The 144179-nt window shown below is 41.9% G+C and overlaps 5 protein-coding genes across 14 annotated transcripts in view; 4 read left to right on the forward strand and 1 right to left on the reverse strand.

Annotated features, from left to right (window-relative positions):
- Window positions 1-7010: 7010 nt before the first annotated feature.
- sf3b5 (splicing factor 3b, subunit 5) lies at window positions 7011-8430 on the forward strand. Its single transcript, XM_033612815.2, has 2 exons — window positions 7011-7120; window positions 7688-8430. Exon 2 carries the CDS (start codon window positions 7717-7719, stop codon window positions 7975-7977), a length of 261 nt encoding a protein of 86 aa, XP_033468706.1. The 5' UTR covers window positions 7011-7120; window positions 7688-7716; the 3' UTR covers window positions 7978-8430.
- Window positions 8431-17808: 9378 nt separating this feature from the next.
- phactr2 (phosphatase and actin regulator 2) lies at window positions 17809-75444 on the reverse strand. 5 transcript variants are annotated; one of them, XM_033613367.2, is made up of 13 exons: window positions 75170-75443; window positions 42010-42195; window positions 41222-41296; window positions 39319-39459; window positions 37852-38100; window positions 35519-36038; window positions 35098-35273; window positions 33072-33228; window positions 32652-32707; window positions 28368-28429; window positions 27839-27976; window positions 26239-26315; window positions 17809-24258 (listed from the first exon to the last, which is right to left on the reverse strand). In XM_033613367.2, exons 1-13 carry the CDS (start codon window positions 75303-75305, stop codon window positions 24243-24245), a joined length of 1989 nt encoding a protein of 662 aa, XP_033469258.2. In that variant the 5' UTR covers window positions 75306-75443; the 3' UTR covers window positions 17809-24242. The 5 variants fall into 5 exon arrangements, with proteins under 5 accessions (XP_033469258.2, XP_033469262.2, XP_033469260.2 ...); XM_033613371.2 differs by lacking the exon at window positions 75170-75443 and adding an exon at window positions 64493-64590; XM_033613369.2 differs by lacking the exon at window positions 75170-75443 and adding an exon at window positions 54317-54527.
- Window positions 75445-77579: 2135 nt separating this feature from the next.
- On the forward strand, window positions 77580-95650 carry LOC117248343 (pleckstrin homology domain-containing family A member 1-like). 6 transcript variants are annotated; one of them, XM_078161014.1, is made up of 14 exons: window positions 77580-77720; window positions 81854-82067; window positions 83014-83070; window positions 83197-83242; window positions 86815-86912; window positions 87358-87489; window positions 87730-87870; window positions 88371-88439; window positions 89003-89067; window positions 89207-89270; window positions 89405-89494; window positions 90814-90887; window positions 91701-91775; window positions 93141-93429. In XM_078161014.1, the coding sequence occupies exons 2-14, from the start codon at window positions 81927-81929 to the stop codon at window positions 93145-93147; spliced, it is 1059 nt and encodes a 352-aa protein (XP_078017140.1). In that variant the 5' UTR covers window positions 77580-77720; window positions 81854-81926; the 3' UTR covers window positions 93148-93429. The 6 variants fall into 6 exon arrangements, with proteins under 6 accessions (XP_078017140.1, XP_033469235.1, XP_078017141.1 ...); XM_033613344.2 differs by lacking the exons at window positions 91701-91775; window positions 93141-93429 and adding an exon at window positions 93552-95650; XM_078161015.1 differs by lacking the exon at window positions 91701-91775 and having other exon boundaries at window positions 93141-93282.
- Window positions 95651-100236: 4586 nt separating this feature from the next.
- LOC117248026 (serine protease HTRA1A-like) lies at window positions 100237-135680 on the forward strand. The gene is made up of 9 exons (XM_033612744.2): window positions 100237-100853; window positions 112795-112894; window positions 113592-113796; window positions 129510-129704; window positions 129788-129820; window positions 129931-130045; window positions 130736-130793; window positions 132056-132151; window positions 134997-135680. Exons 1-9 carry the CDS (start codon window positions 100394-100396, stop codon window positions 135163-135165), a joined length of 1431 nt encoding a protein of 476 aa, XP_033468635.1. The 5' UTR covers window positions 100237-100393; the 3' UTR covers window positions 135166-135680.
- A 3459-nt stretch (window positions 135681-139139) lies between these two features.
- Window positions 139140-144179, forward strand: part of wapla (WAPL cohesin release factor a) — a 20085-nt gene continuing 15045 nt past the window's right edge. Inside the window, exons 1-5 of the mRNA XM_033613523.2 lie at window positions 139140-139410; window positions 140070-140483; window positions 140669-141383; window positions 142593-142900; window positions 143162-143292. Of these exons, the coding sequence (XP_033469414.1) occupies window positions 140096-140483; window positions 140669-141383; window positions 142593-142900; window positions 143162-143292 (1542 nt within the window). The 5' untranslated portion in view covers window positions 139140-139410; window positions 140070-140095. The remainder of the gene's footprint in view (window positions 139411-140069; window positions 140484-140668; window positions 141384-142592; window positions 142901-143161; window positions 143293-144179) is intronic.

Here is a 144179-nt window from a genome sequence, read left to right on the forward strand (position 1 = left end):
ACGTACACACTGCCACAACGAGATCTAGAAAAAGTAGCTGTAAATCTCTCACTGTGGCTCTAGTGGGAACAAAAAATACAGTGTTCTTATGTATGAGGGGTTTGTTGTTGAGGAAGTCTGACCCAGCGGACGTTATCTGCTGAGGACAGCACTACCACTAGCTATTACCAGGACTATTTCACTCTGCTCGCTCTCCGCTGCTGTTTCTAATGAGAAGCAACCAGATATGGACGTTGACTCAGCTCAACAAGCAACATACTAATAATAAAAAACTTGAAATTGGAAAAGAAAGTAACCTGTGCAAGAGTCAGGTCATTATCCAAAGTGCAAGGTGTTCCCATCAAGGGATTGAGCCTGGAGATGAGCACCCAGACAAAAGCGGAGTAATGTGATGTATGCAGTTCAGTGCAGCCTGGAATGAACAGATTTGTATGTTAGGGAAGTTAAACAACCACTCTACAAGCACATGGCACAGCACAGGAGAGCCAGCTGCCCCGGGTCAAGACTCTGCAGTCCATTTACATCTAAAGGAGAAGGGACACTCCTTTGAGGATAGCAATGTGCACAAGTCATCTGTCCCACGGGGGACAGATGACTTGAAAGAGGTGTGAAAGAACCCATGTACGTCATACTGGAACGACCATTGTTAAACAGAGGAGGTGGCCTACGATACCACTTATCACTCACCTACAATGCAGTCTTGAGATCCCTCCCCAGACAATTTAACAGCCATTCACACCTGAATCCACCTGACCCTAATGACACACATGATGGCCAGGTGGGTCAACGACTCACGTGTGACCTAAACAACCCTGAAACTCAGAGCTCACATGCGACCTCAGCGTCTCTGTAAGGGTTCACACTCATACAGGGTTAAAAGCCTGCGACTCCGCACCAGTCCGTTAGACCTGAAGAAACCTCTTAGATGAGAGGCGAAACATCTACAAGAAACTCAAGCAGGTCCAGTTGCCTATGATATAGCACTTAAGAACAGTGGCGGTCCTTTAACACATCACCCTGCATCTCCACTGAAAATCAACTGACAGTAAGAGGGCCGCCAGAATCAGACTGAGGTGCTACAGAACATGTGTGAAACAACTTCATGAAACTCCAGCAACTACAGCTGCCTGTGATATGGCACTTAAGACATTCTCTGGAGAGGGGCTGGGTACGATGGACAGTGTGATCCCTTCCAGAGTCACATTTCACACGGGAGGAGTCACAGTTTGATGCAGTGGAGACATATTGTCGGATGCTGAAGGAGGTTGTGGACATGAAGTTGCAGTGGGTCCTATTTTCTTTCTCAGGGATGTGGCCAGAGGAAAATTGATGTCTGTTGTAGCAGCAACTCAAGAAACTGATGGTGGACATCAGCGTTGATTGGAGGCTTGAGGTCACAAACGATGTGAGAGGAACTTAATGAGGTTGTGAGGAGGTGCTGGAGAACTGTCACATGACTGAGGAGTGCGAGGCAGGCCTTTGTCCATGCTGACCTCGACTGGAGGAAGAGTCGGGCAGTGGAAGAAAAGCTCAGAGGAGGCTTTACCCTCTGTCCTGCAGAGGTCACTGAGATAGTGCTCAGTGGTGTGCACCTTAGAACCCCCCCCTCTAACAGCAGCCTGAGAAACCAGCCCAACTGCTGGAGCAAACCAGGGCAACCACCTTTGACACACCACATTTCTGGTAGAGTGTGAGGGAGTTTTCAGATGACTTTACCAGATAAAAGGCAGCACATTGGCTCAGTGTGGTTTAAACAGACTTGAGCGCTTGTGCTGATAATTTTTGTCCAACCTTTAGTCAGTGTTGATTTCTCTTTTTCCTGACTGTAACTTTTTCCCAACCTTAACCAAGATGATTTCAAAGGTTTCCCTAACCCTATTCATGTTCCCACTCTTAGGGGAGCACCCTGAAAGTGTATTCGAGGTCAGTGATAGGGTGTCTCTCCCAGTCCCAGGTACCAATAATCATGTCATCTGTTCTTGTGTAAGAACATGAGGCAAAGAGTTGCACATTGTCCTGCACACAGTGGCAACAAGGCCAAGTAATCATGGCTGTGCCTGCCTTAGGTCATCCCGAGCTCTGCAGGGGGGATCTTACCCGTCATAGGTGAACCAGTCTTCCATACTTGCCTGTTTTGAATTTATTTCCTAATCTGCTTCTCCAGCTTCTGTCACATTGTGTTCTGTGTTTTCCCACGTGACACAAGTCACAGCATTGCCACTCACTGCGTCTGCTCTCAGTGGCGACGAGATCAAGTAATCGTGGCTGGCACCTGTCTTAGGTTGTCCTAAGGTTTTGCAGAGAGGATCTTACCGATCAAAGGTTAACCAGTCTTCCATACTCGACCCTTTCTGATGTGTGATATGACCTCTTGTTGTGATCATATCTACACCAGTGAAGCTTTAAGGAGAGTCTGGTGCAAAATCAATACCCATGGCACTCAGGATTTTCCCTGGTGACCGCATTTACTCTCTTCAGAGCAAATATGTGTCAGGAACAAGGGTTAGAGCTACTAACCTTGGTTACATCAGGTTAGGTTAGGATGAATTAGGCTGGGTCAGGTGGTGTTAGGTTAGGACACTGCACAATGCCATTTCACCACTTAACTGAATTAAAGCCAACATGCATGGTGCTATCAAGTGGTTACAGGGTATTTTTAGGTGGTTGCTAATGTTTTTTTGTTTGTTTTGTTTTTTAGATATGTAAATTTGAATTAGTTTTTCAAATTTACAATGTTTCATCTCCCTCAGTTACTTTCTGCCACTACATCACTGCAGGGGTTTGTGGAGCAGCCTTCCTCAGCAAAGTCATGATGCCTTGCCCACTTTCTTGTCAGCCTTTCCTTCACTCTCTTCAGTCTTTCCTTCTTTTTAGCATTTCCCTGTGTCTTTTCCTCAGGACCGCAGCCACCTGAAACAAACAGCATATAAAAGGTTAAGTCTGGAGTCCAGGTGTACGCCTGCACACCTCCTGACAAGAAAGAGTCAGCAGACCCCATTTATGTTATTTGTAATGTTGCAAGTTGGTACAGAGTACATACTGGCCTGGTGTTGTATCGGGAACTGCCCATTGGTTCGACAGCCCATTGGTTCGACATCCCATTGTTCTGACCATATTAAACCCATTGTTCCGAAGTCCGTTCCAAAATCATCATGATGCCCTGTGGTTAAGGTCTGGTTAGGTTTAGGCACAAAAACCACTTGGTTAGGGTCAGGAAAAGATCATGGTGTGGGTTAAAATGAAAAAGAAAGTGACAAACACATAAGCTGTGAGTCTGCGCCGCCTCAAGCCGGTCGCGGCGCACCATACGCCCGCCGCGAGCCGTTCAGCACCGCGGACAGTCGGACTAATGGGATGTCGAACCAATGGGCTGTCGAACCAATGACATGGACCCGTCGTATCACACAGTGAGATTTTTGGGTTAGCCAGCTATCTTTGAGCTTAACTGAGTGAAATCAATTTGTTCTCTATGATGATTATTTCAGTCACAGGAGGTATTTATGTGCCCACTCTAAGATTAAAACACAGCTTCTACAACACACGAACAGACCAATAATTGATGAGCATAGAAGCATTTTCATTGCTTTAAGTTTCCTGACAGTATAAACCAACACATTCTCTCTCCAACCTTGTCACATATTGACGTTTGGTCATGGACTTTCCACATTCACAAAAGACGTGCAAGGTACTCTGGGTGTGTTGGTTGTTGATTTGGCACACCGTGTCTAGTTCTGCCTGTTACATGCATTGTCTTCTTTCAAAATAAACGCACTACGTCGGTACAACACCCCTTTTTTTTCCTTCAACAACAAACGTACGTGGTTGAGTTCAGGAAAAAAGAACAATGTTTGGCTCTACAATTTACGGGACACAAACACCGCTCTTGGGTGAAAGTCGGTGTTTGCTCACCAATTAACACATTGTACCTTGTTGGTTTCCTTAGTACAAGGAAGTAATAGGAACAACAATTTGAAATTGGTCCAGTACTGAGCGAGACCGCTGCAGCCAGCAGCAGCAAAACAGGCTGCAATGTAACCACTCAGAGCATCAATGTACGTCCACTAAAAGTTTTGCCACCAAAAGGCTCTAAGTGGTTGAAAACTTATGGAAAGCATCCTCAGAATTCCATTAGACTCTGTCAACTTTGTATGAAGTGTGTTTTACCGTGATGAAATTACTGTTTATTTAACAGTGAACCTTTATTTCAGAGCTTTCAGTTGTTATATAAAAGGACTATGTGAACACTGTGCAGTCAGTGGCAGAGGATGACAGTTCACACCTTCACAAGGTTAATCTTCAGTCAAGGCTAATGGATAAAATGAGAATACGTCCTAGGATAAGAAAACAGCCTTTCTGTGATAATAATCAGTGGAATTTTTTCATATTAGTCATGCCCCCAAACCAACATATTATTATTCCAGCCAGACATTAAACATATGTGAGTTCAGTCACATTTGAAGATGCAGGCAGATGCTTGATAATAGGTGAGAAATTATGCTCACATTTTTCACCATACTAGCAGTGCGGCTGCAGGTAGTCTGTCAGTCCCCCACTTTGGTCCTGACTGAAATATTTCTACTATACTATTCAACTACAATTTTATTACATACTATTTTATATTCTCATAAAAGCAGCAAAATAGAGTATTTCTTGTGTGTCAGAGCCTGAGGGGGCAAAGCAGCAGAAAACCAGATGAAACTGCACTGAGCTCCTTCAAAATCTATTATTTTTAAGTAAGCTGTTTTTCTTCTGTTGTTCTCAAGGTTTAAGGTTGATTTACTGTCCACAGCACATGGTTGCACAACAAAATACAGTTGTACTCCCTTTGTGCTTCACAAGAAAGACAAAAAATAAGTATATATATGAAAAATATATTTTAAAAATGATCTCATCATCATGATTGCTATAGTTCCTATCTATTTTAATTGTTAAACCTTGTACAACCTGGTTAAGTGACACTTCACTCAATCATTAATCATACACTGAACAAAAATTTCAACACTTTAAGTTAAAGATGTTTATAAAGACTGTATGCACTCATATTTCTGTCAAGTTTTGGTTCATATTTGTTCAAATCCATGTTAGTGAGCACTTCTCCTCTTCCAAGACAATCCATCCAGCTGACAGGTGTAGCATATAAAGATGCTGATTAAACAGCCCTGGGATGGTCACAATAAAAGGTCACTCTGAAATGTGTGTGTTTATCACAACACAATGCTACAGGTGTTGCAAGTTTTGAGGGGGCGTGCTATTGGCATGTCCATTAGAGCTGTTGCCCATAAACTGAATGTTCATTTTATCACCATAAGCTGTCTCCACTTTCATTTCCGTGAGACCTCACAACCGCAGATCACGTGTAACCAACCACACCCGCTCATGACTTCCACATCCAGCATCTTCACCTGCAAGATCGTCGGAGACCAGCCACCCTAGCAGCTGATGCAACAATTGGTTTGCACAACTGAAGGATTTATGCACACACTGTCAGTAACCATCTCAGGGAAGCTCATCTCCATGCTCATCATCCTCACGCTGTCTCAACCTGACAGCAGTTCATCATTGCAACCGACTTGTGTGGCCAGTTGGATGTACTGCCAAATTCAGGGAGACGACACTGAAGACGTGTTACGGTAGTGAAATGAGCATTCAGTTCACAGAGTTCAGCTCTGGTGGACATTCCTACAGTCAGCATGCTAATCACACAGTCCCTCAAAACTTGCAACACCTGTGATATTGTGTTAAGTGATCAAACTGCACATTTTAGAGTGGCCTTTTATTGTGACCACCCCTAGGCACACCTGTGTGGTAACGGTGCTCTTTAATCAGCATCTTGATATGCCACACCTGTCACGTGGATGGCAGGCCCTACAAATACCTGGGGGTCCTCCTGGATGAGAAGCTGGATTGGTCTTCTTACACTGACGCCCTCTACAGGAAGGAGCAGAGGGGCAGATATCCGTTGGTGTGTGTGTGGAGATGTTGACCATGTTCTATCACACAGTGGTGGCCAGTGCACTCTTTTGTGTTGCACTGTGCTGGGGAGGCAGCTTGATGGACAAAAACACCAAGCTGGCTCAGTGCTCAGCAGGAGACTGGACCCACTAAGAGCTGTGGTGGAGAGGGGCACATTGAACAGCATACACCCTCTGCACAGCCTCCTGGAGCGACAGAGGAGCAGCTGCAGCAGTCGGCTCATCTCACTGCTTTGCAGAACGCAGCGTTTCAGGAGATCCTTCATCCCCACAACAATAAGACTGTTTAACACCTCCTGAATCCAGTGTGACGCCCCTCCCACTGTCTTGGGCAATGTTCCAGCCAGCCTCACCAGGCAGTTGGCTGATATGAGAGGGTCGTTACTTGATTAGGCTCACCTGGGCTTCCAAGCTATAAAAGCTGCATCAGGTGTTAAATGTTCTGTCCCTTTCTTCAGCTGACATCGGCTGAGCATCATTGGTTTTGGTTTGCACCTTCAGCACCTCCAGCGCACCTGACACACACCTGTGCATGGCTATCATAACTGACTTTGCTGACCTGCACACTCCATTGATTATTTAGGTTAATTTTAGTAGAATAAATTTGGCTTGTTTTAAGTAAATCTTTTGTGTGGACATCACATTAGCCACAACTGGACTGGACTGTGGAATGTTTTTGCAATTTTAATGTAATTTTAACTTGATTTTTAATTTCTATCTATGCACTTAATTTGACTTATTTCATTTCATATCCATTTTAATACCACTGTATTACTGTTGGTGAGGGGAAGTGTGGTTGTTGTCTTTTATTAGCTGCTGGACAGTTGAATTTCCCTTCGGGGATTAATGAAGTTCTTTCTATTCTATTCTGTTATCTTGGAAAAGTAGAAGTATCTATTGAGTGTATGTGAAGAAAAAACTTTAGATCTTTGACTTTATCCCCTGCGAAAATGTGAGCAAACGTGTTGCGTTTATATTTCTATTTGAGATGGAGAACAAAATGTTACAGCCTTTGTTTCTCCCCGGTTTATTTTCCAGGTGAACCAACCGGAAGTCGTCGTTGTATTGAATAGCGGCGTAGTGCGAACGGATCCAAACACTTATCTTCCTCTCCTACCGTTGCTCTTGAGCTCTGTACATTTAGTCGAGTAAGTATAATCTGCATTTTAAAGCCATATGGACATTTAGAAACACATGTTTAGCTAAAAGAGCAGATTAAGGTACGGTTCGAGGAAACTTTAACTGGGCTAAGCTAGCAGCTAGCTAGCTAACAACACGTTACTGTTAGCCAGAAAGCCGTCGAAAGCAACGTTAGTATGCTAAATGCTAACTGAGAAAGCGGCAGGAAGAAACTCGAAACCGGGGAGATATTTACTCGTATTTTTCAGTTATATTGAGCAAGTAACATGTCGTCCAACATATTAAGTCGGTGGTTTTAAAGTAAGCTGTTTATAACGTTACTTGTTTGTGTTAAAATGGTCTAACGTTACATGGCTGAAAGCGAGGGAGCTAACGTTATTTAACGTTCCTTCACGATTATGTAGAGCACTTCACAGCCTCAAGCACCGACCGAGAAGTTAATTGTACAACGACTAAGCCAGATATATTGCAGTTTCTGTAACTAGATAGTTATATACTTGCTTATTTGGTCAAAATTCAGTCTGTCTGCATCTGTTTGAAGCATGTATTGAAATTGTGTTACCACTACTGTCTAGAGCCTGTGGGACTCTTAATCTGAGCGAGAATGACCGACAGATACAACATCCACAGTCAGCTGGAGCATCTCCAGTCTAAGTACATCGGCACAGGACACGCCGACACCAGCAAGTGGGAATGGCTGGTCAACCAACACAGAGACTCTTACTGCTCCTATATGGGACACTTTGATCTGCTGAACTACTTCTCCATCGCTGAGAACGAGAGCAAAGCGCGTGTCCGCTTCAACCTGATGGAGAAGATGCTTCAGCCGTGTGGACCCCCAGCAGACAAACCTGATGATGCCTAGATGACACTGGAGTGAGCCGTGGATGTGTTTTTATAGGATGTTTGTTTTATGTTGGACATTCAACTCTATTTTCGACTGAACATATTCAATACTGTGCTCTTTTGGATTTTCTGACGCTGAAATTGACCTTGTATGACCCTGCCAACTCTGAATGAATTGTCCGGTTACACAACAGGAGATAACCGGACACAGATTGTTACATCGTTTGCAGCCGGACCACTGAGAAACACTGTTTCCTGCTCTGTACAGCTCTGCAGCTGTTAGGGAAATTAGCAACAAAGATGAAAGAAAGGAGCGCAAGGAGGGCTTCAGGATATTAACATTTATCAGAAAAGATAATAGAAAACCAAGTGTTGAAGTGTCACCTGTAAAGAATTTGTATGAACTGCTGGAGCTGTATTCTTGATTGGAATTTCTGATTTGATTCAATTAAAATTAATGTGTTTCCATTTACAGTATAGTATTTTTTTAATCACAAGGTCAGCACCCACACTATGCAAGTTAAATATTAAACGCATACTGAACATTAAGACTTTTTTTAATATCATACCAAGTTGCTCAGTGCCTTTTTTTCCCCCATGTCTTTAAAAGAAATTGCACCAATTTGCTCAGGGTTCAAAGGTTTAGGTACTTGAAAGCAGCACAATTAAAGTGATCCCACTCCAGTTTTTCCTAAAGGTTAAAAATGGGGCTTAAAATTCTCACTCTGAGACTAAGAAACAATTTCTTGTTTTGGACCTTAAGAGCAGTGTGAAAGTCAACAGAATTTCACACTGCTCTTAAGGACCAAAACAAGAAAGGTCACATACATGCAAGTAAATGAAGCTCCGTTTTTTTGTTGATGTTTATATTTCACAATAAACCCAAGGTCAGCTTGGAAAATATAACCTGCAGGGTAGAACATCAGTAACCTCCAACACGGGCACAAAGCCTATCAGCTGTATCTATACACTGCACAGCGCTTTGTTTCCTTTGTTTGGCCTTGCAGATTCAACAGTGTTGTCCACCTACACAGTCTCTCACACATGCACCACACTCAGGCAGGCACACACACACACACACACACACACACACACATATTGTACCCAATCATCCACCTACACATTGAGTGCACTCAGATCAGCTGTGCATGACTTAAACACACATCCTAACATGCTGTGCCTCGTTATGTGTGCTTGTCACATGTTTAACATGCTCTGTCGATTATAAGGAGAGCAGAATGTCACCCAAATCAAGGATAAAATCCAGAGAGTGTATTTTTTTTTGAAGAGGTGGCAGATTGTCATATTTGACTGGTCTGGTAGTTTAAATTTACATACCTGAAAAGCAAGTATTGCAATTAGTGTATTAAAGCAGTGGCACCAGTTTAGAAACTGCCACAAGCTCGTGGCTGACAGGAAAATTATTCTAGTGTTGAATTTGAATTAGTGCCTTTGATCAGGAGTGTCAGTTTAATATGCTACCAGCCATGAGAACATGTTTTTATAATGCAAATTGCCTGAGGGTGGATGAAGTAGAATAGATGTTTGAAGCTGCGGTCGGTACAGGCGTCTTGCTGCACTGAGCTGCACACCAGTCAGAGTGAGATGTGTGACCAGAGAAGAGCAGCAGGCGCTGAGGTTTGACTTGCTGACTTCAGGTGATTTATCGAAGCGTACTGCCAGCCAGACTCACACACACAAATACAGACACTTGGTGGGAGAGGATGCTGCATGAGTCATCGTTGGATTGAGAGACAAGTCAGCGGGTGCCAAGGAAGTTCTTGTGTTGCGCATCACGTCTGGGTGTGTGTGTGTTGGAGGGTTACTTAGTGGGGTAAGTCCTTGCCATCTGCTCTCACTGTGAGAGTCGTGAAGACGGCGCTGCCAAGTCAGGCGTGAAGGCAGCGTGAGGCCTGTTGGTGTGCTGTCACAAATAAAACACTCAAGAGCACATTAATAGATGTCTGCCCCTCAGTCTCCAGCGACATTAGCAGAGATGGACCCTCGCTTTTTGATGGGAGTAAAGCTCGCAGGTGGGTGTATGTTGATTATGCAGCTGTAACACCCACTCTGAAAGACACCTCTTATACACAGCCTTTTCATTTACATTGTCATCTCTAAAGAAAACAAGAAACACTGTGTTAATCTATGAAAGAAATCACCAGCAGATTGAAGAAAATACATGAATCAGCAGATCAGGGTGGCATCTCAGTCTCCAACACCTGCAGTTTTCACCATAGAGAAACGTTTGATCATCACAAGGTTGTTTATTTACCATGGTGACAAAGATGTGTTGGTATGTGAAATGCGTCCTTACTGTACCCGTATATATAAAATGTTGTATAAAGTGTTTTCCTACAGCAAAGGGAGAGTGCAGTGAAAGAGAAACCGCTTGTTCAGTTGTGTTGATTCCCTCTGGAGACCTTCACAGCAACTATAAATTCTATGCGCTGCCTGCCAACACACACACACACTTTTACAGTCTCTTCTAGTGCACAGACATAAAACAGTTTTGCACGCTCATAATACGCATCCTACATTTGCAGTAAAAACAGTTTTCACTGAGTTGTGGAACTTAATGATCACGTATAAAATGAGGTGAGGAAAGGTATTGAACACCCACGAGGACCCCTAGCTGACAGTTGGACTCTAAATATTTCCAGAATAAAATGTGTGTTTTCTATAAGTGTACAACCAGAAAAATTTTATGCTTCAATTTCATTCCATGCCAGAAATAAAACTCGCACACAGCAGCTGTTGTGTCATTCTGAGACAAAACTGGAAGCAGCAGAGATATAATTTGGCACCACACATGAAAACAAAATTGTCCTTGTGTATTTTCAGCTTAGTGCTCGTGGTAATTGTTGTGGGATATCTGTAATAAAAGACTCACAAACAAAAGTGGCTTTCTGAGTTTTATTACTACACTTGTAAGCGAGCACAGCCAAACTCTCGACAGAATGTCAGGCAGAAAGCTCAACTTCTCATTCTTCCAGTAGCTTTTTAATGTATTAGCTGTGATGGGGTCACTGTGACATGACTAACAGCACTGTCATCAAACTACACACAGGGTCCACAGCTGAGTCTTTGTGTTTTTCTTAATAAGCCACCACACAGTACTGCCTTACTTGTTCAGCACTTCCTGACAGCTTCCTTTACTTGTTTGATGCCTCACTCCTGGAAAATGTGACCATGTAGAAAGAAATTGAGGTCATTCAAAGGTTAGAAGCTGTGTAAGGCTGCATTTTTCCCAGCACAGTAATGACGCAAATATAAAATTAGTTTTGATAACTGATTTCTGTCTATATACACCAGTCAGCCACTGCATTAAAACCACTGACAGGTGATATGAACATTATGTTACAATGCAGTGTTTTGCGGGAAAAACTTGGGTCCTGGCATTCGTGTAAACCGCTCAGGAATTTCCCGAGCAACATGACAAAGAGCTCAAGCTGCTAACCTTGCCTCCAAATCTCCCAGATTCCAATTACATCAAGCATCCGTGGGACGTGCCGGCACCTAACATCACATCCCACAGGACTCGGAGGATCTAGCTCCATCTCTCTTGCACCAGACACCACAGGTCCTGTGCCCTCAAAGGTCCTGTGTCCATGCCTCAACATGTCAGAGCCAAGTTTGATTCACAATGGGGCCTCTGACCTGTCGAGGCACGGACACAGGACCTCTGGGGGTATCCTGTGGTGTCTGGCACCAGGGCATTGGCACCAGATCCTTTGAGTCCTGTGGGTTGTGAGTTGGGATACCGGCACATCTCAGGGATGATTGATTGGATTGGATCTGGGGATCTGAAGGCCAGGCCGACGCCTTGAGCTCTTTGTCACCTTGCATGGGCCAGTCCTCAGCAGCGATCGGTGTATGAAGTATACCTACAATTGTGTGGAACGTGAGTGGAATGGAGGCATTTATTTATTTATTTTTGTTACTATTTTATCACTATATATTACTTATTGTTATACACTGCATGTGCACCTGAATTTCGTTGCATGTTTGTGCAAAGACAGTAAAGAAATCTGAATCTGTTTTTGCGGAGTGGCATGGAGCATCGTCCTGCATTTATAGGGGCCACTGTCATCGGGGGAGTGTTGTTGTCACTGGGGAGATGTACTTGGTCTGTAACAGTGTTCGGGTGGGTGGAGCCTGACAGGACGCAAGGTTTCCCAGCAGAACATTGCATTGTGACGAGATGATCAATGTTGTGTATATATCCCATAACATTGTATTACTAATGGTAAAATGCTGCACTTGTATATCGCCTTTCTGGTCTTCCAACCACTCAAAGTGCTTTAACGCTATGTCACATTCACACATACATTCACATGCCATACATGGTGCCACCTGCTACTCAGTAACCATTCACACGAGCTCACACACCAATGGGGGTTCAGTATCTTACCTAAGGATACTTCCACATGCTAACTGGAGGAGCTGGGGATCAATCCGCTGATCTCTCGATTAGTGGACGACCCACTCTACCTGAGCCACAGCAGCCCCACTTGCTCATATAGAGGATCACACCTGTGGAATATGTTCCCACGGACTGTAGGTCACTTCAGTCCAGACTGAAACATCACAACTATTGCTATAGCACTCAAGTTCCCCAGAGGATGAATCCTAATAGTGCCCCCCTGACTTTTCCTCTCAGCTGTGCTTTTAAGTAAAATGTCTCAACAACTATTGGATAGATGTCATGAAATTTGGTGCAGAAATTCAATTTGCAGTAAATAATCCTCTTGGATACACAGAAACTTTTTCTCACCTGCTGTTTTTCTAATATCCGGAGGTACTCGAGCTGAAAGCGACAGAGAAATAAGTTCAGCTCCATTTGAAGCAGTTAAACTCTATTAACTCTCCTCTGATAGTGAAGCTCGATCACACCGGTGCTGAGGTTAGTGACAAGAGGCCTGCTTGAACATCTCACAGCCCAACACCTACTGCATCGATCTCATCTCCCGTGGCATCTTGTTATCACCTCACCTCTTTTAACACATCGGATCCTGCAGTGTCTTGACAGTCATGGTGATTAATTATATTCCTTCACGTGACCGTTTAAAAGCTGGCGTTAGACTGGAAGCTGCAGTGGTGTGTTTGCATGTTTGCATGTTTAAATGGTACCTGACACAGTGAATGGCATCTTCTAATAGCCACTTGGCCTTTCTGTGTTCATGCTGATGTGCATGTTTCATTTGGCTGGTCGTCCACATGTGCGCTCTCCTCTGATTACACAGCACCTCAGCCAAACAGTGAAAAGATCCTGGAGGCACATTTACCCTTGTCAAATATGAACACTCCCACAATCCAATTATCTTTGCCCTTCTATGCCGCCCACCTGTTCTACCCATCTATCTTCCTTAACCCTCCATTGTTCTCCTCTGCTAAACCCTTCGCTCTCGTCTTCTTTACTGCTTACACCCCCCCTCCTGCAAACCTCATCACTTAACTCCTTTTCTCCCACTCTCTGTACCTCCTTCCTTCCTCCATCTCTACAGCTCAGATGGGCTCACCAGTGGAGTGGAAACAGCCAAGATAAAACACACAAGTAATGACTCTTCAGCGGGGGGAAAAACACATGAATATTTTCTGTGAGGAACGTGGCGTCATTCTCTCTGACTAAAGGCAATCAGAAATGACAGCACTCAGAGGAGGAAAGCTAATGAATGCTGGATCTTTATGATAAAATGCTTAATGAGTTTTGTGCTGTGACCCCCCCCCCCCCCCCCCCCCCACAACTTCTTACAGAACAATTACCTTTTTCATGGCATTTCTGAGCACAGAAAATTAAAAGCTATCTTGGTTTTCGATTTTCTTTTCTACCCTGCTTTGTTAATCTTTTATAACCTTTTTTTTTTTTTTTGCAAAATGTGTGAGTAATTTGAGAAGTGGAATATGAACAGGAAGACTGTGTTATATAAACCCTCTAATAATCACACTTTTTTGTAACCTTGCGGGGTTTTAAACTGATGATTAATATCCACTCTTTTCCAGTTGAGTAGCAGACCTGTATTACAGTCGGGACCTCCAGGCAACACGCCAGGGACGAAACTGCCTCGCCATCCTGCCTGGGAAACTTCATTAACGTGGGGAATGTGTGAGAGTGAATGTGTGTGTGTGTGTGTGTGTGTGTGTGACTGAGTGTGTGTGTTTTACAGCCACTGTGACTCTAGGGGCTGAAAAGTGAAACTTCTTGGAGCAGACTGGTTGTTTAACACTTGGAAAAAGGAGCTCGTCTACATTTAAAGTTTACATTTAAAATTCAGGTCAGGAAAACATGGCCGAGGTGAATGCTAATGTAAAGTTTAAGATAAAGGTGAGGATTTAGGGAGCAAGTGTGGCCAGGTTAGAGAAGTGTGTGTGAGTGTGTGAGATAGAGAGAGCAGGAGTTTTATGATCACTGTGGTCCAGGAGGCATCTTCCAAGTATACCAGTTGCTAAGTTATCTTGCTGTCCTCCTTTGCTCTATAAACCTGATTAACACCACTGTCAGGATAATATATATAGCTATTGAGCAAGGGAGCTTCAACGTCGACATTCCAAGCAAATCAAAAACTTTAATTCACACCTTTCCTGTCGCTGAGGTCACTCTGTAGCACAACACCTCCGGTGAAATCAGTTCCAAAGCCAGCAGAGAAGACTTTTAAAGTTAAAGCCCCGCTGGTGATTGACGTCTTTGATTGTCTCTCATTTCCTATACCGTCTCTGTCTTTCCAATCTCTTTCTGATTCTCCTCCTCCCTTGTCTCCTTCAATCTCAAGCTCTTATTTCCTCGTCCTCTTCTTCAGAACCGACTCCATTACGCCCACATCCTCTTTAAAAGCTCGCCGGCTCGTACTCTGGGTGAGGCTGAATTGATAGGGCCGATACTTTACTTTAATGGTCATTCACACACATTCACATCCTCTGATATGTTCGCAACACATGCATTAGGATATGATGCCCTCGAGACCACCAGATTCTATGTGCAAGCGAGCATGAGATCAATACAAGACAAGCAAGCAGCCTGCACGGAGCTTCACGTTCATTTGGAATATTCATCGGAAATCCATTTGGCAAAATGTAGTTTTAATGGAACGGCAGGATAATGGGGTTCAACCCTCCGTCCCATTTGTCACATTGTGTTTGCAAATTGGAGGCTGAAGATGCATTTGCATTTTGACTCCCTGTTTGGGAAGCAGCTATTACAGTTAGTGGAGTCGTGTTGTTTTACATTTGTCAAATTAAATTGATGTGTCTCACAACATGCAGAGGATTTGATCAGACTAAGTTATTTGCATTTGGTTTTATTTGTTGACAACTGAGGAGGGAAAAAGACGGGACAGGAGATTACCAAATTAGTCAGAGGCGATGCTCTTATTTTAATTTATAGTGTTATTGAATACATAACTTCTGTCACATCAGTGTGGACTTGACAAAAAGAGAGACGGACTAGACATCATAGATTCAAGAGTCTACAGCCATGCAGTGAGGCTCTGTTAGGCTGTATGTAGACACACTAGTGCTTTGAGCTAAATGCTAATGTGTGCTTACAGTGACAATGTTCAGCAGGTTTAAAATGCTCATCATAGTTTCATGACAACATTTGTCATAAGGAGGCACTGGAGTCTATCCCAGCTGACATTGGACAAGAGGTGGGGCACACCCTGGACAGGTATCACAGGGCTAACAGAGACAGACAACCATCCACACTCACATTCACACCTACGGCCAATTTAGAGTCACCAATTAACCTGCATGTCTTTGGGCTGTGGGAGGAAGCTGGAGTACCCGGAGAAAACCCACAGTGACACAGGGAGAACATGCAAACTCTGCACAGAAGGGCTCCCCCTCAAATCCCCCACCTTGGCTTCGAACCCTACCTGTGAAGCGACAATACTAACCACTGCACCACCATGCCACCCATTTGTCAATTTGCAGAAAACACAGAGCACAGATGAGGCTGATGGGAAAGTCTTGCAGGTATTTAGTCATAAATCAAGGGCTTGAACAAATAAATAATTTGACCTGATGGTGCCGCTTGAGGAAGTCTTCAGGTTCAATACATCTCTATGGGGAGATGAATGTCTGAACCAAATTTCATTGCAATCCATTTAATAGTTGAGACATTTCAGTCAAGTCACGGTCATGTGTATCATATCACTGTTTCTACAGTGATGTAGTATATGGGCTCAATTTGTCATGGGGAGGTGGAGGAGATGGTGGATTGTGCGACACCAAGGCAGACCACTGTTCAAGACCAACAAAGAACAAAATCAGGTGTTTTTTTTTTTTTTTTTTAGCTTTTTTAGCCCTCAAACGTGGGTGTTTTGTCACAACCTATTGCTGTTTTTCCACCAGGGACAGTGCCATGAAAAGCGCTTGTTTTTTACAATGACATTGCTACAACAGAGTGATTAAGTTAGCTCTGATCTATGGACTATGAAGCTAACTAGCCTATGCAACAGGTGAAGATTGCCTTTCAATAGTAGGTGGATCCACCTGATGCAGACATCATGATCACCAACCAATCAGGATTGGCATAATGAGAAAAATGTTTCTGAGGAATACGCAGGGAGGCATATCCCTTAGTGAGAAATCAAAATGAATGCCATAAATGAGAACTGTTTTCAGCAGCTTTTTAGCCCCCAACTGTTCTGTAGCAACCCGGTGGTGTTTTTCCAGCCTGGATTGTGCCAAGAAAAGCAGATGTTTTTTACAGAGACATTGCTGCTTTTCCACTGGGGATTATGCCAACACAACCAGGTATTTGAAATCAAAAAAATTTTTCCTAACCCTAAACAGTTGTTTTTTTTTGTGCCTACACCCAACCACGTTAACCACAGGGCTGTTGAAATGTAAAAAAAAAAAAAACCCTATAAGTTAGGACATATTTTTTACACAATCACATACAAATGAAACATATCTGTGGTTTGCAGAAAAATGCAATGCCAACTTTTTTTTCTTTTTTTGACTCAAAAGCACAGATGTAGTTGGCACTGAGGAACAGCTCAGAGGATCATCGCAGTCCTTAGGATTCATCCTCGGGGCACATTAAATGTCTGTAAAATGTTATAAAGATATTTCTGTCTGGACCAGATAGGTCGATCGACTGACGGAGCCATGGTCTCTTGAGCCACGCTGCTATCTTGGCTGATAAAAACACATATGTAATTTCACTTTAGGCAGACTCGCTTGTCCTTTTGTGACCCGAGCAGAAACTCAATGAGAGCCAGAAGGCACCGTGAGGTTCAGTGCAGATATCTCAGAGTAATTACGCTGTCATCCGTGACAATTATTCAAATTCAGGGCACACGGAAAGTGAAGAAAAAAGCTGAGTTAAAGGCTTTCTTTATTAAATAAAAAAAAAATCCAATATCCTATAAAGCCTTAATTGGCACTAATTGCTACACTTACGGGTTTCCAGGCTGTAAATTTGTCTGGGAGTCATCCTTGTGTCACTAGGAATAAAAACAAAAAATTGGCACAGTTTTTAAGTATTTCAGAAAATCTGCAAGGAATGATGTAATGTATTTAAAAATAAAACCCTACAGAGACTAAGTGTCTTTCCATTTTATGTCTCTGAATAGTGAATGAGGAAACATGGCCTTCAAGGACTCTGAAATCTGCCACCTAAAACCAGCTCTGAGCAGCGCAGCCAGCAATAATACAATGACAGAAAAGAGAGAAGGGGGATCAGTGAAATTTCACTTTTTCTTACATGCCTGTTAAGCCGTTGCAAATGCATTTCCTGGATCTATGAAAAGAAAAGTCAGTAGTATGAGTGGGTAAATGCTCATGTCCATAATTCAGTAATTAGAGTAATGCTGATCACATGACAAGAAAAACAAGGTCACAAAAATGATGTTTTCCCATCATTCTTTATATACAAAAACAATATACACAGTTTGGACATAACAGTAGCTGATATATGACATCATCCTATGACTTCAGAGATCAATTAAAAAAAAAATCAATGCATTTCAGTGACTGTAAATGCAAAGTTGGAGGGTTTATAGTGTGACTGACACTTGTGAATCCCCAGTAAATCCCAGTATCTTACTGTGAATTTAACATGATCAAGAAAAGGCAAAATAACGGAGATGTAAGCTCTTGGTCAACAACAGCAGCAGCAGCAGTCTGACTGTGGCTTTCTGATTTGGGGGGATTTGGTTTGTGTGTGATAAAGGAAGCACCATTACAACTGCAGACTTCCTCAAATGTAAACATTTTCATGAACTGGTGGAAGCCTCCAGTACTGCAAATTTAACAGCAGCAGCTGCGAATAGTTAAGTGTCAAAGTGTCCATTTTTAATGTTTAAAGAAATATATGTATCTTTAATTTCACGTATTCCATGTTATAGGTGATGTAAAGAAATGTGGGGTGTGTTACAACTTTTCTTTGGGTCTCAGGAGGTTTATCGTGTTGATGTTACAGTTCCACACAAGATGAGATGAAACAGACTGCAGCCATTAAAGTTTTTACAGGACGCGCTCCTTGTGATTAATACTGACTGGCAACACAAACTGTCAAGGCTCTACCAAACTCTCAACTGCTTTGTCCAGATGTTTAATCAGTTTCTGGATTAAAATATGTAAAGATGTGTTTATGCATCAGTGTTGCAGAAAAGAAAAAAAATGTGGTGACAGAGACCAGAATTAAGCTAGTAGTTTCATTATAAAATCACCTGTGCTTTAAAAGTAAGATTTCTAAAGCTTCTTAATTTCAACCTTTCTAGTCATTTATTTATAAGCAGTATACAAACACTTTATTAATGGTTTGTACCACACTATAATGTAGCTGTAAGCAAATATAAAGACATTTTTGAAGTGTGTATTAATGTATTTTGTCATTGATTATAACTTATCCGATCCATCCAGCAGCTACGCAGTAATGTTATCATTCAACTGGAGTCGAGTTTCGGCCCAACTGGAACATGTATCCAATCTGATATTCACTATTTTAACTCTGCTTTTAGTTTCCATCACTTCCTGAACGATGTTTTTGGCTCTTTGGCTGCCAAATGCTCCCCTCTCTTCAAAATGTAGCAGAAAGTTTAAGTCAGGTGTCACTGCAGGAAAAGAGGGTGCAACAAGATGATATCATTTAAAATAGAGACAGTCACAACTCAAACAAAGGGAAACAATGGATGTATAATATGAAGAACACACTGGGCTGTGGAAATAGAGGGATTTTAACAACTAATATTACAGCTTTGTGCTCTTGGAAGCCCTGTGTGCATATGTAAGCATGTTAAAAGCCATCCAGAGATGACAAATAGAGCCTGCAGTGGCCTACGCAATGACACAACGTCATGACTCTACATCATCATTTACTTCCTGAATCTCTTTCCATTGTACTGCAGCCACTTTAAAGGTCTTTAAATGCCACTGCAGTGTTTCCATTTAACTTTTATCAATGCAACAACTTTTCCACCTCCCCCCAACACAAAATTATTTTAGGATATTTAAAAAAATGTTTAAAGTTTTGGTGTTTCCACTCAGGTTTCTTTATGCACATATTGTAACTGCACAAAAAGACAGAAGGATGGAAACATACCTTGTATCTGACTGGTGTTTGGTGCTGAGAACGCAGTGAAACAGAGGGTTTTTAGAGTGTTTTGACTGAAAACACCTGCCTCCTGCAGCTGAAAACAACTCTACGAGAGCAGTGAAACTAAATGGAAACAGTAAAGTTGCACACTCAGCAGCGAAACCATGAGGTGAAACTCACTATTAAGCTCTGTAAAGCCGAGGGGAGCTGCAGAATCAGGTGATGATTCTCTGTAGGATCACTATGAGCAACTCCTGTCGCATTGCCACACTGTTTTCACATATTGTTTCTTAATAAATTAGAACAAAAATACAGGTTATAGCTGCTTTAAATGTCTTTAAATGTCATCTGCTTACACCTGCATAGCCATTTACCATCTTCACTGACTATACTGCTTATAAAATGCAAAAAGGACATTTTTCCATTTTATGCTGTAGAGATTAACTTGTCTTTTTTACAGAGATGAAAGCAGCATATTAATGAGTACTCAGCCATGATGGGATCAAATCTGTTCCACCTGGTGAGACTTTTAATTTGTGCATCTAAAATTTTTATTACAGTATTTGCTGCATTATGTTCTCTTTTATAGAAGCACATTTTCCATTACATGGACTCATATTTACTTACTATTAAAATGCAGCTAGACTTAATACTGTGCTTAAACTCATGTAGTTTAAATTTCAAGTCACATCCTGTTTGTTTTTTTCTACTTTGTGCAAGCTGACCAACGGCCATCTGAAGATATAAATCAAAAGCGACGTCCAGAAAGGATTATAAACTGCTTTTAAACTTAGTCTCCATCCATGAAATACCTGCTGCGTCGCACCTGCTGACTTCAGTTAGAGTGAAGGTGGAAGCGAATATGAAATAAGCAGTGTGTGTAATGTAATGGTCTGTTTAGGAAACAGGTAGGTTTGGTAAAGACGTGACAGTTATTTAACAAACTGTGCTTGGTATGATAAACAGCACTGAACTCCTCATTTCATTATTATTTTCTGGGGATGATAAAAAAAAATAAGACGACTAAAATCAGAGCTTAAAACATTCACATCAAAGTTCTACTGTATATTACTTGTAGTAAAATTGATTTCAATGTATGCACATGCTTGATATACATTATGTACAAAATAATCATTATATATAACAACATAGACATTGACATGAATGAATACTGTTGGTTCTTTTCCATCGCTGTACACCATTTCAACCTCCGCACATTCAGAAGCAGAGAGAAGAAATCAGTCCTTTTTTGGATACTATTTTGTACGAGTGACGACTGTTGTGGAGGTCTATTGTGAGCACACAAGCCTTTGGACGTCAGCAAGCTCAATCTGTCAGTAACTTTTCAGCCCGAATTTCCTTCGTAGTGCTGGGAGGGAAAAAACATTTTTGTTTGGTATTTCTATGAACATCCGCGGCAATGACTGAGCCATCATGGTGTTTTATTCTCTCCCAGCTTCTAAAATATTTCTGATGGCGAGTTATAGTTTCAGGTTCTCTGTCTGCTTTCATGTCCTTTCACATTTCACCTTTGACTTATCTGAGCTTTCTTATCATTACTGAATGATCCCCTTTACATCTTGCATTAACATACATCTTGAGTATCTGGAGCATGTTGAGGCAGAAAATCTATAGATGCACCGAGGTGAATCCAAATCACCTCAGCCATGTCGCCAACAAACTATAAATCAACACACACTGAGGATCTGTGTATCTGCGCATTTAAACAAAGGGAAATCCCTTTGAGTGTAATCAAGTTGTTGTGCAGCTGACTGTGTTCTCCATTTGTATTTAATCTCCTTACAATGAAATTTAATTCAGACTTATGAAAGTCTAAACATCTTGCCAAGAGTGCACAAAATCCAAATTTAATCTCAAAGAGTACTGGAATATAAAAAATGTATAACCTCCTGTGTTCCTGCTCAGGGCTGGGACACATGCTGCATCTTTTGCTTTCTGGAAAACGCAAGGTCGGGTGCTGGGTGTTACTCTTGTGCCTACTCTGTGCCAACTTTCAAGGCACTGTAGCAGGTTGCGCCTGATGTTGCTAAGCGACCATAACCAGCACTGCATCATAGCCTACTAGACATCCTGAGTTCAGAGCTGATCTTCTTCCAGACATTTTGTTTTTCAAGTATATATGAAGCATTACATGTCATCCATGGGACAGATGTAAAGCTCTGGGTAGACCTGCGCTAAAATAATCAACTTCTACTCCATATCTATCATTAAAGGAGGAAGGGCAGATATCTACCAGCTGTGATTGGTTGTTCCCCATCACATGACATGCTGTGCACATTGCTGCATTCCCAAAGTTGAACTTAATTTATCACAGGGTGTCGCTCTTACTTTTGACTTTCTGCCTTCTGCAAATCTACATTGAAAACAATGGATTTAAGGGTGCAAAACATGCAGCATGTGTACGAGCCCTTATTAGATTACTATAACACATACTCATATTTTAGTTTTGCCTTCTATGTGATGTAAAAGAAATAGTTCGACATTTTGGGAAAAGCTCTTATTCACATTTTTGCCTGGACTAAGGTGAGAGGATCGACACCGCTCTGATCTCTGTGCCCTACTTCGGAAGCTACAACCAGCAGGTGATTAGCTTAGCTTAGCATAAAGACTGGATACAAAGGAAACAGCTAGGGTTAAAAAACCCAAAAAACAAACAAAAAAAAAAAAAAACAAATGTGAAGAGCCAGGTGACCTGTTTCCTCCTGCTCCCAGTGTTTATGCTAATCTAAGTGAATCACCTGCTGGGGGTATCAAGTCTGTGCACTTTTAATGAAGCTACAACTAGCTTAGAATAAAGACTGAAGACGGGAACAAGAAAAACAGCTAGCCTCAGTTAAAACGTTAAAAAAAAAGTCTACCATCACCCCTTAATAAACAACTTGTCTTTTTAATGTGTGCAAAAACCAAAATATGAAAAGCCAGGCTAGCTGTTTGCCCCTGCTCCCAGTGTTTATGCTAAGCTAAGCTAATCACCTGCTGGCTAACACTCAGCCAGAATGTGAATAAATGCATTTCAGCACTGCAGCTAATGATTATGTTGACTGTTAATTATTTTCTTTATACCTGAATAATTGATTCATCTATTAAAAGTCAGAAAATAATGAAAAATGTCTGTTATCACTTCCCATAGCTGACATATTCAAATATGATTCATATTGCTTGTTTTATTTGACCACTCAAAATCTTGAAAGATTTAAATTCAACTTCATATATGATAAAAATGACAATCAATTGCTGCCTGTTTGTCACATTTTTGGCCTTTTGCTTTAAAAAAAAAAAGAATGAAATGATAAACTGATTATGAAAACAGTGGCTGATTAAGTTTTTGTTCATCAACTAATTGTTTCAGCCCCAGTGCTTTCCCCAAAAAGTTGAGCAGTTCCTTTAAATTTTCAGGATCAAAGAGAAAACTGTATAAAACCGTATGTTGATAAAACCAGATCATAACCACTGGATTCAAGGTGCATGTTAGGGCAAGGTGTGAAAGGACCACTTGTCAGCATATCTATCACAGGCTGCAGACGGATGAAATTGCAAAAGCACGTTCACGAAAATGGAAAAATAAAGTACTTCTCCACTTCTTCGAGAGGCCTGTTGATTGCTTTAGTGCTGGAACTCTCACTGCCTGTTCTCTATTTATAAAACCACCATCGGGAGTCCGCCAGACAATATCAAAACTTTCAAATAAGAAAACCAGCATACAATCAAATACCTGCTTTTTCTTTGGCAACAAGTCACTCCGAGTGAGCGCTTCAGCAAAAAGCCTAACATGAAAAACTGTCAGATCCTCTAAACAGCAAGTCCAGCACTTTGTGATCAGAGGTTTGCACTAAATAACTCAGCACAAGATATATGACGGTGCATGATCACCGTGTATCATCAGGATGAGTGCTGAGAGATTAGAACTGGCTGGAATTGGGAGTGATTTCCATTGCACTTCACTATCAGAGCCTCAGGTGCCCACCGATCCCTCAGCTTCAGTAGTTATAAATATAACACTCGCAGATTGCTCTTCATCTACATACACATCTTCATCCTCACAGTCGATAACTCTTATGATATAATGCCCTCTAGTGGCAATATACTTTTAATATGTCTAAAAATGAACCGCAGTATTTCAGATTCAGCTCCGAGAGGCACATCGGAGCAGAACAAACTGCCTCTCCTCCCCTCTGATCTATGACATAGGCACTGACAACAGCACTCAACCATCCAATCACTCCCACTTCCTGTTCTGGGAGGATGCCCATATATGGCCATTTGGCTGTATGACCAGACATACCTTGGCAAGTATACAAACTCTGTAGTACAACTGAGCCACATTCACTACTAAGAGGGTAACTCTGCCAATGTTTCCTCCCTGGAACCTCTCGTGACATGGCCTGAAGTGAACCACAACAAAGACACAACATCATATACCCGCAGGTTCTGGTCATATACATAATAAATAATCTAATCAGAGCGCTAGACACACCACTGTTCTGACTATAGATATGTGCAAATGCTTCACTGGTGTCCATGGATGGCCAAAAGGCCTTAAGGCACACCTGTAGCTGTCACTATAGACAGACATACGTCATACATCATCAGGAGCGGGAGGATCCCAAAGCAAGTGGACTGAGCTGTGTACTGAGGGTCGGGGAGGGCTGTGGGAGACTGCTGGGAGCTGCGGACCGGAGAGCTTGTGGTGCTGACGTCCAGCTGGCAGTGAGAGCTGGCGCTTAGGGCCGATGGAATCTGGAAACACAGACACACCAGCTTAGTTTATGAAAATACAACACACGTACACAGTGTAATGGAAAATCTACAAATCAGTTATTAGGAATCACTTTTTTGGCTCTACTTTAAATGCTGTCACTGCAGAGCAAAGATATACAAGCAAACAGTGTAGTTTAGGGTCACATGGATTGCAATCAACTTGTTTGAACAATTTAAAGGAGCAGTTCACCCCCAAGTCTGAAATACATACAGTATCTTTCCTCTAACCTGTGGTGCTACTTCTCAATCTAGACTGTTTTGATGTGAGTTGAAGAATGTTGGAGAGATCAGCCATAGAGATGTCTGCCTTCTCTTGAATATAATGGAGTTAGATGGCTTGTGTAGCTCGAAGCACCCCCCCCCCCCCCCCCATTTTCTTTCGACTGAGCTACAACCGCCAATGGTATCACTGTGCAGACGGAAACTTATGGACTAGAGGCTTGTCGTCATGACAGCTCAAGATGTAAACATTAATGGCATCCTTCTCGGCTGAGCTGTAACATTAGTTAGCTCTGTGGTGCGAGGTAAGCTAGCAGTAGATGCACTCTTCCTTCGGCGGATGGATGACACGGTTGGCGGGTGTAGTTCAGTATAAGGGAAATAGTTCCAACACCAAACAGCTCTGTGGATTATCTTGAGCAACCAGGTCATGATTTCTGGACAGAGACATCGATGTTGAGTTTTTCAAATGTAATTTTTTGGCACTTTGAGCACCACAAGCTGAGTGACATCCAGTTCCATTATGTTCAAGAGAAGGCAGACGTCTCTACGGCCGAAATCTCTAATACTCTGCAAATCGCACAAAAATCTAGAGCAGTGGTTCCCGACTGGCCCAGGCACGGGGTCCAGATTCTGCCTTAGTCATTAGTTCAAGGTCCACGCAGTTTAATACATTCAGCGTCGTACTTGTGTTTGGCCATGTCATTGAGCTAGTTTGCTGTCTCTGTCAAGTAGCTGTCTGTTAGTCATTCACTCTACAGTAGAAAACAGCACTTCAAAATAAAAGCTCTGTGCTGGAAATTGACTGTACATAAAAATAAAGTGTGTTTTTTTTTACAAACTTGACGTGTTTGCAAGTCACTTGCGGTCCATTCAGACTGGACACGCGACCCTTTCAGTTGGGAACCACTGATCTAGAGGTTGAATAGCACTACAGCTATTTTGGATTTTGGGGTGAGCTGTCTCTTTTTAGTGACCGCCCTAAATCACATCCAAAAGTAAAATCCTTTTTAGCAGATGCTTAATAGCGTGCAATATTCACGGCACAATTAGACTCTGCATTTTATAATCCAGTAATAAATTCAATGATCTATTGCTGCTATGTTTTGATCCAATATGGATTTTTACCAGGCAACAAAACACTCCTCAAACAGCTGCCCTTCAAAAATGAATTTATAGTTACCTTGAGCCACAGCCAATGCTTTAGGGAAAGAAAATGGTTTGGTGTAATGATGTATGATGAATGAATCATAAAGATTTATGACCTATGGTTTTTGATTTATTAGGACTCATGTGCTCCTAATGCAGCTCGACTTGGCAAAAGACAAATAATGAGAAACTTCAATCCAATGTTTTTAACTGATATTGGTCAAATATGCAGTTGTTTAGGAAATATATATTAATTAAAATATGTATAGTTTTTTACTGGTGGACTCAATCTGTCTGATCTCTGCACAGCGATACAATATAAAACCATGTCACACAGATCTAATAACACATGAGAGAGTGAATCTGAACTTTATTGGCGATCAATGTCTGAGGATAATGAACTGGGGTCGACCCAGGTGGACATCATGACTTTAATGTGGTTAGTGGGAATGGCTTTGGAGGATCAGTGTAATATAAATATTGATCAGAGTAAGCTAATAAGCTGCAGGATTTACGGGGATAAATTACTAATGAGGTTTGAGTTATCGTCAGAGTCGGCTAAATGGTGAAGGTCATCGACCACTCGAGTACCTGGTGAACTGTTTGCTGTCTTCATGAACCTCCATCTCTCGGCTCTTAAACTCATTCAGCTCCTTACGGATAGCAGCCTGAGGGACAAAACACACACACGCACGCACACACACGCGCACGCACGCACACACACACACACACACACACACACACACACACACACACACAAGATGATAAATGCACTTAGCAGGACAAGGTTACCTGTTCCCCCAGCACACACAACAACAAAACACAGCTATTGCGCAGCTGTGTTTTCCACTCTCATCACATCCTGTCTGTGGCCTCTCTTTTGGACTACTTGAGCTAATGCACTCGGTCTATAAATCTGCACAGCTGCAAACTTTGCTTCAGGGAAAAATCCACAATTCACAGTGTAATGTTGAAATGCTGACAGGCCAAAATTTAAGAAAAGGGCTGGCAAGACCAACATGCACATGAACACGTACATAGCAGCAAATGTGCTTTCTTCTCTGTTCTCTTAGGGCAGGATTAACTCAAACAAACTGTTAAACCCTTAAACTAAATTAAACATGAAAATTGGGCCTTGCATTTGACTAGGGATGTTCTTAACAACTAATATGTGTGACTCTTCAACAAAATATATACATCAAAAGATATATTAATATGTGTTTTTTTAATATATACACATATAAAATAGAATTGACTTTAATTTACAAATAAAACAAAATAAATATAAATCAAGTTTAACCAACTAGTATTTCTGGTGCATACTAGCAAGGGTAACAACTTTTAAACAATTTATCCTGCACATCCTTGTCTTTGACTGGCCTCAGAAAACCCTCTGTCACAGGTAATTTTTAATTTTTCTTCATACATAATTTGCTCCACCCTCCTGGCACTTCTACTGGATATGCAGGTGATGCAAATTAAGGATTTATGATGGACATCTGTGATTTCTGTATGTGGTGTAGTTCTAAACATCACCAGCAGAGGGCAGGCTTGACATAGAAACTTCCCTTAAGCACACCCTTAGGGTCTTTCTCCTTCTCTGAGGAGTTGTAAAGACATAGAGGACAGTAGACAGTAGTTTTTACAGTAGATCGGACACGTGTATCATCTCACTTCTTGCAGGACAAGCAAAACAAATTTAATCTGCTTAACATAAAGTGTAACATACTTTATGCAGTCAAAAGTATTAAGTGTTCCTCTGTGCACCAAGCAAGGTCCACAAGAATATGTTTTTGTGAGTTTGATGTGGAAGATCTCAATCATCCTGCACAGAGCCCTGGCATCAACTCCATCCAACACCTCTGAGATGAACTGGAACATCAAGCCAGATCTCATCACCCAACTTCACTAATGCTCTTGTGGCTGAGTGGGAGCCAATCCCTGCAGCCAACAGTTTGTGGACAACTTCCACAGCAGAGTGGAGGCTGTTATAGCATCAGATGAACGCCTGCCCAAGGCTTTGGAATTAAATATTAAACAATCACATATGGGTCCATATACTTTTACCAGCGTTGATATCCTTTAACCACCTGTAGTTCACCTGCACTGTTACAAACTGGCAGCAGGGTGATGAGCTGATTAGATAATAAAGAAATGAATGATTTGCAATGAAACTTAGTGGCTGTGGTACCTTATCAGCGGGAGTAAGCCGTGTCCAGGGTTTGTCTGCCCGCCGGTCATAATCCTTGGCGTCCGTTACCTCCACGTACTCATTAAAACGCAGGATCCTGCGAGCGACAAGCTCTGCCACCGTAGGCCTCACACTCAGCTACACACACACCCACAGAAATAGGGAGAGAAATTAGAAAATTACAGATTCAAAAATGGTCTTCCCACTGTTTTTCTTTTTTGTTTTAAGCCATATTAAAGCTTAATGACTATACATGACTATGTGCTTATGTTTAATTTTATCATTGTATCCTCTATTGATTATTTAAAAGGTTTCTGGGAAGTAAAAGTTATTAATGACCAGACAAGCATCAGTTCCATCTATGTCCACTAGATGGGCTGATCTCCCCACTCAAAGCAGTTTCCTGCCTCCTAACGTGACTCATGAGGTGGAGCAAAACATATTAGCACCTAAATATAGACTCACTGTGTCTTCTCTCTTCTTGCTTATGTGTGTGTGTGTGTGTGTGTGTGTTTGGTGTTTACAGTACCTTTCTGGAGAGTCTCCTTTTAATCTCTTGCTTGGCTTCTTGCTCCTCTGCCTCATTCTTCTCTGCATGCACAAAACAAACAGTCGTATCACACCTACTGTGTCTGCAACAAGCTTCTACTTCTATTTATAACAGCAAGAAGTGAATTGCCATATTACAGCGTGTCCACGGCTGTGAAGCTGTGTTATTTCCTTTACATAAGCAGCAGCTAAAGGGGGAACTATGTCTTTTGATTTCATCTGGAGACAGACTGAATCATGTGAGTTGAATCTGTAACGCATTCTCTCTCCCACAGCGTCTTCATGGATGTATAATATGTATACTGTATGTCTGTGAAGGCAACACGTGGCTGACTTGGCCTGGAGAGATGGTAAACTCCTCGACCTCTATTGGCTCCATTTGAGATTGAAATAGAAACAAGTCACCTAACGCTTCTTTCCCATAATCAGAACAACTGTGTGGAGGTACTTTTTTCTTTGTGTCTCTTCCTGAGGGAGAAGTCACACAATAAATCTCCGCTGCTTTGATCTTCATGTGTACACATCGAAGGCTGGCTTTGTTTCTCCTGTGTTAGGACCACACCGAGGCTGCGTGTTACACTGTCGGGCCCAGGTTTTATAATGGTCAATAGGGCTCAGGTTGGGTCCCACTCTGTTACTGCTGGTCCCGGGTTTAATTATCATTAAGTGTAGGCTAATGCCTGAGTGGATCTGATAGGACATGTTATCAGCGCTGATCAAGAGAGACGTATAAGCGCCGTGTGTCTAGCTTGTGACGATTATGCTGACTCTTGATTACAAGAGTCAAAGTAAGGTGGAAAAAAACACTGAGCAGCAGTGTCAGCCCTCAATATTCACAATGTGGATTTATTTTATTAACAAACGTTTTCTTGTTATTGGTTGATCCCTATGGACTAAAGGAGTGTAAATAATCGAGGAACGGGCACATATTGAGTCTTAGTAACAACTTCAAACGTTTGGAGTCACCACTTTTTTTTATTCGTCTCTCTTGGTAACCATGCTGATAAATCTGAATTTATTAGGGCTTATTTTGGCACTCATAGTTTCCGTAACATGAACTGAATGATTGAATTGTGGAGAATCTAGCTGATGCAGCTCTGACAAAAGTTTAAAATTTATATCTCTATGGTATAACTGGTCGCCGGCAGGTTTTACAGCAGCTCACATTGCAATGACAACAACAAAATAAATGACAGTGGATTAAAATAATAAGGGCAACACTGTGGTGCAGTGCTTAGCATTGTCGCCTCACAGCAAAAGGGTTCCTAGTTCGAACTTAGGGTGGGGGAGCCCTTCAGACTTTGCATGTTCTCTCTGTGTCAGTGTGGGTTTTCTCCGGGTACTCCGGCTTCCTCCCACAGTCCAAAGACATGCAGGGTAATTGGCGACTCTAAAATGGCTGTAGGTGTGAATGTGAGTGTGAATGGTTGTCTGTCTCTATGTGTGGTGACCTGTGCAGGGTGTACCCCGCCTCACGCCCAGTGTCAGCTGGGATAGGCTCTAGCCCCCTGTGACCCCCAACAGGATAAGTGGTTACAGATAATGTATGAACAAAAGGAATAAAATAAAAATAGACATCTAAAACATTATTAAACATTACATACAGTAAAATGTGTGTGAACAGAATATTGTATTGAATTTGAAAAACTTATAAGCAGTAGGACGCCATTTTTAGTAGCCGATATCATTATTGGATTTGTCGGGCCTATAAAACAGACCCAAGACCCGTCAGGTCTCTCTTCTCTGCCGGCCAAAACAGGTGGGAGAAATATATTTTTAAAAATTAGCCAACTGGGTCACAGAACAAACAAAACAACACATCCCTGGTCCATTTTGGTTCGGTTTGGTCATTTTGGACCCGTGAATACCTCTATAACAATGTAAACCAAGATACTTAAACGTTGCAAACCAGCTGGTTGAATAATCTTGGTGCAAATGTAAACACGTCCTCACATGCCCCTCGACACTATTTATATCGGTAGATCAGTATCACTACAGCAGGCAGTTGTAAAGACGAAGGCCCATCCTGGCAGTTTAGCAGCTGCTGTATATCTAATGTGTTGAATTACAGCCTCTGAGAGCTGAAATGTTCCGTCATGGATAAACTGTGGGTACACACTTGATCAGAAACATGTTTGGATAACTTTAAGTTCTTCTATTGTCATGTCATACTGTGTTATATTCTGTATTCAAAGATTTCTGAGTTTGAATTTTTAATTTCCTGTGTTGTAACCACTGGGTACAAACTGGTGATTGTGTGCCGCTCTTTTCTACTTATTTTCCACTTAGCATAAAGTATATTTACTGAGTCTTTAGCAGCACAAAAAGCTGTTTGAACTGGTTCAGCAGGGCCACGAGCAAAACGACTAATACCCAAAGCTTAAATGCTTCTTTTGGGTCTCTGAAATGCAAAGCTGGCACAGAGCGCGAGCCAGCAAACCCTCCAGCAGGATGATTAAAGCCCTGCTTGGTAGCATTACAAACCAATTTTACTGCCTATTTGACTGTCTATTTAATATTTATCTGGGCTAGTGTGTGGTGTGTGTATTACGTACAATGCAGCCCAACTAACCGACCTGAACTGGCTAAACTTTTATTAATGTGGTTTACTGTGACCATAGTAAAAAGGGGAAAAAACATAAAGAGTCCACAAACCCAATTTTGAGGCAGTCTGTGAAATGTCAGTGTGACTGACCACATCCGCTTGGTGTAGGAGACACACAGCCTCTAATAGACGGTAACTCATAATTTAGTTGGACATATCTGTCTCATCTATTTGATTAATGAGACACACAGGGTTATATCTGGCAATATGTTGCTGCCACTAATACCTGTTATAACCTGGAACATCTATTTTGTTCAGACATGGAGCTTCTCTTAGTGTGAAAAATAGCAGTCCTGCAGAGAAAGTTGCTATTCGCATCAGACAGAGAAACAAAATAAAATGTGTCAATATCGTCGAAGCATTTCAGAGATGGAGAGAAATTGTTGGTAATAGTTCAGCCTTCTGCAGCACCTACTGAATTGCAGGCTATGACATACGTCCATCAACGTCAGTATGCAAGAACAAAATGTAATCTACACTGCTGTAGTAGTGAGAGAAAAACTAAAACAAACATGAATCAAGCCCTTGTTATGGTGGCATTTACTGTATGTGTCGAGAAAGCCTGAAGAAGAGGTGGAGGATGTGGATGCGGTTGTGGCTGAGGAGAAGAGGCCAACTTGGCATGCCATTTTTGCAACTAGAGCTCTAAGTGTATTTATTAGCATCTACTGGCATTTGGCATTGCCGTGCTGATCAGTGTCATTTCATGCTACATTTCTATTGGTTTGGTAGTAGATGTAGGTCATAGCAGCAGTCACACAGTGAGATGGTCATCCCAAATTTCCGACACTGTCATTATTTTATCCCAGGCTGTCTTTCATCACAAGACTGTGGCAACGGCCATCCTTGAACCTAGGTAGGACCACCATTATAGAGCCACAGCCAAACGTTTCTTTCACATTGGTCATCTTTTGTATGGGACAGCCCAAAATCACATAGTGTATATCGGGCCTTCCACAGGTTAGACCCGGCACTGCTGCTGGCCCCCAGCCCAGTATGAGAGTGTGTTTGGGTGTTGTGCTGGCCAAATTTGAGTCACTCCAGCAGCCAATCAAAGGTCCGTATCCTGAGCTGCTGCATGCTCTGCTTCTGGGGAAACAGTCCACAGCGGCGGGGAGCGAGGCGAAGAGACCATGGGGTAGCTAGCTAGCTAATTCTTGTCTCACTTGTGGTTTGATAGAGAGTGTGGAAGGGGCAGGCAGGACAAATGAGCTGTAGGCAACTGTACAATGAAACAGGATTCAATAAATTAACGTCCGGGAAACACTGGGTTACTATATGAAGCACATGCATATGCTCGTGGTCGTCTGGCGTGTATTTTCAGAGTCTGCCTTTTGTTTTTGTTTTCCTGATTTCTGCCTACCTCAGCCGTGATATCGCAACCCGGTGTTACTACACTTTTCACCAGCCTGATAACACATATCCCATCATGTATCAGATGAGGCTGTGCAGCACTGTCAGCGTGCTTTACATTTAAAGTTTCGTTAGGTGTGAATAAAATTAGTCTAGAAACTTAAGTAGTTGCAACTGCACACACATTTCCATGCCACCATTTTGATTTTTCATAATATTTCCATGACTTAAAAATAATACATGAATATTACTAAACATAGTGCATCACATCACCCCACAGTTCAATAGTGTATCTCAGAAACTTACGCTTGAGGATGTTTCTCTGCTCCAGCTCCTCTGTGGTGGGTCTTTGGCTCAGGCGCCTGGAAATACAAAACTGTGTTCACGTACTTTATACAAGGAGCAGATAAGAACTGGTTTAAAACATTACACTGACTTCAGAAAAACAACCTGAATTATCAAAAAAACATTTGTGCAAAACATTTGTTGTTTTAAATCTTACACCCTTTTCTTGCTGTTAATCCAAAAGCTGTCTGCCTCATCTGGTAGAGAAGGCCAAACTGAACTTGAGCACAGATTTGTACTGTGCATCATTTGTACCAGTACACCGCCCACAGCTACACCAAAAAACAATTAGCACTCTGTTTTTACCCCACAGCTCCGCCAAATCTACGAGGAAACTTCACACCTAGCTGCATTTTCACAGCACACTGAGTATGGGTGTACCTGACTAGTTTGCTGCCTATCTGCTGGCGGAGCTCGTGTCTCTCCGTCTCCGAGCTCCGCGGCAGAATGTTTTTCTCCTCCAGCTCTCTCTTGCTGGGTCGGTTCCCCAGCTTGATGTTCAGGGTGTCTCGTCGGCGGATCTTCATGGCCAGAGAACCTGAGACAGAGATACAATGGGGAGAACTTGTCACAGGTTTCTGAGGGCCTTGAAACAAGCTGCATGGACAGTTGAGATGCAAATGCAGTAACGGTGGCTTATTTACATTAGGGCTGTGTATTGGCAAGAATCTGACAATGCAACGATACAACGGTTACAATTCAATATACTGCAATATATTGTGATACTGTGAGCAAAGCGATATATTGCGATTTTTTAAAACCTAATTTTAGGGAATATGTCAATAGCCTTTGGGGGTTTAAACACAACACAAATGAACAACTGCCATTAAGCTCTGCGTGTCAATTATGAATCAAAAATGAATAAGGTTTTTCAGAATCAATACAGTTTCACAAAACTTCAACAAAACATCCACCGACAACCCAGATTAGCTTCTAGCTAAAGATGTCAGCCATTTGGGAGGTAACAGAGCCGGCATGATTATCATCAGCTGCAATGACACCCTTACTGTCACTATGATAACTTGTTTTTTTTTGGTGTTTCAATGCTCAACGAAGTGATAGAGTTATAAAACACTGGTCAGTGTGATTTATACCATTAACTGCGGGTGCACATGACTATGACTTGTTGGAATGTACAACATGTGAAAGTAAAAGAGGAACCTAATGAACTTGTGACTTAGTGTACTCTAAAGAGCATGCATCAATGACTACGTTTGCGAGGCCTCATTTGAATGTAGCCTTTTCCTATTGAACTGTTATGCATCCTGTATAATTCACCAAGAATACCAATCTAAAGCATACCCAAAGTAAACTGAAAACTGTTCTTGTTCTGTGTTTAGTATCTGTACATGCATGGTCTCATTTAAAAAGGTAGCACTCTGAAATTTTTCCCCAACAGTCAGAATCACTGTAAGTGCTTCTGTCATTAAGTTACACATGTTTAAACTGAAATAAAAAGGTTGTTTAACTCGCCTGCATTTTCTCTTGAGAAAAGATGCTGCACATGTCTGTAACCGGGAGGTATGAGCTGGTAAACACAGTGTTCAGTTGTTTTTACATGTGACAGAAGCGTTTAGTGAACCCACTATGGCGGTTGTATCTTTAAATGGTCCGAATCAATCTAATCACAAGAATCTTCGCTTTCCGACAACATGCGGCATGTGTATGTGGCGTAACTATAGAAGCTGCGCGAAAAGCAAAGTGTGTAACTAACAGTGGAGTTGTCATGTATGCACTGTGCACAAACGAACTAGCCAACAGTTTGCAAAGCTGGGGTAGAGATGCATGACCAAAGGAAAAGCCCACATTGCTAGTTGGAAGGAAAAACACACCTACTTCTAAACATTATGAAAGACTTGTACAAATATCGCAGCGCCGACTTCTTAAGAAGGTGGCTGAAGGAGTGAAAAAGGGCGGCGGTGTTCGCATGGTCGAACACGTCTGCCACTGGTGGAAAAGTCATGTTTTGATGCATTTAACTTTTCCGTATTTTAATGTGATGAACGACATATTAGGGCATGATACCTGGAGTATGTACGGCTGCATGTAAATGGCAGTATTAGCGGAATATTCATTGTAATTAGTCGTGTATACAGCTTAGTAGGACTCTTATCTTTTTTGGAATAAAGTCAAAAAATTGAATATTTTGTGCATGTGAACATAGTCACTGTGTCGGATGTGAATAAAAACCTAGAGCTGCCTTTTCCTTCCAGTGTTTAGCCAGCGTTTACAAAATAAATAGCATATCCTAATGAAATGCCTCGCACACACAACCTACACATCATCACGTCACAGCTGACGATGTGTGGTCATGAGGAGCTTCTCTAAAATGTTCGCACAATATGCATGTGACTTTTTCCTGTGTGTCTCCATTACTGTGTGGTGTGTTACAAAACTCATGCCGTACTAGTTGTGTACTCGTCCTCCTCCTCTTCCTCCTCCTCATCGCGGTACAGGATTGGTCCGTCAGAGTCAGAGTCGCTAGTTTGGCTGTCTCTCGGCCTATCGGGGATCACCGTCACCTCGGCCTGCTCCGTGTTCACACTGAGACCCTGCGGCCTTTCACCATGACCCTCTGCTGACCTACAGGAAACGGTAACAAGACAGTGTGAGGGCACATATGTGTTAAATCCTGAGATCTGTAGCGCTGTATCCACAAAATGTAAATATTATATGTTATGAAAGATTTATTGTCAGTCATCATTTCAGCACTTATTGTGTGACTGTAGTAAAACTGGTGTGTAGATTTGTGATGTTCTGTAGAAGAATAAAAAAAGACAAACATAAGGTATGTTTCACCAACTCTCACATCCTTACTACATTTTTACCTCGGGCTGTTCTCCCCAGTAGACTCTCCTTCTCCTCTCTTCTTTTCCTCTTCTCCTCCCTCCCCTCCCGTCCTCCCCTTCTCCCCCTCTGTGAAGGAAGTGTCCTCCGTCGCAGTGTTGACATGGGGAGACTGGACAGCGGACTCAGAAGCCTTGTGGGTTTCCTCACCTGCAGCAGAGGCTTTGAGAGCAGATTTAGGCTCCGGAGCAGGTGGAGAAGCAGCCTGAGCTCCCTCTGTCTCACCGCCTGAGGCTTTAGATGAGGCAGACTTGGCGTCTGAGGAAAGGGGTGAGGATTTTAACTCCCCAGGCTGGCTAGGAGTCTCTGCGGGGGCCTTTTGAGATACAGAGGAGGATGTGGGAGGGTTTGATTTCCGGTTGGTCCTTGCATCGGTCTCTGCTGTAGAGTCCTTAGACGCACGAGAGCGAGGGGTGGTGGTGGTGGTGGTGGTGGTGGTGGCGGTGGAGGCAGGGGATGTTTTTGATGTGAGTCCTGTCTTCTTTGGATGGGAGGATTTGGCTGAGGAGACGCAGGAGCAAGAGAAAGAAAAAAATTAGACTTTTTCTTTGCTACAGGTGCTCCAGTTTCCTCCCACAGAGGACACACAGGTTACATAAACAAAACTCTCTCTGTCAGTAGGTGTCAAACTGTTTCTATCTATACATACTATGTGTTATACTGGTATTTAAAACCCAACTCCGATCACTTTTAGGGCATCTTTTTTTGCAATAAGAAAGGGGGTTTTATAAGTATACTGATTAAAAAGGATTCCTTTTGTCTCATGTTAACCCTTTAACTCCCGTATATAAGTTTTTTAGTATGTGTCGTTATGCATGTGTGGTTTTAATCCTGTGTGTCTAACTCTCGCTGTTTTTTATTGCCACTGTGGCAAAACCAATATCACAGGATCACAGTGATTTACAGAGCAGATACATATGCTGTAGCAGAAAAAAACAAACTATAATTTCAAGGGCTTCATCTTCTGATTGTTTTCATCATTTAAAGGGTAAACTATGCAGGATTTCCCTTAAAACAGTGAATAGATCTCCCAATCATCACTGACCCACTGGAAGTCACAGGATTCGCTGTATTTGTCTGCAGAGACTCTGCCTTCTGCCTGCTTTTTCTTACTTTCTCCTTATTTTCCTGTGTTCGACATGTTTTTGGGCGCAGCCCACAGGTGAGGTCTGGGCGTTACAAAAGGTAGCAATCAGGTGCCAGACATCCAATAGGAAGCTATGACAATCGGGGATGCAGTGTGGAAAAAAACGCAAATATAACAGCATAAAATGGCAAGCGGAAAAACCTGGAGTTGGCTTTCACCTTTAGAGTCGGTGGTGATACAGTTTAAAAATCATTACGAGTAATTCCTGCATAGCATACCTTTAATCCATTAAGATTCAAGATTGTTTCGTCTGTATAAACCAGTGATAATATTCCCTAATCTACAGTATGCGTTCCAATGTCCAATGTTCAGTAACACAGCCCTGTATTAGGACATGCTGGCACCCATAATATTTTAGTATTAGAGTAACCACTTCTAATCACATCTTTAATACTGCGATAAATATAGATTAGATAATACTAGATAAGGTAACACTGACTGAAGTGGTCCTTTAAATGTCTGTGAAGTGTCTTTGTGCGCTGGTGAAAACAGCCCGAGGAAAGGAATGTACTTGAAACACGAATGAAACAACTTTTGTCCCGAATCCCCCAGTGACTCAAAATGTAATACACAAAGGGCTTTCAGAAAACAGTGCATGAACATCACATGCAATATCATGGATCTGGGCTCCGTGCTGCTTTGTTTCACCATGCTGTATGTTAAAGAACACACACACGCACGCACACACACATAGGATGAAGGGATGAAGGGTGATGATCATGCCCTAGCATCATGCCATCAATGAAAAACCACATGAGCCTGTCGGAGCTTCTTTTACGAGGGCCATGCTACACTGAACTCAGTCACACTCAGGCTCTTCCCTACACACACACACACAGAGTTGTGCTGGGCGTACAAAGCTGAAACATATTTTCACTTCTGCTTTCTCAGAAATAGATATCATAAACACTTCAATCACTTGACTGAAAATCTCTTCTCATTAATACTTTCAAGAGGGTGAGACAGGGGAACCGTATTTTGCAGCAGCTTGACTTGACTTCAAACACACTGAGGAAGTGCTCATGATGCCATGGTTTACAGGTGCAAACGGCTTTACAGTGCGTCGCCATTCCTGTCAAACAGTGATTCAAGCACATTTTCATGCAAGGGAGTCACGCAGGCAGGAACACTGGCACACTGGCTTCAGTCCCAACCAGCCAAACTTACCAGTCCCGCGACTAGTGGTGTTAGTGCTCCGCGGGTTAGATTTAGCTTGAGTGGAGCTTGAGCCTGTCTTGCCTGTGGTTTTAGCAGTCTTTTTAGTTCCAGAGGCACCGTCCCTGTGCTTCGTTGCGGCTGCAGTGCCACCTGCAGGTTTGGACGAGGCGGGCAGAGTGGCACTTTGCTGTTTTTTAGCTTGAGCGTCTCGAGGTCGCACCTGCTTTGCCCGGGTGACTGGTTTAGTATCGCACCTCTCTGAGCAGATCAGTGGAGGCAGGAAGGTGTTTAGAGGTTAAAAATAGGGATTGAAAGAGATCGAGATTAAGAAGATGCACCTGTGCAAAGAGATGCACAACATGCAGACGAGCTGAGAGATACTGGAAGATAAGAAAGCTGATGATGTTTGATCTGTTAGTCTTGGGCATCAAAATGAATAATGTATACGTCTCAGGATATGACAGATAAAATGCACCCATTAATCTTCCCCATCCTCCACTGTGAAGGCATGTGTGTCCTGTTACTGTATTTGCAGTGTTTGTTGCCTGTGCCTCTCTGATTATTGACAAATGAACAAACAAATGGCTCCGGGTTCAATGCTAACAGGGTTGAGATGAGAACAGCACAACACTTAAGCAGCATCAGACAGGAGAACAGTGGCCTGTCTCCTGAGGGAGAGGGAGAGGGAGAGGGAGGCATTAGGAGATGGCTACTGCCCTGCTCAGACTGTGAATGCCTGCTGCAGGCTCATGTAATGGGAATATCTATTTGAACACATTAGACCCTGCCAGAGATCCCACAGAGGATTTAATGTCAGCCAGAAAGCTGCTGCCGATACAAATGCATCCCACGGCCGAGAGGAAAAAGACTTCAAAGCAACAAACATCTAAAAAAAGCTGCGTATAAAACATCTCTGTTGTCTACTGGACACATAACGACCACCATGGATACAGAATATCTCCATGTTCCAGAAACAAATCTATAAATTTGGAGCATATAACATTTATGTACTTGAGGCGTTAAATATTTTCTATGATTTATGATCAAACTGGAGAGAAAGAGCCTCTTTGTAACTGTTTTCTCCCGTCTTTTGCCCTCTCGTTTTTTCCCCTTAATTCTTCCTTCTGTGTGTAGGTGCAACAGTGTCTCTAATCCACAAACATTGTACCAACATCAATATCTCTGTGGTGTCTTTCACACTGCATAATTACTGCTAATCCAAAGTGTTGCCCCTGGGATAATCCTGCAGGTATTCTCGCAGTAACAATAGCCTCTTCTAATTCTGAAAATGGAAGTTAATCACATTCAAGAACAAGATAAATATCTACATAAAGTGAATTCTCATTAAAGTTTACAACACACAAGCATTAAAGTCTCAACTAGTGCACAGAGCCGAACATTAAAAACACCAAATAGATTTAGATTACAGGTCACAGAATGACAAAAGCTCATCACTGTAACTCATCCAGAAGTTACCTGTTTTCTCCCCAGTGCTGACGGGCCCTGTGGCCTGCTCTTCCTTGACTGTTTCTGGAGACTCTATGTCCACTTTGACCTCCTCTGATGTCACACTAGAGGTGGCGTGGCCGTTCAGATTCTCACTGCTTATTGTTTCATCTAGGAGAGAAAAAAAAAACAGTTCACAGTTTAGCTGAGCCTGTTTTGTAATGATCTTCAGTAACGTTCAGTCGCTCGAAAGCTGAGTCAAACTTTTGAGTTCTGCTTTTGATGGGAACACGCAAATGTAATCACATTTGACAAAGCCGAACTTAAAGTGTGAAGGACAGCGAATAACAGAAAGAAAAATAAATATAGCTGATGAAACATAAAACATTAAAGGAATACTTTGTCCGCAAAATGACTTGACATTTGTATATTGTCTACTCACCATGTGTTACCTTTAATTGGTAAAGAAAATGTGTTTCTCACAGTGAAAGAAGAATCCAAAAAGGCAAACATTCTTTCTTTTTATATTATTTTTATGGCTCTTTTGCATTTATTAGTCAGGACAGGCTGAGCGTGAAAGGGTTATAGAGTGGGAAAGACGTGCAGCAAAGGGCTGTAGGTCGGAATCTAGCCCGCAGCTGCTGCGGCAAGGACGTAGCCTTTGTACACGGGGTGCCCACTCTACCAGGTGACGTACTGAGCTTCTTCATGAATTGAAGTAGTCTGTGTTCACATTTTACAACAGCAAAACTATCCGTTTACAAACTCTTGCACAACTCCTGCAGTATTATCCAAGTCTCATTTGTCCAGTCGAGTGCCCAGTACTTCCCAAACACATGCATTTTCACTAAAACTTTATGATTTAAAAAACGCCAGTACAAACAGTCTTATGCATGGATGAGCAGCATGCCTTGGCACACATGCGTTTGAGTTTATACATACACTCAGGGCTACTTAGAAGGCTGAAACAGATGTTTTGAAATAGGCAGCACGCCTCACAGCAAGAGGTTTCCCGGTTCGAATCCACATGGGGAGGGTGGAACTCCAGGGTGGGGGAGCCGTTCTGTGCAGAGTTTGCATGTTCTCCCTGTGTCACTGTGGGTTTTCTCCGGGTACTCCAGCTTCCTCCCACAGTCCAAAGACATGCAGGTTAATTGGTGACTCTAAATTGCCCGTAGGTGTGAATGTGAGTGTGAATGGTTGTCTGTCTCTATGTGTCAGCCCTGTGATAGTCTGGTGACCTGTCCAGCCCCCCACCTGCGACCCCTAACCGGATAAGCGATTACGGAAAATGAATAAATTAATGTTTTGATATAGTTTTGCTGTTGTTTATTGCAGACCCTGATTACTTCAATGCATCAGGCATGTTTGTCTTTTTTTGATTTTTTGTTCACAGTAGAGACGTGACAAAAATAAACGTTTCTTCACAAAGTCAACATTACAAAGGGTGAGTAACTGATATACAAATGATCATTTTGGGGGTGAGTATTCCTTTAAGGAAGCAGTTAAGATGTTAGATCTCATACACGACCTACTGTAAAGTCTGTAAGTAACTAAAACGTTTTGAGCTGTCATTAAAGCTCCATCATGGGCAAATCAGGATCATTTTCAACGCTGAACGGCAGCATCATTCTTCTGTTTTTTATTCCCAAAATCATAATGTTGTTGCCTGAGATTCATCATTTGACAAATCTGATGGCGTGTGTAGATGCAGTGGCCGGGAGCTCCCTAAAAGTTCACTTCAAGTTTGCTGTTGTTTATGTACTTTGTTCTATTTTACTGTTTTATTCTATTTAATTTAATTTATACATTTTCTGCATTTCATGGTGCAACCCTGCATTGTATAATGGCTATATAACTGAACTATGAGCCTTAAACCTTGGATAAGTGGAAATAAATAAATAGGAACACGTGAATGAATGATGAGACAAACCTTGGTCAGGAATGAGAACTCCTTTCTTGATGAGCTCCTCCCTCGTTTGTCTGGTGGAGATTTTTCTCTCCAGAACTGAAGCATAAATAAAACTGAGGTCAGTGTGTGATTCAACAGGAGAATCTTATTTGGTCTAAATTTATCTGGTGTTCTTGATGCTGCAGTTAATCCACAGAGAATTCCACAAAAGCATTGCTCAATAGCTTCTTTCCTCTTCGTATTGCTAAATCGTTAACACACGTGACAGCGCCACATGTCCAGTCGCAGATGAGGAACTAAGACAAATTTGCTGTCTGGCTGCAACTTTTACTCTGAAACCTCTTGAAAATAGGGCCTTAAGGAATCAATCCGACTTGTTCACAGAGAGATCCGAACACAGCTCAGACAGAATGAGCATGCTCATAGCTGATAGCTGGATCTGAACAATGTCAAATAACAACCGGGTTCAAAAAATCTAAACATGTACATAATGGAGAGAGGATACACCTGGCAGCCATGAAGAAAAAGAGTCTCTGCTTTTCGTATTTACTTCTGTCCCTTTTTATTTCCCAGCCAACACTTCAGGAATAAATCAGTGAGAGCTAAAAACAAACTGTTCGCTCTTTTCCTTTTAAAGCTCCCCTGGGAGCAACACTGCTCCTGTTCACACTTAATGTTCTGCACACACCCAAAATGCAAGCCATGATGTTGCACAAACACGTGATTGAGGACGACACATCATCACTTGCTCATACAATGTAAGTAAAACACACACACACACACACACACGCACACACACGGCGTCCCACCTTTGGAAAGATCCTGAAACTTGTCACTGGTCTTCTTCTTCCTCCACTTCCAGGGTTTGAACAGTTTCCCTAATGACGACAGCTTGCCTCGCTGCTGCCGTGACGCATGGGCATTCTGGGTATTGGTGGCACTGTCCACCACCGCGTCGCAGCTGGCCAGTGATGATGATTTCTCCAACCCATCAACTAGAAAGACACACAAGCAGGAACACAGAACGTCAAAAATCAGAGCAGCATCATGATACAAACATAAGCGAAGGTCTGTCTTGCGATACGTGGAGATATTACACATCAATATTCTAACATGTAGACATGATGTACTCTGGTAACTGCTGATGCTGAGCTTTAAAGGTAAGTTCAGTATTTTTCAACTTGGACACTATTTTCCCATGTTTTGATGTCTAAGTGACTGATAGGGAGCAACAATTTTTGAAATTGGTCCAATATTGAGCGAGAGCCCTGCAGCTGGCAGCAAACAGGCTGCAGCGTGAACACTCGGGAGTTGTTTGCACCTTCAATTTACGTCCACTGAGAGTGCTTGTTTTTGCCACTAACAGGTTCAGATAGTTATTTTGTCTGACAACGTTACAGAAAGGATCCCTACAGAGACAGACCTTTTTTGTTCGAGGGTAAGATCCTTTTTGTTTAACTGGAAACAGCCCTGAAATCATCATCACCAAGCGCACCAGACTCCATTAAATAAACTGTGATTTTAGTGTGTATAAAGCCAGCATATTTTCACAACTTAATGGGTGAATTAAGGGTTTATTTAATCAAACCAGAGCTGGCGGTTGTTGGAACAAAGTTAAGATGACCCAAGACTGTTTTTTGAGTTTTATTTTTTTCCATTTGACTTTGAATGAAGTGTGTTTTACAATGAGAAAATTACAGTTTATTTAAATGAAGTCTGGTGGGATTGGTGATAGCGACTTTGGGGCTGTTTCTGATTAAACAAAATGGATTTTACTCTTTGACACAAAGATCCATCTCTGTAGGGATCATGTCAGATGCTTAACAATCTGAGCCTTCAGTGGCAAAAACAAACACTTTTAGTGAACATAAAATGACAGTGTTGTTGTTCCCATTAGTCCCTTTGACACAAACACATGGGAAAATGAAGTCCAGGTTAAAAACTGCCAAACTTATCCTTTAAATGAGTTCAGAAACACTAGGTCCAGTTTTGTTTTAAGCAAACAAAGCCTCTTTTTCACTTGCTCATACTGCAAAACACTGAGTAGTTTCATTATTACCCCTGTTGTTACATGGAATACAGGACAAAATCACAGGGTAACCCATGACACACAGGATTCCAGATGTTTAATAAGAGAGGGCACAATAAGAAAAGACATTTTCTGCTACACTGAAGTCCAAACGTTTGATAGTGTTTTTTTCTTACAAAATGTCTCTTTGCCCCTTATAATGACTCAACTGATATCAATCTGAGTAAACCCCTCTTTGGTTGTACTGCTCAATGCTCGCAGACGTATGCACTCGCTATATGCTGTGTTTTAAAGAATTAACGTAAGTGAAAGCTAAAATAACAGACTGCAAACTATTGTCATGGATCATACCACCAAGCACAGCTGCATCAATCACTTGTTTCACTCAGCTTTCGACAGCTAAGAAGGAATAATATTTCAAACTCTCTCTGTGCAGTATTTGCAATGTGTGTATGAGTGTGTGTCTTGGCTAGATCCCTGTCCTTCCACAGCTCCTCCTCTTCCTGTTGAAAGATTAGAAGTCCTGTGAACCCTCTGAAAGACTGCAGACAGTGTGCGGATGGTATGTGTGTTTATGTACATGTGCACGTGTGTGTGTGTGTGTGTGTGTGTGTGTGTGTGCGCACCATGCCAGAACCATACAGAGGAAAGAGAGGTGGTGTGTGATTCCTCAGATTCAAGCAGAAGAAGGCTTTTTGTTTTTTCAGCCACTTAACAGCCACTGCTGAATCGCTCATGCCTCCTGACTGCAGAGGGCCCTGCGGGGATCAAAGTTTATCATCTCTGTGTATAAATTTAAAGTTATCCTTCCCTGAATATCATAACTCAGCTCTCAAAATACATCAAATTAATTCCCTTAAAGGAACATCAAAGTTAATTTGGCAGCCAGGAAGTGAAGTCAGGATCTGTGGCTGGTCTGGTCGGTTAGGCAGAGTGTTAACAGCAGGTTAGCAGCTGCGCTTTAATGTCTAGGTGACTTCAAATGACTGGATTGATTCCCTTAAATTAGATTTGTTAAGCCTTACACTCCTGTAACATTGTTAGACTGCAGCAGAATCAGAGGGATCGTCTTTTTTAATCAACACGTTTTTCCATTAGCCAGATTGGCCACAACGCAACTCACACACACACACACACACACACACACACACACACACAAAGGTACAATATGTCCCTACTGAAAACCTGCAGGGGTCCATATTGTGCTGGCCACTGAGACCAAACACCTTGCTGAGACGACTTTTATGATCAACTATGTGTTTAATTTTAATTAATTTAAAGTTACTCCACTGTATCAACATTGAGCAGACCTACAAATGTAGGATTTACAAATTGGATGTCTCATTTTGCACAAACTTAAGGGCTTTTTCTGATGTTCGAATTACTTCTACTGACTGATCAATCAGAAAACCTCTTATCCCTACAATACTGCATGGACTGGCCCCTTATGTCTGCATACATCCTGCATGTGTGTGACTCACGTTAATGTTGGAATAACAACTACAACACTGTCAAGGATGTGATGTGTGTGTGTGTGTGTGTGTGTGTGCGTGTGATTATCTTTCTCTGTGAATGCAGTGTCCCTCTAAGACATGCTGACCTGCCCACTTCTCTTCTACAAACACACACATTCTTATTATCCATGAAAATATCAGAACAAGATGGCAGGAGGAGTTTAATTCATGCACACACACACTAACAACTAAGTGACTCAGTTTTGCTGCTGCTGATGGATAAAGATTAGACAGCAAATATCAACAAAATCTCACACAGGCCAACTGATCTCAGCTCGTGTCCTTCTCAATAACCACTGACAGGAAACATAATAAAGGTTGGTCGAAAGGAAACAGTGCAGCGTTTTCTTAATTCTATTTAGGAGGCTTATGCAGCAACGTGGTCAGCAGAAAAACAGCTGAGAACACACTCAGCAAAGTTGGCCAGATGATCCAGATGTTCAGCACATTCATAAGGATTCATTAGTTAGGTAGCCATTTGCCCAGCAGCACCAATGCCAGTGTTTCTCATCTGGCACATCTGATGGAGCTAATCTGTATCTTTGCCTTCAGCTTAATTGGAAACAATCAATACCCTGTTGATTGTCTGGCTCTCTGGCAGACTGTTGATGCCAGTTACTAGATGTTGTTGTTGGCCATCTGGTGCTCAGTATGCATCAGTGATGGACATGAGCTGAAAGTAATGAGCATAAAGTGCCTCTGACTGCTGCTGCATGGTGATGGCAGATAAATGTATAGATTAAGTTGAGGCTAGAGCAGGGGAGCCAAAACCGGCCCGCCAAAGGGTCTAATCCAGCCTGCTGGATGTCTCTGCACACCTGATATATATTGATGCACTTCATGCACACGTCAGGAGCAAGTCAAACAGTAGCCCCTTTAATACAGCCTGTTCAAGATGGGAATGACGCGACGTTATTCCACTGTGTCGAAAAGGTACAGCTGTAAATGAGAAGAGAGAGTTGTATTGCCTGTGAGCTGGCAGCAGAGGTAGCAGCAGTGCCAAATCAACAACTGTGTACAAGGGACAGCCGTCAGGACGGGACCATCACGGGACAGGTGTGACATTTTGACAAAGCGTTACGTGTGCGACCCACCACCAGAAGATTTAAAAAGCAGCCTGTAGCAGTTAGCAGCTAACTCAAAGAACACCAGCAACTGAAAATGTCTACAGATGGTAAGACAATGAGGTTTTGAGGACTGATGAGCTCCTCACCCTCTAAGCAGAGGACAAAATCAACCACAATACAACAGGAACAGCAAATGACTGCACTGAACTTCAGAACTTATTTTAAGATTCTTTTAATAACTTTTGAATCTCAACATGGTTTAGCGCCAAGTTATAGAGCTGAGCTTGTGACTACCTACGCTCCAAGTCGTGATCTGAGATACTCAAGTCTACAATCACTAGCCGTCCCTAGGTCAAGGCTGGTAACTAGAGCTTTTACCATCAAGGCCCCGAGGCTCTGGAGGTCTCTGTCTGAGGAGATTAGGTTGGCTAGCACCTTACCCGTTCATAAATCATTGCTTAAAACATATTTTTAAAAGGAAAGCTTTCCCTTTTAATGTCTGATTTGTACTTTTGTGATTTGTAACTTTTGTGTTTCATTTCCTTTGTATTGTTTTGTCTTATTTCTATGCACTTTCTGAAGCACTTTGTAACCTTGTTTAGATAAGTGCTATACAAATAAATTTTATTATTATTATCATTATTATTATAATAAAATATTATTATTTCTGTGTTAGGCCATATTTAGTGTTTTGAAAGCACTGCCTAACGTGAATGTTAAGCCTATGTCACACGAGAGACCGAAGTTGTTGTGTTAAAAGTCATGCCAGTCACGCCTCTTTCGCTTCCAGAATGTTTAGCATGCTAACTAAAATCACAAACTGGGGCGACATGATGCTGATGCTGGCTGGTTCTGTGTAAAAAAGCAAAGGTGGCATAATGAGGGGACTTCGTAGTGGCCCTAATGTGCATTCCTTGTGTAAAAAGGGCTAAAGAGTAACCTACTTCATGTACAATGCCGCTTAAAAGGCTTTTCCTAAAAACTATGAATACTTAATGTGGTGATATTAAAAGATATTGAAAACTGTGCAAAATATTGTCCATCAGCAGCTTCGGTACAAAAGAATCTGTCTCAGACTTCTATCTGTAAAACTCCTATAGCTAAGGCACTGCAAAACCTTTTATTTGTTAATGGTTTATGAGACAGGGGATAACTTGCTAACCTGCTTCCTAAATAGCTCCCACTTTAGTGTGATGTGGTGATGCCAGCATTGCTGCACAGGAGTGGGATTGTATGGAAAAATGCACATGTAATGACAGCGAGTGGCAGACTGACTGAATGTGGAAAAAGTGAGACATGCTGTTGAAATCGCACTTATTTTTCTCAAGACACCTCGAGCTGTTCACCATCTGTTTTATAAATGGATGAGCATTTTCAGAATGCACTTCTTTACACTAAAAACAGTGAAAACGTAACGGTGTTGTTGTTATTTAGAGGTTATTATGCAATGGTGTTACAGGTCCGGCCCACTTGAGATGAACTAAAAGAAGTTTGACACCCCTGTTTTAAAGCATTTGGTGGTTTGTTGTAGAGTTATGTTATCAAGAAGCAGAAGTCTCACCAGCCTAAAATATAACGTGGGGCTCCAATTCTAAAAAGCAACAGAATGGAAACCACTGCAGCATGTTCCTTTTGTTAAAGCATGTATTATAAAATCACAGCAGGGCACACAACTATCCAGGTATGATTGGTCTCCACAGGATTTAGCTCACCTTATGACTCCGACTGTTGAGGGATGAAGCAAAACAACATAATACACAACAGGGCAGCAATTAGAAGCACAAAAACCAAGAGTGAAGACATGGAAAAGTGCAGAGCAGAGCCCAGCACATGCTCTCCCCAGACACCAATTTAATTCTCTCTCTCTCGCACACACATACACATCCACACACACACACTCATTTCCTGTTCCTGTGTTGATATCAAATCGCAACAATAGGTGCATTTCAGCGGCCGCTTTGTGCAGCTAATGATGGGAAAATCAGTAACGGCGATTATCATCACCATTAGCCCAACTATTAAACCTCGAGTGGGAACCAAATAGGGACAATGAACGGACCTATTACTCGCAGAGAAGTTTGGATGAAGAGAAAGAGAAACGGTGGAGAGGAGTGAAAGAAAGATCACTGTTGACTTTGGAGAATAGAGAAAATGAAATAGGAAGAAAAAGAGAAACAGTCAGTTCGTCAGTCCTTTGAGGACCATAGGTGGTTTACATCAGGAAATATTCATCATCAGACACCTGCTTTGGCTCTTTCTGAACAAATCCTTATATTGGTTATTGTAGCTGTTTAAACCAAACCAGACAGATGACACTTTTGTGCCATTTTTGTCCTCACTTTTAGGTACAAATTTATTATACAGGAAGAAAAAAGTACTTGAAGGGAAGATTTGAGACCGATACAGGTCATGAAGCAATACAGGAAATGGATATTTTCAGAAGCTTACATACCTATGACACACATGCCCTTAGCAGTGTGTTTCTTTTCAAAAAGATCTCACAGAAAAGCAACTTGACACTCAGTCATGCCATAAAAATAATGCCCATTTATGAACTCTTGACTATATTAAAAAATTAGGCAACATTTGTTTCAGCTTTTAAATGACATATTCAGACAGATCAAAATGGAAGAAATAAGCAATAAATATCAGAATCACTATATGAATGTGAAGTCAATCACATCCTCGGCCCTATTGTGCATCTTTTAAAAAATATATGCCAAAAATTAGTTAGCTAGCTAGTGGGAGTGAGCTACTGCCCCAAGCGAAGGAGTCTAAGGATCTCAGGGTGAGAGTAGAATGGAGCGTGAGATGGTTTGGCGGCTTGACACAGCATCTGCAGTGATGCAGGCGCTTTGCCAGACCATCGTGGTGAAGAGGGAGCTGAGCCGGAATACGAAGCTTTTGATTTACTGGTCCATCTACGTCCCAACCCTCACCTATGAGCTCTGGGTAGTGACTGAAAGAATGAGGTCACGGATACAAGTGGTCGAAATGAGTTTCCTCCGAAGGGAGGTTGGGTTCAGCCTTGGAGATAAGGTAAGGAGCTTGGACATCTGGAGGGAGCTTGGAGTAGAGCTGCTGCTCCTTTGCATCAAAAGGGGTCAGTTGAGGTAGTTTGGGCATCTGATCTTAGAAGTGTCCCAGGCACGTACAACTGGTAGGAGCCATGGGGCAGACCCAGAACATGCAGGAGGGATTACATATCTTGTCTGGCCTGGGAACGCCTCAGGATCCCCCAGGAGGAGCTGGAAAGAGTTGCTGGGGAGAAGGGCGTCTGGAATACTTTGCTCAGCCTACTGCCCCCACGACCCAACCTCAGATAAGTGGTTGAAAATGGATGGATAGATAGGTAGCAACAGAATGCTACATCAGTGTGTCTTCGTTTGCCCAAAATACAGTGGTTACGGGCTGCGGCCTATGATAAGTGGTATCTGTGGCAGCTCCAGATTATACACAAGCGGACTGCTTCAGCAACTACCGTTTCATGGAGGATAGGATGGACTTTGTCTCTCTGTCTCTCCCTGATGGGTACTACTATTCTGTCACTGTTACACTGCCATGCCTCACTGTTAATGGCACGCCCACTACACAACGATCAAATCAAATTCCTCCCAAAGTTATTTCCCGCCTGCCTCCCATTTCATTCAGAAATATGTCACCATACTAGAGCTACATACTCCCAAAATGCTGTTTCATCTGGACTTAGTCACTTCTGAAGAAAATGAATCAAGCGGCATACCTTATCTTATCAACTGTTAATATGAATAAGTTCAATAATCATCTATTTATCTGTGAATCTGCACAGCCACAGAGCCTTAAACTACAATCCCACATAAGCTTGCATTCATTCACTTCATTCTGATGTGATGGAGGGGTGTTGCTGTTTTCAAATCTTTGGGAAACACTACTCTAGACCCTCCCAGGAAGAACGACAGCATTAGCTGTTTCAGAAAGTCCCCCAGAATGACTGGTGTACATTCAAGTGACAAAGTAATCATGACAGCAGCAAAGGAGGAAGTCAGGTGACCTTATTGTGAAGCAAGGAGGTCAGAGTAAGGTCGAGGTAGATGGATGTATCACAAACATCAGACTCTAACATAAAAGACTGCACTTTGTTTCCTGCCTCTTACAGTCAACGCTTTCTTTTTAGCATGACCACGATCGTCCCCTAACCTCAGCCAGGTGTTAAGTACTGTAACCACGATGATAGATGTCCCCTAACGTCAACAAAATACTTATCTTAACCCAAACCATGATGTTTCCCGTCCTCTAGCAAATTCATGTTTGTGCCTAAGCCTTAACCACAGCAAGCCCACTGCTCCCTTCACAGCCTGATATAAATATAAAAATCAATGTTCAGCAACAAAAGGAAGTGACAGCGTGAGTCGCTATCAGTCAGACAGCTAAAGACAACACAAAGCCAAGGAGGGACAAACCTGTAGTGTACAATATGTCAAATGAAAGTACACATACTGTAAACTGCACGTCCTCATCGATGTGGCGACAAGAAAAGATGATTCAAGGCTTCACTTTATTAATACAATGATAAGTAGTATGATGTTCAGACAGAACTTAAAATGTATTCATTACACACAAGCACTTTTGCAGTTTTACCGCAATCCTGAGCTTCAGGCAGGACAGACCGGTCCAAGAAAAACAGAATAATACTGACTAGAGCTTTTTAATCAAAGCAATGTGACTCCGATCCACCTCAGGTTAACACAGGGATGTTATTGCACATTACAACTGCTGACTCCACTCCATGATTCCACACTGGATTTTACACCGAGGCGTTTTATTTTGAAACGGATGACTCGCAATGTCATGCTCGAAGGGTGAGTCAGGATTTGGATACATAGCAGCTGTGGAAATGAGTGGGATCATCAGAAACACAACTTGAGGCACGGCAGACATCTCAGCGAAATACTCACACACACGGGGTTTGCTTGGTGAACTTTTTTTTACGCTAAATCAGCTAGATAAATGTAAATGCAATGTTAGGGTTAAAGTGGCAATGACAAAGCCAGCCTGTTTTTTCGGACGTTATGGCAGGAACATGTGTTGAGGAGGAGGGGAAAGGGAGAGGCTTCCTTCCTTCGCTGCAAGTCACCGGGGAGGGAGGAACCAGACGTCACGAACAGAGGAAGAGGGATGGAGGGGTTAGACAAAAGAGAGGAGAAGCAGAGAGGTGGAAACTGAGGTGGGGCGAAAGAAAATGTGGAAAAGAGGAGGGCAGAGATGGGGAAGGAAAGACGAAGAAAATAAGGCAGAAAGAAGTGTTGGATGAGAGCGGGGGGAGGGAGGGGTGACACTGGGCATTAGCTGAAGTTTTAACACTTGGGTCATTTCTTCCAAATCTTGCTCCAATGTAGGCCAGAGAAGCACAGCACTGTTTAACTCATGATACTCACAGGACGTACTGTAGCAGCTTGGACTAAGTCAGGAGTTACAAAAAGAAATCAAACAGGAAACAGCAGCTTTGCAGTGTTTTAACGCACAGTCATAACTCATTAAGGCTCAGACGATATCAGCTTTATGTTAATGATCTTTCAATAAGACCCTGACAGACTCACTTCCCACTCCTGCTCTAAGTACCATAGATTCAGCATTTGCAGCACAACACAGCATCATAATGCAGCCCATAATGCAGACAAGCATATATACATCATTGTTATAGCCTCAGGTTCCTATGCATGTTAAGTGTGCTACATAACAGTCTGGGTTTTACTTTAAATGCTGACAGCGTCATAAAAAAGGTCCAGTTTTGTTTTCATCCGGCGTCCCTTCCTGTGCCTCGCTGCCTTAAAGCGCTCCCATAAAAAAGTGAACAAATGTGAAATGTTTAGTTCTATGGCTCGTGGAGAAACAGAGGACTACAGATGGCGAGACAAAAAAATTTGTAAGTGTGGAGGTACAGCACGTTCTCACACCCTCCTGTGCTACTGTGGTGTCATATTTTATCTTTTAAGGCTGTTATGCGAGTGAAAAAGCTCATGATGCATCCATGCTTTCGTTTTGTTCAGTAGCTGGTACATTCAGTTACAAGCTTGACCACTATCTGGCAACTGTATCCATCTGTCTTAACACAAAGCAACAGTCTGATAACTTAAATACAGGCAGAAATGGGCTAATTTCTTTGGTATTCCAAATTCCTAATCTTCGAAACCTAAGCCGACAAGTAAAATCTCACAGTAAGAGCCACTTAGTAGCTGCTAAGGAACGTTCAGTGCTCTGACACAATCCTCCTCTGCAGGTGGAGTCATGGATGTGACAACCTGGCAACTCCATTTGCTGGGGAGGACTGTGATACAATCAAGATACCTGATCACGTCTCAACCCACCTGGACACGTTTGGGAGATTTTGGACTGCACTCTCTACTTTCATCATCAACACCAAATGAGGGAGAGTGTTTTGGAAGAATCTTGTTCATCCCCCAGAGATCTGGAGAATCTAAGCTGAGGAGTATTGAAAATAACACTTTTTTTTTTTTTTTTAATTTGTCAACAACCTCTAGACTGTGGTTGTTCCCCTAAAGCAGCGGCTCACAGTTATATGCTGCATATCGAATTGTTTGTTTTCCATTGCATCAGGCAGCAAACTGCAGTCGACTGCATTCACTTTCATACTGCAGGTGTTAAACAGCCCTTGACAGTGTGAATCAAACCTGCATGACGGTCACGGGAACTGAGATTAAGAACAGATTAAAACGGACATGATAGTTTTTCATATTGTTTTGCACTGTTGGAGTGTTACGTAAGATATCTATTCAACTGAGACAACCTGACCTGAATCAATGAATCTGGAGCGGACAGAATCAAGCCTGGTCGATTTATCGATTTATCAGTGAACGGAAAAATAATTGGCGACTATTTTGATAGCAATTTCATTTATATTTCAAGCAAAATTGCAAAACATTTGATGGTGTGGGTGAGGGTTTGCTGCTTGTCTTTCTCTCAGGTGATAATGAACTGAATTTCTTAATGTAACCTGTGGACTCTAGTGTTGTCTGTGTTGTGTTGATATAAAGAGGCCCAAACCGTCAATATCTTTGGCGATATCCGTTTAATCCTGACAACTCTGACAGCAAGAGGTAAAAAACGAAATCATCCGTCAGTTACAACCACATAACTCAAGCCAAGTGACAGAAGAATATGCTAGCATACTATACAGTAAGTTTAGGCTGAAAAATGAACTGATAAACAGCCTAAGAGCGCTAAAACACGGAAATTAAAATGCGAGCAATGTCTCTTACTTCTCCCATGGAGTACAACAGCAAAGGGGTGAGGTAAGGCGGGAGACACCCCTTTGTAGGTGGGGTGCCCCCAAAGGTGAACGTAGGGGTACAGAAGTATCAAACAATCCACATATTGGCTATGGAGGCCTAAGTGTGTCAGGTAATACCAAGTAAAACTAATTTTGTGTAATTATAATATGACAGATGTACATTTGACTTTGTTACACTTATTAATGCTGTATAATTGACTGTGTTACATTTAGGTTTTGGTCTTTTGCTTGAAAAGAACAAGACATGTAAAGATTGTAAAATAAAATTGTGATTTTTCACATTTTAAAAGGCCAAATAATTGAAAGAAATAATTGGCAGAATATTCGCTAAGGGAAACAATCATCTATCAGAGCCCTAGATTTATCTTTTCTGTAATTCTTCAAGCAAAAATGCTCAAAAAACAATACATTCTCTATTTTACATCACTGTAAACAGAATATTTTGGTGTTTAGCAGTGTTGACTGGTCGATTTGATAGCAGCATCTTGGATTCTGGGAGGCTGTGATGGGTATGTTATAGACCAAACCTGCAATCAGATCATGGATGATGAAGACAATCTTAAAGGGAGCTCCAGCACCTCTACCACTCGACAAATCAAAACCTTGATCTTTGCAACTGTCAAACTCGAACTTTAAAGACAGGAAATGTCCTATGCACACTTGTTGACACTGACATCATGCTGTCTTGGTTAACAGGGTCCTGCCTGTGAATTAAATGCACTCAGATTGCACAGAGCTGCAGGCTTCAGATCAGGTCTCTGGTAAGAAAACACACTAAGCTGTTGGTCTGGACTCATGTCAAACTGGTTGCTAAATACATAAACTCCCATCAGCTAAACAGTGCACTTCATTACCCAGCAGCTACAATGCAACCCTTTGGTTACACAACACATCCTCTCACACTGCAGCAGCTTTAACACTATTTCACCAGTTTGGTGTTGCACAGTTGGGTAACCAGAGATAAATTTAGAAACACTGGGTATTAATGTAAATGAGTTTGAATTAATTTAACTAACATGTGAGCTAACTTCCTATTAGCACGAGACCACTTAGCGCTTTGTTTGTGCGGAGCTGTGAGGAAGTGGATGATCCGGTGAAATGTGAAGAAGACAGAAAGCAGAAATGAGCAGACATGCTGAAGAAAGATAGCGGAATAGTGTGTGTCAGAGACAGAGGAGGGAGGCACGTACACACACATGTACACACACACACACTCACCGCTCGCAGGCTGAGACACGGCGGACACAGCAGTCTGACCCATATTCAGCTTCTCCGGGTCGGACCGAGCCCCCCAACAACAGCACCCCGCGATCACGGCCTCTTATCGCCACATAAATCCCCTCCGCAGCCGCCGAGTGAGTTCATTACACACACAAAAGTTTCAGACCGTGATGACTGGGTGGCTGGAAACTTGGTTCACTAACTGACTGAGTCGCTACTACGTCGTAACTTCCCCTCCCACCTCCCTCCTCCTCCTCCTCCTCCTGTGAGCAACTGAAGAATGCCTCTCATTCCTCCATGCTGCAGATTAGAGGCGCTGCTGGGGTCAAAGGTGAAGAGGTCCGACACCTTCAGCTACTACTATACACTTAGTCAATGTAACTCAAAAATGGGCCCAACCTGCATCATATATTAAAAGCATACTGTCATGGATGGATGGATTTAGTGGAAAATTGTGAATTACAGGTCAAAAGCAACATATTTGGTGTCTTTTCGCAAGGGCAAATCTTGTCAATAAAACACTTTCTAAGAAGATATTCTGATTTATTATACATGTATTTGGGGTACTGCTACCCGACAACCAATATTTTTGCCAGATTTTCCACTTTGTGGCACACTGCTCCCATGGGTGTATCAGCATCTAAACTGGGAATAAACTCCTTATATTAGTATCTATAACGCCGTCATTCATTGTAAGTTTGAGCATTATGTAGGGGATTGTAGTGCAGGGGAGGTGAAGGGTTGGGTTGTCTGTTAGCAGCCTTTATTCTGCTCTATTCACATATTCTATCAGCATCTTAACTCTTATTGTCATCTTGTTTTTTTCATTCACTTCAAACAATTTATTCAAATCTAAATAAATTGCAAAAGCAATATGAGACGTTGTGTCTCATGATGATGTGCCAGAAAAAGACATCGTGTACATCTCAGATGGGGTGGGATAGGAAACACAAATGATGCAATAGTGGAAATTTGTATTTGTTACGGTCGAAGACATGAAATGAAATCGGTGGTGATCGTGTTTTACGGGTCCAGTCCGTGGACCCAGTTTGGTGTTATGAAAAACTTTTAACTCTAGATGATATTTCAACATAATAACCCCTCCCAAGTGGCAGCTTAGTCACAGATCCTTCTATGGCACCAACGGTTATATCCAAAGAATTAAAAAGCCAAGGCATGTTTCAAGTTTGGTCTCTCAGTCTGAGTGTTGATATGCATCATGGTTCTCATGGACGAACACATTTATATGTACAAAGGATTGAATGGAAAATATACTTTATAATCCAGTTTTACTGACTTTGTTTGGATTCAAAAAAAGGTCATTTTGGGGTAAGTGTACCGCCTAATTGCACACATACATTCAGAACAGGTCATATCTGATGATTATATGTGAAAAAACATCCTAAAAACTAATGTTTAGATGACCCCAAAGTTTGAGCCCTGAATTTACCTTGATCCACTGAGGATACAATGATATACTTTTTATATGTTATTTGGATGTCCCAAGAGATCACAAAAAAGCTTCAATGATTACTATTGCAGTTTTCCCTGGGTCAAACCACAGACTAACTGGACTAACTGGCTTGTACGCAGTGATGGAGGAAGTATTTTGATCTTGTAATAAAGTAAAAGTACACGTACAACAATGTAAAAGTACCCCACTGCAAGCACAAGTCCTGCATTCACAATTCAAAGAAGTATTCATGTATTTTATTTCAGTATTCAAATTAAAGGAATCCACTACAAGTAAAAGTCCTGCTTTCAAAATAAGTTTTGCAAAGTCACTAAAGGCCTAGGGAGGAAGATTTGGTGGTATCTTAATCAATCAGTCAATCAAACTGTATTTATGTAGCACTTTTGTGTGGCTGGGAGTAAGTACATGTTTGCGAGTGTGCTTACAGTCTGTGGTGCAGACCTGCACATGTGTGGATATCACAGAGACCCACAAATAGACTTCACTAACTCCTGACCCTTTGAAGCAGGGTGCGATAAGAAGGGATGGTGGGATGATGGCTGTTAAGGTATAAAGTATGAAGTAATGCCGAAACAATTCATTACTTTTTGGATTGATCGTTTTATAAAATTGCAGTATAAGGTCAAAATGCTCATCAAAGATTCTTAAAGCCCAAGGTGATGCAATCATATGGCTTGTATCAAAAGATATTTAGTCAATTATTATATAAAACCAATGCAGGCATGGCTGATTAGTCTCTAATGAAAATAGTTACTGCAAATTAATTTTCTGTCAATCAACATTTTTTTGTATATTCCCAAGTCATCTCTTTCATTCAGTGTTAGCTTTTCTTAACTTTCTATTTTATTTTTCTCTTTATAAACTCTATTTATATGTGACTTTTTATATTACATTGAATTACTTATATTTCCCCAAAGCCTTTTTATGTCTAGTGTAAAAAGAGGAAAAAATAAATTAAGACAAACTTCATTTGATTTGGTTTTTAGTGTCGCTGTGTGGAAAGACAATGATCAATATTAATCATTTAAAGACATCTGCAGGATTAATCTTGAGAAGTGACAAACCCCAGCGTGGCACGATAAATTAAGCCCAGAGTCCATGAAGAATAACTTAGCTCAGGAACTGTGGACAGTTTCTGCGGCTCCAGAGGAGGGTCAGTATGAGCTCCACAGGGGAGGCGATTTATTTTGAAAAATGGCAGAGGAGTGAACCCTGAATCCATCTTCCAGCAGGTCAACAGGGAGCAAAGGCAGAAATCTGTCAAGGTTTGTGAGTGCGGCCTTTAAATCCTCTGATGGCAGCACAGAGAAATAATATCTGTTTAATGTTAGACTCATGAGCTCTCAGCACTTCTCACTGACGACTGTGGAGCACCGAGCCAAACACTCCTGCCCCAGATCAACTCTTAGTGTGGGAGTCAAGTAGTGTGTGTATTTGTGTGTGTGAGAGGGAGACACAGCGAGAGAGAGAGAGAGAGAGAGAGCTCTATCTGTTGTCACCGTCAACCAAGTGTCAGTTGATGCCTTTCAGAGCCTAGCTTGACAGAATTGGGTGGTCACGCCGCAGTCAGTGCACAAACACACACCACACACACCAAGTGTGACATTACCAAATCAAACTTGCCTGATCTGGAAGTGAAATGACTTCCTATTAAGGACAAGACTGCCACCTAGTGTTTACAACACAACTCAAACCACTACATTGCTCATTAAGTAACTCATGTTCATGTCTCCATGTCGCTGCTGTACACCCCTCCTCTTCTCCCCCTAATCATTAAAGCATGAGAAGCCACAAACAGTGTTGGTGTGTATATTATCACACAAGAGTTCACATTCTTGCCAAGGATCAGTGCAATGGGAAAGCCAGCAGCAAACTCTAAACAAAACAAATCTGGCAAATTCACACACGTCAAATAAGGCAATCAAAATACAGCAGTGCATTTGGCTCCTGCAGCAGTGTGTGTGCAGCCTCGTTCAGCACCTCTTAATACAGTCAACACACATCTGCAATCAGTCAACAACATCATATGATTGGCTGCATTTTTTTACATGGACTTTGAGTGTGGCTGATTCAAATCTTATCATCCCAGTGTGACTCACAGGATCTTACATCTGACACATGTTCTTGATATCTGACAGCAGTCTGAGGGACTCTGCAAAGACTCCAAATCCACTTCTGTTTGTAGCATGCAATAACACACATTCACACCTTGGGGCTGCCGTGATGACCGCAGCCTTAGGGGATTGCCGTTAGCGACTAAGATGGAAGTGGATAATTGAGACAGGAAGGAAGTCAGTGAAGAGGTGGGAGGATAAAGACAGGACAGGAGGATGGGAGTACTTAGTAAAGGTAACAGAGGAAAGTGACTGTGTTAGTATTGACTGGGAGTTAATGTCATTAACTCTGATGTATCAGCGACGCAAGCTGAATTTGTAGGAGGCTACATGTGTGTTAAAGGACAGTGGGAAAGGCTGTGGTGTTGAAATTCAGGTTTGACAGGGTGAGAAATCATTTTGTCTGTCATGACATCAAAATGTTAAATTCTGAGGGTGATCAGTCTTTTGTATATTTGTGTGATGATGATGATCATCATCATCAATGATTAATAGATGATTGAGCTGTCTGCTCTAAAGTTTAATGCTATGCTTTTGTTGATGTATTAGTTTTACATCAGCTTCTGTGGTGGGTGTTGCATGTGTTTTACATATTTTTATTATATGTTTTTATGTTTTATGTTAAAGTCTCTGGGTGTTTTGTATTTTACCTGGCTGTAGGACAAATTTCAACCTTGGGGTTGCACATTACAGCTCATACTCCATCTGCCTCAAAGCACACAGTTTTCTTCTGTAATGATTATAATGCACCACCTGATCACGAGCCCACTTGATTATTACACGTATTGACAGAGACCTTAGACCTATGGCAACACTACATGACCTGACCCCGTTGGACTGAATATAACTTGGACCAAGCCATTACTCCAGTGTACCCCGAGCCCAAAATAATGTACAAAATTGTTTTCAAGAAGAATCCCACTAGTTATTAGACTCTTATTTTCCATGCAGTCAGCATGCATGGTGTCAGGGGCCCCGCTGGCCTTCACCTGCAAAATGTCACTCAAATTAATAAATACTCACCAGAAAGAGACTCAAAATGAAAACAGAGAGTTGCAAAGGAACTGCAGAGACACAAAATAACTACAAAAAGTGACAGAACAAGCACAAAGAGACACAAAATGACCCAAAATACACAAAATGACCTCAAATAGACACAAAATGACTATAGAAGGGCACGAAACAACCCAAAAAAGACACAAAATGACCACAAAGAGACACAAAACAACCCAAAAAATGACACAAAATGACCCCAAAGAGACATAAAACAACTATATAGAGACACAAAACAACCCAAAAAGGCACAAAATGATCCCAAAGAGACAGAAAACAACCCAAAAAGACACAATGACCTCAATGGACCACAAAACAACTACAACAAGACACAAAACAACTCCAAAAAGACACAAAATGACCCCAAAAAGGCACAAATTGAAGCCAAAGAGACACAAGGAAAAAAAAAACAAAAAAGACACAATGACCCCAAAGAGACATAAAACAACTACAATGAGACACAAAACAACCTGAAAAAAATGACACAAAATGACCCCAAAGAGACATAAAACAACTATATAGAGACACAAAATGACCCCAAAAAGGCACAAAACAATCCAAAAGACACAATAACCCCAAAGGAACACAAAACAACTACAATGAGACACAAAATAACCCCAAAAAGACACAAAATAACCCCAAAGAGATACAAAACAAACCAAAAAAGACACAATAACCCCAGAGGGACACAAAACAACTACAAAGGGACACAAGACAACCTAGAAAGGCACGAGATAACCCTAAAAAGACACATTATGACCCCAAAGAGACACAAAATAACTACAAAGACACAAAATCACAAAAAGATGCATAATAACTACAAAAGAAGACAAAACAGCAACGGAAAAAAATACAAAACACCGCAAAGTCTGTGTTTCTTGCTGCTACATAGGGGAGGTGGTGGAGCCTTTTGCATATTTATGCCCAGGGGCCCATTGTCTCCTAATCTGTCCATGGCACTCAGTATTCCTTGTATTTACTGTATTCACTTTAAGATATTGACCTGATGACCAAAGGTCCATGTGTACATGTGTGAAAGAGATGGGCAGACAGAGAGAGGTGATGAAAGTCAAAGCTCATCAACAGAAAACCCAAAGATGGAGATAATGTGTTTGATCTTGAATGTATCCTTTCTTTGGGAACTTCTTCTAGTCACAAACTCACTATTGACCCTTTTGGCTTCTACTGCTTCAACTCTTTAATCCTCTGTGTCAATTACCGATCAAACGAATGCAAGGAAAAGCTCCCTCTGGAGGGAGTTTGGATCAATGCGATGCTTTTACTGTAAATCTTTGCAAGAATACAATATCCAGAAGGGAGATCTTTTGGGACAAACTCAAAGTCAAAAGGACAGTGCGGGAATCGGCATGTCCAAGTGACACTTTTCAGGAACCGAGTCCTGTTTGTCCTGACGTTAAATAACAGAGATTAGCTGAGGGGGGCTGACCTTTGCATTGACCGGAACAGCGAAAAAAAAGACAGGAGAGGTGGAGGTGGAGGAGGAGGGCCAGAAGAAAGGAAAGGAGTCATCAAATATTAAGTAGTAGCCTCAGCGGAACAAGGGGGTAATAATTGTTTAAGTGCTACTTTTCAGAACCTTTCTCACCTCTCCTTGATTTATTTATTAAACTCAGTTACTGCCAGGGTACAGGTTTGTCATAGCCAAAGGACAAGGAGCATGTGTGTGTGTGTGTGTGTGTGTGTGTGTGTGTGTGTGTGTGTGTGTGTATCATTCAGGCTGATTTGCTGCAATGATTTTGTGCATTCAGTGATTGTCTGGAAAAAGAAAGTAGCACTTTCATGACAAGTTGCGTATCTTACAGTGACACTTGCATACCACCCTTCCATGCATAAATCTTAAATGTGTGAATTTACACCCGCGGCTTTTCCATGTTACGGAGCAGCTAACCTTTTCAAGAGCGAGGGACCGGACAGCCCTGCACCATAACAACAGTTTGAACTAAACTGTCATAACAGTCAAGTGTGACTCAGCAAGGACCAGGCTCTGTTACACAAGCAGACCAATCTGAGCTGAGAGGAACTTATTCTCTCTTAAAAGGTCTCAGTAGCAAACCAGTGAAATCTCATTGTACAGTAGAAATGTGAAGCTTCATTTGTCCAAGTCATGGTCTGTTTTTTTATTTGCAAAATTTGTTAACATGCCATTGTTGGCTTTGTTAATGGCCTGTAAAATGAGTTTATGCGTGAGGGTTCCCCGTCAGTAGATTTTACCCCAGCGATGAGTATGAATATTACTGAAAACTTCCAAAATCTGCAACACAAAATGCAAATTAATGCCCATTTCCATACATTACTGTTGCTACACACATTACAGAAAACATAATAAAAAGAGTTCTTACTTATTAAGTCATGAATATTTAATGTTACGTAGAAAATGTAAGATATGTTTTTCCTTTAAGGGGCTTTAACATAAAATTTCATTCCAAAATGACGTCTAGTCTCAAATTTGTCTGACTTTCTTGGTGTTTTTGCAGTGCAGCCACCATATATAAATCAATGACTGACATTTATCGCTCAACAGAGTAGGCATGCAATTTCTTTAAGAATAAATGACAATGCTCTGGGCTGTGGCTGCTGATATTAATCTAAAATTGTAACTTAATATTGGACAATTTGGTTCCTGCACATGATCCAACTCCACGCCGTGAAAGGAGGCCTGTATACAGTACTGAAAGCAAACAATATCCAATTACTCCTCCCTATAAACACGACTTTGTCCCCTCTGTCCACCTTCATAACCCTGTGCATCCCTATTACAAGGGTATTTGCCTTCTAAAATTAACTGTAGTCCTGCAATGATACAGGAGTGGTTACTGTCATTCCTCTTCCTCCTCACATATGCCAGCCAGCTTGTCTGAAACCTGATCCCCTGTTTGTTGTATTCTATTTGGCACAACCCATAAGCCGCCATCATTGCTAAAATGTTGCCTGTATAAATCAATAGTTGACATCCTGCCAGACAGGCAGCCGGAGAGCTCGAGATGAAACGAGCTCCAGAGAGACAGACAGAGAAAGAGACAGAGCAGGGACAGAGAGAGAGAGCAGGAGGAGAGATTGATACCGCAGAGTGGGGTCTTTAATAATAACCCAAGAATAAGGGCTGCTGCAGCAGGAAAATGTAATAGCAACATCATGTTTCATAAAGAAAACACAAGCTGTGGCTGTGCTTTTGAAGCGTATGTAACTACTTGAGGACAGCGGACTGGGAGAGTAAACAAACAGCGGCCTGCATATATATCTACACCTTCATACTCTAACTATATAAGGCCATATCTGTGCTGATTTACTGGAGTCAATCTCAAAAACAGCTGTCCGGAGCTCGTCACTCATTGGCTCAGTTGTGTAGTGTGGCCGTTTGTCAGGGGGTTCTTATGGTGACTCAACATGGTTTGTTCTAAAGTAGACCGCCACTGGTTGATGATGGTTGCTTCAGCTAACGTCCAGCTTCTCGGGTCTGACACGTTTATATCATGTTTACAGCAAAATAATGTGCAGATTTAAGATGAAATATTGCAGCACTTTCTCAACTAAGATGGCAGGTTCTAGCCATGACGACACTCAACGAATCAGGACAAATCTACCTGACAAACAAGAACGGTGGATCCATCTGCCAAGGTAGAAGTATGTTGTTTTACCAGGGCGAGTTTCACATCAAATGAAATGAGTGTGTGAGAGAGATAAACAGACATATCTTACAACGACAGCTGCAAACTGCAAAACTGACACAGCAGTTGTCATTTCGGTGTAGATTTCAGGGGGACACAGGGGGCCACACCCCCTTCAATATTTAGAATGCGTGCATTTGTCCTGTCCGAAAAGACATGAAAGGAGCAGAGGCATTTTGCTCTGCAGAAAATGCACAAACTAGTCACACAAAAAAATTGGCAGATGAAGCACCTGATGCTCAAAACTGTCCCTCGTTTCATATGTGTCCCCACGGATACTGAAATGACACCTACACCCTTGACTTCAGCACAAACCTCTTTCTCAAAGAGGGCGACATCAGTCACTCTAAGTGAGGGGTGGATGTGCAGACAGTTGAAGCTTCCATACACTGAACTGCAAATTAGTCCGACGCCTCCGTTTATTGCAGACTGCACCGTGCAATGGTGAATTATTTTAGCCAAATGGCCACGTGCAAATACACATCTTGTGTCATCCCACCTTACATTGCCTCCTGAACGCACCCTTACACAAAATAAGACCCATATTGTACACAATCATGAGTGAGCAGAGACAGTGATGAGCATTGTGACCACACACACACAAACATGCATTACATAGCAACACATGCAAGTGTGCTGTTTTGCCTTGCAAAAGCTGTGTCCCAAATTCACAACAGCATTTATTTCATGAATACTCATCCCAACACCACAGACCACATCTCACTCAACACACACACACACACACACAAAGGAGTGCAGATTAAAGTGAGTTTATGGCTGTAAATCTTTCCTGAGACAAGGGGCTTTTTGACGATTGTGATACGCGATGACAACCTCTGCAAACAGTAATTAAACTATATTAGATAACATGCGCCCGATATAGCCTGCCTGCCTCCTCCAGCTGACTGTGACCCCGACCGACGTACATATCATTGTCATTTAGTCTGATACACCACAGATGGGTGACAGCCGAGTGCCATCTGGAATTACTGGCCTGAGTAAGTTTTCTATCCTCTGCAGAACATTGACAATAAAGTTATTGCCATGTCTTAGTCATACAAGAAACTATATTCCCATAATGCAACTGTGGGCAGACTTACAAAACCAATAACTGCTTTTAAAGTTAAGCACACAATCACCGTTGCCTCATAAGTGTCATCAGCAAAACTGGCCCTCGAAGCTCACCGGGAGCCTGGTTAAGTGAAGACATAGCCAACCTTAATGTTATTAAGTGTTCTCCTTGCAGCATTAGCATCTTATTAATATTGCACACAGTGTTGTTGTGCCTTTAAAGTAGTGTTCCTGTACATAATGCATGTATGTGTGTTGTCACTGATATATGACGCATGTTTATTTTAGCTATGAAATGAGTCAAAGGAGTGCCAGAAAACTCGCTCTGCGTTTCTCAGACAGACATAATCATAGTCAAATGATCTCTGACTACAATGGTCAGATGCTCATACAAATGAGTTCATGTTGCAAACCAGTCAAAGTAGGCATGTTTAAATGCACTATGACCCTGTTTTTAATATGTTTAACTGAGTGGTTTTCACAAAGCTAACTTCAAACTAAACACTGACAGCAGGCTGGTTCATAACTCATACATAGGCTGAGGATTTACAGCCTGTGTGAACATTTTATGCAAACAGCAATCACTGGCTAACAGGTGATAAATAAGGACAGTGTGTGAAGAGAAGAACAAGTAGTGGGAATGATCTGTGTCTGTGTCCACCATGCCTTCTGTCACACTAACACAGACGCAGAAAGTCACTGAGACACTGGACAACACAAGCACATACACACATGCAGAGAAAGATACAGCTGATTATATAAGAAGAAAACTCACCGTCATGTTCCATGACTTGACCCAGGGAATAATATCAGCAGTGTGAATTGATCCTTGCCTCTTCCCGACACACCACCTCTCTGCCTCCCTCCCTCCCCCTACTGACTCCCCCTCCTCCCTTCCTCTCTGTCTCTCTCCTCCTATTCTCTCTCTCTCTCTCTCTCTCCCCTCCCTCTCTGTCTACTTCCTCTCTCCACTGTCTCCTCCCTCCCTCCTTTCTCCCCTCGCTCCAATAAAGAGCATTAAAAGTTAATGTTTGTTTCCATCTCAGTTCCTCGTTCTCCCTCCCCTGTCTGCGTCTCCTCCTGCGTTTATCTCCATCTCCCTGCCTGTCAAGATTTTCCTCCTTCCTCTGGCTGCTGTCTGGCTCCAGTCTCAACCTTTTTTTTTCACTCTCCCTCCTGTGTTGAGGTCCCATAGTGACGTAGGGAATACGGAGAGGGGAGAGGAGGAAAATAGAGGGGAGATGCATCAAATAAGCAGGTAGGGTCCTGTATGTGCAGTGTGTTTACCTTCCCATGTTGCACTTTTCTTTATCTATGTTTTATTGCAGTCAGTCATCTTTGGCACACATGAACTGACCTCATGTTATCAATAAGATAGTAACATGGTAAACAGAAGCATGTTTGTTGAATGCAAGGTGGCAATAACATGTCCTCCTACAATTTTAACGTTATAGGTGTCTTGTCCCCAAAGCGAACAGCACTTTCCGTAACTGCTTATCCGGTTAGGGGTCACAGAAGGGTCCCAGCTGACACTGGGCGAGAGGGGGAGTACACCCTGCACAGGTCACCAGACTATCACAGGGCTGACACATAGAGACAGACAACCATTCACACTCACATTAGCACCTACAGGCAATTTAGAGTCACCAGTTAACCTGCATGTCTTTGGACTGTGGGAGGAAGCCGGAGTACCTGGAGAAAACCCACGCTGACACAGGGAGAACATGCAAACTCCATCCACACAGAGGGGCTCTTCCACCGCTGGGTTCAAACCCACCACCCCAGGTTCAAATCAGAAACCCTCTGGCTGTGAGGCGACAATGCTAACCTGCTAACCACTAGCAACTAATCTAATCAACATTTGAATTAATTTGAAAGTCATTTTAAGATTAAATATTTCCCCCCTTAGCCGGAGCCTGCAGGTGGATGCTGGGGTGGAGGTGGGGCTGAAAGAGCAAGTAGCAATACTGATGCAGGGCAGCGGTGGCACTGACAATGCAAACGGAGAGCTAGGAAGATTTTGCAGCTTAAACAGACCACCACATTGGGAGGGTGTGTTTTGTAGATGACATATTGAGAGTGATGTATGACATCAGTGCAGCTCAAGTTGACTGCCTGATACCATAAAATATACAGTAGCTGTTTCGATGCAAAATCTGGCACTAGGGCCCGTCATAATATCATGCACTGGGATCCATCCTAACAACCATACGCTACTAGTTGGCATTTTTGCTTTCAAAAAATCAGTTATCAAAATAGTGAATAACTTTCTGAGTGATTGATTCAGGAGGGAGTTATGTTTGCATGTGGAAATAGAAATATGGAGACTTTATAAATAATTTAAAATCAGAAATGAGAACACAGTTAAATTTCCAGCTTTACACATTAATTGTTTTCTTTCGTTAAAAGTCCTGAAAACAATTTACAAACTATAAACACAATCAGCTTCTTACATACACACAATTTTCTGCCAAAGTTGGAACAATTTGGATTATTACATTAGAGATTTCTCCATTTCCTCTCAGCTCTTCTTTCTGGTTTAAAGTGGGCTGGTCGGTCTTGATGAAGCACATTGGTTAGGTTTTTGAGTATTCTCAACAAATAACATCTGAAATTTTCATTTCAGCCTTGATTGTCGCTTAGTAGCATGATATTTGTTTTTCCAGGGCTTTAAACACAAATTGCTGAATGGAAAACACACCTGAAGAGCATGGCGCCGCAGTGACTGCACCGTGATAAAATCAAGGAAGATATTAAACTGATGGATCATAAAATAATACATCTGTGATAATAACAATCAATACACATAAAATCTCAGATAGACAGGAGAGACGGAAATCAGAGGTGCAGATAGAAAGAGCGTGAATGACCAAGAGGCAGACAGATGGTCATTTTCTTTCTGTTTTTCTGTCACACACACACTTGTGGTGCCTCAAGTGTTGTGAAGAGCCACTCAACACGGTAACTATGTCATCTGTATGCCAGTGACGGTCTGATGCTGGAGTCTGCAGCCCGCTCTATAGCTCCTCTCTTTGTGTACAACATGTGTGTATATGTGTGTGTCAAGTGCAGTTGATTTTTAATTTCCTGTTCTTTATAAAATCATATCTCTTTCGATGGTAAAGCTCCACCTGTGAAAAGAATAAGTGGATCGTGACACTTTAAAATACACTGATGGCCTGAAGAGACACGTATCTGTGTGTGATTGTGCATGTAATGTCTCCACAACCATTACATTATTGACCACATAACAGCAGCTGCTATCATGCCATATGGTATAATGCTTCTTTCCTCTATTATCAGTCTGTTTCATTATTTGCTTTCCTGTTTTAGTCTTTCTCATTTCCTTTTTTCTCCCTTTTAATTTCCCTCTTGTCCTCTCTCATCCTCTCCTCGACTAATGTGTAAAAATCTTAGAATTTTCCTGTTTTGTTTCCCTGTAATTTCTCTCTCTTTCACAAGCTTTTTTAAATAAACCAGCAATTCTGAGTGTTTATTAAATCTCCACCATGCACATACACTCACTGTATGTACACAGCATTACTTAAGGCTGTGCAGCATAATGTTAACATCCTGTTTGAGACGTTTGAACAAATATTAACAGAGTTAAAGGATTAGAGAGTAATCACTTAGAGTTACTGATAGACAGATAGAAGGAGGAGAGAAATGGAGAAAGTGAGATGTTAACTTTCTATCTAGTCCAATGAAACGTCTCATAAACAAGTGAGAAGAAAAACAACTGGCTCATCAACTCTAACGACACCCACACAAACCCAAACACACACACGATCGCACAAAGAAACAAAGTCGATGAAACACATAAAGCTGCCAGTACCTCATGAGGTCAACAGGTATTAACCCTCTTTTCTCACCGTGTAATGTGAGAACCACACATGCAGTCCACCCATAAACTGGAAATCACATTCAACACTGAGGGTGTGATGGTGAGAGAAAGAAATGAGTGAAAGTCAGATTTCAGAAGCGTTAATATATGCTGTTAGGAGGACTGTAGTAAGGCAACACAGCTGTGTCATCATGCAATCACCTTAATTATTGGATTACAATCACCTGTTGTTTGTCAACTGTAAAACCATGCAGTGTAGTGTATTTACAATGAGATAACAGCAGGCCAATAAGTCCTCTGAATTAGCCTAGATGACAAATTACTTTGTTTGTGATTCCTCATTACAATGACATGACGAAACATCAGTCGTTATTCTTGTTAATGTGGTGGGTCTATGTTAACTTAAGCACATCACATGGACCAGCACACCAATAAGCCTCACTGAGCATCAGCTTTCAGGTTTCCCCTGGTAACCTTGGGTTTTAACGTCACAATGCCATATTCCCTCAGGCCAAGTCAGCAGAAATACAGGCTTATGGAAAATGCGCAAAAAAGGTACTATATGACAATATGATAGCCCTAAACCCTTGTGGACTTACCGGGATTGCACCTCAAAGTCCATGAGTCCATGAGTGTACAGATTGGGACTGGGCCGACAATTTGCTTCTTTACTCCCATCAGACAAGAGTTATAATTACAACAGCCACTAGAGGGCTTTGTGACTTAAATGTTAACATATCTTATGTTTTAGAGGATTTGCCGAAACAACTGATGCTGTTGTTTTTTGGGGGAGCACAGTGTACCCAGCAGGGCCTTAATGAATTCAAGACCTCAGGGCAGTTATGTAAAACACATGAAATAATTATTAAAGATGAGATTTTAAACCTTCAAACTAGTTATTTTTAGACACACTGGCGAGTCTGTAGGGATGGCAAGTCAGGTTCAGAGTGAAATAATTCAAAAGCTTCCGGATGGATTGGCACTAAAGTTTGTCTCTTCACCCACTGGATGTGCAACTCAGGGTGAATTGTTATACCTGTGATGATCCATTAACTTTACTTAATTTCGCTTAACTTGACTAATCCATTACACCTCCCCAGAAATGTCACTACACATTTTTGTAAGCTGAACCATTTCCCTCAGTGGAAACGAGGCTTTTATTTACTTTTATTCCACAGATAAGAAACAATAAATTGTGGAGACAGTGAAGTCCCTGCAAAATAGCATTTTAAGTCTTGTGTGTGAATTATCCTTTAGAGATTTATCCTGGCTTCATATGAGCAGAGGAAATCTCCGCTCATTGCTAGGTTAATTTATACAATGTAAAATGCCATAGGCTTGTGCTAATAACGTTAGCATGTTGTATTTGTTTGGAAAACATGTTTAGTACAAGACAGTTGTTTTGTCGGTGAACTAAGTGAGTTATACCTTTACTAAATGTTGCTAATATCATTAGCATGTTGTATTTGAGGGAAAAATGTGTCCAGTGTTTGTCTGTGAATGCTGCGAGTTATAGTGAAGCCGTGTGAATACTAGTGTTTGAAATTGTCTCTATTAAGCTATGCCTAATGTGTGTTTAATGTGTGTTTTGAATCAACATAACTTTACAGCACTTCAGAGAAACCTCTGCTGCCGAAGTGTTTTGGAGGTGTAACTGCAGAGTGACACAGACAGATCATCACTCAACTATAAATGCTCACAAAGGCATAGGCAACGTGCGTAGGGTCTGTCGCACTGGTAACGTACGGTGTAGCCTGACGTGCAACTCCCATAGACTATAAAAATTTACTTATCCTTAAGGGATTTACTTCTAGATTTAACCTGGCTTAATATGAGCAGAGGGAAACTCTGCTCGTCAGTAGGCTAATTTATACAATGTAAAGTGCCATAGGCTTGTGCTAATTACGTTAGCATGTTACATTTTTTGGGAAAATGTGTTTTGTATAAGAGAGTTGTTTTGTCGGTGAACCTTGTGAGTTGTAATAGAGTCAAATATTGTAATGTTAGTTACTTTTGTGAAATGTTGTTGTTGTCCCTGGCTTCATATGAGAAGAGGAGGAAATGTCCGCTAGCTGCTAGGCTAATTTTTACAATGTAAAATGCCATAGACTCTGTGTCACTCTGCAGTTACACCTTCAAAACAATAGTCGGTGGTGGGGTTTCTTTTAAGTGCTATAAAGTTTAGTTGATTAAAATTACATATTAATATCACTTAATAGAGACCATTTCAAACACAAGTACACAAATCAGCTTCACTATAACTCGCAGCATTCACAAACACTTGTCTTTATCTGGACACATTTTTCCCTCAAATACAACATGCTAACGTTATTAGCACAAGCCTATGGCATTTTACATTGTATAAATTAGCCTAGCAGCTAGCGTTTTGCCCTCTTGTCATATAAAGCCAGGGGCAACAGCAACATTTACAAAGGTAATGGTACATAATTTGGCTTCATTACAACTCACAAGCTTCACCGACAAACCAACTGTCTTATGCTGAACATGTTTTTCCAAACAAATACAACATGCTAACGTTATTAGCACAAGCCTATGGCATTTTACACTGTATAAATTAGCCTAGTGGCTGGTGATCTTTTCCTCTTCTCATATGAAGCCAAGGACAACAACAACATTTCACAAAAGTAACTAACCTTACAATATTTGACTCTATTACAACTCACAAGCTTCACCGACAAAACAACTGCCTTATATTAAACACGTTTTCCAAACAAATATAACATGCTAACGTTATTAGCACAAGCCTATGGCATTTTACGTTGCATAAATTAGCCTAGCAGCTAGCGTTTTTTTCCCTCTTCTCATATAAGCCAGGATAAATCACACACAAGACTTAAAATGCTATTTTAGCGGGGGCTTTATTGTCTTTACAATTTACTGTTTCTTATCTGTGAAATAAAAGTTAATAAAAATGGTGAAAGTAAATGGTTTCAGCTTACAAAAATAGACAGGAGGTCTGTGTCGCCACTATGTGTAGTTACATTATAGATCATATTACTCTGGCTCCCTGTTAAACATCTTCTCAATATAGAAATTATACTTCTCACTTGTAAGGCCCTTCATAATCCAGCTCCTTTGTATTGTTCCAAACTCTTTATTATCACCCTCACGTACTCTCTGATCCTCTGCTGTCATCTAACTCAATTCACCATCTGCTCGCTTGACTACTGTGGGGTCTTGAGCCTTCAGCCGTTCTGCCTCATGCCTTTGGAAATCTCTACCACAAGACATTTGCAATATCGCAAAATTACTTATCCCCAAATCCTGTCTGAAAACACACCTTCTCAAACTGATATATCAGGTCTGATCCTGACCCTAATGGTTACACCCACACTGAGTGTTGCACTGGTGATGATCCATTTATGAATCTTTCAGATGACAAATCAACTAAACTATACAGAAAGTTGTTGCACAGGTTGATTTGGCTTCTTTTACAAACTGGGCAATCTGCAAAATATTTGTAAAACTGTATACTTTAATAACTTCACCTTCAATTTGAGATTTTCATTGAAGCAACAGCTGAAGATGGTGGCAATGCGTGAACACAATTACAGATAGGGCCTTTAATTACTGGAGAAAACCAACCAGAACTTTTCGGGTATGTCTGTGGCTGTTAAAGCAGCTGCCTCTGTGGCTGAGGATAGACTGTGTGTGGGCAGTGAAGGGGGAAGGGCTGCACTCTGCATCACAGTCACATCTTAACAAGTAGTTATTGCAGACTAAAAGGGTATGTAATCAATGTTATTTCGAGGAGAGAACCCACAAGGAGCAGCAAGCTGACAGTCCTCTGTTGTGCTCTTCTTCTGTTCGACATGTCATCTGTCCTCTCCTCCTCCTTAATCATACTGTCCTTGCATCCTTTTTATGTCTCCTCCTCTTCTCTTACTCTCCACTCTCTGCCTCTTGTCTCTTTCTGTCCCTTATTGTTTTCTTTTGCCTTCATACATCACATCTTGGCCTCCCTTTCCATTTTTTTATCCTCTCTTTTTCACCCTCTTTTCACTTCTCCCCTTTCATCTCTCTCCTCTCCTCTGTCTTCTTGTTTCTGCCCGTGTAATTACAAGAGCGATGCAGCACCCATCCGGAGGACAGCATGCTATTTACAACAGATGGTAAAGAGCATCTCAGTCCACATCCTAAATTGATTTTTTTCTCCACAGGCACAGACACAAATGTACATGTGTGGGTGCACAAGTGCATATGCACACACCCATTAACGTATCATATTCTTATACACCTTATACACCTTAGAATAGTGACAGAAAATAGCATTAAAAATCATATTGTCACTAACTTAACACACATTTGGCTATTGAACAGAATCTCCAGAATAAAATCAATAATGTTCCTATTTTAGATACTTAAGAGCTTTCGGCATCTTTCACTTGACACAAAGAATCTCACCATATGGACCACTCAGTAGCTGTTCTGGAGCTTTTGATCGTATCACATGATCTTCCTCAGCAGAAGGTGCAACTGAAGTGGGATTGCTTTTGTCAACTGCTGCTTCAAAAGGTCAAAAGGTAGACTTTAAATCTCTATATCTTTCAAGTTTTGATGACAAATTATTTGATTTGAATAAGTTTTAGGGAAAATACATACTCTTCTTCACACCCTCCTCATATGAGGACATCACATTTTGGGTTTACTTGACCTTATACTTCATTCTACTTAACTTAGACCTGTTGTCCTCCTTCGTGGACACTGTTTGTGCCATCTAGTGGTAGTAAGAGCACAATACACTAATCCATGTAAAAACAAGATGGCAGCCATCTCTGCCAAGTCAATCTGAAGCCGATCCCAACACAAAAGTGGACAAGGTCCAAAATCTGATCACATTTTATGACTGAAACTTGTTTATTTATGATTGATAATGTTTGTAGTTTGATACGGCAACAAATTTGACCAATTTTAGCAACAGTAACAAGATAAGACACTGTTGATTAGGTGGGTGGGACTTATTGTCGTCCTTTTTGAGGACATTGGGACTTAATTATTGTTGACAGTGTTGAGTCTTTTATACTTATTGGGTCCTACTGATCCCAAATAGCTAGGAGAAATTAAAAATGCATGCCAAACAAAAGTTCGGGTCTCAGGAGGATACGGCAGGGATGGGTTTACACAACTAGAGAACTTACAACTCCATGTTTTATTATTAGTGGAGTGATAACTGCTGTTACAAGTGGGCATCTGTGTTGCACTATTATCTGTCACTGCTTATCCTTTCTTAATCACATTCACACAGCTTGTCTTTTAAATTTAGAGTCAACAGTTAATCTAACCTGCATGTCTTTGAACTTTAGGAGGAAGTTGGAGAAAACCTGACACGGATAGAAGATGCACACAGACGGTTTGAACCCAAGCACTCCTCTTACGAGGTGTCAGCTCACATTTTTGAAAAGACGATGCTCAAGGGACACTTGATTGACAACTTTTACCTTAAATGGCCATGTTTATATTTGTTTATGCTTCCCTTTGATTTGTTCTCAAGTCTGTGACCTATGTTTTCTCTTTAGTGTTATGTTTTCAACAAGTTTGTTAAAAAAAAAACTACACGGACCTGAAAAGACACCCCTCCCTTCAGCCATTAATTCTGGTAATTTCCCCCACAGGGGCACTTTTCCTTTGGGCAAGAGAAATTTCTCATCAGCAGGGTCAACTACACCCCTTCAAGTTAAAAAAAAAAGAGTGCTGTAATTCTTTTTTTTTCAGAGATATACTCTGTGATATTTGTAGTTAAGATCTACATGTCAGATTTTATTTATGCTTCAGATCATGTTAGATATAATTAACCCAGCATGCTCTGCATCTGTCCGCATTTAGCTGCTTTTTTCTAAGCTTCACTCTGTGGAGCGGACGTTTATACAGTCTATGGACAAATGTAATGTCACCTGTTTGTGGGGTGCCATTTTAATGCACATGGGTCTCTGTTAAAAGGTGATTTAGCGCCCCCTGCTGCTTGATTTACAAACAGTTGGTCTTACTGAACACCACAATATGCTGAGTAAATCTTAAAGGGATGTTTTAAGTGAATTTAGTTTGACTTTGAAATTTAGATCAGTGGTTCCAATCCGTACTAATATATTTATGATTAAAAGAAGACAGACAGACAGTGAGAGGACTATGTATGGAGTGTCTAACAATCACTTCTCGTGTTTAACGTTCAGCATAAGCCAAATCACTCTGACAGTTTGAACCATGGTGCTCAAAATTCAAACTGGCAGGAGACATAAACAACTTAAGACATGTAATTTCCTAACTGCTCCACTCCACGATCATTTCCTGTAATTACAACTACACCATAAACGCTGAACACTTCCTGTGGCGGTTGAAGACAAGCATAATAACTGCAGCTTTACAATAACGTTATAATAAATGAATCAGACTGCAGAACAAGACGGCCCTCATGATGAAAAAAAAAAACAGTACATGGTTTAACTTCATGCCTGCAGTGTATGTCACAGTAGGTGTGGGCGTGTGAATCGGGTGGAGAGCACCGCTGCAGGCTGAGTTCAAGGCTAAAACACTGAAGACGAGCTGATAGGAAGTGGTTCAAACCACCGATACTGTATTTAGACCTGTCAGGGCTCAGCAGCCAGAGGTTTCAGGCAGCTAAACTGCGACAATGACATTTGAGAAAGACGCTGAGGATGCAAAGCAGGTTAACAACGTGGCCAAAGTCTTACAATGCCTGTGAAAAGGTTGTGGTGTTTCACAACTTTTGGACACTTAACCATCAGAAAAGCCTCAATGTCAAAGTTAAAACTCATACATGCTGAAGAAGTTGAAATATAAGCTACTGTGTCACTGATTGCATACTAACTACTGCAGTTAAGTGTATTATAAGGTTTTGGCAGCATTTTAAACATTTCAATGACCTTATTGTAGGTTTGTTTGACATGTTTCTTTGTCTTTGTGATGCACTTTTTGCCAGGATATTCAGTAGCTGGATATAAGTTACTGAAATTCAACCTGAGATCACTTGTCACACCTTAACTACACACCGTTCAACCCATTGTGTGAAACAACTGGATACACCAGTGATTATTTAAGTAGGTGTGTCATTCTAGGCCCAAAGGAGCAAATATTTATGCAATTAATGATCCCCCCTTCAAATGATGAACTTCAGTATTAAAGACTCAAGAGCTAACTACATCCACTGTGCTGTACACAGATAAACCGTGATATGAAGAGAAGACGACAAAGATGAGAAAGAAAGAAAGTTTGTGTCTCATTACTTGTGGCAAGAAGTGAAAGACAGCTGGGGAAAGTTTCTCTGTGTAGAACAGGAAGCCACTGCTGCTTTATTAGTCATATAGAGATGCTGTCTAGCCAAGAGCAACTAGTATAACTTGCTACACCAAAAGTAACAAGAGCCATTTTAAATTGGTGATGACAGACAGAGGCAGTTTAGTTCCTATAATGTCTCAGCTGATTAGTTGACCTAATTTAATTTAAATGACTTAAACAGCATCATATGGTTTCATTTAGTTCAGTTTGTTCACTCAAACTCAAGATCCTGTGATGAGGTTTCCATAATTGGCTCATAAATGTGCCCTGTGGCTCAGTCTGTGTGGTTCGTCCTACCTGAGCGAGCTCCCCGGAGCCTGAACAGCACTCTGGAGCGAAATCCGGAGGTGTCACTGTGTGAGCGGAACCTGGGGAGAGGCCAGGGCAGAGAAAAGTGCTTCATCTCAGGATGGGTGTCCTCCTCCTCATCCATGCTCCCCTGCTCTGTCAGCCCCGCAGGATTGGGGTCGCAGATTTACAGTGACAAGAAGGACGAGAAAAAACCTCACAGGAACTTGATTAACATCAGCAGCTGCCAGACTTCCCCTCCTCATCTAGTCAGTCAAAGTTTTCTCCTGCAGCAGATAAACTGCGCGTGTGTGGTGTGTGTGTGTGTGTGTGTGCATGTGTGTGTGTGTTTGTGTGTGTTCACGCCCACTGCGCCTGAAAGACAGGTTGCTTATTTAGTGACAGGTTGAAATGTGATCTGGCCACAAAGTGAAGACTGGCTGTATGCCTTTTATCTGACACACTGCTGAACCTGTTTTTAAGCCTCTAAGTGTGAGTATATTTTGTGTGTATGATATTTGCAGAAAAGTAAACAGGGCTGCCCATAAGGGGGGCAAAAAGGGACCAACTTTTTGGGGCCAAGCTGCTAAGCAAGGCCCATGGAAGCCAGCGTTATAGTTATCTTAACAAAATATTCATTATTACTTATTAAAACAACTAAATAAGCATTGTACTTATTGTCCTTTTCAGCGGCTGAGCCATTTGTGTGGGCAGGCCTGCACATAAATACTGAAACGTAAGGTTAAACTCAGCTGAATGTATGATTTTGCACCACATTGCCCTCTGCTGCCATTTTTATTTTGCTTGCATGAAAAATCAATATCTTACGACAAGCCTCGGTTGTGGGTGTTTTAATTAATGTCAAAGCATTATCTTCAGGAAGTGAGGACATCTTTAGCTGTTACCCAATTTAAAAATATATATATTAAAGCATCTGGATGCAGGTTCTGTATTATCTGTGGGAATCTAGTGCATGAAAAGAAACAGAAAAAGGAACAGCAGCATCACCAGGATGACTTGTTACTTTATAGATAGATAAAATTATGTGGGTGGTGCATTAGTTAGGTGGATTACCAAATAGCTAAAATATTACGCAATGACAAAATGTCAATTTAGCATCATGGAAAATTAACAGACCCAAGTAGCTGCAGTAGCTGCTATCAAACACTAGATGTCGCTAAATCACCACTCTGCTGACACACAGCTTCTGTCATGCTTTTCACCGAGAGGTGATAAAAAGGAAAGAGCTCTCACTCTGATCTTGTTTTTCAGGCACCAGAACTTCTTAAAGTTTGATGTTTGGATGGAGCAGAGCAACATATGTTAACATCCAGAGCTATTATTTGTTTTGTATAAATAAAGATAGACTGACTACATATTAGGGTTGTTTGTCTTGTGTGCTTTCACACTACATGGATGTGTCATACATGGTGGCATTTACCTGCAATGCTTTGTGCCTGTGGCCTCCTTATAATGTTGCTCAGCCTGTAGCACAGCTATAGACGGATTTCAGCTGGTAGAGTTGAACAATTAATGTCAAAAAAGCTACACAATTAAACACCTCTGCAGCAGTGTTTCGCTTAGCCTATAACATTGATTTTCCCCACAAGGTTTAGCCTGTGCATACACGTAGGCCTATTTTGGCCTCACACTGCCCATGAAAGCAGATTTTGTTTTCGTTTGGGTCTAGGCCTATTATGAAAAACAAGATAAGATAAGATAAGATAAGATAAGATAAGATAAGATAAGAGGGACTTTACTGTCACTCATCTATATGCAGTGCAAAATCATATGAATAAAACTGTGTATTTCCTGGTCCGGAATGAAAAGAATCAATGATGCAACTGTCAGACGGGGTGAAGCACACATTCAGACTACACATAATGTGCAAATGACATAAGGCTGTGGATTAAAGATGGTGCCGCAGATGGCTGCCTGTGTTTCCCCTTATAGACACCACACATCTTACATCTGTCTATATTCTTCATATTAATGGATGTAAAGAATAAGGTGTGGGCTGTGTCTGACTTATTGATGTCATTTCTGTTTGTCATTGATGCTGCTCTGTTCTGTTCCTGTTGGGGTCTTTGCTGCTGCTCTCCCTGCCTTGTGCTTTCCACGTAAGCGCCTGAAAGAGGCTTTCTGCATAGGCCCGAGCAAAGGCAGAGGGGCCCCAGGACAGAGCCATACTGCCAAGTATAATACTGCAAATGGAAATAAAGTGTTCTTTGACTAAAGTGTCACAATCACTCACTTGACCCAGTTTTATAACAATAGAGTATCTGGCAAAATATACAACTATACAAGATTGTATTGCAAAAGATATAAGGAAATAGTGTGCATCATGTAAGTGTAGGTTGTCAGTGCAACTCGCTTTTCTTTTCTTTTGTTTTTTCACCACAGAGTGATCATCTTCATTATATACAATCTGTGCTCCTCCCTCAGTAGCAGTAGCAGCAGCAGCTCTGTCCTGGATCAGTGGAGATGGGCTGAGGCGGAGAGGACACACTCGACAACACCGAGACCGTTTAGTGTAGCAGCTACAGAAGGGAACCCACGGGTAAGCTCACCCTAACGTTTAACTTAATAAATGAACACTAATAAAACACCTGTGTTGTTTCACACAGCTTAAATTACCAGCTGTATTTAACGGGACTGGCTAACACGAGTGGCGAACGTTAGCTAGGTGAGGTTATCGTGTGTGACAAAACTTCGTCAGTTACCACAAACGTAGCTAACAGTAGTCAACCGCCGGTTCAACGACACATCAGCGGCAGCTTTTAAATGGTAGTTTAATATACTGTTGAATATTTTCGTAATCGTTTAACAAGTTAGTTGCTCAAAGCAGGCTAACACTGAGGCATACCTCCCGTTAAACTTGAGGCCAGACTAGTCGCTGATGCTGCGAACACAAATGTTGTCAGCGTGTTTGACGTGCCTGACGTTAGCTAGCTAATGTAACGTTAGCTGTTTGGGATTATTGTTAGCCTTAAATGTTATTTTAATGTTATAATGCGTTAAATGTGGAAGCTGACGGTTTAAGTGGGTTGTTGTAGTGACTCAGGAGCTAGCCAGTGTTAGTAGTTTACATTAACCTTAACGTAACCAAGTGAGCATCTGCATTTAGTCCTGCTCTGGAAATACAAAACCCACACTAGCATTGAGGTGGTGAACAGGACCCTGCCTGGCCAAAGCTTGTCAAACCTGCTGGCTTTTTGTGCTCCTTACTTAACCAGAGACTGACCAAAAAATACTCTTTTCACCTGAACCTGAATGACCTGTCCTACCTTTGACCTGTGGAGACTCAATTAACTGTGAAGTCCATATCTTTCCTCTGGCCCACTTGCATTTGTACCTCCATTTTATTGCGCATGGATCATATCTTTCATTGAATTTTCTGAAGTCAACTACTGCATTGCACACTAACTTTTCATCTCCTTAACACCTACATCAGTTATTTGGTCTGCAGGCTTTAAAACAACACAAGCCCTCTGCTCCACGGTCACTGCTACCAGCTGTTGTGTGGCTCTCCATGAAACAGCAATAGTCCCTAAATCATGGAAAGATAATATTGACCTCTGCCGGGCTATCCAGCTGGTCCTTTCTGTTGTTTTATGACCTGTCCTGTGTGACCAGTTGGCTGCCATGTGATGTGGACAAAGCCTTGCAGCAAATGCAAAGTGTCTGTCTACCGTGGGAGAGTTCAACCTAGGAGAAGTCAACTGATATCACGCTGCATCTGTCCTTCTTGAGTTAGACTCATTGCTAATCTGTGTTGTCTTCTGTTTCTTATTTTGCATATTTTCATTTTGTGGTCAGTGTATCCCTCTCACTTCTCTCCAGTTCATTGTCATTCAGTCTGTAAGCTCCCATTTGTGAGGCCAGACAGAATTAATGCAATCGTACATGTACACAAGTAACCTGGCAATGATCTGTATTTGAGGTATCCTGTTAATGTGTTTGAGCACGTAAACACATCATATCCTGGCTTTAGAAACCCAAATATGTTACCTAGAGTGCTCAAATAGAAACAGGGATACTGTGTATCGTTGTCCTCAACACAATGGATGGGTAACACAAGTAATTAGTCTGTAAAAAGGCTGGCTGGGGTGGGCGTGTGTGTGATAATACATGATCTAATGATAATCTGTATTTTAAAATACATGCTGACATGTCTGACACGTTGATGTAGATAAATAGTACTGTCAGATAAGATTGCAAGATAAATTGTTTTGTCAGTTACTTATTTCATTACTTGTGGTAAGATAGAGAAGCCAAAGCCAGCACATTAGTGCATGCAGTCACGTCTATCAGCCGGAAACCAAACTGGGTTCATTCCTTAACAGCTGAGGTAACTCAGCCATTACAGTAATGACGGAGATTGCTGGGACGTGGAGGAGTCACAGACTTAGCTGCAAAGATTTACGATCAATAAAGTTGCACAGCGTTGTGATCGTGTATATATTCTTACTCATCATCTTTGCATGGGTTGCTGTAGCAGGAATTCGTTGACTTTAAAACATCCTCATGTGGATTGGGTCAGCATTTGATAGATACATCAGCGTGACCAAGGATTCCAACCGATATAAGATAACTGCAGATGTGTTGGTATCTCTGAATTTGACATTGCTGTACAGCAATGCCAAATTTATGTCTAGATTTTGAAAATATGTCAGACTGTACAGCAGAAAACTAGGATAAGTTTATTTTTCAACTGTTAAACCTACAGAAACTGATTTTTTTAGCCACTCATGGCCACCATTAACAAGCTGTGAACACAACATTGATATATTATCACCTTTTACATTGATATGGTGATATTGTTAGCACACAGTTGATTATTTACACATCTAGCAGATACGGAGCAACATTATCGTGTACTTGGAGTCATATTTCTGTCCCTTTGTCAAGTCTAAGTCCAATATCCACTCTCTTCTAGTTCTGTTTTTGGTCTTCTGAGGGAAATATCTCATGCGTTAGCTGCTAAATGCTCCGCTATGTTCACCAGCTAGTCACTAACTGTGTCTGTCTGATGTCTAATGCTTAGCGGGTAGTGTTTCGGAGCCTTTTCACTGAAAATGGCTGCTTCCTGCGTCCAAAGACAACACTATTAGAGAGGTCAGAGTGAACCAGAACAGTAAAGTTGTGAGCTGAACAGCTACACAATGAGCCAGTGAGCTGAAACTCACTATAAAGCCATATAAAAGCAGAGAGGAACTACAGATTCAGGTGATAATTAATTCTCAGTAGGTTTGAACAACCCCTTTCACATTGTCACGTTGTTCTCACACTGTCATTTGCTATATTGTTATCATAGAAATATAAATTATAGCAACCTAGAATAGAATATTGGCAAATATATTGCAACCAGTTTTTAAAACTTTCAAATATTTGTATTTGTATCAGCCTAAAAATACCCAGTGTCTTACATACAGTTAGTACACCTATTTTTCCACAAGAATGAAGTCACTGAATTAAAAGCTCAAGCTGTCTCTTCACCTCGCTGTTGTTTTGCATTATCTCCAACATCTCTTCTGCATCACTGAACTGCATGAGCATGCATGCAGATGAACTCGTGCACAGCACCTCATTTACAGGATCACTAAGCTCAACAGAGACGTCTCTCACTCTCACATGACAATCACCATTTGTGTGGTGTCGAGACAGTCGCCTCCGACAGTGTTGCTCCTTTTTCTCGTGCCTGTGATGACTCGGGTAGACGCAGGGGCTTACTGAGATGCTCTCAGCTCAGAGTCCATGCACAACAACCGGGCCTTTTGTCCCTGCTGTGCCCCCATCCGCCCACACAGTGCTCATAATGTCCTGGAGAAAGAGCGTCTTTATCGTGGCTTTCCGAAGACTCATCTCAATCACATATTTTAGGCTCAGCTCGAAAAGACACCAGCTTAAACAGGCTAATGCGACAATATGCCTACAGTAGTGCTGTACCCACCCACACAGGGTTTGACATTGACATGCGTGCATTCACACTTGTAGGGCTAGACAGATTTACTGCTGTATAATCATTTACGTCTTTGTCACTTTTCAGGGAGCTGTAGGTTTCAGGGATGTGTCAGACCTCGGCAGGTTAAATATTGCATATTCTTTGCCGCGCCGCTCCTGAGGGTGTTTGTGTTTTTTCTTTGTGTTGAACATGGCTGAGCTCAGTGGCGCTTTTTTTATTTATTTTTTTGACCACGCTCAAGTGGGTGCTCAGCTGTGGAGGGAGGGAGGGAGGGGATAGTAGGGGCTGGCCAGAGGCTTGCCAAATCGGATGAGAGAGCAGTTGGGAGGAGATAGCACAGAGAGCGAGAGAGGCGAGGACTGCAAAAGAAGAGGGAGAAAAGAGAGCAAGCCAGGGTGGGTGGAGAAGAGAGAGTGACAGTGTGTAGTGAGTGTAACAAGAGAGAAAAAAGAGGGACTCGCAGAGAGCAAAAGAGGGAGAGAGTGGTTGAGGCTGATATAAAAGGATAAAGGCGGGGTTCTGGTTTGTGTCACATGATCCCCTGGCAGGCTGTAGCCTAGTGAGCTCCAGGTGGCAGAGAGACCAGAGATACAGTAGATACAGAGAGAAAGAGAAAGAGGGAGCGGGTCACGCTAGCAAGGCTCACCACAAAGATAACTGCAATTCTTCATTTACCCCCCTCCCTCCTCACACATCTCTCTTTCCGCTCTTTTCTCTCTGTCCTTCAGGAATTCTTCCCGGTCCTGCTTGCCCCCTCTCCTCTCCCGGCCCTAGCAGGCCAGGGAATGTCCCGGCGGCGAGATGCCTTACGTGGACCGACAGAACCGCATCTGTGGCTTCTTGGACATAGAGGAGAACGAGAGCAGTGGCAAGTTCCTGCGTCGTTACTTCATACTGGACACGCAGCAGGGAAGCTTGGTGTGGTTCATGGACAACCCACAGGTAATTACACAGGGCCGTGCTAGCTTAGCTTTTAGCTTCATTTTCGGGAATGGATCCCCCAGGTAACTGAACAGGCTAATGTTTAATTTGTTGCTGGAACACTGGACAGTTTACTGGCAACTGCACACCAGCTATCGTTAGTTAACTGTGTGGATGATCAGCTCTCATGCAATTGCAGGGTAACTGCAGGCCACTTTTAGCTAAACTGTCGTCATTCATTATGAACACAAAACTAAGTACAGGCCTAATGTTTCCATTGCCAGACAGCCATACAAGGATGGGAGAACTTGTATTATGTAATTGTAACTGAAGGCAATTAGGGCCACATTACAGGCACAGGAGTAGGTCAAAACCAATGCTGTGTTTGTGTTTTAGCTACCGGCAGACATTTGTGTAAATCAGTTAGAATAAATATGTTAAAGTCTAAATCTGGGATTATTTTTTTGTCTTCTAGTCGCTCAGATGAGTCCACGCAGTGAGCACTGATACTTGCATTGACCTCAGAGGTCATGATTTTCTGCTCTGTGACCCTCGGTGTCACAGTTATGACAGTGTAACCCACCTCTCGGTTTGTACATCACGCTGGTTTGGAGATGCTGTAGTTTTAAGTACACTGTTACATGAAGTATTCATAAATCATGTAGTGCAGGAGAGATTTTAAATAATTCAGCAGGTCTCTTTCTTTTTATAGATTGAAAAAGCTGAAATTTTAATGATGTTAAATCTGGATCCCGCAGTTTCAGAAGCATGGCAAGAAACTGAAATAAACTATCATGGAGAGCTTTCAAAGTATACTGTACTTACCCTGTAATATTGACTTGCTTTCCCACCACATTATATTCTTTCATTAATCCACAGCCAAGGCTCTTGTCTTGATCAAATGCTGAACAGTTAGTTTTAACTTTCTCTTTTTGCATATATTGTCCTTTTTACCGTCCTCCCACAGAACCTGCCTGTTGGTACAGAGTGTGTTGGCTCCCTCAAGCTCACCTACATCTCTAAGGTAAGAAGAACACAACCGCTGAAGCTCACGGGACACTAACGTGATAAGATGATGAATAAACAGAATCCATTTACAGTATTCGGTTGAGCTAGGAAGCTAACAGTTGTGAGCTTTGTCCTCCTTTAGGTCAGCGATGCCACTAAGCTGAGGCCTAAGGCAGAATTCTGCTTCGGTAAGAAAACACTGATCATCACAATCTTGCCATCTGTTTTAAGTTTTCAGCATTAAAAGAAAAGTAGAAAAATATTTATACTGACATGGTGTAGCTAACAGATTATGGACAATGGTTTAGACAGAATATGTCATGTTAAACAGTAACCCAATTGGCAATAAGATTGCATCTTAAAGTATAAAACTTGCCTTGGGTGCTTTGCAAACATTGGCAGTAAGGGTGGGATTAATCGCATGTTGACTAAGCTGAGAGTACGCTTAATGTAACCTAAGGGAGCAATGTTTGCTGTCCTTGTCTGACCTCTAAACGCGGTCAAGCTCTGCTCTGCACGCACTTTTTCCACCATTGACCACGCAGCCTCATTCAACATTGTCTGTTTAGTCAACACACAGAGCTGCAGGAGGCCACAGCAGTTGATGATGTTTGTGTTTATAAGGTTGAGCTATTTTAGCATTGTTTTTTTTTTTTTTTTTTAAGATTGCATCCTCCTGATAAACATGATGGTTGTGTTTGCACCTTACACATTTTCTTGGAGCATGTATTTTTTATTTAAATTTTTTTATATATATTTTTTTTTTCGGGGCATTTTTGCCTTTGTAAAGGACAGGACAGTTAAGTGTGAAAGGGGGAGAGAGAGCGGGGATGACATGCAGCAAAGGGCCACAGGCTGGACTCAAACCCAGGCCGCTGCGGCAACAGCCTTGTACATGGGGCGCCTGCTCTATCCACTAAGCCACCGACACCCCGGAGCATGTCTTTTTAAGTGTGGTAAATGTGAAGGCTTGTGTATGGGACATTTCTACCAGCAGTCCTGTTTGTATAACTGTCGTCCAATCCCCACCCCTATAAACATTTGTAGTGTCTTTATTTTTCCAGTTTTAAATCTTCATTGTTTATTTCTTTTTCGGGTTTACTGGTGCGAAACTGGCTTTTAAGGCACATTACTGCCAACAAATGTTGATACATATGCTGAAATACTGAACCTTAGGATCGGGTTTTGCTTGAGGACAACTAGTTTTAAATGTCATTCTTGGAAATGGTCGGACCCAGTCCCCCCAACTAAAGGGAGACGATGCCCCTCCTCAAAATTCATACATTATTCCTGTGGTCTAAGACGGTAAAATATAAGTAAACCTCAACAATTCTCTCCCAAATCCTACCTAAAACTTAAACTTGTGATGTCATAGTGTTTAAAGTCTGGAGCTGCTCCACAGACAGTGACTTGGGAAAGGTGTTAAAGCTGACAATGCACCCAGGGGAATGTTCCCAGTGTATGGGTACATGTTCTGTCAGAGGACGAGGAATACTACAATAGAACAAAGCTCGTTTGGGTGTAAAAAAGAAATCAAAAAATCTGTGGGTCACAAAATCAGGCTCCCATTCATCGTCTCTGGAGCAGCTCCAGACTTTATACACTATGACATCACAAGTTTTAGACTCACTTCTCTGGTTTCTGGCTTTAAGAGAGAGTAGCTTATGTTCAGAAATATTGATTGAACTTTCCTCAGCCATGGAAACAAATAACATATTGGAATTAATCATTTTGGTGGTGTTCCCCTTTAAGACGTCAGAAAAGAGTGGGTAGAGAGTAGGGCTGCCATGATTAGTCGTCTAATCGATGACTAATCGACTGTTAAAATAATCGGTGACTATTTTAGTAGTCGACTAATCGGTTTGTCATTTTTCATAGAAAAGCACTATAAAAGTACCCCAAAATACTCTTACTGCAGCTTCTTACATTCAGATATTGGCAGCTTTACACACTCTCCCGTGACAGTGAACTAAAACCCTTTGGCGTGAGTATGAAACAAGACATTAGATGACGTAATTTTGGGGTTTGGGTGAGACAGACCGACATTTTTCAACATTTTAACACATTTTTCGATGAAATGATTAGTCAACTAATCGAAGAAATAATCGACAGATTAGTCGACAGTGACAATAATCGTTAGTGGCAGCCCTAGTAGAGAGAGTTCCTGAAGCTATTCGACCACCTGACAAGCCGTTACTGAAGCATACTTGCAACTTTGCAGCAAAGATATTACTTCCTCTTGACATTTGTCCTTGTCTCTCCACCCTGTGTGGTCAAGACAGGAATGAAAAATGTTGCATAAATACAAACGATCATCAAGTTATTTAGCGATAAACTTCCATTCCCTGTTATTGTTTACTAGCCCCTCTCCTCCTCTTCCATCTGCCTCAATAGCAGGAAATACTAGTGTGTTGACTGCCATGACTGTGTGTGTGTCTAGCTGTGTGTGCGCGCCAGTTGCCTTGTTGAGGTTTCGACAGGATGCCGGCATCCTAATCGGAACCTGATTCAGAGATGTATGAAGTTATTTTTAAACTGCCGTTTGTGTGCCACATGTTTTGCTAATATCTACAAATCCTGCTGCTCCCCAGTTTCCTGCATCGAGCAACTAGATACATAGGGTGATAACGAATTTGGAGAAGTTGGGTAGTACACGTCACAGTTACAGATGTTTATACAGTGAGAAAGCAGAGACTTGATTGCAGTCTGTGATTGATGATGGATATGGGTCTGTGCCTTGAGTGTGTGGTGAGAGAGATCAAGAGCGGTGTATCCGTGTGAACTTTGGTACTTGGCTTCATTTCTCAGCAGCACACATTGTTTTATAATGTGTAACTATGAGTCAGATCTGATACCCTTCCTCCCAGATTTGTCTTCCTAGTGCCGAGAGACCATTACACTTTCATCACTACCAAGCAGTTTACCTCCTCCAAATATACAATGGACACATTTGAAGGTTAAATGAGACCAGACAGACAGATTTATTTACAGGGAAAATGGGGAAAGAGGGAGAGCGAGGTCTGTCTAAGAGCTGGACCAAACACACAGAGCGAGGAAGAATGATCCTCATTGTGCCACAGAGTTTGAGCTCCCAGTGCCTTTTACAGCTCGCCCCCGCCAGATTTACCAGTCCAGCTTTAATGTAATTCATTCCCATGGTGTCGAAAGGAAATAGAGGAGACACAGGGATGGTTTGAGCTGCAGAATCGAAGGATTTATGACAGAGGGAGAGAATGAGCGACTCGAGTTCTTTCAGCTCCTAAATCCTGATCCATAGCTAATCAGCATTTGACCCAAAATTTTCTTTGTGACTGAAAATGGGATACGCTCATGTTCACATGGGTGTGAAAATGTGCGAGGATATTTGGTGGTTGGTGGGTTTTTTTTTCCTCCCAGTCATGGTTAGGAGTGGGAAGGTAGTGGCAGACTGAGACAGCTGGGTCATCATCCACATGCAGTGGGAATGCTGCTGGTAGTGTGTGGGAGAGTCCCTTGGCTCAGTTGTTTTTCACTTCCAGAGAAATCTGTGGCAGTGGATCTGCTCTGCTGACGCTCCATCATATTTTCTGTACAAGAAAGGCCAAATGTGCAATTAGCACCCACTTCATAGTACCTCTTTGTTCTTGCAGTGGCCATTTGCATGTGATTCATATCAAACACAGAATGAATCAGTTGATGTAGTCTGGAGAATGTAGTCTGGCTGTCTGAATATACTTTCACTCTTTTTATGATTCCCACTGCTTTTTTTATGATCCATTAGTCATCAATGCTGGGATGAGGAAGTTCTTCCTGCAGGCCAACGATCAGCAGGATCTTGTGGACTGGGTCAACGCTCTCAATAAAGCCACCAAGATCACTGTAAGACAAACACACGCACACGGTCACAGATAAACATGGGACTTACAGTACATCCCTGAGTCAGCTGTACTAATTTGTTCTCTTTGGCTCAAGTTTTATCTCTTGGAGAAACTTTTATTTCTTCCCCTTCTGTAGAAATGAGTGAGTGGACTGTCAAGAAACCAGATAGGAGTGAGTCAGAGCATGACTAACAGGATGCTGTATTGTTGTATTAAGTGCTGGGATAAAGGACTGTTTTCATTGTTCTCCGTGAAGCCACAACGATCCAGAAAGGAAATGGATATTAAGTGTGTTAAAGGCTAGTCAACTTCTGCATACATAGAAGTTACACACTGTATTTTAACTGTAGAGAAAAGGGGGTATATTAAACCCAAAAGCTGAATCTGTTCAGAATCTGTATGTTTTATTTAACTTCTCAAGTATGATGTGGGTGTATTTCCCTAAGGTGCCAAAGTTGCCTGATGGGCAGCAGAATGCAGAGAACCAGAAGACTTTGCCGGACGTGGTAGGGGCCAAGAAACAAGTCTCCTATAAGACGGAGATCATTGGAGGAGTCCCCATCGTCACCCAGACACAGGTAAAAGATTTAAACATTTCAGTGTTTACACTGAAACACACCGGTGTCAAACTATACTAGTGTCATCAATGAAAGTAAACAAATTTTATTATTATGAAAAAAAAAAACAACTTTAGCTGTAAATACGCTTGTGAATTTTAACATAACTCCCACAGTACTCTGCAGTGGGCTTTTTATAATTTTTTTTTTGGTACTTTAAGTTTGCCAGTTACTTTATTTTTGGTGCCTTTTCGCCTCAAGCACGATGGTGGCGATGGTGCAGACAGAGCAGAGCGTGAGGCCATGCATCGGTCCCACAGCCAGCTGCCGTATTTCCTGGGCAGGCCGACTCAGGAGCACACCGTCATCAAGTCGGGCTACTGCGTCAAGCAGGGAGCTGTGGTGGGTACCTGCCACTCTGTTGGTTTCAGTTGAGGTTTGCCAACACAGTCAGGATTGTGACTCTTGAGGCATCTTCCAATCAGACATGTGGAGGTGGCTGGCGTCCCTGCTGGCTGCATACAGTCCAACAACAAGCTTTTCCTAAACACACTGCATTTAGTAAGCCTCACCATGGCCATGCAACACCACTTATTATTAATGGCAACGTTACAATTACGGTGACATCCAGTCATCCAAGTCTTATGACTTGTGGAATGTCAGATGATGAGATTTCAGCTTGATTGTAACAAGGAATTGCCTCAGGAAATACACAATTCTGTACTTCATACATGGCCAAGTATAATGAGTGTCACCTGCTACACATAGACATTGTAAACTGTGTTATATTACAGCTAGAATTAAAACTGTGCTTTAACCAATGTAGCAAATTGACAAATATGACAGTTGTTATTTTGCCTGGAAATTCTACAAAAGGTCTTTCTTTTACCTTCTCCCCCCAGATGAGGAACTGGAAACGGCGCTACTTCCTACTGGAAGAAAACTCAATGAGTTACTTCAAGTCAGACTTGGTAATTAACTTAAAGTTATGTGAAGCCTTTGAGGAATGTTTTTATTGTGAATTGAATTCACCCCCTCTGTCTGAGGCAGAGTAACAGCAAACACACTGTCCCGAGTTCTGACATGTTTTATCCGCAGTCTGTGGAATTCAATGCTTTCACTTCACGTGTCCTATCATGCCTTGTTCCCCCCCGTCTTTTCTTACACACACACATACACACAAAAACACACACAGACTGTCCTCAGGAAAATACTGCACGTCCCATACCCCGTCCTTGTCCAGGTCTGCCCTTATTTGACAGCTCTATCTCTCTATTTGGCTATCAACAGACCCCAAGGACACAGACTCTCTGTCTGCTGTATCAAATGGCCGGGTCAAGAAAGTTACAACCATCAGGGTTTTTAGTTGCAGTTTGCTTCTTCTAGGAAAGTTCGCTGTCTTCTGTCCCTGTGAAACAGAACACACAGCAAGACGGCCTCGTTTTTAGACAAGAAAAAACATTTATCCTGTGTGTTTTCGTTGACAAGTTTTGACTCCTTTAAGTATTATAAAGAGATGTTTTCTTGCCTTCAGGAGAAGGAGCCTCTAAGAATGATCCCACTGAAGGAAGTTCACAAAGTCCAGGAGTGCAAACAGAGGTATTTAACATGCCCCAGCATTTTCCCATTATACAAAAATATGTCTATTGTCATGGTGGACTGTGTTTACCTTTTCTGACTCAGATAAAGATACAGATGAGATTAATATGATCTGACCTGTTTCCCTCTTTGGTTGTAGTGACATTATGATGAGAGATAATCTGTTTGAAGTCGTCACCACATCAAGGACGTTTTACATACAGGTAGGATGTTTTCTGTGTGGAAAGGAATGTACAGTCAGTCAGTCACAAACACTGTGGGGAAACACTGCTAACAGTATGTACAGTCTCACTCTCCTCTCTTTGCTCCTTGTTCTTTTTGTTTGTGTGTCCACTAGGCGGACAGCCCAGAGGAGATGCACAGCTGGATCAAGGCAGTGTCAGGGGCCATAGTGGCCCAGCGGGGGCCTGGGAGGTCTGCTGCTACAGTATGTATCTTGCTCTACACTACAACACACATATTACTAAAGTAGGATTCAAGTCATTAAAAAATCTGACTGGATACACAAATTTAGATACCTTAAATGTACAATTGAGAAGTGACCTCAGACTCGACTTGCATGTGCAGAACTTGAGACTTACTGAGTGACGTGGTGGTACGAGGAGGACTGTTCATGAGACTTATTTGTGTTGTTTCACTCATGTCATTTCTTGATTTATGTTTCAGTTTCTCGCTCTCATACAGCAGCAAGCTACAGAGATGCAGAGAAAATCCTTTTTTGAGATCATCTTAAACAGATGCAGAGTAGCAGAAACAGTAGTTTGGCAGTGTGTGTCGGATGAGTTTGCCCTATGACCTCATTATTGTGTTTTAAATATATTGAGCCCAGCTGTTCTAGCTGTGTAATCTAAAAACAAGATTGATGGAGATAAATTCTGCTCTGTAGTCTACACCAGTATTTCCTAAACTCCCTAGACACGGACTGGTACAGGGCCTTGGGACATTTGCTACCACAAGGAAACAATGTGAATTGGCAAGAAGAAAGTTGGTTATATAACTTTATAGGCTATTTTAGCATTTTTACCTTGAACCTCATCCGTCCTCGTCACTACGTTAGCAAAATAAAGATTTTTTTCCCTTTTTTGGCCGTGTTGTGTCTTCTATAAGACAATCAACAGATGACAGGAAATGAGGGGAGGGAGAGACAAATGTCCCCAGCTGGATGCAAACTTGGGACAGTTCATGTTTGGCACCTTAACCCCTGAGCCACCAGGCGCCCCTACACTGATTTTTAACTTAAGTGGGTCATCAGTACGTAGGATAACCAGTGCGTCATAACCACTGAAATGATGACGGACTGGTGTACTCACACAGACCACCAAATCTGTGTGAGAATGTTTTAGAACCGGTTAATGAGTTTAATAAGCAGCCTGCATGCACAGAAACAGGCAGCTAGACTCGAGCAGGTGAGAAGAGAGAAGTAAACCAGTTCTGTAGTCCTGACTGCAGAGGAGACAGTGTCCTCTGATGCAGTCGGTCCCTTCTGGTTAGACTGGAATTATTCTCAACACCTCTGCGCTGTCTGTTTCCCTACAGTTCCCTCTTTTCTTCCCTCCTGTGTCTTTCTCTCTCTCTCTCTCTCTCTCTTGCTTGTTTTTCTCTCACCTCCCCTTTTCCTCTCCTGTGCCTCTTCTCTCTCTCCTATTTTCCCCCTTTCTTTCTTTGTCACATTCTCTCCACCTCCTCCTCTCCCTGTGGGCAGACAGCCCATCTGCTCTAATACTGCTTTGCACTGTGTTGTTGCAGATGCGGCAGGCCAGACGGCTGTCGAACCCCTGTATACAGAGGTATACGTCTCGAATCGGGGAGTGCAGCAGCACGTATGTCAGCTCGTCTAAATCCCCCCCTTTAAACTATAAGTTCACCTTTTTTTAATACTGTTTTCCACTCACTGGCTGGCCCCTCTGTGGTTGTAGACATGATGAGAGCAGATCAGATCTGACTGCACATCTGATGCTCCCTTTTTTTTTCCCAAAAGCCAACCACATCCTAAGTATGGCTGTGATAACCCAACAAGCGCTCCTCCCTTCACGCCCTCGTCCTTGCTGCTTCTCTCATCCACTTCTCCTCCTTTGCTTTCCTTTTCTTTTTACCGCACTGTCACTTTAAGCTCAGCTCAGATTTGTGAGCTCATTACATTCAGTGCGCTCAGACAGTTCCCGGTTAAAAAAAAAAAAAATCTTCCAGGAATTTTAAGAGTTGAGGTGTGCTTGATTTAGCTTCTCTCGCATGTGATGACTGTCGAGCATGGCAACTGAAATCAAGAACACCTCAAGTCGCTCAAATACTTCAAAGTAATATTTTTGCACAAGTACAGAATGACTCTAAACAACTGGAATATGACCATCTAACCATCGGAAAGAACTGCAGTCACTGCCTCCCTCCCTCCCTTATAGCTTCACCTGCACAGCTTTTACCTGTCCTCACCATGATGATGATGCTCCAGTGTAAAAATATAGATATACCTGATTTCATGTACGATCCATGCACAGACATACACTCACTGCATGACCTACCTGAGCAGCTTAGCTATGAATACCTAAAGCCTGTTTCTGTCTCTGTCTTTATTACTGGGTACATGTGTCTTTCACACCTTCTGTTTCTCTTCCCTTCATGGTCTGTTATCTCTGCAGTCTGCTGCAGCTGTGTACCTGTCTTAGATGTGTGACATCCTGCTTGTCTCTCCTCCTCCCTCCTGTTCGCTGCCTGTATGTTTTTTTTTCTCTTTCTCATACACACAATAATGAGATACTTGTTTCCATGTTGACTTCCTGTAACTTTTGTGTACTTAATGTTCTTTAACAGCTTTGAAATGAGGACTCGCTAATGCTGAATCCACACGTCCAGAGTCACAAACTAGTGATTTTCCAAGGGATTTGTTGATTCATTTACATTAGGGATGTCCCGATCTGGTATTAGGGCAGATCAAGGAGTTTTCTAACTGACCAGGATCTGCTATATTGAGCATTATAGAGCCTGACCTGATCCTTTGTATTACGTCGGCTATCACCCAAGCTTCTGTGCACAACAACGCAACGAGTCCAGCCTAAATCAACTCTCCCACACTCTGCTGTCTGTCTCAGTCTCCACTCCATGTGTCAAAGAGCAGGGACTGAACCCCGCCTGTGGTGAAACATAAACAACAGCAAAATGCAGTATGAGACCATTTATTTATGTCATTTACCTGATTTATCTGACTCGTTTTGAGACGCTTGCATTTTGCTGTCATCTGTGGTGCGTGGCGTTCACTGCCCTGCTCAGAGCAGAGACAAACAGCTCTGTTGAGCGGACGACACCCACACTCACCACGCCACTGCGAGTCCTCCAAAAGCCCCCGCGAGTAAGAAGCCAATTAAAGTAATTCATTAATGTAGCCTTGCAAACGGTGTATAGACAACAAAAATAAACACGTAACTGAATACAGTTAATTCAGGTAACTCAGGCAAAGACTGACCCAAAGCAACAAACACTCAGAATACTCTCTTAAAAGGGTAGAGACATTCAGCGACTCTGTGCAGATGTATTATCTAGAAAAATAGAAATATCAGATCGGGCTCGATACCAGCAGATTGGGGGCAAAAAACTTGGGTAATCCCTTATTTACACATGAATATTTAGGTTTCTAGGAGCTATTTGAGTGTGCAAAGGGCTGATGGGACATTTCTTCAGTGTGGGCTATTATCTGATTTTCTGTCTAATCACATAAAATTCAGCATAATCTTGATTTTGGACTTTTGGATTCAGCATAAAGCATCTCTTAATACGTGTGGCTCTCCCTAGGATTTTTAGACATGTTTGTGCTAGGAAACTGATTCTTTAATCTTGTGATGCTTAGTGATACTTTGTGGATTTACTAATCAGAATTATCACAAGCCTGCAGAGTCACAGGGTATCACTGTGGAGCATCTCTGTGTCGAAATACAGGATCTCAAAGTTGGCACAGATATTTGTATTTGAGTCTTGATGTTTCTCTAACCAACATTTCACCAGCTGCTCAGCGGCTACCCCCTTTTTGCTTTCACTGCCTCTGCTGTGTTTTTCCTTTCCTCCCATGCTCCTGTTCTGTGTTTCAGAGATTGAAATCTGACAATGAAAAGCTGTGAAATAATGAGCAACAACCAACCACTGCTTCCTAAGGCACTCTGCTCTTCCACTGCAACCTGTCGAGACTACCAAAACTAAAAACCTGCTGACACTACTTCCACTACTCCCGCTACCTCTACTACTTCTTCTTCTACTACTACTACTGTTACTACCACCATCTCCACTCTCTAGCAATGCTACATTCTTCAGCACCTACAACCCTTCAGTACCAACTCTGCTAAAGCTGCATCAGGCTCCACATGCTGGTGCTAATTCCAAGTCTGTAACGCACTTTCGCTCTCCTCAAATAAGCTACACACGTCAGGATCTCACATTGCTTACTAACAACCACTCTCTTGTCTTCTCGCTGTCTCTGTGTCCTCCTGCTGTTTCTACTGCAGGAACACGGCGGCCGCTCCACTTTCTACCGCAGCCACGCGGGTCCCCCCGTCCCTCGCTCGCCCATATCTGCCATGCCACCATGCTACCCAGAGTGGGGGGCTGCTGTCACGTGCGGCACACGCTCGCAGCCTGGCGTGGGACAGCGAGCACTTCATGAGCCTGCTGCCACGGCCCAGTCACAACCACACGCCAGCACGCCTGTCCCTGCAGGAGACGCGCCTGGCAAAGTGACCTGCGAGCCACCTGCGACCACCATTGATAGCTCTGAGGAGTCACCGTGGCGACGGCGGAGCAGCTTTGAGCCCCACATGCCTGAACCACCCCTGGACCTGGATGACGCTGACCTGCCAGTGAGCGAGGTCTGAGCCGTTGAACTGGGCGATAACACTTGCTTATCTGGTTGGATGTTGACAAAGATTCAGAGGAGAGATGGTGCACAACAGGTGTTTTTAAAAAAAAGAAAAAAAAAAAAAAAAGGGCAGACATTGGTTGTCAAACCAAAGCTGTTGGCGGATGACATTATACGTCACAGACTCATGTTCTGAGCTCCTCCGTCAGTGCCGTCAGTGTGCTAGAGAAACAAGTCGGGTCACCACTGAACTGCACTCATGTGCCAAAGACGACCCAGTCTCCACCCACCACCACCTCCACCCCGCCTGCCTGCTGTCGCATTTATAATGGTGTATTTATTTACTAAGAGTTGATGTTGTCAGACAAAACTACAAATTTTAGTTAACTTGTGCTGATTAGGATTCAGTGACAGCTTTATTTTAACCTGTACAGGCACGACGATGTGACAGAGGATTTTTGTAAACCACTTTGTGCCAAGACAAATAAGGGAGCTTTCAAGTTTGCAAACTTTTTCCTCTTGACTGAAATGTGTGTTCAAACTGAGGACTGATTTTTCATCACCTCTTTTATCTACGCAGTTAAACTGTGTGGTCCATTCATACACTCACTGTTGTAACCTTGGATTTGTCTACTTTTGTTGGCTTGTGTATGGGTCAAGCGTAGTCTGAGATCAAACCGAAAGCAAATTTTAATTTTAAGATTCTGGACGGGTGGGACAAGATGCAAAAAAAAAAAAAAATCAAAAATATTTTTATATTATGACCCAGCATGTATGATAATGCAAGACCAGTGTATTGCAGCCACATTTAATCTGATTTTTTTTATTACAGTTAACAAAACTTTGGCGTAAATTTCTCCTTATTTTTAAGTATATCTAAGGGTTAAGTGTTCAATTATATAAAGGCATCCCGAATGAGATTTTAGCTTACTGTAATCGACCACAAGCTAAATTATCTTACATTTAAATCTAAAGTGTTAGTCACAGTTAAACATAGTACAGTGGGAGTACTGTGCAGAGGTGCAAAAGCTAGAAACGTAGATGCTATCACAGTACATGCATCACTCCACAGCCTGAATCAGCCTCTTTGCAAACTACATTTCAGCATACCAGACTTTACGGACTCACGTTTGGATGACGTGGGAAGTAAACAAGAAGTACAAGGAGTACGCTTGTGTGTGTTTTGTAATTCATAGTAATAAAACCTTCAACAATAGGGCTCTCTGTCAGTTCTAGATAAGCTTCATGTCCCCACGGACAAGGTAATAACATGGTAATAAAGATTAATATACTGTATAAACGCCATGCAAACATTTCGAATAATTGTTTACCAGAAAAAAAAAACAAGTTCAGACAGTTCCGTTGCATGTTAACATTTTAATGATTCCTCACTGTCTTTCTGTTTTTAGTTCTTATCTATGGCCGCTCTGTGTGTTGTGTGTGTGCAGGATAGAGCTGTGTGCAGCAGATTTATTTTTTATATGCTTTTAGATGTTTCTTGATTTTATCCCGTGTATGTGTGTTGCCGACCCAGGAGCAGGCAGCTGCCTCATGGTTTTATTTAAACATGTCTCACTGTAGTCCTGCTAAATAATACACACTAATCTTTTTTTTTAAAGTGCCTGCTTCATTTCAACCCAACCGAGTCGAGCTGTTTCACCCTCTTTCAGTCTGGTGTAATTGGTTTGAATTGTCTCTATTTATTATGTGGATGACTTGAAAGAAATAAACACTGAAAATGTGCTCAGATTTCCTGGAGTATCGCTCAGTATCGTGCTTATCTATCTCCAAAGGGCACAGTTAGTGTGTGAGGGTGAAGTGAGAGCTTCAGTTAGGAGGTGTTACTGCTGGTCCGCTCACCAAGGCTCCTTCTGCCCTCTTGTGGCGAGAGAAAAAACTTCACCCTGCTTCACTTCCATTAACATGGCAAGGACTGAAACACCAGTTATGTGTTGATCTGTATGATTCAGTTATCAAAAAGTAAATTAATTCCACTGGACCAAAACACCAACTAAAATGAAAGCAGATAAAATATCAACAGAAAATACAAGAAGGCAGCATATTGTGCCACAGGAGACACATACAAGCACTGAAAAGGAGAAGAAGCATGCAAAAAAAGGTGTGTGCTGGACCACATATTTCCTCTCAGCACACTGTAATGTGATCGGCAAAGCTTTTAATTACATATTATTACTATAATTAACACAAGGGCACAATATTTATTTTGATTTGGCAAATGTATTCAAAACCACAAATGAGAGAATCAAATTAATGTTAAATTAATTTAACTGCTTTAACTTAATTAGTTTGAGTTTAATTGCAATGTGCTTGAAATTATTATTTGTGTGATTGAATCATCTTGATATGATTCCACTGAGAGTTAAAAACCAGTAATGTTGATTTAGAGCCCTGAAGAGTTGTTCTTGTGGAGCGCTTGGTTTGCCGAGTGGTTACAGTGTGTGCCATGTTACTGCAACATCCAGGGATTGGGACTTTTGTTGCCTATCACACCATCTCTGCTCTCCCATTTTCACAGTGTCTCTATCAAATAAATGCAAAAGTAACAATGAAGAATCTTCAAAAAAAGAGCTGTCCTTGCAAATCATACAACAAATCACTCAACAACATAACTTACATGTAAAAAAAAAATGAGTCACTGTCAATAGGAAATTAAGTTTTCTCTGCATGTACACAGTGATGGAAGACATTCAGATTGTTAACAGAATTAAAAGTAGCAATACCACACAAGTACTGCATTGAAAACATCACTTAAATAATAGTGGTACGTAAGAATGAACAAAATGTACTAACAATCATTCACAATGCAAAATATAGCCCCTGCAAATGTTACATTATTATATGTGTTAGATTAAAAACATGAAAGTAGCAGAGGACTTTTATTTTGACAAAAATTATAGACATTTACTCCATAAATTAATGCTAAAATTGCACAAATTGGTGCATAAAAATTGACCAGAATGCAGGAAATTACATGTTTGGTGCTCAAAATTTTCTGGCGAATGAAACCCCCTAATACTGAAATGAAAGCTACGCCCTTGAACACTGTCACTAAATGTAGAAATGAAAATAAAGTACAGTACAAGTAGCTCAAATCTGTTATAAGTACTACTTCAGTTACATTGCACCACTGCACATATATTCTACATATCCTCCTCCGCACTGATGATTCACTCATGTATGTCTTGGTATCTTTCATCAGCTCTTAATGAGGTGCTCGTTACACGCACAGCCTCTAGCTTTGTACAGTGTGTGTAGATGGATCTGCAGAGTGAGGTCATGGAGCAACACTGAATATGTAAAGCTTCTTCAGTCAGTCAGATAACCGGCTGTGACATATTCTGGGCTTCAGCCGTTGTGTGTGCAGCGTATTGTGGATACAGCATGTGTAGGCACAGCAAGTTGATAAGGGTGATGTCAGGAGGTTCAAAGACGGAGAGAAAAACAACATGTATAGCTGGCTGGTGTCTCGAGGTGGGAAGTGCTGTGTACTGTGAGTTTGTTCTGCTGCATCTTCACATGTACATCTCAGCTCCTCATTGGAGGATCTGAGACTTTGGTGTGGCTGCAGACGTGGAAACTGAGGCCCGTTTTGGACTCTCGAGGGCCTCACTCACAGCCAGAGATATTCATTGCAGACTGGAGTGGAGAGATCACACAGACCTCAATGGCGTCCATCCTCACTGGCCTTGGTTGGAGAATGGGTGTTCCTCAGAGATGAGGTTGTTTTCATGTGCAGATTTTCCCACCATTTCTCGCCTACGTTCCTGTGCTCCACGGGTATTGCCACATAATGGGTCTGATGATGCTGTAAGGTCTCGCTGCTGTTAAGTAAGTCTCGTTTGTTTTCGGGTTGGTCGGCGGTGCGAGTCGTGCATCAAAATGACACGGTGCTCTAATTTAAAAGAAAACAACCGTGAATTCTGGGTTCTGAATTTCACTTTCACTGTTTCCTGTTCTGCACAAGGCAGTCCAGTCTTTAAGAGCATATGACCACCCTCCAATCCCATAATGCCCTCTCTAATTGCCTTTTGGATACAAAGCCTTGTGTTACCCCAAGCTCTGGGTGCACCGCAGGGGGCCTCGTCCCTCAAGTCCCTCCATTCCCTGAGAGGTGCTCCCCTGCATCTAGCCACAGCATGTAAACTAAGAGCCGTTAATACAACAACACCGCGCCCATAATCAATCACATTATATTGAGGTGTTTTAAGACGCCTCAGTGTTTACTGGATTCTTTTACAGCTCACCGCAGACATCTAAACCTAACAGAGATTTGTTGTTTGCCAACACTTGATACTTGAAATGTAGCTTACGACTGAGCATGTGGCACAAACGGTTATTGTAAGAAATGTTTAGATTACTCTTTGATTGACTGACACTTGAACTTGGATGCAGTATTGTCATCAGGATGTCTCCATCACATGTTGTTTGTTCTCCCCGCTTGTACCTCACAGAGCTGGGATAAGATCATAAATGATGTTCTCTTGCATTTTTCCAATTAGAACAAATTTAGCTGTTTATAAGGGGCTGTTTGAGTGCTACATTAACTCCACAAATCCCACAATCCACCCAACTTTTTTTCCACCACTGATTTTCCCAATTAGCCATAGGGTTTGTGTGGAAGCCAGGAGTGACTAATTCATAGAGGGAGTAGTAAAAAAAAAAAAAAAAAAAAAAACATGTAGGAAATAGGCCTGCAGGATGTGTGGAGGGCTGTGCAGCATATTAAACATCTGGGCTGCGTGGCTCCTTCCACTACAGTGGGTTTGTTTCACTTTTCTATTTTTATGTGTTTGTAAATAATTAAATCAGGGTCAGTGCCAATATCAGCAAACACTGGCACAGCTGAAATGTCCTCCAGCAGTGGTTCCCAACTGGTGGGTTGTGGTCCAAAAGCGGATCGCGGGACCGCAAGTGACTCATGAACATGTCAGGTTTGTTAAAAAAAAAAAAAAAAAAAAAAAAAAAAATTATTTATAAGTATATTAATTTTCCAGCAAAGAGCACTTATTTGAAGTGCTGTTTCCTGTTGTAGCTGCACTCGCAGCATTCACAGACAAATACTTGTCTTTATCTGGACACATTTTACACACAAACGTAACACGCTAACATTATTAGCATAAGCCTATGGCATTTTACAGTGTATAAATTAGCCTAGCAGCTGGTCGCCCTCAAATTTTCAAGTGTTTTTTCCTGTTCTCATATAAAACCAGGGACAACAACAACATTTAACAAAGGTAACAGTATGTAATTTGGCTCTATTACAACTCACAAGCTTCACTGACAAAACAACTGTCTTATACTAAACACGTTTCCAAACAAATACAACATGCTAACGTTATTAGCACAAGCCTATACATTAGCCTAGCGGTCAACAGACGTTTCCTCTTCTCATATGAAACCAGGGACAACAGCAACATTTAACAAAGGTAACGTTACATAATTTGGCTTCATTACAACTCACAAGATTCACAGACAAAACAACTTAATTGTACTGAACACGTTTTCCAAACATATATAACTTAACATGCTAACATTATTAGCACAAGACTATGGTAGTTGACACTGTATAAATTAGCCTAGCGGTCAACAAACATTTCCCCTTCTCATATAAAACCAGGGACAACAGCAACATTTAACAAAGGTAACAGTATATAATTTGGCTCCATTACAACTCACAAGGTTCACTGACAAAACAACTGTCTTATACTAAACAGGTTTGCCAAACAAATACAACATGCTAACGCTATTAGCACAAGCCTGACATTTTACATTGTATAAATTAGCCTAGCAACGAGCGGACATTTCCTCCGCCCAAATGAAGCCAGGATAAATCAAACCCAAGATTTAAAATGCTATTTTTATGGAGGCTTTATTGTCTTCACGATTTATTGTTTCTTATCTGTGAAATAAAAATAAATAAAAGCTTCTTTTCCACTGAGGGAAATGGTTTCAGCTTACAAAAATAGACAGGAGGTCTGTGGAGGTGAACATAGACAGGTGAACGTCAGGCTATGGCGTAGGTTAGATGACCTTTACCCTCTCATCCCCTTTGGGGGGAAGCAACAGAGAACTACTGCTGTCACTTGATATTGGCAGTTCAGTGTCACAGTTCTTAGATAGATACAGTGTGTTGCCTTTTCATCTCTCATTTGCATTATTTTATCTTCAATCTTCAATAACCCTCTAGCTCTTCCGTTCAGTACGTCACCTAAACGCACCAATCATCAGGCTTGTTGAGATTATCTACAAAGTGAGCTGCGTCTGTGATGCGCTGCCAGCACCAACGTAAAGTCGCGTAATTGGCTGCGCAGTGGAGTTTCTGTTAAATGCCTCTCCAGCTGAAGTGACTCCCCTCTCATTACTACTGAGCTCTCTCATCCCATTACACTGCAAGCAGAGAGCGAGCTTGACAAACTCTTTGAAACTTTTTATTTAACTTTTAAAAACTTATTTTAGTTTAGTTTTTTAATCATGTTCTGGTCACTGTTGTGCGTAATCGTTGCCTTTGCGTCCTTGCCAGCAGATGCGCAAATCTCCAGCCGGTATGTTATCGGATGTCCTGCTCGGTGTGACAAGTCGATGTGTCCCCGGCTACCGGCGGACTGCCCGGCGGGACAAAGCCTCGACGCCTGCAACTGCTGCACAGTGTGCGCGTCTGGTGAGGGTGAAGCCTGCGGCGGCATTGGGAAGCTCGGGGACCCGTCGTGCGGAGAGGGGCTGGAGTGCTCGGTGTCCGCTGGGGTGGCATACACTATTACGGTAAGGAGGAGAAGCAAGACTGGGACTTGCGTGTGCAAAACCAGCGAGCCGGTGTGTGGAAGCGATGGGGTGTCCTACCGGAATATCTGCGAGCTGAAGAGGGTGAGCCGCCGGGCGCAGAAACTGCAGCAGCCACCTGTTCTTTTCATTCAGCGCGGAGCCTGCGGGAAAGGTAAGACTCAGGTTCTTCAGATCAGAAGAGACCTCAAAACCAACAAGATGTTGATAAGATTTAGTAGAAGGATGGATGGTTTGGAGAACTTTCTGCAAACATCTCACTTTAAGATGCACTGGGCTGTGACACACAAATCTGCATGTCCAAATTGGCTAAAGCAAATTATTAAATTGTCTTTCTTCACATCATGATCCCTCAAATCCTCACAGGACGTTTGTGGTTAAACTCCACACAGATGTTAGAGCTGCTTTCAGTGGCACACAATCCTCATGTGTCCAGGATAACAAGAGCCACCATTCAACTGTGTTTCCCTCTTGTTCCTGCATTACAATTAGACTCGATCAGAGAACTGTTTTTTCTGTTTTCTCGGTTGAATGAAGTCATGAGCTCCCTGATGTAAAGCTTGATCTGAGCCCCCCTTTTTTTAAATCTCTGGCATGCATAAACAGCAGTCACATGGCTGTGGCTGTAATCCGCTTGATTGTTTTATACAATGCAGTTCATGCCAGGGCAGTCTGCATTAGCTGGACCGAAAGGAATGTACAAAGCCTGATAGATATGATATAGGCTGTTATTAAACAGTGCTGCGGTGATACATTAGTGGTTTCAGTATGGACCCGCACTTTCTCAGTGTCTTGCGAAAAGTATTTCACCCTAACCAGTGGAGCTCAATAATAAACAGACATCATTCTTCACTTCTGCCGCTCCATTAAACACACCAACTGAGAATGCTCTGTTCAATTTAATCAGTGAGTCATCCATCATCATTAATGCTACATGTGTGAGATATCCTAAAATATATGAGATATTCAGGAGTGAAAAAAAAACTTGCACACATGTTTGGTTACAGGTGGTAAAGACATTGTATCAGTTTTGGTGTGTGTGTTTTACATACGTCCACCTGAAGTGTGCACCACATCTGCAGTTGAAAACTTCTGAATGAAGAGCTTCCACACCTGTTGCCTCAAAGACCTATAAGTTACCTCAAAGCTTGGAAACTTACCTCGTTGCTCTCCCACAGCCCCACCAGCTCCTTCCTCTCTCCTCTCTCTCTCTCTGTGTTTCTGTTGTCACTCATAAATCACACTTAACAGTCACATGAAGGAATGCCTGGCACTGATTCAAAGCCATAATTCCTCCTCCGTTGAAGCGAGTTTAAAACAGGCAGGAGACACCGAGGAAAACACAGAATTAGTAACCCGTATTTTTGGGAAAGGTTTACATGTACATCAAAAACTGTGTGGGCACGGTGGTAGGGCAGACTGTATCGCCACATTTGTTTGTGAGTCGTGTAAGCAACTTAAATAGTTAAGTCATGCCCAGGCAGCTAACCATGTCTGAAGCAGAGCAAGACTGTGGTGAGGGCCACTGATTTTCCAAGGCACACAGTGAAAATTTCCATGGCTGCAATAAAACGAGTCACATTTCATTTGGTAAATCAGATGCACAAACTGCTGGCGAATAATGCTGCCTGCAGTAGCATCTCTTCTGTTTTAAATTAACTGCAACATAAGATGTGATCCAAGGCAGTAATTATAATTTATTGCAGAGGTGGGACCGAGTTATTGTTTTGGAAGTCACAAGTAAGCCTCAAGTCTTTGCACTCAAGTCCCAGAGTCCCAAGATCAAGATGGGCAAGTTCCAAGTCAAGTCCAAAGTCAAGACTGACAAGTCCCTTGTTGAGTTCAAAGCCCTAAATTTTGAGTTTCGAGTCCTAAACAAGTCATAATGTGACCTAACATTAGTTCCTCATGGTTCTCTCCTTGCAACTTGATTGTATGCTGTCTCATTAGTTCAGATGAAGTGGATCTGGGGAATTAAGTGTTGACTTGCAGCGAATGAATAGTATTAATGTTAGTTGATACAGGATATGTATATGTAAGTCCTAGAGTCCCATATCAAGTCTGAAGTCAAGTCTGACAAGACCCTTGTTGAGTTCCAAGTCCTTAACTTTGAGTTTCGAGTCCTAAACAAGTCATTATTGCACTTTTCACCAAATAAATTGTCATTTAGCAACAGAGTAATACTGTATTACATTTACAAAAATCACGAGTGCTTTCCAAATTTAATTTGTTAAAATAAGTTTGAGGAAGTTGTCTCATCTCCATCTAATTTCTGACCCGCACGGTTAGTGCACTTAGTTTTTGTATGCAGACGAAATTATCTTTCCACCTGGCCCTCAATAACGTAATATTAGTTTTTTCGTGATCCTCTCCTGCAACTTCATTGAGTGTTGTTTGATTGATTCAAACAAAGTGGATCTGGGGAATTAAGTGTTGACTTGCTGGGAATGAATAGCGTTAATGTTAATTGATACAGGGAAATAATTGATTCACGGCACACTTTTAGTTAAACGACATAGGCCTACTTTTTAATCCCTGGGCTCGGGGGAAGGTGTTAGCCTAAGTATTTTCAAGTCAAAAGGCTCTAGTCCAAGTGAAGTCACGAGTCACTGGTGTTAAAGTCAAAGTCGAAATGCAAGTCCTTTTTGATTTTGTCTGGTTGAATCTTACATAATTAAATTTGTGACTCAAGTCTGACTTGAGTCTATGTCATGTGACTTGAGTCCACAACTCTGATCGCCTATTTTGGAGGGCCACATCTCCCTCAATATTCCCATATGCCTAAAATGCTTATCATTAGCAAATGTAATCAGACTCATAATCAAACTGGCATTACTATTACTATTGGTTCTAGTATTACAGTTTACTGCAGTTCTGCATGTGGTTTGTCCAAGTGGTGTTGCCGTACTCTAGCAAAAGACAGCTCAAGGGCATATTCAACTAACATTAATATCTTTATTATGTTATCGTTAAGTCTGAGTGAAGTGTCAGTCATTTATGCTGCGCTGCAGGTGTGACTTATGTACACAGTAGCAGCTTTCATTCATATAGTAACTGTACAGCTGTACTTACCTATTATAAATAAAATGCTCTAGTAGGAAATGAGCTGAGACACCCCCTGGGCAGATTTGGTCCCCCACTGCTGATTGAATGGCTATGGCCTTGGTGTGACCAAGGCTTTGGGCTTAGAATTGCAGGAGTTGACACTGAAAAGAAACTCAAAGCCCTCTCCGAGCGCCTTTACAGTAATTACCCTGCAACTTGGCCCCATGTTAAGAAAACATATGCAAGTACACTTTGCATGATGTCATTTCGTCTCTGGACCGTAAAGATGTTGATCATGCAAGTTGTTCTTTTTGGCAAAGAAAATTAGGTCAAATATTTCTATGACCTCGGGGTCGTATTTGTTTAAGATGACCCACTTTTTTGGCATTTTCAAGCCTTCATTGATAGTTATAATGGAGAGATTGACAGGAAAAATGTTCAGGATTAGAAAGGGATGACATGCACTTACATGGTGTGCATCTGTGAGATTGCCAAATTACCATTTTGACACAGAGCTGCATACAGTGGCTGCAGAAACAACCTAAAAGTTTGCAGTACTTTCTTATAATGTGCTCAGATTGTAATCCAACTCTGAACCCAGTACAGTGTGTAGCTGCTGCACTGCCACAGCCGGTGTTGCAAAACGCACTCTGTGACTCCGGCTGGTGACATGTGCTGAATACGCACATTCTTCCCTGACTTGTCTCGGCCACTCATAATATTAAAAGATCATCTTTGTGAGTGTGTCTTTTCCTTTTTTTTTTTTTTTTTTTTGTAAATGTTTTTCTATCCGTCTGTCTCTGCTGCTCCTGTTTCTGTCTGTCTGTCTGTTTTCCTCATCTATTTTGCTTCCTGTTCGTGATGCCTGTAAATCTCTCGCTCATTATTTTTTCATTTCTCTTTCCGCTTGACCATCTTTGCTGCAGCCTCTTTCATAGCTATCCATTCCTTTCATGCATTTATGAATCGCATCTTAGTCTGCGCACAACATGTTTGTGTGTCTTCTTTCCTCAAATCACACTGGTAAGGCAAACCTGGTGTGATTTCTAAAGCTCGCCATACCTCCTGTCTGCTCTGTCTGCCAGTGTAGTCACAGTTGGACCATGATAAATTTGACTAAATGTTGCACAGGCACTAAAATCCTTGAGCTGAAATATGAACAGTTTTGAAGTTATCAAATTCAAACTCCAGGGGTTGGAAGGTGGTCAGTGCATTTATAGACTGATGGTAAGTCTGTGCATCTCTTTGATACTCATGCATAATTTTCTAGCAACAAAATGTGGTCCCAACTTACTCAGATGTATGTGTGTTTCTTGTTGTATCATATGCTGCCATAAGTTGGAAGTCCCTTGTGTCCCTAATTAAATTCCTGGAGTTCAAACTAAAGAAAAAGTGGGACAAATTGTGACAAAACTAGACATGGAAAAATGTGATTAATCAGAGTTACTCACACAGTTGCACAGTGGTTCACAAAATGGTGCCAATGTGTCATTGTGATATTATAAATAGCAGAAAAGCTCATCTCTAGATCTTCATAACTGCAGTGAAGGAGAGCCTCATCAAAACTAAATGAGTCATGATGTTACACTTTAGTGCCCAAACATTCACATGTGTTGACTCATTAAATTTAAATGTGCATTGAGCCAAAATCAATGACTTACTGGAAATATTTTTATAGCACACACATTACCAAGTGGCAGGAGTTGCTATGATGTTCAAAGCAAAAGAAAGGTTTGTTTCCATTTCAGTTAGCATAAGCCTGGCTCTGGTGTGCCTCAGATTGGCCAGCAGTAGGGAATCAGTATGTGTGGTGTGTCAGTGCATGAAGAAGTGGAGCCGACCTTACTGTATTCACATCTAATTTTTCTAGTCAAGGGAATCAGAAAAAAACTGCTTCCGCTTGCAGGCGCCAATAAAACAGTGGGTACTATGTATGGGAAAATTGAAAAGAAAAGAAGCGGAGATCTTGAGCGGGGACCCGTGTGGTGAAGGTCAATGTGTACAGAGGGGAGGGGGTAATGGGTGTACTGGGTGAGGAGGTTAGGAGGCTTTGAGTGTGAGTGTGTGTATGTGTGTGAAAGAGAGCTGGCGAGAAAAACAGAGCGCCTTTAGATGAACTTTCTTCTTTAAAATGTTGTTTTTGAATGGTTTCCTGTCACTGAACACTTGATTTGGCTCCAGAAATAATCTCTTTAGACATCTGATTATTGTTAACTGATGCTTAACTTTGTTAGGATCTTTTATTAGAGCCTAATAAAGTAAGTCTCCAACCTCAATATGTCTTCCATATGGGTGAAATCTTTACTTTATTTAAAACTGACTTCAGTTACTGCAAAGTATAATTTGATCATCTTCCACTAAGACTATAGTCTTGAATAATTTTTCATCTTTTACACACCATAAGTTAGTACACACTGCTCTGCCTCCTTGTAGAGCTGGTTGTCGACTAATCACAGGGTTGGTGGTTCGATCCCCAGCTCCTGAATTGAGTACCATCACCAAAGTGTTTGAGACTGGTGGCTGAACAGCTGTTAAGTGTCTAGCACTCACCAGAATCACAGCACTGAAGAAACACCCCAAGTAGTATTTTGATGTGAAGTGGTGCTGGTGAGTGTGCTGCTATCCTTCTACTGGATCTTAGTGTTATATAATACTGTGTATCACAGTATCATCATTGATAGGCTCAAGGGCTGACATCACAGGAGTTTTTTTTAGCCTATGTGAGAGATTAATCTGCCTTCCTTTGCGCATCTTTCTCATGGCGTCCCTCAGGGCTCAATACTTGGCCCAGTATTGTACTCTGAATTGGACCGAATCACCAGTAGTTTTGGTTGCATTTTCCACCTTTGTTATGTAAACGACAGACTAGAGTTACAAAGGTATGAGATTTTCACAGTACAATAACCATCTGAGAAAATATCATGGTCTCACAGTATGATGGTATTGATGAATTTTTATATTATTATTAGTTAGAATGACCCTTAAAGAATAACACTGGAAGAGTTATTATGGTTGAACATTTTTTTATTACAATGATTGAAACTTGGAAACATTTTTGTGTGTAAAAAGTCTCCCTTTTGAAAATAACTAAAATAAAGGTGACATTCTCCGTTCATCCTCCGTGCATTTTATTTTTTCAATATCGTAGATCAGCAAATGTGAACGGTATCATAACCATAATCTGCTAATACTAATTGGATGGCAAACAACTTTCCTCACGTACATCAAATGGGAGCTCTCACTGTGTTTGTCTATGACAAAGTTTCAGGCCACCCCTTGTCCATACATGGTGATATTATTATTAGAACCCACGGGCTACTTTTGATCCCTTTTTGCTTTGTTCCTGTTTTGCAGATGTCACAATAGCCTATTTGCAAATGACTCAGTCAGTTATTCATGCTTTTGTCTGGACCTAGCTCATATGCTTTAATGAATAATCAATATACATGTTGAAATATGGCCAGTAAAATACAAGACTACTGTTGGTCAGGCTGCATGTTGTATTTTTATTTGTTCGGTTTTGTCCTGTTTTTACTGACTTGTGAAGTGCTTTGTGACCCTTACTCTTGCTACAGCAAATGAAAAAATTGCTCTCTTACTTAAAGATGCTGTATGTAACTCTGGAGAAATTTTAATGTTGAGACTCATTCCCAGGTCACTTAATACTGATGCTTTGGGTTGGTGGTGGTATTTGATGACCTTGCAGTGAGACTCAACAATCAACTATTGTATCTAAACTTTCTTACTTACTACCAAAAAATAATTTCCACATTGACTTGTACCTAAATCTTGTACAAGCTACATTTGTATAGGCCAATTATAGATAAATGTTTGTAACTAAGCTATCTACTCATGTAGCTAACAATGTCTAATGAGCTGTTGAAGTTGAGCTACACTACAGGCAGTCGGCAAGGATGATAAAAAGTTGTTTTCATTGTACTTCGTCTCGTCTCGTCGTCCTCCGCTTATCCGGGTCGCGGGGGCAGCAGCCTCAGCAGAGTAGCCCAGATAGCCCTCTCCCCAGCCACTTCCGTCAGCTCTTCCGACGGAACCCCGAGGCGTTCCCAGGCCAGCCGGGCAATGTAATCCCTGCAGCGTGTCCTGAGGTCTCCTCCCGGTTGGACATGCCCGGAATACCTCCCAGGGGAGGCGTCCAGAAGGCATCCTTACCAGATGCCCGAACCACCTCAACTGGCTCCTCTCGATGTGGAGGAGCAGCGGCTCTACTCCGAGTCCCTCTTGGATGTCCGAGCTCCTCACCCTATCTCTAAGGCTGAGCCCAGCCACCCTACGGAGGAAACTCATTTCAGCCGCTTGTACTTGCTATCTCGTTCTTTCGGTCACTACCCAGAGCTCGTGACCATAGGTGAGGGTTGGATCGTAGATTGACCGGTAAATCGAGAGCCTAGCTTTCTGGCTAAGCTCCCTTTTCACCACAACGGACCAGTTAAGCGCCTGCATCACTGCTGACGCCGCCCCAATCCGCCTGTCAGTCTCCCGCTCCATCCTACCCTCACTCGTGAACAAGACCCCGAGATACTTAAACTCCTCCACCTGAGGCAGGACCTCCCCCCCGACCTGGAGTGGGCCATTGTACTTACTTTAGGAATTACTTTACTGACTTATTCATTTCTCCAACTTTCTCATCTCGTCTCACCCCTGTGTGTGTGTGTGTGTGTGTGTGTGTGTGTGTGTATCTTACTTACTGACTTGAGTTGCACTTCTTCCTGGAATGCACAGATTTGGTTGCCCGATTAGCATCACGGGAGATAAACACATGTAATTGGTCTGGAGTTTCCTGGTCAGCCCTACAAGTCCTACACACAGTGTTTTGGTTAAAATAGATACAGTGTTAAAATTGAATAAATCTCTGGGTCTGGATAGGACAGTGTCTGGGTCAGGAGTTAGACCTTGGTCCACCTATTAGTGACCTCAGGGGGGATGGGGAGGGAGAGTGTCTTGCTGCAGGGGGTGTGGTGCACCAATATAGGCCAGTGTACTTTAAGTATACTGTATGTGGATAACCAAAACTACACACAAAATAAATGCTTTTTTCAACAGAAATCATCCAAACTCCTACCAGTGACACGCCAAACTTTAAATTATATCACCACAACTCAGCAGGTGAGCTCCCACTACACCAGCCACTCCCGTGACTGGAGGCCAATACCAGCTGCAGCACTAAAAGATAAAACCATATGTTAATAAGTTCAGTTTACTAAAATACAAATAAAATAATTTGCAATGAGCCTTGTAACAGCTCAGGTGCTCTCACCTTGACTGGCCAAATTTTGCCTGAGTCCTAGTGTCCCCCTGCTACATATGCAATGGCGTTAGGACTGGGAGAGGTTTGATTTGTCACAGTGACTTACAGCTGGAAGCAAACTTGCCTTATCTGTTCACTTTTACTTGAAACATTTCTGACCTAACATTGTTTGAGATATCTCCCTTTTTCTTGCCATATTATAAACATATTTAATATAAAGATTTTGCATGTGCAGCGGTAGCCAAATATCTGTCTGTTATATGATGGTGCCTGCATCCACAGACCTTCCAGAGTCAGCCTCTGGCAACAATTTAGTAGATGGAGAAATGTTACAAAAGCAATATGTGGATTAGACAATAATCAAAAGGCTCTACTTGCAGACTTTCTCTTCACACATCAGTGACATTCAGGATTTCAAATTTAAGGATGAATTAGCATTTTTTTGGCATTTAAGGAGACATCTGCTCATAAGTCAGCTTAATTCTACAACAGTAAAGCCCCTCTAAGCTCATTTCAGCAGTGAAATAATCTGACAGTGCATAAATCAAGCAACAACGGCTTGGACGGGCTCTTTAATGTAACTGAACTGTGCGTAACTTCTGATTCATGGTTTCCCATCTCTACAAACTCGTCACCAATGGGCCTATAAGTCTACTATCATCACATGGCGTTGCAGTTGTAGTAGTGTGTCTCTGGAAGTCAGTTCCCTCATGTGTGTAAGGAGGCAGCACTCATCGTAATACGGTTAAGTGGAAGAGACTGAGAGCCTGTACTGATGCTCCAGAAACAACACAAGTTCTGGACACTGGGCCTGCTCTCTCAAACTATAATCCTATCAGAGCTGACCACCAACCCCTGGGTGTGAAGCTAGCACGGGGAAAATGACTCCAGTCTTTCCATTACTTCTCTTTCTTACTGTGGTGAGAAACTTGTGTGACATTTATCAGGTTTAATGTTTGATTTGTAGCTTTAAAGTTCAACAGGGAAAATATAGGCTGTATGGAGGTTTGGAGAAAAGTAGTTATTCTTTTTTGGTAGCAGCATGGCTCCAGGGATGTAGGTCAATCAGTCCACCACTTCTGCCCAGACCAAAATATCTCAACATGTATTAGATGGATTGTAAGGTTTTTTTGTAGAGACATTCATACTTCCTATATTATAAAACCAAGCAGCAACCGCAGGGGCTGAAGAATGAAGCCAATGTCGAGGTGCCAAAAACTGCAGTTCCTTGAATGGTCACTTGAGGCTGACTTGAAAAGCAAGTCAATCCTCATAGACCCCATATTAAAAAGTCCAAATTTATAGAAAAAAAAAACATGTTTACAGCCTGGATTTGGTGTTTATAGCTTATTTCTCCACGCATGACGACTGTATAAGAGGTGAATTTTTATATTGCATTTTATTAAGGCTTAAAATTACTCATAATTGAGGGTATAGCTTCTCCAAGTGACAGGCTGACTGAGACGTTAGTACAGTCTGTGAGGGGGCGTCGGTGGCTTAGTGGTAGAGCAGGCGCCCCATGTACAAGGCTGTTGCCGCAGCGGCCCAGGTTCGAGTCCAGCCTGTGGCCCTTTGCTGCATGTCACTCCCCCTCTCTCTCCCCCCCTCACACTTAACTGTCCTGTCTATTAAAGACAAAAAATATCTTTAAAAAAAAAAAAGTACAAAAAGTTGCTCCTTCACAGCTCCATTTCTGGTCCAAATATGGTCACTTCTGGCTCCACGAAAAACAAACAAGATAGCAACAGCCAAAAGGTTTTAAAAAAAACTGGAGCCTACAACCAGTGGGTGACGTCATGGTAGCTATGTCTATTACTTTGTGCAGTCAATGGACTGTATAAAACTGTCCCTCCAGGATTTCGCCTGCTATATTTGTGATTGCCACAGCCTGAAATGTCTGATTTCATGGCAGTCTTTCTAAAGAATTGTGATGCATGTTGTAATGTTTATAAGTGTTTGTATTTTTTTTTCTTTTTTTTTCAGTGACATTGTTGAGGCAAGTAAAAAATTGCCTCAATTGCCGTTAATCTCACCCTGACACTGAAAAGCTTCAAACTGTCGTTAAAGCCCTTAATAACCGCTGGGTAACGTTAGCTGTGTGATGCTAAAAGTTAGCCCTGTCACTGTGTGTTTGTCACTCAGTCCTCCATGGCAGTTCCCATCCTGCAGCAGTAGTCTCACTATAAACAGAGAGACAGAGGGGCTGACCGAATCAATACGCTGCACGCAGCTCTACAATAAATTAGATTTCACCTGTCTTAATTCGTAAAATTTGCAGTAAAGTTGCAATAATTAGACAAAATTGGTCACACAGAATTCATGGGGATTGGCTCAACCTAGTCAACATTTCTATGTGGGGCCCATGTGGGTAGTAAATGGGCTGAAGAATGGGCCCCATATAGGATTGTCCACAGGTTCTTCAATGGCCCCATGGTTGATTTTACCTATGTGGGATACAGATATGATCCCCATGTTGGGCCCGTACCCACTTGGTACACAGATAGCCCCAGCATTACCCATGTGTGGCCCATTTGGGTAAGCCCATCCATGTGGGCAATTGGCACGGGACCATTATTGAACCCGTGGACAGTCCCATATAGGGTCCATTTTTCAGCCATCAATTGATGATTGCTAGACTTTTCCTCTAGCACCATAATCGGGTCAAAACGTCAATTTGTCAATCCCACTAGCCTCAGCTATACTTTGTGTTTGATGCTAATATGCAAATATTAGCATGCTAACACTCCAAAGTAATTGATGAACATGGTAAATGTTATCAGCCTAGGTGCAGCCTTACATAACATATCTGTAGACTCTCAGTCTTGTCAATGGATGGATGAATGGATGGATAGAATTTATCTGACAACTGAGTAGACTTGTAGAATTGTATAACACCCGAATTTTCCCCCTGCGGGTTAACAAATGTTTTCATACAGTATAATTTAGTGGCATTCAGTACGGCAAGACAGTGCTCATTCCATGCTTGTGTTAGCTTAAATGCACCTCAAGCGGAAAGTCTCTTTCTCTCTCCTTAACCCTTCACTGCAATCAATGATATCCCAGGGCTTATGGGTGCCTTTAACTTTCGCAAATTCTGCCCTGTAGGAGAGTGTAATGACTGAAAATTGCCCTTGTGAGACAAAATAGTCCAAGGTACGTGGCAAAATAAGGGTTTACACATGGAAGGATGAAAAGCTCAGAGGGAAAAGGTCTGGGGAGTCTTGATTCATAGCTTTGGTTAAACTGTCTTCTGGGTAGACCTTAATTACCAGGTAAATCAGTCAACATTTCCTGACTTGCCCAATGCTGTATAGATGGTGGGATGTGTGATTCAGTGAAGTTGGCAGTGCTCTAACATACAGTGTCAGACAGTGTGAGTGTGAGAGTGGCACTGTGAGGACCAATTTGGGCTTGACAAAAGACCTGTTGATGGCTAAAGAATTTAAAGTCTGTGTATCCAATTAACCACAGAGTAAGATAAGGGTAAAGGTCAAGGTTAAGTATTTATTTGTGAGGTTTATGGCCAGAGTTAAGGGTTTGTAAATGAGTGTGTGCCTGTGTGTCAGGCCTGCCCTAGACAGTCTCAACCGCAGATGAACTGTCATCTTTTCTTTTCCTCACTGTGTTATGATAAAGGGCAGTTTTATTGGTTGGTTTGCTATTCTCACACAGCTCTTACCTCATGCAGTATTTCAGTGCATCTTTTGTTTGCTTTTACTCATCTGACATCCTGACTTGTGTGTGTGTGTGTGTGTGTGTGTGTGTGTGTGTGTTGTATTTCTAGCTCAGGAGAACCCAGACAGCCCAAGACACAAATACAACTTCATTGCCGACGTGGTGGAGAAAATTGCCCCGTCTGTGGTTCACATTGAACTTTACCGCAAGTAAGAGCCGTGCACCTGTGTGTGTATGTGTGTGTGGGACAGACTGAAACACACTTTACAGCCCACCTGTGTACTTAACCAGACCACACCAGTTGGTAGAGCACCTTACTCTCCACTTCAGTCTTTCAACATCTTTTCTTTTCATCGTCTCACCAGCTTTTATGCTCTTTTATCTCTGCTTCACGTCCTTCTTTGACACCTCAGTTCTTTGTCTGTGTCGTCTCTGTCGAGTCTGTCACTGTGGCTTGTAAAGTGGCTCTTTGAACGTCTGCAGCACTCTGATTTCTACGTTTCCATCTTTCCCTCACTCAGATCTGTCTCTTGTCTTTTTCTTCTCTCCTCCGCTATCGCTGCCTCAGGTTGACTTGAAAGCAGTTTTTCACTGAGGCTGTGCTGAATATATTAATGCTACCGTGTGTGTTTGTTTCCTCCTCTTATTGTTTTTATGTATTCTTAATCTCTCCAGCTCACCTTTAAAAACGTACCTGCCTGCTGTTTGTATATTTACCTCTATATATTTACCTCTACCTTGCTTTCAACTTTTGAGTCTTGCACTGCTGTTACATCAGGCATTGTTTTTGCTGTCTTTTCAGTTTGTTTTTACAGAAGAAGAGACCTGTTGAAAGGTTGAAGTGAATAGAAATTCTCTAATCCCCTCCTCATCCACCTTCTCACCACCCTATTCTTCCCCCCACAGGATGACTTATTCCAAACGGGAGGTGGCGGTGGCCAGTGGTTCTGGCTTTGTTGTGTCAGACGATGGCCAGATTGTGACCAATGCCCACGTCGTGGCCAATAAGCACCGGGTGAAAGTGGAGCTGAAGAGCGGCGGCTCCTATGATGCCAAAATCAAAGATGTGGACGAGAAATCGGACATCGCCCTCATCAAGATCGAAGCACCGGTCAGTCAAAGTGTCACACAGTCCGAAGGCTAGCAAAGTAACAGAGCTACAGTGGGAATTAGAGACATCTAGAAAGTGAAATGTTGATGAAACTAAGTGCCTGAACACATTTTCTGCTTCTTTTTATTGCCTATTATAGCCAGGTCTCCCTCAAAGGAACAGTTCACCCAAAAAATAAATCCAAAATTCATGTTTTTCCCTCTTACTATTTATCGATCTAGATTATTTCAGTGTGTTATTTTGGTGTTGGAGATATCAGCCGTAGAGATGTCTGCCTTCTCCCGAATATAGTGGAACTAGATGGCACTCGGCTCAGAGGGCCAAAGAATATAGATTTGAAAAACTCAACAGCAGTTTCTCCTTCCTGAAATCATGACTTGGAGACTGAAAATAATCCGCAGACCTTGTTCCGAGCATTTTCGTAGGAACTATTTTCTCTCTACCGAACTACACCCACCAACCGTATCACCACGCAGAAGGAAGCATGCATCATGACAGCCCGAGATGTGAACATTAATGACGTCCTCAGCTGAATTGTAATATTAGCTAGGTCAGTGGTGCTCAGTGAGCTAGTAGTATCAGTGTGTGGTGGTATGACTGGCAGCTTTAGTTCAGTAATTTGACATTTTGTGAAATATGTTTATGCACTTTCTCGCCAAAAATGAGATGAAAAATTAGTACTCTCATGTTCTCTAGCAAGAGCCAGGAGGTGAGGGTATTTTCCCAAATGTCCCACTAGTCCTTTAAAAAAGATATACTTTCTTATTGAGGTGTGATTAGTTTAATTAAAGCCAGAGAAACAGGCTTACTGGAAAATAAATTTCCTCCGCTCTCCCACTAAACTTTCTCTTATTTTCATTTCCTTTTCTGTTTTTTGGCTCTTGACCCTGAGAATGAAGTTTACTCAACCACCGATGCACGTCAGTACAAAACCATGTTTTTGACCAGGATGAGAACAATAGATGTTGGTTTCACAAAAGACTATTTATGCAAGTTTTACTAGTCAGTTGGAATGAGAAAATATGCAAAGCTACACAGAATTTTCAGTGCACTCAATCACTGCAACAAGATCAAAACATTAACTTGCTCTTTTGCACTTAAACTGTTGGGACATTTGAAGGCTGTGGGATTGTATTCTGGCATGAGAGTCCTCCAAATCTAGGAGATTATTTAGATTGCAAGTGAAGTAAAGTGAGAATGCAGGTGCAGCCAAATGGGTCTTTAAAAGACAGCTGGCTGGCAGTCAGTCCAGATCCTGTTGGTGTTCAGACACGACAGCCTGCAAATACTCGGCAAGTTGCTCTTCTCACGAACGTCGTGCAGAGACAATAACAAGCCTGTGGCCAGTTCAAAGCCAGCGATGATATTTAAAGGCAAAAAGTTTGCTGCACAGAACGTTTACTACATTTCTTCTCTTGTTATCGCCATGTCCCTATCTATCTATGTTTCTTTCTCTATATACTGGACAGTAGGGATCCCTATTACATGTTAATCACAGTCAACAGTCATGTAAAGGAATGCATGGCAGAGATCCAGGGCCTATTGACTGGGAGTCAGAGCAGGGTGCATTATGGTGCTCACTCTCATGCCTGGGTGACACAGCTGAATAGATGCTCATGACAGCAACACAAGGTGTATTACAAAGACTCCCAATTCTGAAAAGAGGTCGAAACATTCAGGTTTTTGTTCGGCCAACAATGTGAGCGAAGAGTGCGGAAAAGAGCAGTGACAGACACTTTGTTTTTGCTCATCTTATAATGAAAGCTTTTCCGTCTGTTGATGACAGGCTGGTCTTTATTCGGGGGATTTGTTTGCATCACATGCTCAGTGTGTACAGCCCTGCAGATTCAAGACTGACATATACTTTATATTGTAGAGGCATGAAAAAGATCATCATCATTGCAGAAGTTAGTGTTTATATAGCATGCATTTCCAGCGTAAAATGCATTTATAGCATTCCTCTGCATGACTTTGTGACCCAACTGGCTGGTAAACAACAGGTGATTGTGATAAAGCAGGTTAATTGTAATCAAATGACAGCCAGATGTATCCAGGGTGTCACACTGGGAGAAAGCACACTTAGCATCATGAGCATCCTTGTTTTGATAAAGAGTGTAAGTCATTGTGTGAAGTCGGAGCAGGTCATTCAGGCCATGAGTCAGTGATGAAGCCCCAGAGGACATGTGGTCTCTTTGGAAAGGCCACATGATTTAGATGGAGCAGGCATTTTTGCTAATGAGGGGGAGTTGGCGTGTATGTGTGTGTGTGTGTGTGTGTGTGTGTGTGTGTGTGTGTGTGTGGAACTAGTGAGAGTTAATACAGGCTGAAATTAGAGGATGAGTAAGTTATAATGAGAGGGTAGGAGGGCGAGCAAACTTGTCATTTTGGATTACATATAAAAGGGAAAGTGTATTCATCCAGACCTATAGCTACAGGGTATTTGATTTCACTACCTAAAGAGTAATAACTGTAAATTCCAGCTTTGAAAAAAAATCTTTCTTCATTCGACGGCAGTTCACTGAAGGTATGGATAACGGAGTGCTGTCAGAGCAAGTCTCAAATGAAATCTGGATTCCTTGAGGGCAATTTCCACATCAAGTCAGATTAAAATGGTACAACATTTTCCCTTAAAAGCTTAACAGCTGACAGCTCATTCTTGATTGGAAAAAACAGTTGACAAAGCAATCTTTACTCAAGACCCACTTACTTGCATGTTCTGATGCTTTTGAATGTATCACACAGTTTTCTTGAGTGAAGATGAAGTTCCAAAAGTGCCCAGAGGTTTGAACATCTACTCTTCATGACAACTAGGCAAACCTCATTTATTGGTGAAGACTGTAATATCGTCAAAAGCTCCAGAGTGCTGCAGCCCAATCCAACCAAAACCCACCACTGTGGTTAACATGTGGTTATATTTAGGCACAAAAGACACTTGGTTATGGTTAGGAAAAGATCATGTTTAGGCTTAAAATACCCTCTAAATCACTACTGGAAACCCTGCAATGTGTTCTTAAAGAACACCCAAGTTTGACGGCACAATGTGTAGCTAAAAACACTGTCTCTGGAACACTGGAAATGCTGAGATGTCTCACAAATTAACAGCCCATTTTGTTGTTTGCTGGTCTTAAACTCTGCAGCTTGCCAGATGTCTCGCAGAAGTATCACACCATCCACCATCCCCTCCACCCCTCCATGACAAAGTCAGCTCATATATATGTAATCTGAACTATGTCTCATTGGAAACGTTGATATAATATGTATGAAACATATCTGTGCTTTGCAAAAACTTACAATACCAACATTTTCTTTGGCGACTGGACTGCCAGAATAAGCGAGACCTTGACGATTGATTTGTCAGTTGTAGGCCCATTAATTAATTGTCAATTATTTTTGATAATTGATGCATCGTAGTAAGAAAGTACAAAATCATTACGCTGAACATTTTTGGGTTTTGGACTGGTGGTTGGACAAAACAAGACACTTGTTGACATTGCCTTGAGCTCTTGAAAATTGTGATGGCCATTTTTAAATATGTTCTGCTGACAAAAGGTTAAACAATAAATTTAGAAATCCTTGCCAAATTGATCAAGTATTGCAGCCAGCGGAAACTGCTAAAACCAGCTCCTTTTAATGTCCGTACCTATGAAATATATGAAGGGTAACTAAACAAGTTTTCAAGACTCAAGTCAAGTCTTTACGGAGGCAAGTCTCAAGTAAGCCAAGTCTCCAGTGAAGTCTCAAGTCTTAATTTTTGTGGTTTAAGTTTGGCTTAAAGTCAAAGTGTCGATTCTGTCTCTGATAGCTACTAAGCCTGGAGTAACTGCAAGTTCTTCAGAGCAAGAAATGAACAAGATATCCCTAATTTCTGAACACACACTGACTCCATAGAGAGGGAAAGACAAATAGAAGCTGTAGATTTGATAGCACCACAACAATAAGATGCTTATCTAGATTTAAAAGACAAAACAAACATTACATCAGCCAAATTTCTCTTTTCATCTTTAGTTTAAGAGGTTTATTAGAGAAATCTCTGTGCCCGTAAGCATGAATTGGGCTATTTTCTTGCAAAATTACCATATGAGACTTTATGAATTCATATCCTGACTGGTGCTGAATATATCTCGTTAATCTTCCATCCTCCCCTCCCTCATTCCTGTCTGCCTTCGCTCTCTGCTCCTCACTCTTTTCCTCGTAGTGTTCTCTCTGTCAAAGAAAAGCTGACTCCAGAAGCAGCCTGAGATAATCAATAAACAATTGTACCAGTTTATGAGTGAGAAAGTTTAAAGTTAGGTTTTCCCTCAGCCTAATGACTCGCTTCTGTCGCATTTCTCTTTCCTTTTCTGTGTGAAATTGGAGTTTATTGGTAGCAAGACCCAGTCCATTCTCGGGGCTGTGGTCTACCCCTCGGCTCTGGGGAATACATTAGTCTGTCTACAGCAGCTGGAACTTCAGAGGGGAAGGGAAGGGGGAAAAAGTGCTGCACTCACTTGTTCCTGTGTCGAGAGTAGGGGGGAAAAGAGAAAGCAAGAGGGACAGAGAAAGAGGCAGCGATGTGGTCAAGGCCTGGAAAATGGATCCATATGTCTGGAGGACTATGTGAGCTAATACGTTGATGAGTGCATTGTGTGATGTGGCAACGGCACAATTACGATAGAACTCATTGTGCCTCAGCTTTTAAAAGGCTTCTCATTAACCTCATTCTCTCACTGAGAACTTGGACATGGTCACACTCACTTGGAAGTGATTACATTGAGTTGGACGCGTTTAGGTTTACCTGCTTTCACTCTTGCTGCTCAAGCTTGCTGTCTTGGAAGGACTTGGAAACAGCAATGCTGTCTTGGAATGACTTCAACACTCTAATGCACTGTGCTGGGAATTTTCCATATCATTCCAGATCATTTTACTACATGACCTGTGCAGTCATTAACTTTGGCTTGGGTGCTTTATACTGCAAATACAGCTGAATGCAGTAAACCCACTGATCCTTGGCTTTGTTCACACTGCAGCTCAAACATACGCTACTTAGGCACAACAGGACTTTGGATTTTTCGATAAAACCGAAAGCATAAAAGCATAGGACTTTAAGGAATTGGTTATTTTTTTGTGTTTATCTGCTCTACTGTGAGCTGCAAACGTTACTAAGACTTGCTAACTTGCTTTTTACCCACAATAATAACATAACCTAGTGTTACTTCCAAGGCCAAGAGTTAGCATTATTATTAGCTAACTAGTGAAGGTAGAGACTTCGTCCTGGTCTTTCTTTAGTTTAGGTTTACAAGTTTCCACAACCACAGCTCAAACTTCCTCAAAGCCCTTTGTCTTTCAGAGTATACATTTCTACTTTGTCCATTTAGGTTTTTCGGTTCTAACCATCCAAACAGGGTTATGTTAGTTTAATCAGACATTTTCCCTTATAAAGCCCTGAAAACATGTTTCCACCGAACACTTTCAGTATTGTACCCTTAGAACTGGTACATAACCCATATGGACATCTACCTAAACCCTAGATCTGTTTAGCGTTTTCACCACAGACAGTGACTCTCAAATGTAGGCAGGGTTGTTACCGATAGTAGTAGCTGCGTCATTGCTCCTTCCAGCTCTTGCTGTATTCACTGTAGACATTCGTTGGCAATGTGGAGGAACGTCTGCATCTCGTTGATTGTCCATGGGGTTGCACACACGTTTTCAGAACAATAAAGAACAGACAGGAATATTTTAAGTCGGGCCCGTAGAGGATGCACACCAGAGACTAGACCAAACGCTTACCTTCCACCGGCCCAGCAGGGTACTTCCAGTTTAGCTTGCTGCTAACTTGCAATAAAATGATATTGGATTGAACGGATCAAATCCCGAGTCAAACATATCATTTTGCAGGGCTTGTGACACTTAAAATAATGTATCCACTGATTTACATAGATCTCTTTCCCAATGTGGGTCTATGGTAAACAGTCTTTTTGGGCCTAATGGCATCACATGATGGACCCAGAAGTTGTAGTTATAAGCTTTGGCTGCTGGGAAAATTGGCTTCAAAGCTATAAGTGCCTTTCCTGGGGGCATAGTACTAGGTACCTCAACAGAGGGGTTATGAATAAATGTGACGGAACGAAATGGTCCTGTTGGTACCATCCACCACTTGTGACAATTGAGACACAAAAATAACTATTCTAATGTGTAACAAACTGAACTGAACTGGACTGCTTGGTGGAAATGAGGCTTAATGCAAGGACAAGTTGCTCTTTTATTTGCTAACTTTTTTTGCTTAGGACATGTAGCTTTGCCTATCTGTCTTTCAGCAGTCTTCATAGACCTCAAAGACGTAGCTATCAAGGTTACATTTATAAGCTTCTTTCAGCATTCTCATTTTAAAACAAGTCAGTCAGAGACAGATAATAACCAACTTATGAATGTTAATTAGCCAGCTAGCTTTGTCTTAGAAAACCAGCCAGCAAGAGTTGTCATTTCAGCTGCCAAATCAATGTTTGCAAACTAGAAATAAGTTGCTTTTGTCTATTTCTGTCTTAAATCAAGGGCTCGTTGTTTCAAAAATGACTGGCCATGTTGTGTGGTTTATCTGCTACCGTTATTGTGAACTACATATATTCCATGTTAGGAAAAAACAGCTTCCTGTTCCTATTTTTAACACCAGAGGCGGTGTAATGATAAGTTGCCTGAAAAACAATTATATCCCACTGAAACTGTTGAATGTTACTATAAATAAATTAGCCATTAACTTTAAACCTCATGCTACAGTCAGCTTTACAAGACGTGGCAGGAAAAAACTGGCCTCATGTTTCCCATATGGTCCCCTGAAACAATGGCACTGTTTGTCCCTGTATTACCCATCACCTACTATTAAGAGTCTCAGCCCGTTCTCTCTGGGAAATTTGCCTGGTGCTGGTTTGGACGGCGCTATTATTGGAATATGTATGTATGTGTGTGTGTGTGTGTGTGTGTGTGTGTGTGTGTGTTTATGTGCAGAGAGGAGAGAGAAGGAATGTGCCTCTGTGCAGCCATGTGTTCCTGCATTTATCTGTTTATCAGCAACATTGGGTAAATGTTTCCCCAGGAAGTAGGAGATGTCTACATCCCTAGATGAACAGCACCGACAGAGAAACGCAAGCTTGCAATCAATTATTCAAATCCGTGTGTGTGTGTGTGTGTGTGTGTGTGCATGGATGGGTTTAAGACGGCTCACTGCAGGGACGTAGAGGACACGCTCTATTGCCAGTGGAAAGACACTGCATGTCGTCCTTCAGAGACAGAGGGAGGGGAAATGAATCACATCCTCCTCTCCTCCTGACCCAAACTCTCTCCTTCATCTCTTGTCCCTGTAACTAAAATGGTTCCCATGCTTAAGGATGCAGTGGAGTGGGAAAAGAGCCAAGGAAAATACGCACACACTCACACACTATTTTGCCCTGCTGGGTCTTGATGCACTTTGTCTTGGCCTACTTTTTTGGCTGCGTAATCGTTTTCCAAGCCTGCTGGACCGGCAGCAGCTTTACCCAAAACTGTTGTGGGTTACCAGCCCATGGCGTCACTGTAGAGTGTCTACTATGAGTTATGAGTTTCAAAGTTTCAAATCATCCACAGCTATAGTCAGATAGGTGATCGCCAACGGTATATCTGAAACATTCCCTCACTACCAATTCCTGTTTTTGCACTTAATAGAGCCAAGGCTATGATGCATTCTGGGTATTGTAAAGTAGAACAGGGGCCTGGATTACATCATCTCGTCTTGGCTTTAAGGGTTGGTTTACCCAAAAAAGGAAAAAAAAAACATTTTCAAACTTACTCTCACTGGCACATAGCCATGCAGATAGAATGTGTTTTTCTTGGCCAGGTTTCGTGATCCTTCCCTGAAATCCAATGCACTTGAGGTGAATGGATTTTAGTTTGTGGTCCTCACAGCAGTGTTGATGTACTCGGCTTTGGCCTCAAGACCACTCATCTCTAACTCAACCTAATTTTTACTCGGCCTTGACGAAGAGGACGTGGGATTTATTTCAAGATGAGTGAAGACCACAAGTGTGGTGATACCACTGAATTGCATGTGCAAAAAAAGATGTTGAATAGAGACAATTAAATTGATTTTCAGTGTCTAGTGTTGGTATTTGTTTAGTTTTTGAAGATTTCTTATGGTACACATACACACCTCTATACAGTAGCCATAGCAATAAAAGAGGTGAATGGAGATGAGTCTTTACTTGTTTCCTGTGGGTGTTTTTATGGGAATGTTGATGTTTCAGATCAGTTTGAGGAGTGCCTATGATTTGCATAGGCCACATTTTATCATAAGTGTGTCATGCAGTGTGGGACTCTTGACTTGGTGTCAACCCCTCAAAGTCTGGGTCTTGGTACACTTTTATTTTGGTCATGACTTGGTCTCGGTTTAGGTGATCTTGACTACAACACTGCCTCACAGCATTAACATTTCAGCAGTAATAAATCTTTCCTGAAACAAGTTTATTCTGTCAAATAATCCACATATCTCATTGTAAATTAAATAGAGCTAGTTTCTACTGAAGAAATTGTTCCTAGGTAAACTCATGCCCATTTGTTCTCCTGATTAATCAAACTTTTTAATACTATGGACAAAATTCCCTTCACCTCCATTGTATTATCAAAAGCAGATATCTCAAAACCTGGACAAATTAAACTCCCTGCATAGCCAGATGTCATTAGAGGTAACTGAGAGAATATGATGTTTTGTAATTAAGCCACTTGTGCCTTTTATTATCTACTAGCTCATTTATTACCAGTGTCATACTCAATTTGGGTGTAGGCTTTTGGAAAGTGCGACACGTACAAGCAGGGCCGTAACCCTCTGGTTTATAAACTGGGATCCAGGGAACCTCTGGGTTGCTTGAGGAGATTCCAGAGTGCTTCCCCGGCCATATAAAGAATAGACTAGACTACAGTATAACTGCCCTAGACATATAAAACCTATAGGAATCAGAATTACTACCATAGGTTTCACTCTTGCCTGTATTATCTCTGCATGCATAGTGTCAGCAGTTAAACATCCATCTGTTTTCTAAACCTCTTCTCCTTTCCAAGGTCATGGCAAAGGAGAGTTGTAGTTCATATACTTTCTGCAGCCTTCCTGAAGCAAATGAAGACCTCATCTTCTCTCATCATTGGGATTTGTGCAGTTCAAAGTTTTTGTGGTGTCTAGCCAGAGCCGAGACGCCCTTTGAGCTCTCATGCAAAACTGCACAGAGTAGAACATACACACGGAACTCGCAGACATATGTTTGCTCTTATACAGACTAAAAAACCTTCCCGACAACATATGGAAACCATAGTGGTTTCCGTACTGGTGTCAGCAAGGATATGGTTCAGCCAGTGTGATTTGAACATGTTGATGTTACTCACTGTGCAGGGAATTGCTCAGAGGAGCTAAAACCTCGCTCATGTGTGGACTGTGGCTTTGTGCGTAAAAGTCACGGTCACAACATTCACCTACATATCTGTTTTGTTCAGTCCAGACATGCACAAACAGCCACATAAATGAGTCACGGAGATTCCATGCGAGCAAACACACACACAGGGTGTCCCCTCTTTCCAATCAGCTTGATCTTCTGATTGTCTCACCTGATGATATGTATGAGCGTGTTGAATCCTGCCCTATTTTTATCTGCATTAAAGCAACCCCGAGGGCTCACATTCAGACATCAGCTGGAAAAACCCTATACCATTTATCAATGTTGCAAGGTGGAACTTATAAAAGTATGTTGCCTGCTTTGAAGTCACTTGTATGAAAGGAACTTGAGAGCGTGAAGTGGCTGCAGTTGATCTTATATACAGTTTAGGTCACATGCTGACCCGACCGAAGCAGCTTCCTTGTCTGCACTTGTGTATTTGGAAGTGGTCTGGCTGTATATCTAAGCAGTGCCAGGTGTGTGGGTTTTAATTTACAGACTTCAGTTTGTGAAGTTCATGCCCTGGCAGCCTCCTCCCTCTCTCTGTGAGTTCATATGTGTCTCAGAAACTATTAACCTGCAGTCCATCCCAGCTTGACGGGAGTTAAAGTTTGCACCTGGTCCTCCAGTCATAAAATGGTAGTTAGTGTAATGGCTTTTAAATGAGCCTCCAAACGACCAAGGCTGTAACATTAAACAATGACGCATCGCCATAGCAACTCTGCTGCTATTTCCGCCAGCTTATCTGTCTTACTGTCCCTTCGCCATGGTGTCCGTGGTAACTGTGACAAAACCTGTCTCTGAGCAGAAGGCTGGATCTAAAGATGGAAAAGAAGTCAGGAATTTTTCACATCATGTGCACCCGTGCAACTACTTCTTCCTTCAGATCTTTTTAGTCCTCCCCCTTTAATCTGATGCCCCACTTCTCTCTTATCTAAATACTCAAGAGCTTGGAAAAAATAGGTTGGTTTTTTTTGGTCATAAGCCGGTTTCTTCCAGTGTGTGCTGCATGAAATATCAAACAAAACTGCTCTTGACTCATTCGTCTCACATTCTCAGACTCTTTTCCGGTGGTTTGTGGTGTTTGTTGTTCCCCTCTTTCACCTTGCCTCTTTCCTTTAAGTGTGGCCATAGCGTCTTTGGGTGAAGTACGAGTGCAATCGTAACCTTCGTCTGAAATAGCAGGGTGAGTCACTTGGGTGGTCAGAAGAAGCAGGCTCACATGGCGAGATGATTTTCCACAACTCATTCCAGATTGCTGACTAGTCACAATTAGTAAGTGATATGTAAACTAGGGTCTTTCATAAAGTTTGTCAGTCAGCGTGTTCCCTGTTTGTTCTGCCCTCTCACAGGGGCGCTGTTTGGTTGTCAGCGTACTGATGCATTTAGCACTCTTTGTACATGTTTTTTCTGAACGCATTGCGACTTTGTGTGGGTGTGCATGAACCCGGGATGAGTAGAGACATCTATAAGCAGCAATAGCACCCTGCAGAAAGACATTAGAATTAAGTGCACTCAAGCTAAAAACAAAGCTGCTCCTTCAAGCTGACATTTTGGAGATACAAGCTTTTCACCTGATAGCAACAGTCACCATGACACCACAAGTATTGCTGACTGTTATCATAATCACTGTGACGGAGTCCTGAATGTCTTGGCAGGGACTCACATCCACCTGACGTCCTCTCTCTCTCAGCTGTGTGTGTGTTTCTTGTTTCCTCTCTCCATCTGGTTATACTCTTATCTCGCAGGGAGTGTGAATGGAGAGGAGGTGATTATACGCTGCTACCCCTGTGTCAGGTGTCTGTGTGTGTGTGTTTGCACGAGCCAAATGCATGTTTCCTGGTTTATGGATACACTTCTGCAGCCTGTCTGTGTAAGTTTACCTTTAACACACCCACAGTGTTCAAACAAGCCCACAGGAATCAGGAACACTGCCGCAGACATTGGTGTGTTTTGTATTTGTGTATCTCTGTGCGTGTGTGAGGTAAGGTGGAAAGTAGGGTTCTTTCCCCTAGTTACTGGTTGTCACTATCTTTGTCATCTTCTAATAATAGCTTCACCTCAAGAGTCCAGATCGTTTACAGCAAAGTGTGACACACCAACGACTGAATAAAAAGTGTGTTCGAAATGTTTTCCCACAATCCAATTTTCTAATTTAAAGTTTTGTAGCTGTTGTAGTCGTGCTGTTGTAGTCGTGCTGTCTTCATCTGCGGACGTGCATGAACACAAAGCAAAATGTGTGCATGTGTTGGCAATGAGGTGTTACGTTTAATACTGAGAATAAAATGATTTGCCTGCCATGTCTGAGTTTTCAACTGCATACGCATAATTCACATAGATCCTTTTGTCTGTGTGTGCCAACTTGTGTTGCTGTCTCAGTTACCTTGCAGCCTCCTCCGGCTTCTATTTATAACCCTGTGTAAACAAAATGGATACATAGGAGGAGCACTCGGGAAAGGTCCTTTTTTATGCCTCCACGCCAGCGAAGCCGTGGCAGAACACATATAGTTTTTGGATTGTCCATGTGTCGAATTCTTATGGATGCAATATCTCAGGAAAGCCTCACGGAAGGTTTATTACATTTAGCACAAACGTCCACTTGGACTCAAGGGTGAACTGATTAGAATTTAAAGGTCAAAGGTCAGTTTGACCTCACAAACACACTTTTGGCCATACCTCAAGAATCCATTCGCTAATTATGTCACACAAATGTCTAAAAGAATGAAGTAATAAAGTGATGATTCTTTAAATCCAAAAGGTCAAAGGTCAACTTCACTGTGACATTGTGATGTTCTGCAAAAACTCTTTTCTGGGCATTATTAAATGTTATAAACTCAGAGGGGGAGATTATGACCACATTTCACATTTGGTCAGACACTAAATTGTTGAGACTAATCTTGGGTGTTCACCTATAAACTGTGGTGACTGTATAGACCAGTCTAGGGAGCACTGGAAGTTAATAAGTTGTCATTACTGTGGTGGCAACTCCCTACAATACGTGCCTGTTAACTGCAAGCTGTCCTAAGAAGTGTGTAATTTTCCACTTTTACCTGTAACGTTACTTTTGACAACATCTAGAGGTACTTGTGTAGCTCTCAGCTGCTCCAACAGCAAACTTAAGCTCTGAAAAAAAAAAAAGATTGTGAAACAACGCATAGCCAATACACCAATTTAAAAAAAAAGTGCATCATACATCTGTGGCCTGGCGCCTTTTCCTCTAAAAACATCACTAGCGATAGCTAAGGTGGCCTTGAGTCTTCCTAGCCAGGCTAGCTGTTGATTCCACATCCAAAAACAGAAAGTTCTCAGTGGAAAAAAGAGCATTTAATAGTGCATGGACTAATTTGTTTGCTTTCACTGACAACGCTGCAAAGTCTAAGCACCAAATAATCAAAGCTAGCCCACTGCAGAGTAGCTAGCTTGTGCTAAAACATATTTATGAATGCTCATTTAGATCTATTAGTAATGTTGATAGGCTACATTTGACTTATAAATTCTATGTTGCCTTTATTATGAGGCTCAAATATGTTTTGCGGCTCCTTTTTTTCTTTTTGGGCTGAAAATGGCTCTTTTAAAAGTAAAGGATGTAAATAGGGCAATAAATAGAGCAGTAGACATTATTCTATCTGCATCACAAACAAATCACAAATAGCGTTTAGCTCGTGAGTGACTCCTAGCTGAGTGTGTCATGGTTGGCGAAAACATGAACAGAGCATGTAGGGGTCCTCGTAAATTTGATTTTATCAGTTTTAAATACTCCTCTGTGTTAGTATTTAAGGCGACCAGATGTTACTTCGAGCAGTTCAGCTTAAAGCCACCAGTTAACATGGTCCTCAAACTGAAACACTAGCAGCTCTGTGTTTAGTAGCAGTGATTTTTTTAACCATGGAAAACTTAAGTACTATTTTGCAGTCAATAATGTCTACATTTTATGCCAAAGTTTTACATCAAATGAGAGACACAATAGATAGACTTGTTGCTGCAGACACTGCGGCCTTCCACCGCAATAATTGTGGTACTGCAAGATGGCGGAACAAAAGTGGTCGCCAGATTTGTGTTTAAATCTTCTGTGCTACTGGGTTGAAGATTTGTGTGAAGCATCCACTTTTTAAAAGCTTCTTTGCAGCTACATTCACATTTGAAGCATTGTCTACTGTCATGGCTACAACTCTGAGTTCTCTCCTCTTCCTCTGGTAGTCCACCACAAGCTTATTGGTTTAGCTTTAGTTTATTGTTGCACCATGTGATAAAGCTCCCTATCAGTCCTCTGTACTCCTCTTTAAAAATAGTGAAGACAGCATGTTTCCCACTGAACTGTACATGTCAATATAGTGATGACTTCAGTTTCACCAAAAAATACACTTAATACCTTGTATTGGATTCCTTTAAAGTCTAAACTACATCTAAGTGTGGACAGACAAGGTTGTAAACTGCAACTTTACTGGCTGGCCGAGGCATACGACCGCGAGGCAGTAATTCTGGTTTTGAAGATAGTACTCGCCTGCTGTGAGGGCGTTGGGTCTCTGCGTGGCCTCGACGTGATGTGGTGGTGTGTGGGCTTTGACTACAGGCTGCCCAGCAGAGATGATTTCATTCAGAGAAGAAAACTGTCACTGCGGAAGGATAAATATATATCCTGTCTGTCTGTAGAGGCCAGTTCTCAGTAGCCTGGTTTCCACTGCCCAGTGTAGCAGCTTTAACCAGACCTAAAGGTACTCATTATTTACCGTATATCAGTCAATTTTCCAGCATCTGTGGCCTGTTCGTTACCATAAGGAATGATTTGTCATCAGAGCTACTCTACATTAAACAAAAACGCTTTTGATGTTGACTATTAGCATTTTAGCTGAGTTGTTTGGCGTAAATATCACTTCATACTGCAGTGAAAAAAGGAGTAATTGTTTTTGTGTGGGAGCATTGCCATGCAGCTTTGAGTGGGTTGTGTTTAGAAGACTGTTAGTGGTTTTGCTGTAATTATTTTCCCGCTGTCCACTCATAAAACACATGATCATGTGAAGTCCTTAAAGCCCAGGGGAGTCATTGCAGTTGAAGCAATGCTGAGTTTGGGATTTTCTTTTAAAACTTTACTGATTAGAAAAGTTGAATATACGTCACATTACATTGTTTTATGTGAGCGCAGTACATCAGTCACCAGAACACATTAATATTTGATGAATTACCTATGAAACAGATTAACAATGTCACATACTTTTATTATATGCAGAATATAGACAAATATAGCCCATAGAGAGAGCGCAACCTCTCAGCATATTCAGTATTTTGATTATAGATTTTGATTTTGAGAAAACCTTCAAAAGTCAGCTCATATGCATGGGTGTAGATTTCTGGGGGACCACAGGGGACATGTCTCCCTCAATATTTGAAACGTGCATTTGCCCCCTCATATAACAACAAGATAGTAGCAAATAATTTTTATTTCAATCAGGGACACTTTAGTCAAAGAAAACTTTCCATTTGCAGTATTATATTTGGCGGTGTGGCTCTGTTCTGGGGCCTCTCTACCTTTCCTTGGGCCTACGCCGAAAGCATCTTCCACGCACAGCAGAGTGAGCAAACCTCCCTGCCCTTCCAGGCGCCTACGTGGAAAGCCTGAGGCAGAGAGAGCACACCTATCTGCCCCTCCATGTTCAAACGAGGAAAGTCTGAGGCAGGGAGAGCAGCAAAGCCCCCCTGGGGAACAGAACAGAGCCAGCATCAGTGACAAAGAGAAATGACATTGATAAGTCGGACACAGCATGAAAAGGAGGAGCTGGGGTGGAGGCGGGTTGCAAAGCGGCTTGCAGAGAAGCAGCAACAGTAGGCAGGCCAGAGCAGTTTAAATAGGGTGGCTAAATGAGATCTGCCAATTGGCTGCATAGAAAGTAATCATGTGATCTATCAGCTGACTCCCTTCCATCAGTCAGCTGCTCCATCAGTTGATTGGCTGTTGATTGGCTGTTTGAGATCAGCTGATGTAGCTGGGATGTGAGCTGAGCTTGACATTATGTACCGCCTTAACTAAGGCTATGTTCAATATTTGACAGAATTTAAGGTATTTAAACCATAAATTGGTGCAGAAAAGGCACAAATTGGTTCATAAAAATTTACCAGAATGCAGCAAATTAAGTGTTTGATGCTCAAAATTTTGTCCCCCTCCAATTTTGAAACAAAACCTAGGCTCTTGCTAATATGTGCTAGTTTTTTCCTGCAAAGCCTCATGAATAATTCTGTTTTCTCCGGAACTTTGACCTCAAGCAATATGACCATATTGTCCCTTATCGCTTGCAGACCAAGCTTCCTGTACTGTTGCTGGGCCGTTCATCAGACCTGAGACCAGGGGAGTTTGTGGTTGCTATTGGCAGCCCGTTTTCCCTCCAGAACACAGTGACCACAGGAATTGTCAGCACAACTCAGCGAGGGGGCAGAGAACTGGGCCTTCGCAACTCCGACATGGAGTACATTCAAACTGATGCCATCATAAATGTAAGTGAATGAGGATGCTTTATTATACGCCTTGTTTTTCTCACAGACACAAATAATGAGTGATGTCTCCTTTTGGTTCACAGTACGGCAACTCTGGAGGGCCTCTGGTAAATCTGGTAAGGCATATTCTATTTCGATGGCAGATCCATTTTTACATTCCCACAAACATGTTAAAGCCCATATAATAATTTGTTACGAGACACTGAGCTGAGATTTGCTGTTTTAGGATGGCGAGGTGATTGGGATCAACACATTGAAGGTGACGGCTGGCATCTCCTTCGCTATACCCTCAGACAAAATTCGAGAATTCCTGGCAGAGTCCTACGACAGGCAGTCCAGAGGTATGAGCTCTATCCGACAGAACTTATTATGTTATTATTTTATTGCTTCTATTCAGTCACTAAGACAAATTGTAGGAGGCCAATTTTGAAAATTGGCTGCAAGAGTTGGACCGAGATCCCATGTGCACACACGGTAAAGGAGCATAATATAATTCAGCATGCCTTTTCTTCGGTTATTTCTCATCTCTGTGTGCTCTCTTGAGATATATTGACTACATTTTCTAGCTTTATGAATCCATGCCATGCATTACCCAACAGGATTATGACATTGCAAATAAACTACTAAGAAGAAAACGCCAGTACATGTCAGGCTGTGCTTTTATTTTATTGCTTTGCACTTCACCTGGCGTAATACACACATGTATTTTATATGCAGCTGCCAGCCTGGGTTCTTAATTTGATTTGCTTAAATGATGAAATGACTAAAAAACAAGATGATGAAACATATGGAAGATGGAGTATGTGGATGCACACACTGTCCTGTGAGACATGTGCGAGATAAACGAGACAATCTGTGATCCACTCTCTGATATATGATATTTCTATCACTCACATAAAGAAAAAAAATACTCTGGAGGATTTTTATTTCTTGGAGTTGGAAACAAACACTCTCATAAAACTAAGAACCCCAACTGTTGCAGGCGGGAGGGTGAATGATTGTTTCTGTGCTGTGTTGTTGTGCATCTCTAGGGAGAGGGGCTGCTAAGAAGAAATATATTGGTGTGAGGATGATGACTCTCACTCCAGCGTAAGTTGCATGCTTTTACATACATTGTCAGTGAAATAGCATCGCCACATCTCCAGAAATGTATTAAAGCAGGGGTAGGCAGAAATCTGGACAAGGTAAAAAAAAAAGTACCCCTTTTCAGTACCCCAGTGAGTCCTATACAGTGATTTATTTAATCTTATTTCACTGTGCAGTTGAGACCCCCCTGGTCACTCCGCCTCACTCTCCTCCACTGTAGACTTCTTCCCCAGGAGGAGCTCACACACCAGCTTGGGAGATAGACCTTCGGGCAGTGGCTGTAACATCTCAAATTCAGTCAGCGCAAACCCCCCAGTGCTGGGTGTCACCGCAGGCTGGTGGCCAGCAGCAGGTCAAACCTGTGTAACAGCAGCAACAGAAAGTTTGCTGATCCAGCAGGGAATCAGGGCTGTCTGATTCCCCTGGAGCTGGGGTTTGCTCTGGCTGGATTCAGGTTTCTGCAGCCGCTGACTGGGGGTCCGTCCCTGGAGCTGCTGCCTGCTCTCCTTTTAGCGAGGTGGTCTGTAGTGGCGGCGAGTGAGGCAGACGACACACTGTGATTTGAGGCTCTCACTAACACTAGCTATATGAACATGAACTTGGGGGCACACAGTAGCTCAGTGGTAAGAGTGGACATCCCATGTATGAAGGCAATGTACTTGTCATGACAACCAGATGTTTGAGTCCATCCTACGACCCTTCTCCGCCTTTCACACTCAAGTCTGTCCTTTTAGATAAAGGCAAAAGCCATGAAAATCATCTTTGAAGAAAACATGAACTTGTAGCCTTTAGCTCCAGTCAGCAGATGGCCAAGCTATTAGCATTCTTTTCTCTGCGTCCCCGAAATGCTTCGCCGATATCAACACATGTTTTATATCATTTACTGTCAGACCTTATTTTAGACTCTCTTTTTGAGACGTCCATCTTCCTTTTATGGCGTTGCTTTGCAGTGTAGGCACACACATTTGTAGGACAGCCAATACAAATGTCCTGTCTCGGTATTGACTCATGACTGGCTAAAGTGTCCTGTCACAGCCTAGATTTTCTAAAGCCTGTTACAGAGCCAACAGTCTGCTTTGGTTCCAATATGTTCAGAATTTATTATGGGATTTCTGCCTATTGACACCAAGCTTTAAATGACTCACCTGACCTTTCTTTTTGGTTTGACATAGGAAATTGCAACATTAACATTAACATTTCTTGTTTTCTGCCATATAAAAATGGAGGTTGATTCCTAAACTCTGTGACCTGTTTTCTACCTCTAGGCTGGCGAAAGAGCTGAAGACTCGACACCGTGACTTCCCTGACATCACCTCTGGGGCTTACGTTATGGAGGTCATTGCAAAGACACCAGCTGCAACGTAAGGGTGATATTTTACCCATGTGGCTCCATTAGAGTGGGCTCAGTTTCAAACTAACTTGGTTGTAACATCATGGTTCTCGGTGAAGTGCAAATGCAAATTGTCTCTGACTCTTTCTCAGCCATGGGATATTGTCTTTGGCACATTGTGCTACACATGTGCACCTAATTCACTCTCATCACTCTCAGTGCAGCTCCTGCTCCCCACTCACAAAGCAAATAGACAGTATATTTCATTTCCTTCCTTTATTTTAGTTCTCTCCTCTAAATGTCAAGTGTGCACATAGACACACACTCAATCACACACAAAAGCCTCCTACACAACTGTCTTAGTAGAACATAAATTCATGGCTCACTCCGGCGTGCCTGGAGTGCCTGGCCCTCTAAAGTATCCCCCCCTCCTCCCACAATCGCAGCCCACTCCAATCAGCCACCACCACAGCTCCAGCAGAGTGGGGCTCGGGAGACGCTGAGGTCAGCTATTTCCTTCAAACCTCATGCAGGGAGGTTACTAGCTACGCTGTGGTTTTCCTGCGCTTGCTCACCCAGCCCGCTCCAGAGTAGTGTCCCCTATAGGGCCTCGTCAGAGTTTACTCATTGCTTAAATCACCCTGCTCTTTGCATAATAACATTTCTGTGGTTGCTTTTATAATTTATGTTTTTTCTAGGCTGCACTTTCACGCTTTTGATCTCACTGTGTTTTGTAATGGTTTATGGCCTTTGGAAATCTTGACCCTGATGTAGAGAACCGTTCATTTGCTCTGTCGGAGGTGTTGGAGCAGCTGAGTGTAATGAGGAGGATACTGAGCTGGAGTTGTGTTTATGGATGCTATTGCAAGTGAAGGTGTGGTGGTCTGTGTTCACATGTGGCTGTGATTAAGCAGCTGTGTTTAGAAACAGCTTGTGATATCGCTGCTGGTTACTGCCTCGGTCTGCGTGTGATTTTAAGTTTACTGGTTTGTTTTTTTCATTATGGTTGTACGGTTAGCCAACATGTTTTTATTTACTTAGCGTGCTAACCTCACTGTGCTATCATTCACGTCGTGATTGTTCATCATTAAAATCCTTACAACAGATGTTACATTGATTCAGATTGTGCTCACGCACCTGTAAACAAACCTGAGCAAGTACATGTTTCATATGTTTGTATAAAACACAAGCAATGCATGACAAGGACTTAATTTTAACTTCTGTGAGTGAGTAGTTTTTGATACATTACATCTGCAGGTCATTAAATTTATCTTCTGCTTTATTCTTTCAACTAAAATCCAAAAGAGGAAATAATCATTACACATTATACAAGCAGAGGAAAGAAACTGTTATAAAACCAACACATGTAATCATTATTAAAGGATAAGGCTGTTGATTTTACATATTTTTATCATTGTCCACAAATGAAAAGACTAAAACCTATAATGCTTTTGTCCGTCTCTCAAGCTTATGGGTTCTGACTGAAGATGTAAATCTTTACGAATGGGTCATGAATAATTTCCCTTTTTAATTTCCTGAAACAGCAGGGCACTGTAGTTTTTCCCAAAGGTTACTCAAACGGGGGGAAATGGTGGCATTTGTTGGGAACTATTTTTAGTGGTGGAAAAATACATGTTTGGCGCTCTAGTGAGTATTTCGAGCAGCAGGATGTTGTATGTGGGATTGACTCAAAATAAATTATAGTGCCCGTGTTCATTAAAAAGAAGGAACATGTCACCCAGTGCAACAGTTTGGCTCACTGATGTGTTTTTACATCGTTTTTTTGAAGAACAGAGGAATGACATAAATTGGGCTTTAAAGGCGCTTTATACAATATTCAGAGTGTATCTATGATTCAGAGGTTGTTTGCACACAGGTAGCTCAGCCGGCGGCTAGTAGCTGATGCCAACAGAGCAAACAGTGCTGACAGAGCTAACAGTAGCCGTTTTTACACCGAGATCGCACAATAGTCCTGCTATGAAGTCCCTTCTTTGTGACGCCTTTGCATTTTTACACAGAACCAAATAACAGCAACATCATGCCGCCTCAGTGTGTAATTTTAGACAGTATAGCCAATCAAAGGCAAATTTGCATCTCCAGGGATAGCAAAGGCATAAGCTGCCCTACTTTTACTTTGGCTACTATTCTTTCCCTCTGCTGGTTGGGTTGGTCAGGTGTAGGCAAGAGGAATGAAATTGGTAAGGGTAAGAATGTAAGGGTAAGCCAATCACAGGCAGAGTAAGGCAGAGTAGGGCTGGTCCTGCTTGGTCACTATCCTACAAAGTGCAAATGTGTAAAACCAGAGGGTGTGTGCTACACTTCCACAACAGTGCCATCCCAATATCAGCGGTAACTGCTGTATGAGCACAGTGCAGAGCAGCAGTGTTTAGCTAGCCAGTGGGACACATTTACAGGAACTCCCATGCACTTACATGTACATGCAGCTGAACCAGCTACCACAACAACAAACAATTGGTCAGATTACAACATGCACATAGGGAGCGTGGCTTCTTTTCTTCTTCTTTTGTTGTTTTGTTGTTTTTGTGGCATATTTGCATTTATTAGACAGTATACAGGGTAGGGCTGACAGGAAATGAGGGAGGAGAGTGATGGGAGTGACGTGCAACAGCTTGACTTAAACTGGTGATGTTGTGATCAGATGATCAGCATCTTAAACCAGCAGGATACCCTCATCACTGGCGTTGTGGCATTTTGTTACCTTCCAGTCCCACACACCTTCTTAGTAGCAAAAACTCTGCCATGATATCTCTGCTAAGATAATCAGGTGCGGAAAACAAAAATGCCACATTTTGTTGCTGTTATCAACACATTTATGAGACCATCTATCAATCCTCTCTTCCTCTTCTCTCCTCCAGTGCTGGACTCAAAGAGCACGACGTCATCATCTCAATCAACGGCCAGAGGATCTCATCAGCTACTGATGTTAGTAACGCCATCAAGCGGGATGGCACCCTGAGAGTAGTTGTGCGTCGTGGAAATGAGGACGCGATCCTCACGGTTGTCCCCATGGAGATCGACCCTTGACCTTCCTCAAATCCCACCGCAGGAGCTGGAGCTAAGTTTAACTTATCACCAGTGGACCTTATATTGGAGGAGGGCTCCTACTGACACACCCTCTCTCCCTGTGGCCAAAGGCCAGTGACCCCACACATCCAGGAAAACTCTGGCTTTGCCTTGAAAGGAACAACTGTACAGATGCTCTAAAAGCAGCGCTGTACTTTGTTCTCCATGTGTGTTTTCACTTTTAGTCTTCAATGCTTTGATCAATGCTACTACTGTTTGGTCACAAACATAAGAAGCTGGTTACTGGCATCTTGTTTTTATCTGCTCTCTCTTGTTTTGTGTCTTTTTTAATATGGACTTCTGCTCAGTCAGACCTTCCACTGCAATTTTAAGCAATTTAGAGACTCGCTGGGCAAATCTGATTTGTATAATTGTTGTTTTCTAAACTCCTTTTTTAAAAGTACTGTAGAATGTTGTTGTTGATTACTTGATGTATACTGAGAAGAAAATAAAGGGTTCTTCTGTTTTGACACTCACTGTGCTGGATTTCTCATTTTCTTCAATCTCTCTTTTAAACACACATTTAAACACACACATTTTGAGATGGATTGCAACCAGGCTGACATTACAATATTTTCTGTGTGTGTGTGCAGAGTTTGCTTAACCATCGCTCGTGTACACACAAAGGGGACATAAAACCAATTGGGATCTGGTTTGAGTTTGATTTTATTGCCTTCATATGGGCTTGATAGTGGTGTGGTGTGATTGTTGGGCCAGGGGCTCTGCAGGCCGACCTCAGAGACAGGAGTGCGAGCCAAGCAGAGATCCGACCCACGATGCAGTGGCCACATATGTGGGGCTCGCATGAATACACTCAATGTTTTGGTAGAGATTTTTGTTTACCACATAAATTTTGGATGAAGATGATGAAGTAGACCTCATGAGGACTACAGAAACCAGCACACATTGAGAACAACTTTGCGATTTACAAGAAGGCCTCCGACTAAAAACTTTCGATAAATGTAAAATCGGCAGTGGAAAAACTGTCCAGAAGCTTTTGTTTTTCTTCATTGTAAGCCACCGTAACTTAAAATAAGGTCTACTATGCTCTGCAGTCAACAGAGAGATTAAAATGGAACTTCAGCAGCTTTACAAGTGTGTTTAAAAGATAGAGGAACATATTTTGTCCTGCAGCAGAGCCAGTTTTAACATTTGAATTTCACACCATGCCTCTAATAACCACTGTATGTTTATCCTTCACACCCCATTTTCCATTCCCACCACATGGAAGCTACATTACAGATGCTTTCCCATGATGCTAAGCAACCCACAGGCATGCACCATAATCACACATATTCTGAAATATTTTGACTTGTTTAGGTTAAATATTATCACATACTGGACATCCAGTTGATAGATGTTTTCATTCAAAGGCCAAAGGTGTAATTTTGAAAAACAAATAAACAAAAAAAAGCACAGAGACAGAAGCGTGACAGCAAGTGTTGCTGCCATCTCATGGCTCTGTATCAGTGTTGCAGTCTCTCATCCTAATTTACCCATCCGACCATGTTGCAAACATCTCAGGCAGTTGTTCCACACAGAGTTAAAATTCTTTGTTTTTATTTCACTTGGCACTGCCACCAATTCCTGACTCATTTATTCCAAGACTGCAAAACATTCAGAGAGATTACAGTATGTGTAGCATAAAGTTTGCCTGTCGAATGAAGTAATGACTGCAAAACTGCCAAAACCTGAGCTCAAAGCCATCAGTCATCCAGGGCATGGCCGTATTACCTCACCACCCCTGAGCCTTGATGTGAAGTGACAGTCTCACTGTCAGCCCAAATACATGGCGATGCCAAAACAATCTGTATGTTAAACACTGACTGAATATAATGTGTGTTTTTCATACTTTTCGCTGTCCAAATGTTGCCTAATGATGATTGACACTGAGTGATTGAGAAAACCTTTGGGCATTTGATTAACTGTGATCCAAGCAAAGGCTCCTCCTCATCTGAAGCATGGATAAAAGTACAGAGCTATACAGTGGGAGTTATTCTATTTTCTGTGGGTCAGATGGAAAAATAAAAATAAATATACCTCAAAACATTTCAGTACCTCCCATGGGAAATTAGCATCCCTCTGTTCCTGGACTCAGAGAAGCTATTTCCACACAGCTGACCCATTGCCACTTCTTTATAAGGACTTCCATGCTTTGAAGGGGATGTTGTGATGTCTGTCTCGGCTGAGTAATGGTCATTTCACTGTTGATACAGTTGGGACCACTTTGCCCTGCAGACCTGAGCTGTTTATAACACACTATTCATTCATTTGACACCATCTGTGCCCCGGACCAGTGCCAGGGTTGGTGATCTATGCTTTCTGTTTCCAGCATGCTGCAGGTGTCTGAACGTTCAGTCCAGTAAGCACAAAATGACCAAATGTGGCTGTATAGAATTATATTTCTATTGATTGTATAAGGTATAGTTTATTATATTTTATTACGACCACAGGTAGATCATTTGTTAAAACAGTACACTTAATTTGTTTAATGTTCTGTCGTGTTTTTGATGGGGCAATCAAGATAGTAATAATGTGGTGAACAGAATGAACAGAAGCACCTAATGATGCGGTTAAAGTGAATTGAGCATGAAATAGCTTAAGTAACTTGAAGAGGTAAAACAAGATCCTTTTTTTCCCTTTTGCAGACCAAGTCAACCCCTAAATGCTGCTTATGTGCTGTAGGGGTTTAAAGGGTTGGTTCATCCAAATGACAGAAAATAAAAAAACAAACACACCTATTTTCTTACTAACATCTTGTGGTATCTAGCCATGCACTGTTCCGATTTTATTTTCCTATGGTTTTGAGATATAGAAACTCACAGTACAATAGCAGCAAAATGTGTTTGTGGAACACACAACACTTAAAAAACATTGTATAAAAAAAACATAATAAAATAAACCGGAAATGACCTGGTTAGGCTAGATACATAGACGGCATAATGCAGTGGCACGCTATCATGCATGTATTGTCTTGACACAAATAGAGACTTGACATTGAAGAACATTAACATACATATGACTCAGCAATCATCATTGCATATCTGACAAAAATATCAAAGAAAGTAAGACATGAATCATTTAATTGAATAGTTTGCATAGTATATTTATAGATTTTATAGCTTGTATAGAAAAAGCATAGAATTTTGTTTTAGATAGCTACTGACTGTTTCAAAAAAGAAAAAGAAAACCATGAAGCCGGTTTGCCTTTTTGAGGACATATACAGCAAGTGGCACCGTTTTTAAATGAATGATATTCTTTCTTTTTAAAATCATTTATCTTTGAACACAGGTATATTTCCAAGGTGGCAGTCTGAATCACTTACAAGAGTCCGCTCACTCTACGGGCCCCTCCACCCCAATGCAGTCGCACTGCCTGCACTGTCTATATTTACGCCCCTGCTATAATATGAACAGTTTGAAACCAACACATAGTCCCTATGAAAACTGCTAATTTGAGTGAACCGACCCTTTAAACTGATTCTGATCGTGTTATTTACTGATTACAGGGTAAATATTAATGAATATTATGAAGCCATCTATTTAACTCCCTTGTTTTAAACAGTATCTAAATTATAATTTGAAGAATAATGAAAGCATTTTAAAGTACAGGATTTTTTAAATGGTTTAATCTGGATGAATTCAGTTGGGCCTATTTGCTGCTAAAGTTGCCTAAAAACCAGAGGGTGTGAGATAAACACGAGAAGCAGACGACACCATCTGCACCGTTTGCTTTCTCTTTGGCACGTCTTCAAGTTTGAACTAACTAACGTGGTCCTTCAGCGCCCCCTATCTCTTGTTATGGTTTCACTTTTTAACCAATCAGAGTCACGTTTGCTGACGGACTCTTAAAGCACATGTGGATATTCTCGCCGCTGATTGGCTATTCCCCTTCTTGCAGCGCACTACAAGGGGGTCTTGCCAGGGAACGAGGAGGGAGGGGATATTTTAATGGCCGTCAGTAGCACTACAAAATGCATAAAGTCCGGATTATCCGCTATATTTAGACTATACTAGCTACTGGTGCGTTTTTGATTCTTTTCGTCGATAAGCAGCGTTGCTCTTTGGACATATAATGTGTTAATAGTGTTGTTTCTTCTGCGCTAAAAGGACTTTACCCGCTTGATTTGTGCGCGAGTGGGAGATCAGGCCTAGCCGGCTGGCTAAAAAACAAGCGGACGTTTAGCTAGTCGCCGGAGTTGAAAGGTAACAGTGTGTGCTGCTATTCTTTTGTACTCACGACGATTTTTAAACCTCAATGTATGTATTCACATGTTTGTGTTAAATTACTTAACCCCTTTTAAAACGCGAAATTGTTAGCATTTGATGCAGTCAAGTGTGAAATGTAAACAGGGGGACTAGCGTTAGCATAGTTTAGCAGTGTTGAAGCTAACGGCTAACTTTATAGTAACTTTACAAGCAGGAGCAGGCCTAGCTAGGGTTAACAACCGTAGGTAAGTTAACCGTCCTGTAAGTTGGACTTTAGGTAATGTAATTGAGTCAAAGTTTTACTAAAGTTAATGCAAGTTGCTCTAGCTTCTTACAGCATTGCACATATACCACCGATAATGTTATTTGTACGCTTTGCTGCTCGAGCTAACAAGCTAGCCATGCGAACTTGGTGTGCTATCAACCAATAGTTCACACATAATTTATGAGCTAGTGCCAAGCTAATTAATGCACTCTTGCCGGTGTGATTGTGGGGGAATGCTTCTACTGAAATGCTGTACTGTGCTGCGCCTTGAGCCTTATATTTACCATTATCTGTCAGGCAGTAGTTGAGCTATGTGTTGCCTGACGTTTGCACAATTTACTTGACGCTTGAGTGATGTGTTAGCCTAAATGTTGTCTCCTTCTATTCACAGGGAATATGTAACATAAAGCCACCGACATGACATCCAGGTTCGGTAAAACATACAACCGCAAGGGAGGGGAGGCTAATTCGAAATTTGACGAGGTCTTCTCCAATAAAAAGCCCACACTGACCACCAAATGGGGGGAGACCACCTACAAGGCTCAGCTGGGGGGCAAAAGGCCTGTTTTAAAACCTGATGTGTCTGAGCTGTCCAAAAGGCCAAGGCTTGAGGACAGCGACAGTGACGAAGACCCTTTTGGGTTTGACAGTGATGATGAGTTGAAGACTGAAGCCTCTCACAGCATGTCCCCATCGACAGTCAATGAAGGGGCTGTGGCAAAGACAGCTGCAGTGCAAGGTGGTGGGACAGCCACTGTTGTTACTTCTGCTCCAGCTTCTGCAAGCTCAACAGCCACTTTCACAAGTAAGTAATCAAAACATAAACCACAGTAACCTACTCAGATTGTCTTGAGAATCAATTGTCTGCAGTCTACATGTCATCCCATTATTTATTTCCATCTGTTTATTTAATTGATAGAGTCTGCCAGCCCTTTTGTTGCAGTGTCAGCTGTCTGTGTAACCGTCTGTCATTTTCTTCTCCATTCACAGCTAAGCAAACATCAGAAGAGATGGCTGTTAAGAATAACCAGTCCTGGTACAAAAGTACATCAGATAGCAACCAGAAACCTGCATGCAAGCCATCTTTGTCAAATACAGCCCCCTCTAATAATCAGAACTTCTCAGTGCCCCAGAAGCCCATCTTCTCCTCTCCTAATATAGCCACCTCCCTTAAACTGTCCACTGATGCACCAGGTGGTAGCAGAGACTTCCAAACCTCTTCCTCTTATGATGGACTGCCGTCAGAAGAAATGACAAGTACTGATCTGGAGCCTCCCACAGAGCCTCCACCAGAACCAGTGGACAACATTCCCCCTTCCCCATTTACCCTAAGGGCCTCAAACTGCAAGAAATACGTGCGACCCTCCAGGTCTAACAAAACGTCCTCTGAACCTGCTGAAAACGACAGCAACAAGCCCACTGAAACAGCGAGTGCCCAAGATAAACCCAACAGTGTCCTTTCTGCTAGCGCAAGTAGTACTGCTGCCAATGCCAAGCCCGCAGCCAAGCCCGCAGGCAGGGGTGGCGGGAGGGTACGGGACTACACAGTTCTGCACCCTTCCTGTCTGTCAGTGTGCAATGTCACCATCCAGGACTCAATTGAGCGGAGCATTGATGAACTGGTCACCCCAGCTGCCCCTGCTGACCTTGGAGAAGCAGGCCAGATGAAGAAGAAGTCAGACGCTCCCCCACCCAAACCTACAAGGTAAGTTGGCTTCAGAATCTCTTCATCAAAGACTGTAGTCACTCAGGCTTTCGTAATTGTCGGAATGGGTGATGTGAGCAAAAATAACATCCCAACATTTTCTTACAGTTTGACAACACTGATTTGTTAGTTAATTAATTAGTGCTATTCATCAGCTTCCATAAATGTCGTGTCATGTGTGAGTCATTGAGGATTTTGCATTTGTGAAGTACTGAGATTTGTACCTTGCATACAAAGTGAAATGAGTCAGCCACAAATAATTAACATCACTTCTGGATTGCTCTTCACACACACTTTACAGCAGTGTGGCTTTGAACATGCTGTCTTCATCTTGACTGGATTCACCAGTAGGACTGAATTGTGTGAAATATAATGTTTTCAGCCGCTGAGTAGTGAAATGCACACTGACTGTATAATAGGAATAGGCCTTAATATCGATGTCTGAAAAGGAAACATTCTGACTATAAGCTACATAATCAAGCATCGCAATTTCATACAGTCTTTGCATGGACAAAATGAAGTTGAACTTGAAGTGGTATTTAAGTAATATTACAGTGCTGCAAGGCTTTTTATTCCAAAGGCCCGTCATGTACTTGGAGGTGTTACTAGCTGCTAAAGTCTAAGTTGTTACTTCATGATAATTTGAAATTGAATGCAAGTTTGAGATCTGTAACTGTTTTAAGTGCATGGGTTTTTTGTGTGAGACCCATTAACAGCCTATGACCAAGACCTAAATCTAAAACGATATTCAAGTTGCAGAATATAGCACTAATGTATACTCCATATGTCTAGATGGATATGTTAAAATCAGTATCATTGCATACAATGTCACATCACCCACCCTGACTGAATTTACGGAAATAATTACAAATATTCATTTTCAGTTTGACTGTCTAGGCCAGCTCTTTGGACACACAGTCATTTGTGTAGCATGTGTGGTCTCTTACAGTTTTATCATGCATTATATTTTAGTGGTTTCTAGTGATGGTAACACTGTGGTGTCTTCTTTGTGTTCAACTTTAAAAGGGTTTTCTGTTCATTGAGTTGTACCAAATTCTGAGCCCCTATTTCTGAATCCTGTTTTCTTTTGATATGTTTAGCTTCAATGGGTTTTGCTTGTCCTGCTCCAAATCTCCCCTCTTTCCTACAATCTCAGTAAAAAATATCACAAACAAATAAGAAACAAATCCTCTCACTTTATCTCCCCAGGTTCAGACCCACCCAGACAAAGACCAAGAAGACCAAGACTGAGACCAAGCTAGAGTTTTTTGGCTTTGAGGACAAAGAGGACCAGGGGGACGAGGAGGGCCAAGAAGGTGGCATGGCAGGCAAGAGTAGCTACAAGATCAAGTACTTCGGTTTCGACGACCTGAGCGAGAGTGATAGCGATGACGAGAGCTCTCATGCTAAAGACAAGAAGGCCAAGAAGGCGGCTGCAGCCTTAGCTGCTCTGAGCTCCAGTGTGGACAGCCCTCATACCAGTGACTCTCAGGACAGTCAGGCCAGCAGCAATACAGGTGAGCTGATTCTGAACTTGTAAAGACATGGTAACCTTAATACTCATAATTAAGAGTTAACCTCTGTGCAGTTTTGTTGATAATGTGATCAAGATATTTGTTTACTCCAGAAGCTTTTAAAACATGCACATTGTTTCAAAACTTGGGAGAGTTTGGATTTATTACAGTATAGTGACCGAACAAAAGATAAAACACATCATTCGGGTCCATTCACGAATTTGTGCTCGTTTCTAGCCATCAACAATGTGTTTTATCCAACAGATGCTTTTGACTTCTCCGATGACTCCAGTCCTGGCGGCGCTGAGGGGCAGAGAGGACGCTCAGGGAAGCCAGCTGACAAATCCAAGGACATTGGCAGTGGACCCAAAAAGATCTTCAGTGGACCCAAAAAGGTATATGACAGAGTACGGCAGAAATATTGTCTCTCTCGGCCTGCTTTTACTCCAAACCAATTTTGTCATCTAACCTTCCTTGATAACCTTCCTCCTGGACAGGGTTGGTCTCGGTTCTGATGCTGCTTGACTTTGAAAAGGAATTTCTTTTAATGTCATTGATGTTTAAATGGCATTTACATAAAAGTATACCCAGCTCATTTAAGACAGACTGAGATAATGGGAGAGAGGGGAGCACCAGAGGGAAACTGAGCAAAGGGGCAAACAGAAGCTTAACTGAAATCTACATTTATTCAGTTGCCATTTTATGGAGTAATTCTGTGATTCAGCAGTAATGCGTGCTAGAAGTTGCAGACTTGCAGAGGCTCTGAATTGAGATGCCCAGGGATTAACTTGTGACAGCAGTCTCGCATGAATGAGTTAAATGTGTGTCTAGTAATACGCACCCTATGTTCTCTTCCAGCATGAAGGGGCTTTGAATATTACCTCTTGGTCAGGGTCATATTTATCTGAACAACTCAGCTTTGATTTGTGGTGTTTTGTGCCCACATTTACTCTGCGAATCTAGATCATGTTTTGCAGTGGCTTTGGGTTATTTGTGGTCTGTCTTCCTAATTCTTTGTGTTTACTGTTTCTACATCATTGACAAAACTCTGTACTCCCATTGTCTTTGCAATATATAATTGAGTCGCACAATGTGTCTTTTTCAGTAAAATGTTTTGTGCTGCTTTGGGACTGTTGTGCTCCACGCTGGGGCTGCTGTTGTCTCAGTCTATCATCATGATTGCAGCATGCAATATTTATGTGCTCAGTTGTGCTAATTCACGGTAATAACGTAAGCTTTGTGCTAGAATGGTTTATGGAGATTAACATGCAAATATTTCTAC

Source organism: Epinephelus lanceolatus, chromosome 17, assembly GCF_041903045.1.
Source record: "Epinephelus lanceolatus isolate andai-2023 chromosome 17, ASM4190304v1, whole genome shotgun sequence".
Lineage (NCBI taxonomy): Eukaryota > Metazoa > Chordata > Actinopteri > Perciformes > Serranidae > Epinephelus > Epinephelus lanceolatus.

Excerpts from the sequence above, each read along its gene's own strand:
- sf3b5 (XM_033612815.2), top strand. The coding sequence starts at position 7,717 with ATGACCGACAGATACAACATCCACAGTCAGCTGGAGCATCTCCAGTCT.
- LOC117248026 (XM_033612744.2), top strand. The coding sequence starts at position 100,394 with ATGTTCTGGTCACTGTTGTGCGTAATCGTTGCCTTTGCGTCCTTGCCA. Across the intron at positions 100,854-112,794 it reads GCGCGGAGCCTGCGGGAAAG|CTCAGGAGAACCCAGACAGC; the intron begins GTAAGACTCAGG and ends TTGTATTTCTAG. Across the intron at positions 129,821-129,930 it reads GAGGGCCTCTGGTAAATCTG|GATGGCGAGGTGATTGGGAT; the intron begins GTAAGGCATATT and ends TTGCTGTTTTAG.
- phactr2 (XM_033613367.2), bottom strand. The coding sequence starts at position 75,305 with ATGGATGAGGAGGAGGACACCCATCCTGAGATGAAGCACTTTTCTCTG. Across the intron at positions 35,274-35,518 it reads ACTGGGGAGAACAGCCCGAG|GTCAGCAGAGGGTCATGGTG; the intron begins GTAAAAATGTAG and ends CGTTTCCTGTAG. Across the intron at positions 27,977-28,367 it reads AAAGGAGACTCTCCAGAAAG|CTGAGTGTGAGGCCTACGGT; the intron begins GTACTGTAAACA and ends GTGTGTGTGTAG.
- LOC117248343 (XM_078161017.1), top strand. The coding sequence starts at position 81,927 with ATGCCTTACGTGGACCGACAGAACCGCATCTGTGGCTTCTTGGACATA. Across the intron at positions 83,071-83,196 it reads AGCTCACCTACATCTCTAAG|GTCAGCGATGCCACTAAGCT; the intron begins GTAAGAAGAACA and ends GTCCTCCTTTAG. Across the intron at positions 87,490-87,729 it reads CCATCGTCACCCAGACACAG|CACGATGGTGGCGATGGTGC; the intron begins GTAAAAGATTTA and ends TTTCGCCTCAAG.